Source organism: Balaenoptera physalus (genome assembly GCF_965194825.1).
Source record: "Balaenoptera physalus genome assembly, chromosome: 9".
In the NCBI taxonomy this organism is placed as follows: Eukaryota; Metazoa; Chordata; class Mammalia; order Artiodactyla; family Balaenopteridae; genus Balaenoptera; species Balaenoptera physalus.
In genome coordinates this window covers 26,775,265-26,897,160 of record NC_138888.1, presented here as the reverse complement: position 1 = coordinate 26,897,160, position 121,896 = coordinate 26,775,265, and the positions used below count along the sequence as shown (strand labels likewise).

The window sequence follows — 121,896 nt, the reverse complement described above, 5'->3', positions numbered from 1 at the left end:
AGTCTAGATTGTGAGCCAGATCCTTCAGACAGGTTAGTAAGTGGAAGAAAAACGAATTTCATAGAGGCTACGTGAAATGACTAGATTTATCAAAGTAACTATTGGAAAGGGGACAAATCATTCCAGCAATTCCCAGGCAGGCTGGAATGATTGGACACCAAGCATCAGTAAGTAGAAATAAAGTTAATGAGATTCCTTCTCAGGTGCCACAAATAGCATTATTCTTCCTCTGTTCATATCATTGTGGAATAACCACAATGGCTGATGTGCTATTGACTTTCTGGGACCAAAATCTTGTGCAGCTAAATCAACCTTTCTTACTGTTCACGCTGGGATTCTCTAGATTTCACCATCAGAGTCCTTGTCACATACAGGGTTCTCCCTTCCCGCTTCCCCTTGAGGAGGTAGACGCATCATCCTCAAAAGAGGCCAGGTGCTTTTCTGCTCATTCATCCCACATTGAGATGAGTCTACCTGAGCTGTTTCAAACAATGCCCCTCCGGATTAGAAATGACCTAGAATGAGATCAGACTCTGAAAGGTGGTCCATATCTGGAGAAGGTTAAAATATGAATGTGGCTTTGTAGAAGACATTATTAACAACTCCTGAAAACCAACAGTTGAAGCCAAGGACCGGTGATAACCAACCAGTATTACATGGAGATTTGGGGGGACCACTATTACTTTCGAACACAAAATTTCCCATTGCTACAGAAAAAGGAATGTAGAAAGAGCTATGAGAAGGGAAAGAGGCTGACTCAAAGCTCAAACAGGAATATTTCAGGTTAATAAGCTGCCTTCCAATGGTTTAAAAAAAAATTCACGGGTCTCCATTAAACTGAATTTCAAACACATCTCTTTCATGATCTGTTAATGAGGACAGTTTGACATTTTCCCAGGTGAAATAATTTAAGTAGAAAACATGTGACATTATAATCAATTTAAGCAGCTCTCTAACTACTTCAAGTTTCTCAAAGTGTTTTACAGTTAAAGCTATAATTAGCTAGCCCTTCTAAATTCACTGTGAGGTAAAGAGTTGAATTATCAAGGAAGCTTTATAACTGTGGAAACAAAGAACAAATAATTTTCAGAAAGAGGCAGCCATTTGGGTGCTGGTTACAAGGATATGTTCATCTTGTGAAAATTGATCAAGCTACATACTTAAGGTGTGTGCACTATTGTGAATGTATATTACATATCAATGACAAGTTAAAATAAAAATATGTGTGTGTGTGTGTATGTATTAAGAAACCTGGTATAAAGAGAAAGAAGAAAGATCTCCTTCCAGATTAACTTTTCTGAAACTACTCAGTAAGGGCGTTTGTGTTTAGTGTAATGGGCCTTTGTCCTGCTGAGCCAGCCGCTTGAGGTGCTAAAACTAACTCAGTTCCTCCTACACTTAAATTGGAGTTTGAAAAGAATAGAATTGTGTGTTCAGGTGTGTAGATGGGAGTTAAAGTGGCAAGAAGATAAATAGATGGATTATCACATGGTTTGTTTACCGAGTGGTTTGCTTCTTGGACGGAACTCTTGGGTCTTGACGGCCTGGTGCACTAGAAGGAAGTCATGATTGTGACCTCCTGGTCCAAAGCTTTCATCTCATGGAGAAGGGAACAAGCTCCTAGAGGTTGCTAGAGAGTGGCTGACGCTCTCACTCCCAGGGCCTCGGTGCTTTAGATTCAGATAGACGTGGAACCAAATTCCAGCTCGATGGTTTATGTACCCCGGGCTGTGGGCAAACCAGTGGACCTTTCTGACTCAATTTCCTGAGAAGCTTAAAGAGAGAATATAATAATGCCCATACGGTAGAACTGCTGGGATGATAAAAGGGAAAAAACACACAACGGTCTGACAGGCACTAAGTGTTGTATGAATTCCTGCACCACACACACCACTCTTTTTTTTCATTTAAAACCTGAGAAATGGATCAGATTAGTCCCAGAGTTCTCAGCAGGCAGGAAATAGAAGGTGACAGCACCTTCTTAAAGCAAAACTCACCTCTGTCTCCCTCCCTCTCTCTCCCTCTCCCTCTTTCTCTCTCTCTCTCTCTGTCTCTCTCTCACACACACACACACACACGTTCCTCCTTGACCTGAGTCTCCTGACTATTTCCCGTCCCCTCTTTCCACTAGCTTTCGATGTCAAGCTTCCTGAAATTTGAGTCTGCTCTGCTGTTTGCGCGCTCGCATCTCCCATTCAGTCTTCAGTCTCTGAGATCTGGGTTCTAGCCCCACCGCTCCACTGCAACCGCTCTGGAAGATCCTCAAAGATGCCACGCTTACAAAAGTCAAGTCCCTTCTTTAGCTTGATCTTATTACTTTTCTGTGGCGTTTGTCCCTGTCGATCACTCTGTCTCTGAAACACATTCCCTCCTTGGATTTTACATGGCTCTCATGGTTTTCATTCTGCCCATCTGCCCACTGCTTCTCAGTCTCTTTTTCAGGGTCCCTGAAATGCAGGTGATCTCCAGGGCTCCCTACCTCTCCTTGACCATCTCACCCCCACCTGTGACTCCTCCTACCTGCCAGATGGCACCCAAATGTGTCTTTCTATCGTGCCCTGTCTCCTGAGCTCTACGTCTCTGTATCAATCGCCCGTGGGATGCTCCATTGATTAAACTCATCTCGTCTCAGCTGTGTCCACCATTGCCGCTCTCTCCACTTCCTCCTCCTCTATCAGGCTCCCTATTCCTGAGCCCTGAATTGTACCACCATCTATGCTGTCGCTTTAGCTCTCCCTCACTACTAACAACGAATCCATCGATAGGTTTGGTACCCTCGTTTCTTATAAATCCTCTTGAAGCATATGTGTTTCTTGTCCTCACACTCACTGCTCTAACCCAGCCTTTTCTTTTTAACTATTATTATTTAGTCTTTTTAAAAAAATTTTATTTATTTATTTTGGCTGCACTGGGTCTTCATTGTGGCACGCAGGCTCTTTGTTGCGGTGTGTGGGCTTCTCTACTTGCGGCTCGTGGGCTTCTCTACTTGCAGCTCTCAGGCTTCTCTAGTTGTGGCACTGGGCTCTAGAGTGCGTGGGCTCAGTAGTTGCAGCTCGTGGGCTTAGTTGCGGTATGTGGGATCTTAGCTCCCCAACCAGGGATCAAACCCGGGCCCCCTGCATTGGGAGCATGGAGTCTTAACCACTGGACCACCAGGGAAGTCCCTAGCCCTGCCTTTTATCCTAGTTGGTTTTCTTGATTTGAGTCATTTTGAAAGGAGGTGACAGCCTATGTACAACACTGACGCTGTGAATGCAAATCAGATTAATCCCTTCTTAAACATGCTAGTCATCGCTTCCCATCTACTTCAGAATGAAGTTCAAGCTCTTAGTATAGCCTTCAAGACCCTCTATGATTGCCCTGGCTCTCTTTTCCGAATTTCACTTTTTCATTCCATATCTTATATCTTGAGATTGCGCAGCTGAGATTGCCAGGAATGTCCTTCGCTTTTCCTGAACAACTTCCATTCATCTTTCAAAACACAGTCAGCTCTGGGAAGGATTCTCTCACCTTCGCCTTCTGCACTCCAGCCCCAGCTGGGTTGGGTGCCTGGTTCATAGCATCCTGCTCAGAACAGGACACTTCCCTCCCTGCATTGTGATTGTCTGTCTACTTGCCTGCCTTTTCCATTAGAGGCAGGAAATGTGTTCTTTCATCTGTTTTGCCAGGGCATAACACGATGCCCACATGTACCAGTCCCTCCATAAATGCAATTTGAGTGAGTGATGAGTTGGCTAGAGCAAGTCTGCGGGAAACTTTGGTGAGGATGTGGAGGAGGAGGGAGGTGTGAGTGTGTATGAATCGAGTGGCTTATCGACTCCTCCACAGTCTAGAACTAGCTCAAAAGTAATTTAAATACAAAATGAGAAGCTCATTTTTTCCCCCTGATCCACCCACATTATCATTTCACTGCTACCTGAAGACTAAAAACCATATAGCTTTCTGTTGCTTGCATGACCCTGTCAAGTGATCTGAAACATGTCATTCGTGAGCAGTGTCTCTGGCGGGGCTGACACCCACAGGAGAAGATTTCTCCCAGCCTTTGTTTTTTTTCTCCTTCATTCTTCTGAAACACATCATATATTCCTGTGAGCTTTTTCATCCTGGAACAATTCTCCTCTGATGAAAACATCCTCTTCATCTTGTTCCAACCTCCCTCTCCCCCCAAAAACCTCCGTGGATAGAACAAAGGTGATGACTTTTTAAAAATTTTAATGAGGCATCCAGGGGAGTGGCATAGAAGGAGATTTTAATGTTGCACTTAAAAGAAAAAACAGACAATTTGTCTGAATCGTCTTTTGGAAATGTATCAAAGGGAAATATTTGGAATTCAAATGTAAATTGTAAAACAGAAAACAGAGCGTCCATTAGAATGAAATTGATGCTGACCAGGGGCCCAACAATCCCACAGAAACAAAGATTTGTGTTCCTTTGAAGTTAAATAAATGTTAGTTATACTATGTTTTTGACCTCATCTGTTTTTCCTTAGAAATACTAATATAGAATGGAAGATAAAAATCCATAGGCAAACGATTAAACTCAATCTTATCTTTGTTAATCTGTCTTCATTGTTATTTTACATCAAAGTCTGGATCAACTTAATTTATAAGGAAAAGAATATTTATTCCATGACCCTGTGTTGAAGGAAAATTGTTGAGTTAAAAAACAGTTATTGGGTAGAGGGAGCATGCAATATTGAAGAAATTTGTTACCTTTTGCGGACATCAGTATCTGTAAGCAGCTACCTTACAATTATAAAAATTCATTTTGCTTAAGTGAGAGAAAGCCTCTTAGGGTTATTATTTAGTCACAGACTTCCTCCATTTTCAGTGGGTGTTTACTAAGAAAATGGGGGTAGAAGAGTGATTACTTGAGCAAAATGTGTTTCAATGCTGATTACCAAAAGCCTAATTTTCTCTACAGAGTTAAGATCTCTTCAAATTCTCTCTCAATCTCTCTTTTTGTTTTCGTGTTTGTTTCTTTGTTTTCCTTTGAGTAAACACAGCCATTAATGACTGAGCTACTGTGGCCAGGCCCCCAGTCACCCACTGCTATGGCTGCTGCTCTGGAGATAATTTACCAGGGAGGAAATAATGTAGACGAGAAGCTGGCAGGGGGCAATGCGTAGCAGAGGGTCTCTTAGTAACACAGATCTTCTTTCTCAGTTCTCATCTTTCATTTATCCAAGTTCCATTCCCCCAAAGAGGTCTTCCTTGCTTCTCCCTCCAGGCCCTCTGGTTCCATAGCCCTCAGCAACTACATTCATAGCTATGCTTATTTATGGACTTTTCTCATGTCCTTCTCAGATTATTGTCCATCAGTAGGTTTGATTTTCTCTAATAATTTATATATTCTCTAGGAGACTGGGTTTCTTGAGTTGGGAGTTGAGAAACAGACAGAACCATAACTCTATTGACCCTCATTCTCTATCAGTGAAGGTGACCCTTTCACTGGGATATTGTATTTACCGTGAGTTTTTATACTGTTGGTTTGGTAGTCTGGACAACACCCTTTTCTGAAGGATGAGGTCATTGACTAGATCAGTCATTCGAGGAAGATTTGCAGCACTCAGATGCTTATGGAAAGTTGAGAGAAAAGAGGTCCAGGAGGGCTGTGGGAAGGGAGTCTGTTAGGGTTTTGGCCAGAGGGTCTCAAGAGGTCCAGGAAGTAGTTCCTAAATGTTGGATCATAAGATGGCAATCTCCACAAAGAACTAAGTTGGGAGCAGAAGAGACCAGGAGTTTGCAGTTCTGGGTTTGTCTTTGGTGCTGGATTAGAAGGCAGAGACTAGACATGCTATGCTCAGTCAACTACGACAGGGTCAGATCCCAAAGTCCCATGTCAGAATGTTTGTAAGCTTATTTTATTTTCTGTGTTCATTTCCATTTTATCTGCTGAAAATACTGAGTAAAATCTTTTTGAAAATTTGAGCTTTTTTAAGATATGCTAAGAGGAGCTAAGGGAAAAGGTATAGGCTTAGGTTATGCCTCTAGACCAGGAATAAATATTTTAGGTTTGTGGGCCATATGGTCACTGTCACAGCTACTCAGCTCTGCTATTGTAGTGTGAAAACAGCCACAGGCAACACATAAATGAGTGTGACAGGGTTCCAATATAAGTTTATTTACAAAAGCAGGCAGGGAATTCCCTGGTGGTCCAGAGGTTAGGACTCAACGCTTTCACTGCCGGTGGCCTGGGTTTGATCCTTGGTTGGGGAACTAAGATCCTGTAAGCTGCGTGGTGCCTCCCCCCCGAAAAAAAACCCAAAACAGGCAGCAGGCTATCGTTGGCCCACTGACCTTAGTGTGCTGTAGACAGGAAAAGGGGGTATGATCCACCTCTGAGGGCCAGGGTAGCGATAGCAGAAGGAAACAAAGTAAGAGATGCAGAAGGCACAGGTGGCCCAGGAGACAGGCTAGGATCTCCTGGCTGCCTAAGATTTGAGTGTTTGGGTTTTAATTTATTAAGAGAGATACTTCCTTACCCACCCCCTCAAAAAAATCTTGAGAACAGGGATTTTTTTTCTAGTTTGTTTCTGCTGTATCCTCTGCACCCATGCATTTGCCTGGCACTCCAAAACACTTGTTGATGAGTAAATATTTAAGCGTCAGCATTTTCTTCTAGAATTGAGTTATCATTACAATTATTATCAGTGGGTTCTCAGCATAATTATATTACAAATGTTAATAATTACTAAATATAAAAATAAAATTCTATTAGAACTTCATCTCTTAATGAGATAGATGGGATGTTTAAAAAGTTATTTCATGAATTCATAGAAGAATATTACATATGGTCAGAAAAAGTCAGGGCTCAGCTCTAATTTTCTTTATGCATTTTTATAGACGTGTTGAGAAATTTTGTTCACTGAGTAAGTAGGTGGTAGTGGAAAGAGTTTTGTTGTTAGGAAAGCCACTCACTTCTCCAGGATGTAGCCGAACAAAAATCACATAGTAATCTGTCAAGGAAAATTATTTTTAATGATTTATCAGCTCTTTTTTCAAAAGAATCAGAAGCCACTTGACTTGCAAAAGGATTTGTTAGCCAGTCACTAGAGTCACAACACCAATACTACTACTTTTTTAAAAATTGAAATATAGTTGATTTACATTTCAGGTGTGCAGCAAAATGATTCACTTATACATTTTTTTAGATTCCAAATAAAAGTGATAGCATATATTTGTCTTTCTCTGTCTGACTTACTTCACTTAGTATGATAATCTCTAGGTCCATCCATGTTGGGCCAAATGGCATTATTTCATTCTTTTTTATGGCTGAGTAATATTCCATTGTATATATGTACCACATCTTCTTTACACGTTCATCTGTCGATGGACATTTAGGTTGTTTCCATGTCTTGGCTATTGTAAATAGTGCATTGGGGTGCATGCATCTTTTCAAATTAGAGTTTTCATCTTTTCTGGATATATGCCCAGGAATGGGATTGGTGGATCATACAGTAACTCTATTTTTAGTTTTTTAAGGGCCTTCCAAACTATCTTCCAGCCAACACTACTACTTTAAATTGATTTTACCTTCGTTGCCTCACAGAGTTTTAAGCCCTCTGGTAATACACTGAACTGAGTCCTGATAGGTGAGAGGTATGTCTTCTTTTTCTGTTTTTTTTTAGGTGAGAAAAGGGTGCCTGTGAAAGGGGGGACAGGAACAGAGAACCAAAAGGACACCTTGATCACAGGCTCTTTCTCAGGGAGAATGGTTTCAATAAAAAGCCCATATGGACGCTAAGGATTTGGGAACTGATTCCCATAACACTACCTGTGCCCGTTTTGAGGACCACTGGGATAGGGCATGATGGACATTCATGAAAGAGTTGATAAGAACTCTTTTGAAGGATAGGATGACAAGGGTGGGAGGAAGGTGTAGAAAAGGCAGTGGGGAGGAGGAAGGCAGCACCAGTCCGGTAGGAAAATGGGGGAGAACTGAAAGGGCACAAAAGAGTACATTTACCTTTGCCTGTGATTGGCCCCTCTGTGTCATATACTGGGCATTGACTCACCCTCACCAGCACAAGATTTAGAAACTAGTGTTTTTGTCTTGTGTTTGTCGGACGAGCTGATTTTTATTCAGGGTTTCAGTCAGGAAAGGAATTAATATTAGAATACGTGGTTTACAAAACAGGTCAAGATTAGAAGATAGAAAGGGTACAATTTGGAAAAAGGAGAGAGGACTTAAGGTAAAGACTGGGCAGGCTGATTTTGTGTCCCTGGCTTGTGTCATTAGCAATGTTAGCAGCAGATGTTGCTTGCTCTTCTCAAATTAAATGTTAATGTCCTTAGAGCTGGAATAATGCAGTTCAGTTATCTTTCAACCAGAGTATACCATCTCTCGGTACTTTCAAAACTGCTAAGGTGTATTTTGTGTGTAACCTTTATTTTGTGTGTAGTACATAGCAATGTTTTTGAGCATCATTCAGAAACAGGCCATCTCTCTGACAGGTCTGTATCGACTCAGGGAAATGTTTGCTATCAGGCTTACACTGTTGTCAACTTAATCCAAAATAACCTATGTTAAGATTAGGCTCTACAGGTGGAAAAGTCACTAAGCTAAGTTTTAAAAACTACCTTTGAGTGAACAGATGAAAAGAAATAAGAAAATTAATTTTAAAAATCTTTGCTTGAATTCAAAGTTCATGAAACTCTTTTGTGAACTTACTTTTAATACATAACTTTAAAATTGAAGAAAATATTTGAAAATTAGTTTCATATTTTTTCAGCACTGCTTTTAACTCTGTTCACTGGAATTGCAAAACTTATCTAGTTGTAGAAATTCTGCTTTCTAAATATGACTCTTAAGCATATGTATTTATCTCATTGCTAACACATATCTTTACGAAAGAAATAAGCAAAAGTTATAGTCACACAATTATCAAAGTATCCCGTGTATATGATTTCTATTTTAATGAGAGGTCAAAAAAGACTTCTGCGACAGAGCCTTCCCTATTAAATACTATAGAACCCTCTCCTTGCTGATGCCAACTAGATCATATTCCAAACTGATGATCCACCTGTTAATTCATAAAATAAAGTAGGTGAGAAGGTCTCTATTTTGCCTTTAACTTTCATTATTTTAACAATTTTTTCTTTCTCGCTTCAAATACAACTCATTAGCAAATGTCACCTAAATGGTACTTCCTTTGTGACTTTGCAGCTCTCTTTGTTATACATTCAGCAGGCCTGAAGCGCTCTTCTGTGTATTTCTGGAAAGCTATTCCTCTGTGTAAGCTAAACAAATGGAGCTGTTTAAGCTGTTAAAATACAGTACCACAGTTGTTTGTTTTTTGTTTTTTTGCATCCTCAAGTTGCATCTAAATGAGAGGTCTGACTAATTGGTTCTAGGAATAGTATCAAAAGCAGTCCTGGAGAATTTCTCCTGGTATTAAGTGAATGCACTTCCGGCGCTCTCGCCGACCTCACACAGAAGGAAGGGCGTCCTGGTTTTCCCTGGAGCCGCTTGCACTTATCTCCACCAGCTTAGTGGTAGTGGGATGCGGTGGTGGGGAGAGCAGGAAGAAAGATAAACGTGGGATACTGCAGGCAGACCCGTGCTTGAAGGGGAAGTAAGTGCTCCAATCGAGAGAGGAGCCGGGGCAGGGCTGGCCACGTGGGCGAGCGACCAGCGCTGTCACACAGGGTCCTGCGCCCAGAAAGGGGGGCCGCCCACACTGCCAGTTTCTGCCGTAGCCGTCTTACCATTCTGATTTATCTTTGAATTTGTGTCTGGGAAGTGAAGTCCGACGGGTCAGTGAAGTACGGACCGAGATCCTGGAGCCTCCCGCCGCCCTCCCTCCTCCCCCCGGGAACGCGCATCCTCGAAGCCGCCCTCCTCCCGCGCCGGCTGGGCAAGAGCTCCGGGAGGGCGGGGGGGAGGGGGCGCGAGCGCACCCAGACTCTTGGAAAATGAAGGGAGGGCACTAACCGAGAGTGAGGAATATGGCACATGAAGGGATCGACTTCTTTCCGACCCCATGCCCTCTCCTCTTTAAAGCTGCTTGAAAGGTTTATTAGTGGTTCCTGGATCTCTTTCCCAAAGGGTTGGAGTAATGCCCTGAGCGCTTGTCACGTAGGCCTTTACCCCTTCTAATCAGCCAGATGGCAGCTGCAGGAAGCTCACGGGACAGTGTTGACAGGGAGGTCTTCAACTGATGGGGAACCGGAGGAAGCATATGCCGTGGAGTTTCTCCACCTGGGATATTAGAATTCGCTTTTGTCAGTTGGGTTTTACATATTAGTTGGGAATACTTCAATAATAAACAACAGCTATTTGATTATGTTCATTTACTGGGCCAAAATAGAGAAGTGCTTTAAAAAAAAAGCCCTTCTAGATTAAAATTTCATCTCAGAAACATTGATAACTTGTCACTGCTCTTAATCTAAAAATTGTCCTACCTTTGTAAGCGGTTCAAGGTGTGTGTGCTGTTGTTTGTGCTTGTGTATTTACTTTTTTATTTTTTATTTATTTATTTATTTATTTATTTATTTATTTATTTATTTTTTAATTTTATTTATTTATGGCTGTGCTGGGTCTTGGTTTCTGTGCGAGGGCTTTCTCTAGTTGCGGCAAGGGGGGGCCACTCTTCATCGCGGTGCGCGGGCCCCTCACTATCGCGGCCTCTCCTGCTGCGGAGCACAGGCTCCAGACGCGCAGGCTCAGTAGTTGTGGCTCACGGGCCCAGTTGCTCCGCGACATGTGGGATCTTCCCAGACCAGGGCTCGAACCCGCGTCCCCTGCATTGGCAGGCAGACCCTCAACCACTGCGCCACCAGGGAAGCCCCTTTACTTTTTTATTTTTAAATGAGAAATTATATAAAAAGAAAACACACTCTCTTTAGTAGCAACCTGTAAATCTCATAGTCCTTAAGGGAAAAGGGACCAGAGAAATGGAGCTACAAGGAGAGACGCTGCCTGCCTTTGCAGACCTCAGTGTGGTCACTGGCTTCCCTCAGCAAGGGCAACATAATGTGCAGATGTGCAACAGAAAGCAAGCAGAGAGTCTGATGAAAATGCCAGTAAGCCCTTTGGGAAGCTGGCAAATAGAGTGTGTGACAAACGTGGACACAAGCTCCATCCATAGGCCTATTATTAGAATAGGGACAATGTCCAGCTCCCTTAACTGTGGAAAGACATACTTATACCTGCCACTGAATTGCCTCAGTGTCACCTGTGAACTATACCTAATCTTAGACAGCAAGAACATTTGCTCATTCAGTTATCTGTCTATGTGTCCATCAACTATCCATCCATCCAAAAGATTGAATGTGGTCCCTTAAAACTGTATTCAATAGGCTCTTCTGTCCGTACAAATATTCCCTCTGGGAAACCATAATGTGACATGATTTATGGTTAAATGGATTATATTTTTCCTATCAAAACAGCATCATAATTGAGAGCTTGCTTCTGTTCAAATACCAGAAAAAAAAGTAAACAAGACACAAAATATTTGGCAAAAGCATCAGTACAAGTAAAACCCCACAGACCTCTATCATCTATAATATAGTAGAAGTATATTCCAAGACACAGACTCTTAGGGATGGCAGAGACTGTGATAATCTTTTCTTTATTTCACAAGTGAGCAAACCAAAGCTGTGCGAGAGGAAAGGACTTGCCTGGTGTCAGTCACTTAACTCAGAAAAGCTAAGGTTATAAACCTGGTCCTCAGATCCACGTTCCTTTTCTGATACCGTATTTCCTCTCTCAGAAAAATCCAAAGATTTATTTAAGGTTGCTTAAATAAGAGATCACAGTATACTGTAATACATGCATGCAACATGAAAGGTTACAACTATATTTCATATGATTAAATTAAATCGTTAGCCAAAATATATATTGAAATAAAGATTGTTATTCAATGAAAACTGTAAATCAACTGTATTTCAATAAAAAAGTAAAAATTGTTTGTTTTATTAAGAGTTACTAAAATTTGGCGGGAACAGGGGGGAAGCCCATTTCTCTTAATAAAACTGCTCAGGAACATCTGAGCCAGTAATTAAGTGGACTCGGTCCATTGTTTGCCTGACTAGGTTCCATCCGTTCCTCCTTCTTTCCCCACAGACCCTGATTTTATTTGCGTTCCTGTCACTTCTCTGCCCCTTTGTGCCTCAGTGGCGTGGACCCCTTCCCAGCTCTAGGGCTGGTCTCCACGGGTCTAAGGAGGTGTCCACACCCTTGCCCATGATCGGTTTTGGGAAAGTCATATGACTTAGTCAAATGGGATAAGAGGGGAAGACTGTTGGAAGCTCTGGGGGAGATTTCCAGAAGATGCCCTCCCTCTGAGGTTATTTTGTCAGGGCTGAGATTTGCAGCAGCGTCTCACTACCTCCCCATGAACTAACAGTGAAGTGAGCCAATGAATGGTGTTTATTGCTTAAGCCCATTGAATGTTTTCCTTTGTTTGTAGCCCCAAAATGGATGCACGGTTGCAGCAAGTGCCTCCCTCCTCCCTCCCTCCCTCCCTGGCTCCCTATGTCCCTCTAGTATGTTGTTATGCACAGTTGTCCTCCTCAGCGTGGAGGCTGCTTAAGTGAACGTGAATTCAGAATCCCTGACCCCAAAGTGCTTAAAGCAGGCTTCACAACTTGTTTCATTACCAGTGCCCTCCCATGAAAATGTAATACCACAGGTATACTATATATGTGTGTGTAATATCTATCTATCTATCTAAGCTTTATACATTAAAATAGTAAGATTTTTTTGTCCTCCCAGGAAGCAATTTTTGCCTCCTTGGGAGAGATATTGTCTCCGTTGAGAATGGTTTAGAGGGAGAGATGGAAGCAGGCAGTCATGATGAGATATATTATGATGAGGATATCCCCAGGATGGGGGCACCTATACACATACAGAAAGCAGGGACATTGCAGATTCTTTTACAGAATAGTCATTGCAACACACAAATATTTAAAACTATTACCAAGGGCTTTATTTGGTCTTAAATTTATCTTGTTCCATTCTTTTCTCTCTTTCCCCATCATCTTCTCCCACAACAGCTACATTCTGACAGTCTGAAAGAAGAAAAGCAGAACCCAAGGACAGCCAGGGATGGGGAGGGGGTGTAGGGAAAGAGACTTTGGGTCATAAACCTCAGTTCTGTTGGCAAATCATCTTATTTTCTGTCATGTCTCTGAAATCTCTTTCTCATCTTTCTCTTCTTTTTTGTTTTCTTTGCTATCAGCCTCATAAGCCTGTATTACCTCTGGTCTGGGCAATCATTTCTCTCTTTTTCAAAATTATTTACTTAGGACCAACTGAATTTCAAGTACTTCCTATTACAGTCTCAAGCAACACAACAACCAAGTGGATTAGGTATTAATGCCTCCATTTTACAGACAAGGAAACTGAGGCTCGAGTGTTTTAGTGACTGGCTCAAAGCTAGACGCTAGTAAGATACAGACAGAGCTGACACTTAAACCCAGTTCGCAACCTATGCTCATGCTCCTTCTGCTGGTTTTTTGTAATATATTTTAGTGTATTTTAAAAATTACACATGTGATAAATGAATACCTCCTCTCTGCAAAAAATCAAAAAGATATTACAACTTAATATTCTTATTAATCACCCCTCCCTATCCCCATCCCCAAAGGTAACCACAGTCACAGCTCGGTGTGGAGCTTTCCAGATCTTATTCTAGGTATTTCATGTGACTATTCGTGCTCCACTGCACTGGAGGGACCCATACAGCACCCTCAGGCATTGGCCCCCCTGCCTGGATGACTTCCTGTGACACAAACCAGTACCTTGCATGTAGCTGAGCAGCTCCACTCGGTAACTGGCTGGTCTGCAAATCCTTCTCCTCGTAAATTACAGCTTGCCAATGTGCAAGTGGCTCTCTCCTCTGCTCCAGACCATGCCGTGAATATTAGGTATGTTCCTTTTGGTTTATGTTTTCACCCCTTCCCCTCTTTACACCATTTTTCCTCATTGCCTTTTAACCAGAACACTTGGGTCCCTTTCTCTCTTTAGGATAGCAGTGGTTCTTTTTGTTGCTGACTGGGGAAAGTACTTAGGTAAATATCAGTGTGGGCTGTAAAATAAGCTTAAGGTAGCACTTTTCTACCATGGGCTAATTTACTACCTCCTTCTTTTTTTGCACCTTTTTCTTCAGTTAACAGAACTTGTGAGCTAGTGATGGAGAAAATAAGTTATCTTAAGGTTGACAAACTGCCTGAAATCAGCCCCGGGGATTATCACTAGACTAGATATACACCGTTGCCCCTGCTCCCTGTACACTGGTTCTGCAGCCCCTTCCGAGCTTGGCAGTAGGACACTCGGGAGGAAAGGGGGACATATTTGCAGGGGAGAAGCTGGTGTTGCTGACCTTTATGGAGATAGGCAAGTGGGGCTTGGAGTCCAGAGGCACCAACCTCAACCTCTGTGCCTATGCACCCCAGAGCCCCTATCCAGCCTGGAGCCCTGGCTGTGCACTCCAGAGCCCCCTTCCAGCATGCAGATCTCTAGGTAGAGTTCTAGGTAGAGACTGTGCACAACACCAATCATATGGCCATGATGCTGAAAGGGGAGGCAGCTCATCTTCCCTGCAGAGATGGAAGTCAGACCTCAGGGCCTTTCTTGCCATACTTAGCGGACTGTGGACACACACTTGGTCCTCGCTGGTGTTATTTGAGGTACCAGTCAGGGGGTTAAACCAGCTGGAAGGAATGTGGAGAATAATGGAGGAATCAGCTACTGCCTACACCCCCCAGGTAGGGGCAGGGAGACGAGAGAGCGCCAGCCACTGTGGTCCAGAAACTGCCCCAGCCTCTGGGAGTCACAGGTGGGTGGTCACAGATGCTGCCACCCTCCCCGGTAGGAGTGGACACCATGCTGCGGGGGTCTTGTCAAAGCTCATCTGCTTCCTGATGAAGGAGGGTTGGAAGGAAGGTGAGTGGCCTGAAAGATGAGATGAATGGAGAGAGGGGAACGAATCTGGATGAAGTTTTGGTCAAGTATGCCATCCCCATTCATCTTCTCTGTCTCAGGACTCCTAATATGAAAACCAGCCAACATGTACTTTACTCAGCGATTCATCCCTAAGTCCTGCTGATGGACAGAAATGCAATGTAATAACTGCCACCACAAGGTGGCAGCAGCATCTCCTTGGCTGGGTTCAACTAGCCTAGTGGGCACATTTTCTTCAACTACAGAAGAAATGGTTTTCTCCCCACTTGTACTTTCAGAAACAAGTTGCTCTTTGAGGACACGAGGAGCTTCACAGTACTTATCACAAGGAGTTTTCTGAATGTTTCTCTTTTCTTAAATTAATGTCTTGGAAAAAATGAGGTTATGCGTTAGCAGGTGCCTCTTCTGTCTTTGCCTAACAGCCAGTATTTAAAATCTAACTCTTCGTATCTGTGAAGCCTGTGGTTTTGCAATGGGATTAGGGGGACAAGGGAAGGTGACCAGATGTTCTAATTGAGGCAGACAGTCTTGGTTCTGGCAATGAGCAGGTGCTCTGGAAGAAGTCCCAGGCAGGCTCTGCTGTGCCCCTTATCTGAACCGAGCTGATGAGCTGGCCCCTTTCCAGAGGAGGGTGACCAGAGCAGGCAGGGATCTGGAAACCAGGCGCAACCGGGACATGTGGAGGGGAAGGGGAACGTGTGCTGAGGAAGCGACGACGTGAACGCTGCAGTTAGACATTTGAAGGGCTGTTGTGGAGAAGACAGGTGGTTGGAGTCAGATTGGTTAAATGCTAATTACGGAAGGGGCCTTAGAAATCCCATCAAACAGACAGTTTACAAAAGGGGAAAATGAGGCCAAGAGAGCGACACTTTCCTAGTGTCACACAACTGGCTGGCAATAGAGCTAGGACAAGAACACTGACCTTGGACTATACCCAAATATGGTCACCCATCAGGTTGTAAGCTGTACCCAAGGTGGGGGGAGGGAGAGTGACGGCTTCTGTTTAGTGTTGAAGCAGAAACTGAATGTCCATTGAGAGAGTTCCTGAATTGCGGGGAGGGCTGGCCACAGCCCAGCCACTAGAAGACCTCTGCGGTTACTTCTAGGGTTCTCTGCCTCTGTGCCGTTGCCGTGGGACTCTTTCAATAACCGGCAGATAATTCATTGTGTGTAGTTGGGTGAGGTGAGGGTAGGAAAGGCAGGCCCCAGGAAAGGTCTGGCCTTCAGAAAAGGCCACGTTTCTGTGCTTCTCCACAACAGGAGGCTACGGAGTTCTCCGGCCTGGGATCCCCTAGTGTTCTTGCCCTTGCAGAGTCCCCAGGCTCTGACTTGGGGGTGGGGTGGTGGGAATGGAGCCAGGAGAAGGGAGCATTGCAGGATTCTCTACGCAGCAGCCAGGCCCTTGGAAAGGGGGCGGGGCTACTTGTGATCTGAACTTGAAGCTCCCATTGCCAGCTTCACAGGCCCTCACTCTTGTCTTTATCCCTGAAAAATCCTTCTAAAGCACTATATGATATTAACGTTCTATCAGCTTTCCATGTATTTGTTTATTCTTTGTTAAGGTGCCTGCCTGACCTGGGCACAAGGTTTCATCACACCTTGCATGCCTTTTTTTTCTTTTTTTTTAATTGACGTATAGTTGATTTACAATATTGTGTTAGTTTCAAGTGTACAGTAAAATGATTCAGTTTCATATATGTATATATTCTTTTTCAGATTCTTTTCCATTATAGGTTATTACAAGATATTGAATATAGTTCTCTGTGCTATACAGTAGGTCCTTGTTGTTTATTTTATATATAGTAGTGTGTGTATGTTAACCCCAAACTCCTAATTTACCCCTCCCCCCTTCGCTTTAACCATAAGTTTGTTTTCTATGTCTGTGAGTCTATTTCTGTTTTGTTAATAAGTTCATTTGTATCTTTTTTTAGATTCCACAAGTAAATGATACCATGTGATATTTGTCTTTCTCTGACTTACTTAGCTTAGTATGATAATCTCTAGGTTCATCTGTGTAGCTGCAAATGGCATTATTTCATTCTTTTTTATGGCCAAGTAATATTCCACTGTATATATACCACATCAAAAAGACAACATATGAAATGGGAGAAAATATTTGTAAACAATGTGACTGACAAGGGCTTAATTTCCAAAATATACAAACAGCTTATACAGTTTAACATAAAAAACAACAAACAACCCAATCAAAAAATGGGCAGAAAACCTAAATAGATATTCTCCAAAGAAGACATACAGATGGTCAACAGGCACATGAAAAGATGTTCAATATCACTAACTATTAGAGAAATGCAAATCAAAACTACAACAAGATATCACCTCACACCAGTCAGAATGGCCATCATCAAAAAGTCTACAAATAATAAATGCTGGAGAGGGTGTGGAGAAAAGGGGACCCTCCTACACTGTTGGTGGGAATATAAATTGGTGCAGCCACTATGGAGAACAGTATGGAGGTTCCTTAAAAACTAAAAACAGAGCTACCATATGATCCAGCAATCCCACTCTTGGGCATATAACCAGAGAAAACTCTAATCTGAAAAGATATATGCACCCAGTGTTCACAGTAGCACTATTTACAATAGCCAAGACATGGAAGCAACCTAAGTGTCCATTGACAGATGAATGGATAAAGAAGATGTGGTACATATATGTGCCTTTGATGATTATCTGGGTGATGAAGAAATGAGCACAGGCCATTCCCTAGATATGAGGCACTGCAGCAATTAATTAAGCATTTAATGACTATTTTCTTAAGATGGATAGGAGTGACAGCAGTACCCAGAAGAAAATGAGGTCCTTCCACTGCATTCAGCCAGAAAGTGGAAAGGTCATGCTAGCAGAAATGAGGGCAATTATGTTTCTCAAATGTGTCCCACATACCATAGGGATGCTGAAATGACTTAGGTGTGAAGAGGAACATTTCCAAATGGAATTGTTGCGTACATATTTTCAAGTGTGCCAGAAATCCATAGCTGGCGTATTAAATTTATTTGCTTAGAATGAGGCTAAAGCAATTACTTAAATTAAAAAAGTAGGTAGGTTAGAAAAATGACAGCTGATACCAAGTGCTTGATAGGTAGTCCCTCATCTAACCTTCTCACAGCCATCCTATGAGTTGAATTCCATTTTACAGGAAACTAAATTAGAGCAAAGAAAAATTGCATAACTTGCCCAAATTCACACAGTTATAAGGGGCAGACCTGTCTGGCTGCAGACAAACTCAGATCTGTCGGAATTCAGAGTCCGGCCCCGGAACACCATGAGATATGGCTCTCCAGAATGTAATCACTCCTCCTCCCCAACAGAGGGGCTTTGTTTTTGCTGGATCCCCAGTGCAAATCTTTGTTGAATGGATGAATGAAAGAATGAGTAGCACATGACAGATGCTGATTCAGGCAAAAGTTATAAGTTGGTACATGGATACCTGAAGCTTAGGAAACCCTGACCTAGTTTAATGGTTTCAAAGTGTGTTCTCAGGAACTACCCTGGGATTCAAGCTGCAGAGGAGCCTCTGGGGCTGCTATGAGAAGGGGGGTGGGGAGGTCAAGAGGCAGGTTTCCAGCCCATTCTATCAGCTTCGACCAGGGCAGCTCCCTTTTTTTTTATCGATTATTGCCCCTCCTCCCACTTTAATTTTTGGAAGTCTTTACTGCTGCTGCAATCAAGACAAAACAAAGCAAAAACCAAACAAACAACAAATAACACCTCACAATGAAAATCTCCCACTGATCCCAGTGCAATAACCTCATGATACAGATGAAGAAACAGGCCCAGAGGAGGAAAGATTAGAACAAAGCCAGACCTTGAATCCAGTCTCTCTGACCCTTCTCCCAATGCTTATTCCATCACACTGAGAAAGTGATATTTGAAGTTTTGTTGGAAAACATCATTGTAGTACTGATGTCTATATCTAGTATGTGGAAAGATAGCTGTAGGGTCCAACCCTGACCTACACAGAGATGCATTTTAAATGCTGGGTATTCCCCTCTACAAAAATGTCTTAGGTGAGTTCAATTCCCATCATCCACTTACATAAGGAACAGGTAATTTGGAAGCATAAATTTAGGAGGAGTAGGTGGAATTAGCCAATCCGATCTTTCAAAAAGGGTTTAGTACACATTATAACCAAATATATTTTTCAAATGAAGGTGACTTAATAAATCGTAGTTCAAACCCTAAACATAGATAAAAGGTAACATTATTACACAATACATGTTAAGTGCAAGATGAACTGTAGACAAAAAGTGACCAGTTAAGCAATAGGAAGAAAGTCCTTCCAACTAGGGTGGCTTCAATGCTTTAAGATACCAGCAACTCCTGAGGGGGCCTTGAAGGATTGATGGGGTCCAAGCATTCATGATATAGGGAGGGGGAAGATTTTGGGGAAGGCAGGTAAGGATTTTGGAAATACATTTATGATTGGAGCTGGGGCATTGGGCTGGGTAGCTGATGAATGTGGTAACATCCTTGAGGCAGAACATCTGTTATACTGTTTACTTGAACTAAATGATGGGAAAGCATTTTTAAACATTTAAAATAATGTGGAAATCAAAGAAGTATGCATTATTATCAATAATAGTAAATTTATCATTTAAAAATACAGTTTCCTTCAGCTATATGCAATGTAAGATTTTTATTCTTTAAGATCTATAATTGTTTTAAAATCACATATTTGTCCAGTTTTATGGAATAAATGTAAATTGTTAAATGTATATCAATTTTAAAAATCAAAATCTTATTTCAAAGCAACTGGAGATTTTTTTACTTAATATAATCATACTGTGAATTTTTGTTGTTAAGTAATGAATCACTGTACATAAAAAATTACAAGTTTTGTGTTTTAGAGGAAATAGGACTTGACACATTCATTCTAAAAATAAGACTTCTTGTGAAGAATAATTTGTGAGATTACTAAGAAAACTCAGAAAAGATAAGTAATGAGGGAAAAGTACTGAGGATTAAATCAAAAAACCTTAATAAAATAGCATTATACTCATACAATAATACACATAAATCAATGGAACCAAAAAATGTACTAGTTCATAAGAGGATTTTATATGTGATAAGGAGGGCACATTACCTTCCTAGGGCTGCTGTAATGAAGTACCACAAACCAAGTGGTTTAAAACAACAGAAATTTATTGTCTCACAGTTCTGGAGGCTAAAAGTCCAAATTCAAGGTGTCAGCGGGACAATGCTCCCTCTGGAGATTCTGAGGAAGAATCCTTCCTTGCTTTTTCCTAGCTTCTGAGAGTTGGTGGCCATCCTCCAAGGCGTTCCTTGGCTTGTGGCAACATGACTACAGTCTCTGGAGCCGCCTTCACGTGGCCGTCTTCACCCTGTGTATCTTAGTCTTCACTTGGCGTTCTCCTCTCTGTCTGCTTCTTTTCTTCTTATAAGGGCAAGCATCATATTGGATTAAGGGCCCACCCTACTCCAGTGTGACCTTAGCTTAACTAACTACGTTCTCAATGACCCTATTTTTAAATAAGGTCATTCTGAAATACTGAGGCTTAGGACTTTCAACATATCTTTCTGGAGGACACATTTCAATCCATAATGGATGGTATCACAAAATTGTAGGGAAAGAAACCATTGCTCAAGAAATGACAATGTATTTAACTCTTTTGGACAAAAAATAAAGTTGGTTGGACACACCTTAGACTTCAGCCCCAAATAAATTTCAAATGGATTAAAATTAAACCTAAAATATGAAAAAGTAAAACAGAAAAATAGAAGAAAAATGACTACATCCTAGGAGGTCAAAGACTCTGACGATAGAAGCAGTAGTAGGTGTTTGTCTAAATTTGTCAGAAACACTTAAAATTAAAAAAATGAAAAAAAATACTAAGGCAGGGAAAACACTTGCAATAAATATGACAAACATATGCAGAATTCTTCAAACTCAATAAGAAAAACACTAATGCAACAATAGATAAAAGGGACAAAATTGTGAACAGTTAGTATATTTCAATCAGACTTTAATGCCAGATGTATGTTTTACATATTCAAAAATAAATTTAATGTAAAACCTGCATAAACAATAGGATAACCATGAAAAGTATGTCTAAATATATGAGCAGAAAAGACCTGAAGGTAAATACCTCAAAATGTCAACAGGGGTTTTCCCTTGGTGCTGGAATTACTGTTGATTTTTATTTTCTTCCGTATATTTTCTGTATCTACCCAATACACATGTATTCTTTTTACAGATAAAAAAAATTTTCTTTTAAAGGCTACCCACTCCAATTTATTTCTGTGCAAATAAAGATTGCTAAAATTGAATTACTTAATGTAAAATTATAGCCCTAGTATGCTAAATTAGTTTTCCAAACGGATGTAACATAAATCCAAAAATGCACAAAGTTGGCTCGAGACTACTTGTATGTTAGAGATATATGTGTGTCATATCATTTTTTTGGTTTTATTGCATATCTGAATGTTCTGAATTTCCGTTTCAGAACAAATAGTACATACCAGCATTAGTTTTGATACTTTAAATGGGCCCTTTAAGTGGCCTGGCTTCCCAAGAGAAGTTCTTTGAGAGTCTCAGATCATGGGAATGAGGGTCAGAAATATGCAGACAGAGACTTCAGGCAGAATTTGGCTTTTAGACAACTTCCCCCAGCTTGGGGGACCTTTTTTATACTCCAAGGTGCTCTTCTCTCCCTCTCTTCAGTCAGATTCCAGTTGTTGCCTTTCTAGTGCATCTGACTGGACTATAAAAGCAAAGCCATTAGTCACCTAATCACTGGTGTGCATCTCTGCTAGTACCTTAAATGAAGACCTAAGGAATTTTGGTTGTGGGAAGCTGTGTGTGTGTAGGTTGTACAGAGGGTGGGGAGAGGACATTTTTTGTTTTTGAGGTGAAAAAAATTTCCGGTAATCTTCATTGCCATTGTTCTAATTTCTCTTTACTCCTCTAAAAAGGTCAATGACTCTTTGAACAAAGTTGCCCCAATTCACAGTACCCAACACTTGGGAAGTGACCAAAGGTAGCGAGGGAGCTATGCCTGTATATTATAGGGTAGCAAGTTTGGAGGAAGTTGAGCACCATCCCTTTTTACTTTTTAAAAAATTAATTAATTAATTAATTTTTGTCTGTGTTGGGTCTTCGTTGCTTCAAGCAGACTTCCTCTAGTTGCGGCGAGCGGGGGCTATTCTTCGTTGCGGTGCACGGGCTTCTCATTGCGGTGGCTTCTCTTGTTGCGGAGCACTGGCTCTAGGCGCGTGGGCTTCAGTAGTTGTGGCTCACGGGCTTAGTTGCTTCATGGCATGTGGGATCTTCCCGGACCAGGACTCAAACCCGTGTCCCCTGCATTGGCAGGCAGATTCTTAACCACTGGGCCACCAGGGAAGTCCCAGACCACCATCCCTTTTGACCTGTAAAATAAAATATACTCAGGGTTATAGTGTCTTTAACCCACATCTCTGGTTTGTGACTGAGTTGGGGCAGATCCGTATTTTACTTGCAGATGGTCACTTAATATTTGTCTCATGAGTTTTATAGTTCTTTCCTTGATGGGATATAATTATTATAGTCAAATTGCATCACTAGGCTAGCTGACCATATATAAATTGTTAAATATAAGTGGATAAACAGAGGCTCATTTTTTCCAACTGGCCCCATCTGATTGCAAAGGAAGTAGAACTGCCAAAAGCTAAGCCTGTGTTTTGAAATCAAGTAGTTATTCTGGGTGGAGAAAATGACACAGGAAGGCACAGTGGCAAGCCAAGCATACCCCCGACTAATGGGGTGTGTGGCATGTTAAATTGCCTTAAATTCCCTGAAGTGGTAGGTCTCTGGCAGGCTGAAAACAAAAGTCAGGAAAGTGCTGATTCAAAATATACTGGTCATATGTATTTGGAAGTGGATACTTTAAGCCAATCTCCCTTAACATTCCTGTACTTTCATAACTCTTGTTGCCTTAGCAGTATTTCTGGAGACATGACCTTGTTGTTTGGCCAGGTTCTAGACTAGAAAAAATTGTGCATCCAGCTCTGACATTTGTCCCTTTGGAAAATGAGTGAACTACTCAAAACTGTATAAAAATCCTTTCTCAAATCTCCAGAGGAGATGATTTCCTCCTAGACTACGCAACCCAGCTATTGATACCCTTTCCCTGTGTCTGGCTGGTTAGTTAACCTGGGCATGAAATTCTGGAGCTTCCCTCTCCTTTCATTCTCTCTCCCTCCCATTTTGCTTTTCTTCTCTTCTCTTCCTTCTTTCTCAAAGCAAAATACATTCTTCAACTTGCCTCTTGAATCTCAATTTAGCATTTTTCTCACTTGAAGCCTGATCTTGAAGTCTTGTCTTACCCTCAGTCCCAATCAGTTTATCAAAATATTTCTTCCACATAAACATAGAGCACTTCCTCAGAGGAATTCCAGTAAGTAAATTTTCTCTGTCTCATTCCATTTATAACAGTGATGTTATGGAATTTGCAAAGTATAATATTAAAGACAAAACATTGTCTTACTTAAAAAATAAACAATATTTATGATGCAATCGTTATGTATTGATCACTCTCCAAGTGATTTCCTTGCCTTCTCTTACTAACTAACCTTTCTGGCAACCCTAAAAAATAAGTGTTTTATTCCCTGTTATTAAGTAACTTGTCCGAAATCACACAGCTAGTAAGTGGCGAAGCTGGCATTTGGACCTAGGAGTTTGGTTTTTACTATGACATACACTTACATCTAGGGAGGCATGAAGGACATTAATTTTTAAAAAATTTCTTTTTGACATTAAGTTTTGAACCAGGTATGAACAGAGAAGCAGGAGAGAGTATTAGATAAGTAAAATATATTTGGGAATAGGTACTCAAAAACTGCTTTATTAATTTATTAAGTATTCTCTATTTTAGAATTGCTTTTTTTCACTGCTATAAAATTATTTGTTTATTGTCACCATTCATTTGTATATTGAGCATTTTTGCATTCCTTTTTATTTATTTATTATTGTTTTTAGTTTATTCTTTTTTATTGAATGAAAGATTGTTTTTTTAACATCTTTTTTCAAGTATAATTGGTTTACAATGGTGTGTTAGTTTCTGCTGTATAACAAAGTGAATCAGCTATACGTAAACATATATCCCCATATCTCCTCCCTCTTGTGTCCCCCTCCCACCCTCCCTATCCCACCCCTCTAGGTGGACACAAAGCACCGAGCTGATCTCCCTGTGCTATGCAGCTGCTTCCCACTAGCTATCTATTCTACATTTGGTAGTGTATATATGTCCATGCCACTGTCTCACTTCGTCCCAGCTTACCCTTCCCCCTCCCTGTGTCCTCAAGTCCATTCTCTACGCCTGCGTCTTTATTCCTGTCCTGCCCCTAGTTTCTTCAGAACCATTTTTTTTTTTTTAGATTCCATATATATGTGTTAGCATACAGTATTTGTTTATCTCTTTCTGACTTACTTCACTCTGTATGACAGACTCTAGGTCCATCCACCTCACTACAAATAACTCAATTTCATTTCTTTTTATGGCTGAGTAATATTCCATTGTATATGTGTGCCACATCTTCTTTAACCATTCATCTGTCGACGGACAATTAGGTTGCTTCCATGTCCTGGCTATTGTAAATAGAGCTGCAATGAACATTTTGGTACATGTCTCTTTTTGAATTAGGGTTTTCTCAGGGTATATGCCCAGTAGTGGGATTGCTGGGTCCTATGGTAGTTCTATTTTTAGTTTTATAAGGAACCTCCATACTGTTCTCCATAGTGGCTGTATCAATTTACATTCCCACCAACAGTGCAAGAGGGTTCCCTTTTCTCCACACCCTCTCCAACATTTATTGTTTGTAGTGAATGAAAGATTCTTTAAATTCTATAGTGCTTTACCATTTTCAAAAGTTTCACACACATGATTTCATATATTCTCATAATAACCCTTCTTTAAATGCCCTGCCCCTATATTGCCCCTCCCCCCTTCCCTCTCCCCACGGGTAACCACTAGTTTGTTCTCTATATCTGTTGTGAGTCTGCTTCTTTTTAGTTTTATTCACTAGTTTGTTGTAGTTTTTAGATTCCACATATAAGTGATATCATACAGCATTTATCTTTCTCTGTCTGACTTATTTTAATGCCCCCCAAGTCCATCCATGAGGCTGTAAATGGCAAGCCTTCATTCTTTTTTATGACTGAGTAGTATTCCATTATGTATATACACCACATCTTCTTTATCCATTCATCTGTTGATGGACACTTACGTTGCTTCCATACCTTGGCAATTGTAAGTAATGCTGCTATGAACATTGGGGTGCATGTATCCTTTTGAATTAATGTTTTTGTTTCTCATTTGGTATGTGAGCTAGTCTAGGCACAAAACAGTTCTTGACTTCAAGTTTGAGTTTTGTCTTCCAACCAGTTCAGAACCCAAGGAGGAAGTTGGGGCGGGGATGGGAGGTGGTGGTTAGGGGTGGCTTTTGTACCCTGCCAAACCCCACTCCTAGCTCCTAAATGAGGGATGGTCCTTCAGTCTCAGCCCTTAGGGCCAGGGCCCCATCCTACCCTGTTGGACATCCCTTTCTATTTAGATACTCGTCTCTCCTTGGACTCTCTGTCTCCTCCCTGTTGGGTCTTCTAGCCCCTTCTGACCTCTGCTGCCTCCAGGGAAGAATGCCACTCACTTATCCATTCTGGATGGGGTGGGCTGAAAATGACCTTGGATATTGTTTGTGTGACGTATGTATGCAAGACAATCAGTACATATGCCCCTAGACTTTCTGTGTAGTTTTTATGCCCTCTCTCTAGAACTGCGATCCCTAATGCCCTCTTCTCATATCTTGGCTTCTGTAAGTAACAAGCCCAAGTATATGGTGGTGAGAGTCAGAGGATAGAAACCATTTTTCTTCTATAAGCCATTGCTTTTATATTTCTGTGCTCCTGAATATCAACAATGAGTATACCCTAATATTATAAAATGTACTTTTTGGCAAATGGGAGAATAGTGACTATTGCTTGGAAGGGACCACATAATTTTATATATATATTTTTTGCTTAAAACAACACACTCATACAATCATTATTACTACCATTACACCATTTTTTTAAATATGAAAGGACTTTCATATATATTATTTTATTTAATCCTCACAACAATTTTTAGGAAGGTAAGTTAGATATGATTATCTGTTGTGAATCACAAATTTGTATATTTTCCTTATTTCCTATTTACATTTTCTGGCCTGTGATTGTTATGTTCATGAAGATATGCTATCTTACCGTGTCTGGTTTGTTTTTCTAATACATGTTTTCCATGAATTAACCTCTGTTTTATTCTTTTTTATTTCTTGGATTGACAGGATATAAAAATATTAAATAATAGTTTTACATTTGACATTTTTTATTGGTACTGACTTTAAAGAGAATGGCTCCAATATTTCCCCACTTTTTCCTATTTTGAAATTTTATTTTCCCTTTGTATTTTTGTGAATGCTTTTTTCTTTTTAGATAACAAAATTACCATACATCATAAAAATTTTGGAAAATATAAAAAAGCACAAAGAAGAAAATAAAAATAAGTTAATATAAAAAACTCCACTTAGAAATAAACCTATAAACTATATTGTGTCTATCCCTTCTAGCTTCTCATTTCTCTCTATTTTATACTATCATAAATTATTAAAATTCCCAATTGTTATACATTTTTAATGTTTATAATTTTCCTACATTTTAAGGGATGCCATAATAAACATTTACTTACATATATATCAGAATACTTCTGGTAAGTTCCTAGTAAAATTGCGTAATCAATTTTAAAGCTTTTGATGAATTATACCAGATGGTTATTCAGAAAGTTTTACCCATATATGCTTTTAAAAACATTGCGTGAGTCTATGTATTTTACCACATGCTAAATAATCTTAGGTATAATCATTATTTCAATCTTTGCCTACTTGATGAGTAAAGTAATACTTTAGTGTTGTTTCATTTTGTATGTTAAACTCTGATGAGGCTGAGTATTTTTGTGTGTATGAATTGCCATTTCCCATTCTTTGCTCATTTTTTTTAAATCGAGGAGCTAATAAAAGAAAAAATCTTACTCTAAGAACTCTTTGTATAGTAAATATATTAATCCCTTGTCTATTACATATCATAATTAGCCTGTTATTTGCCTTTTTAATGGCGTTTTAACAATTTTTTTGAATTTGAAAATTATGCATGGTTATTGAATTTTACCAAGTATCTTATTGATACTTATTAATAATTTTTCTTATTTTTAAATCTATACATGTGATACATTGCAGGAAGAAAGATAAACCATATGTTGGACTATCCTTGTATTCCATAAACTCTTTTAGACATGACATAATTTTGTTTGAATCTGATGTTATTTTTCAGGAGAACAAATCATTTCGTGTTATTAGAGATGCCAATTATTTCCTGCCTTGGGGATTCTTCCACAGCTGAGCTGTGACACTGTCTTCCCAACTCCAAGTATCAGGTGACTGCTCTAGAATTGGACACCTGACCAGAGGTTTCCCTCAGTAGACTCACCAGCTACCAGGCTGGCATGACTGTGTGGAGGGCCAATGAGGGTACCCTCTTAGGAATGTGGAACTTTGAGTGATTCAGCGGTGAGCACCTGAGCTGCAAATGTGTTGGGCCACATACAAGATAAACAAGCAGATATGCAAGAAACCCTGTGGTCCCTGAGAGGTGGAAGGTGCAGGGTGGGTTCTTGAGGGCTCTTGAGTTTCTCAAATTTCTAATGAGTCTCAAAGGCACTGTCTGCCCCTGGATTCTGAGCCCCTCCAGTGTTCTTTCAATCATATACTTTCCTCTCTTTTAAGGTAGTTGGAGATTTCTGACTTATGCAACCAGAAAGCCTTCAGTTGACACTCAGGATGTCACTGGCCTCCTTCAAAAATACGAAAGGGACGAACTCAGCACTATCTGATCTGGAAGTTTCCCTTCAGTCCCGCAGTTCTATGAGTCTATGAAATTAATGGTCCCCTTTATTGGGACAGTTTCTAAACCCAGCTTGGTAGAACTCTAGAATAACAAAGATTCAGTGAAAACCAGGAGCCAGATGGCAATGTGTTAAGACAGACCTCTTAAGACAGGAAGACATTTCCAATTTTAGAAAAATTGTGTTTCCTTAAAACCTGAAGGAGCATTTTGCTTCTCGGTCATTGAATTGAACGAGTACCTCTGCTTCCTAAACTGTAATTTCAGCTGTCTGTCTGTGCTTCTCTTCACGTACCTCAGACTGGGCATCTGGCAGTGACAGGTAATCAAATCATATCAAGGGACACTGAGCCATCTGCCTTGATCTCAGCCCTCAGAACTGAGCGATTGGAAAGGGTTTCAGCTTTTCATCTGGAGCTTGCAAGCCCGCATGGTCCAGTTTTCTCAATGAAAGTATTGATTTAGGTCTTTAAAAATAATGCCCAGCCTTGCTGACATCAAGGAGACGACTCATAGCATCAAGATAAAAGAGGATCAGGCTGTGAATAAAGCCGTTCAATTTTCTTTTACACGCAAAACAAAAGTCTGAAATGCCCGCCTTCAATGGCCAAAGAAGAGCAGCAAGATAATTAGGACTTTAGGATTAAGAAAGTACAGTGTTGGGAGGTAATGAGGAGGTTGAGGGTGACAACAATTCCTGGGCTGCTGTCAGACGGGATATATGAAGAGGGATGGAGCTTATGCTTGATGCAAAGAAGGATATCTTTATTTCTATTAAAGACTTGAATGTACAACAAACATCAAAACTGACTGGCTTTTAAATTACTTCTAAATCCCTTAGTATCTTAGTCAGTTTGCTATAACAGATTACAATAGACTAGATGACTTAAACAACAAATGTTTATTTCTCATGCCTCTGGAGGCTAGAAGTCCAAGATCAGGGTGCCAGCATGCTCTTAGTGAGGGTCCATGTGGTTATGTCCTCACATGGCCTTTCCTTGGCATGTGCACAAAAAAAAGAGGGAGACAGAGCTCATGTCTCTTCCTCTTTTTATAAGGGCACTTATAATCATGGGAGCTCCACCCTTAGGACCTAATTTCCTATTTACCACCACCAAATACCATCAAATTGGGGATAAAGTGTTTCGACAAAAGAGTTTTGAGAGGACACAAACATTCAGTCCATAGCACTTGAGAATATGTATTCTATTGAGGGATCTTTGGATTGCATCTTAGGTTGAGTTTCCCAGAAGTGGACCCTGAGATAAGGATTCATGGGAAAGTAGTTTCTTAGGAAATGTCCCTAGGAGAAACTGGTAGGGGAGTGGGATTGTGCAAGAGTGTCAGATCAGCATCTCACAGGGCATAACTCTTACTCAATTCTGCAGTAAGTAAAACCATCCAGAGTAAGGCAAGTGTTACAAATAGCTCCCAGGGGATGTAAATTCCCGGGTAGTTACAGCTCTTAAGACCAACAGGCTGGGTAGCCTGAGAGTAGTCCTCTAACAAAGAGCTGCAGGTACTGGTTGGTAGGAGTGAAAGCACCTTGAGGGAAGGCCCTTGTGCAGGAAAAGGATCCCATAGGGTATGGATGGTGGAAAAACAGCAAGTTGCAAGAAACAAAAACCCACCCAAGGTAACGTAAGAAAAGGGGTATCTCAGTTAAGATTTCATTTGGCTGCATATAACAAAAACTGGATTCAGCACCCAACCAAAAGAGTTTATGTTTCTAATACAATAAGAAGTTCAGAAGTTGGCAGTCTGGGATGGGTGTAGCTGCTTCCTGACGGTATCAGTGAACAGTGTTCCAGCTCTACCTTCTTGCTTTTTGCTTCATGCTTGCAAGACGGCTCTTCTACCTCCAGCCTCATGTGTGCATTCCTGTAGGGAGAAGAAGAGGAACAGAAAGAAGGCCATATGTGTATCAGGAAAACAAACACCAGAAATCTAGAGCAGCCTTCTGATTATTTTTTATTGTCTCTGAGTTGCATAATTACCTTTAGATGTAAGGAATTCTGGGAAGTGGCATATGGCTCCCCTGAAAAGACTAACTTTTCTTTTAGTAAAGAAGAGAGAAAGGACAAAGACTGGGCATCCAATAGGGGATTTTTTGCAAAAATACAGTGGGCCATCTTATGGGCATCCAAGGACAAGACACAAGCGCAGCTTGGATTCCTGAGGGATGGTGCCAGAACTGGCCAATGAGGAGGTCGTGTTTTGTAAGTTAAGTCTGAATAGACGATGGAACATGCCTGTGCAAAGAGGAGATATGTGAAGTGGCAGCACATAGCACACACACACACACACACACACACACACGCACACACGCCCTCATGCATGCTGGCTGAGTCCTGTGGCACTGTGAGCACTGGCCAATGTTCGTGCCAAGCAGTTAGCCTGGCTGCACACGCCAAGGCTGGGACCTGGGTCCAGATTGGTGGTGATGATGGTGACAGCAGCAGCAGAAGCAGCAATAGTGGCAGCAGTAGCCATAGCCCTGGAGAGAGGAGGGTCCGCGTGTGAAGACGACGCTAGGATCCGTGGTGGGTGCCTGTCTGCTGATCTGGTCATGGAGCCCATCTCTGGGGCACTGACACACATCTTAAATCTTTGGCCAGGAACTGCTGGAGCTCAGCTGGTAAAACTTTGTCAGCAAATTATTACTAAATAAAAAAAAACACATGGGCATTGTAATAAAGCCTATCAGTGAGTTACCAGAATTCTTCATAATTTAAAATGTCTGGTTTTGAAAACTGTTGCAACATTGCCAAATAAATATCCACAAGCCTAGAAATAGAAATTAAATTGAAAGATCATCACATTTGATGGAAAACAACACTATTGTCATATGAAGCATCAGATGAACCAATTATTAATGAAGAAGATAATTTTAAAATTAGTTTTCTCTTGTAATGGAAGATACAGTGATAGAATACAAAAACAGGTGTTTGAGTTATATATAAATCATGAAGTCAGATTTCTGTATAACCTCCACAAGTTACAGGAAATATAAGAGGAAATGTTAACATGCCATTGTTCAAATTTACATTTAAAATTAGATCCAGACTTACATGAAAGGGATTTGTATGAAGGATTACATTTTTTAAGAAAAATTGTTCTGCAAGAATCGTCAGCTCTAGATGTACTGATATTTGTATTTCAAAATAAATAATCAGAAAATTTCCCCAAAGTTTTCACAGCCTGTAAAATACTCTTAACAGCTCCAGTAACTGGAGTTATCAGAAGATAGATGCTCCTCAAAATGAAAAATTTTCAAAAATCATTTACAATCTTGAATTTTCCAAGAGCACCTCACATTGCTTTCAATATCAATTGAAAATGAAGTTGCTAAAAGTATAAATTTTGATGGCCTAATAATTATGTTCCAGAAAAGTCTAATGATCAATCAAGCCATCACACTAATAAACTATTATTTATTGTGTTATATAAGATCGTGACACAAAAAATATTATTTTGTTCATTTTGTAAGTTCAATTTGTAAATGATTCCTATGTGTCACTATTATTCCCTTGTTATGGACTGAATTCTATCCCCTGCCCCCAATTCATATGTTGAAATCCTAACCTTCTATGTGACTATAGTTGGAGACAAGGCAGTTAAAGAAGTAATTAAAGTTAAATAAGGTCATAAGGCTTGGGCTCGAATCTCATAGGACAAGTGTCCTTATAAGAAGAGGAAGAGACACTCGACATCTCTCTCTCTTTCTGTGTGCACAGAGTAAGGGTTGTATGAGATACACCAAGAAGTCAGCCATCTGCAAGCCAGGAAGAGAGGTCTTACCAGAAACCCTAGCGGCACCTTGATCTTGGACTTCTAGTCTCCAGAACTGTGAGAAAATAAATTTCTGTTTCGTAAGCCACCCAGTATGTGATACCTTGTTAGGGCAGCCTTAGCTGACTAATATACCCCTGTACATTTTCGAAATAATTTTAAAGGAAAAATCTTTATATTTTAGTACCTTTATTGGCATTTTCCCCCTTGCTTTTGAATAAGGAGGTCCACATTTCCCTTGTGTGCTGGACCCTGCCAATTATATAGCTGGTCATTCTCTGAATTGAGGTCACACTCTGCGTCTCTCCTAGGGTCTCTTCTCTCTGCTTCCTTTCTCTCTAATCAGCTTTTCATGGTTGCATATAACCCAACAAGGCCACTTCCATCCCGACACTACATGACCTTTTAGGTCAAGTGCTCAACATCAACCCATTAGTTTCATCTCAGAGCCCTGACTCTATATTTCCAAGAGAAAGACTCTAACTGGCTTGGCCCGGCCTATGGATTTGTTGGTCCAGTGTCAGGTATCCACCTCTTCCAACTGGCTAGGGCCACACATGTGTTCCTGGCTGTCCAGGCCTCCAGCTGCAGGAGCTGAGATGGAAGGCGATTCCAAAGGCTGAGGACTGGGCTTGTGCTCTTAACTGAGGCAATTAAAATGCATACGTGGGGACTTCCTCGGTGGTCCAGTGGGTAAGACTCCGTGCTCCCAATGCAGGGGGCCCGGGTTCAATCCCTGGTCGAGGAACTAGATCCCACATGCATGCCACAACTAAGACCCGGTACAGGCAAAATAAATAAGTAAGTAAATAATTAAAAAGAAACAATAAAATGCATATGGGGAGAATAACTGGCTTCAATTCCAAGCTCAACTTCTTTTCTAAGGGTGTGCACCATCTTCACTCCTAAATGTAGCCAACCTCAGTTTAAAAAGGAAAAGCAGAAACCACTGCTCTGTGCTAACGAGTATTTCAGGGTTGTGTTGCTCAGTTCTCCATCTACAAAGAACCCATTAAGAATAGGATTAGGTGGAAATTTTCAACAGAATAATGCAATGTCCGTGAACTTTTAGTTGAGGGTCCTCAATTCATTCCAACATGGATTTTTGACATACTGTCTCATTTAACATTAAACTGTATTTGAAAAAGTTAAACAGCAAAGATATAAATAAAAATAGCAACATATTTTCCAGTGAGATGAATTTTAATAACATTTTTTGGTTAGATTCATAACTATAATTTTTAAAATGTACTAAAATCAGGAGTCTTGCTATACATTTCCAGAAGCAAACTTGGAAGAGTCCTGTTGAAATAAAAGTACAAATTAAAATCATTGATTACTGACAACTACCATATGCTATCACTTATATGTGGAATCTAAAATATGACACAAATGAACTTATTTACAAAACAGAAACAGACTCAGAGACAAAGAAAACAAAATTATGGTTACCAAAGGGGAAAGGAGATGCAAGAGGGATAGATTAGGAGTTTGGGATTAGCAGATACAAACTACTGTATATAAAATAGATAAACAACAAGGTCCTACTGTATAGCACAGGGAACTATATTCAATATCCTATAATAAACCATAATGGAAAAGAATATGAAAAAGAATATATATATATATAACTGAATCACTTTGCTATACACCAAAAACTAACGCAGCATTGTAAATCAACTCTGCTTCAATAAAATAATCACCGATTACCAAAAAGTTTAATATAGTCACACCTTAGTTACCTAGAATTCAGACTTATTGACAACTCCTGCAATCTGGAACACAGCAGTGGAACAAAGTTCCCTGAGGTGCTGAGACAGCTCTCACAGAATCAGTGCACTGAAGCTCATTTGCTTTAGTTGTAGAAGAGGGACCCAGTCAGAGCCTGTTCACCCTTACTTTATACACTCTCTAAATAATTTTGATTTTCTGGTTTGCCAGCCCACAGCAGATTAAAACCAAAAATTTATTAGGATAGTGGAAATAAGTGAATGGAAAGCAGAAATGCTGCTCAAACATATGAAGTGATTATTGACATTGGAGAGGAAACTGAAAGAAGGAACTGTAAAATCACAGTAGTTTGGAGACATTTAATGCGCACATGCATCCATTTAGCATTCTCACATACATTTAATAAGCATAAGCTGAGTGCCTCCTATTAGCCTATCACTGTGCTTGGTGTCCAGGATACAAAGATTGAAAACTCAGTGCCTACCCTCAAGGGCTTATAATCCAGCATAAAGATTGACAAATGAAAATGCCATTATGATATAGTATGGCGAATGGTTAAGTGCTGGATAAGACTGAGCCCAGGGCCATGAGCCAGAATGCATTTAAAGTGTTCCAGGTGAGACGTGACGAAGCCCTAATCAAGACAGTGGAAATGAAGAAATGTGTGAGATATGAAAGAGCAAGGAGGTAGAATTTCCAGTTCAGGATAATTGATTAGATGGGAGAGGTGAGGGAGAAGGAAAAGTCATGGATGGCTCTGAGATTTCTGGCTGGCATGAAGAAACAGTGAGAGGCTCCAATCTCTCCAATAAGGGCATCACGTTATTACAGCTGACATTTTAAATGAAGACTTGGGAATCATGACATAAGGTCAGGGAAGTGTGAAATCCATTTAGTAGTGATTTTCTGTATTGGGGAATAAAACACCTCATTGTAAATGAACTGTATACAGAGAAGTCCTTGTAAGTTCCTTGAGGGCAGGACATACATGATTTATCCTGGTGTCCCCAGTGTCCAAATCTGGTGGATGCTTAATAATAATTTATTTATTTGACTTATAGAAACCAATTAGAATCACTTTGACCTTTTCTAGTCATCTCCCTTTAGGGAGTAAGATAAAATGGAGGAAATTTGTAAATGTCTTTCGTGCTTGAGCAGATAGCTATTGGCTCCAGACATAGTCTTCTTTCAAACAGAATTTTTCTTAAGGCAACTGAAAAGTCTGCGTTGTCATATTGGATCAGATCTTCTGAAGACCCTGGCAAGTAGCCTTTCCATCTCCTTAGATTTCCAGTGGCTTTTACAAAAGTAGCAGACACCAATTCGCTCTCTGATGCTGTAGGATCTGGAGGGACGCAGGCAGTGCCACCTCAGGGCAGCGGGAGTGGCCCTGTGTACTCATAGGCACTCTGCGTGCTCACAGGTCCAGGAATAGGTGTTCAGTAGGAGCCTGTCATTCCCTAAATGCAAGGAGGCCTCATTCAGCCTTCCTGACCAAGAAGGTTCCTCATGGGTATCTATTCAGAAAAGAAGCTTATATCCAAGTGGCAACTTGTAAACAATTAATTAAGTCAAGATGCACTTAAAAGAAAAGCTCAGAATTAGGTCAGGGTTGGATGCAGGGAAAACACAGTCTAGATGCATTATGGAGCTTCTCTGAAAAGAACTGTTTTTGTGATTTTAATCACTGACATCTACTGGAGCCATGTAATTTTTCTTTTATTTGAATGTTTAATTTTGGAAGTTAAGCCTGAGAAACAGAAGCATTTTATCCTTTATCAGATAGCTATGAGTCATGATTGATACATATGAAAAAATGAGTTATAAAATCTCAGTTGGCTTTGAAGCAGGAACAGAAACAAGAGAAAATAAGAATCACATCGCACAAGGAAAACCAACTTCCAAGAACACTCCCGAGAATGTTCATCCTCGCACATGAAATATAGCTTACTCTATCAGATTGCTAAATCTGTGAGATCAAATAGCAGATTTTGTCACTACAAAGTCTCTAGTTGGATAAACACTATACTGCAAGGATATGGGTGTGTGAATTCAAACGACACCGGGCAGTGGGCCTTCTTGGTCTTTATGTCTTATTCTTCATGGCTCTCGGTTGGAGGAACCATGCTTTTATTTCTTTTGAAACCCTCACTCCCCGCCCCCCGCAAGCAGCTGGGATTTTCTGTAAACCCGAAAGTTGTTCAGTAAGTGTGGCTGGCTAGTTGCCAGGTAGAGGTGAGCCGTTCCCGCTTCAGCCACCTCTGGGTGAGGAAGTCATTCTGGAAGCATTTAGCTGGGAAGGGGGCCGCCAAGGAAAGGGCGCACAGCCTAGCTCCTGGGGGCAGAGAGAGGCTGTGGAGGGACGGGGGACTCATCACCTCTCCCTGGACTTGCTGTCCCCGACCAGGGGCCGTGGCACTGTGGGAGGGCTTGGTCAGCTCAACGCTCACCTGGGAGCAGGTGGGGCCTGAAGACAGGCAGGCAAAGGAGGGGCCTGGGGGCGGCAGGGTACGTACGGGCGGGCAGCGCGGGGCGCAGGGACTAACCCTGTGCCGTTTCTGAACGCAAGTGGAGGGGGCGCGCTGAGAATGGACTCTCCTGTTAAGAACGGCTCCTCGTCCTTAGGGGAGGGTGATGAAGCCGGCTCTCCTCTGGAACGGCCGTGGGACCCGAAGGAGCCAGTTTGGGATGTAAATGTCAGCGGCTTTGCCTGCTGCACTTCCCGGAAGACGGTCGGTGCGCGCTGCCTTCCCGCGCTGAGCCAGCCACCTCCCTGGAAGCTGAGCCGCTCCGCGGAGGGGAAGGCGGCAGGGGCTGCACCTGCTCGCGACTGCTTCCCGCTCCGGCTTTCTCAGAATTCTGACCCCGGCAGCGGCGTGGATCTCAAGTCGGCAGATGCTCAGGGATGTGAAGACGGCTTGCGCGGCTCCGCAGTTGAGGGCATATGTAGGAACCAGAGGCGGGAACCTTCTCTGTCAGAGACATGCCGAGTTTATGCATTCGGAGATAAATTCTGGGCTTGTCTGAAATTTTTCTGCGGGTCTCCAAATTTAATCCTTAGGCAGTGATTTCTATACTTTCCCTGGAAATACAGATATGACTCAGAGATACTTATGTTTACTAACTGCCTTATCAGATACGTAGGGTCTTTAATAATTCTTTTCTATCATACCTACCACCTAGCCTTGAATGCTGTTTAAAAGGCAGACTTATTGAAGGTTAGGGCCCTTGCTCTTACAAATATATTTGCATTTCAGATTCTAAACAAACCAAACATGGCTTCCTAAGAGAGCATCTGTTTATATCTAGCAGTATTGAAATATTCAGCTAATTCATCCCACTTACAACTACAAAGTTTACTTTGGTTCTTTTAAATAGTTAAAATGAAAGGTTCACAAGGTTGTATGAACCCCTTTTTCTGGGACTGAGCTGAAGAGCTATCATTATTCTTCGGGTGGTAGACTGCGCTGTTTGCTAATTTCCAGCCTGATAGACGTCTCAGGGGACGATTCACCTTCTGCGTGCTCATCCGGTTTTACTTCCTAATTTCAAATACATTTTTGAATGTTCCTGTCTGAGTTTATACACTGTGCCTGTCCTTATAACATTGTTGGAAAGATGTAGTTCATTTAATTCTCACCGTTCCATCATAATTACTTTCTCTGTGAGTCTTTGGTCTTTAAAAATGCGATAGCTAGAGGCCTCTCTGTTCTTGAGGGTGGTGCTGGTAATAGCATGAATGTGCTCATAATAGAATTTCCACACTTTTTAAAATGTCACAAGTGATACATGACCATGATGAAAATGAGAAAACATGTAAGAAGAAAAGAAAACAATGCATTCTTATATGCATATTTATAAAAAGTATTTATAAAAATGTACGTGTATATTTGTAAAAATGGGATACATTTCATCACTTTTTAATATTTTCCTGCTTAATATAATATGAACATGTTCCTTGATTCTAATGGTTGCCTAATTTTGCCTTGTATGGATGTAACAAAATTAATCTTTTGTTGCTGGAGATTCAAATTATTTAAAAATCTTTGCTATGGTCAATGCAGTGATGAACACAGTTATATTCTTGTGCATTTGCTCAAGTATTTTTGCAAGATGAATTTCCTGAACCCAGTTTCTTTTTGATGGTAGCTCTGCTCATGGCCTCAAGTGGCCTCCCCCTTCAATGGGACTTGATTTTGCCAACACAGAAGCTTTTGCCTCTACTGGATTCTTCATATTAGTTTTTCTGATCTCGAGTCTTCATTTTAGTTGCTGTATCTCACTTTGGGTTTTTTATTCCTTTGCTAGAGTTTACATGGGGCTTGGCCAAAGTTATATTTACAATATCCTGTTCCCTTCTACCTCTCAATGTGTTCCTTTGCTCTCTCTTTAAATGCCTGCATTTCCCACATTTCTGTCCTTGGTTTCTCTTCTTTGTCGTCTATACTCTCATATAGCTAATTCTCCCCCGATTCTAATTTATGAGAATGATTAATCCTTGAGTTCTATCCTTTCCCCCAAGCCTTCCACACATATCCTCAACTAGCACCTTGGCATGTCCACATGTGTAGCTACCTCAAACTTAGTATTCCCCAGATTAAACTCATGTTTTACTCCAAACTCCCAGCAAAACAAAACAAACAGAAAAATAAAAAACAAAAGCAACCCAACCCATCTCCCACCAAAAAGCCAAAACAAACTCCAAACAACTCATTTTCTCCTTCCGTACTCTCTTTTTTAAAGTGAAGGTGACCACTATCTACCGGCACACAGTCGTCCAGATTCAGTCAACTGATGTTTGTTGACTGCATCACATCATATCAGTCTCCTGCATAAAACTTTCTGGTGGCTTCTCATCGTCATTAAAGTGTAACCCAAACGTCTTACAGCTGCCACATATGGTCTTCATATGATATCACTTACATGTGGAATCTAAAATATGGCACAAATGAACTTGTCTGCAAAACAAAAACAGACTCACAGACGTAGAGAGCAGACTTGTAGCTGCCAAGGGGAACGGGGTGTGGGGGGAGGGAAGGACTGGGAGTTCGGGATTAGCAGGTGCAAACTCATATACAGGATGGATAAACAACAAGGTCCTATTGTGTAGTACAGGGAACTGTATTCAATATCCCGTAATAAACTATAATGGAGAAAATATGAAAAAGACTATATATATGTATTACCGAATCACTTTGCTGTCAGCAGAAATTAACACAGCATTGTAAATCAACTACACTTAAAAAAAAAAAAAAAGGCTCCTGGTTTTTACCTGCCCCCTGCCCTCGTCTTCTTCCAGGTTCCTCCTGGTTCACTATGTACTACCTGCCTTCTTTCTGACCTTCCCTTCAAACTGCAAGTACATGTACATCCCAGAGACTTAGCACTTGCCCTTCCCTCGGCCAAGAACCCCTTTCTGGATTGTATTTTTGGTTTGGTAATTAAAAACTCATTGTTAAATCCAAGGTCACCTATTCTATGTTTTCTTCTGAAAGTTTCATAGTTTTGCATTTTAAATTTAGGTCTGTGCTCCATTTTGAGTTAATTTTTGTGAGAGGTGCAAAGTCTTTGTCTAGGATATTTTTTTGCCTGTGGATGTCTAATTGTTCCAACACCATTTATTGAATACATTATCCTTTCTCAATTCAATTATTGAATTGCCTTTGTGGCTGGATCAAAGATCAGTAAACTACATTTGTGTGGGTATATTTCTGGGCACTAATTCACATAATTTTCAAGATTCATTTATTCATATTTTCCAACAGCAAATATTTACTGAGCAACTACTATATAATAGACACTTATTTAGGTGCTGGGAACATAGAGTGAAAAAAAAGGTCAAAATCCCTGCCTTCAATATTTTGGTCCACTTGGCCCTATGAAACATCTTTACTCATGAAACTGCTAAAATCAAAGCTTTGATCAATCCACTGTCAGAGATCTTAACTTTGGATCTAAACTGAGATGTAGCCTCACTGAATACAACTCACCGTACTTGAAAAGAGTTCATGTTGATATATTCCAGTATTCTCATTGACTTGACCCAAATTGATCAAGTCAGATAAATATAATTTGAGACCTTAAAAAAAATCCCTGCCTTCATGGAGTTTACATTCTAGAAGTTAAGTAATATATTACATGTAAAAATATTTTTAGAGTTATTCACATTCCTTTCCCAACTAAGTACAATGTGCCCTTAAATGCCCGTGTCTTTGCTCACACTTTCCCATGCACTTGCTTGTTCATCATAAGTTAGAGCTGAGTGCTGAGCACTGTTCGAGGTGCTGGGCTATGAAGGTACCCCCTTCCCTCCCATCTCTGTTCATTCGATTCTCACTTTCTCCAGCTGTTGGAAAAGAACGATAATATGATATTTAGACCTAGGCATACCTGAGACCTTGAGTACACTAAGAAATGAGATACTGGCTAAGTTGTATTTACCAGCTTAGTCTGATGCTTCCAGCAAAGAAACCTCTACTTCAATGCTAACTACCTTGGGGTGTTCTGTATAATTGGAAGGAGAACAGATAATATTTATTCAGGTTGAAGGGTGATATAGGCAATGTTTTCAAAATGTAAACCACTCTTAACCTGTCATTTATTTGTACTTCTTTGATACATAGTTGTCTGGTCCTGGTCTCAGAGTCAGAAAGAGATTTATGGAAACAAGATGGGTTCTGAGACTTATTTGTGTAAAGTGTGCCCTTTTCTGACAACCCAAAACCTTCATTAAGGAAAAAAAAAATGATAAAAGAGACTTGCTTAGGCAGGATAGCAATGACAAGGGGAAATAATAAAAAAAAGACACTGGTTTTTAGACTTGCACTGGTTTTTTGTAAGGGAGAGAGCTCAGAAGGGTCTGTCCTTCAGGTGGGAATTTTTCTTTTTCTTTTTTTAAAAATGTAACGCTTCACTCCTTATTTTTTTATTTTTATTAAAAAAAATTTTTTTGGCCGCACAGTGCGGCCTGCGGTATCTTAGTTCCCCAACCAAGGATCAAACCTGGCCCCGCGTCAGTGAAAGTGCCAAGTCCTAATCACTGGACGGACAGGGAAGTCCCCCAGGTAAGGATTTCTAAGCCCTTGTACATCACATTCAGGGAAAGGCACCGCTTGGCTCGCCTTAGCTATCCACAAAGGGCAGATCTATGGCAATTTATGAAAAACAGGATGAGTGACTAGCTAGTGAACTGCCTGGAAGAAAAGGGAGAAAAAAGGGGGAAATGAAGATTCCAAATATTGTTTTTTCATAGTAGACATTTAGAGGCAGAAGAGAACTTAAAGACCACCTATGTCAACCCCCAGCCCCATGGAGGAATTCTCTCTGCAACAGCATCAGCAGAAACCAGCCCATGCTTGAACCCTTCCCATGACAGGGAACTCAGTCCCTCATATGGTTACGAATTAAGAGCTGCCACTTAATTATAGAAAGCCCTTCCTTCCTTGGAACGGAACTCTGCCTTCTAGCAACTCCCAAATATGTGTCCTAATTTCATTCTCTGGAGCAATAAACACGTGGCCAACGTCCTCACTCATAGAAAAGTCCTTTGCATGTGGCAGCTCTTAGGACTTCACTAAACCCTGGATTCCCTCCACACTTCCCCTTATGTCCTGGCTCCTGGACTCTCTTTGAGATGCTTTCTGGTTGTTCAAGGCTTTGTTAAAATGCGATGCTCAGAATGAACATACGCTCCAGATTTTTGAGACTGGGGTTAAGGTGATGTGGGTGGCTAAAAAGAAATATTAGCACATCTTAATTATACTTCTGTTTATACTTCATTTGGGGGAAAGTTAAATGTTTAAAGTTCATCATTATGCCTGGATTAAAGGCGTTTCCACTTGAAAGTGTTGTTTAAATTTGTAATTTTGCAAATTTTTCATTTTGGAAGCTGCTGGCAACCAGCTGGCTGGAAATATGGGACTTAGGAAAAGCAAACACATTCTATTTGCCAATGGCCACTAAGCATGTGTAACCAAGGCAAGCTTATTACAGAAAGGAACAGTTAGCTGCAGTGTAAAGGCAGAGCATTTGAAAGTCCTAATCCTTCTTCTCTGCATACTAAAATCAGCAGAGATCAACTGTTAGCTGCTTCATAAGGAAGGGATTTATTTACACTATGTAATTTTTGTCAGTGGGACTGACTGCCTGAGATCTTTTTAACTCATTATTACCTGTGAGTAGGAGAAGGTGCTTGCATTTCAGAAGTTTGTGTGAATCACGTGTCCTCCTCACTTCCTGCCAGGGCTCAGGTATTCACTCTTTGAATAATGGCAGTTCTCAGCCGAGCCAAGGCACGCCCTTCACCACGGAAACCCAATGAATCAATTGGTCAATAGTTCTTTTCTGTTCAGAATTTTGGGCATAATCAAATCTTGGGAAACTAAGAAGATCAGTAAACAGAATATCATCATAAAATACTTGTTTCCGACTTGCAAGGGAAAATGTCTAAGAGCAATCATCATTCCAAATAGCTTTACCAATGGTACAAAGCTGACACTGGTTACGGAACCTACGAGAATGACACAAAATTCAGGGGCTTTGGGGTACCATTATTGTTTTTCTTAATTAAATATACACACATTGGAGGATATATAATACATATGTGCAGTTTAAAGAAGAATAATCAAAGGAATACACTGTTTCTACCATGTTTAAGGCGCCTGTTACTAATTCCGCTGAAGTTCCCCTGAGCTCCGTGCACTCCCATCCCCTTCAGTCCACGGGGGGAATCCCTGATCCTAAACTTTGTGTTAATCATTTCCTTGCCTTTCTTTATAGTTTTACCATGTATATATGACTAGTGTTTAATTTTGTATTTCTTGAGATGTTATGTAAATGGATTTATCCTCTGTATATTCTCTAGAAATCACTCTTTTTGCTCAACACGCCTGTGAGATCCACTCAGGTTGCCATGTGGACGTGTTGAGTTTTCTTCCGCTGATAGATAGATAAACACACTCATTTTGTGTCAGGCACTCTTCTAAGAACTTTCAATATATTGATTCCTTTAAACCTCCCACAACCCTAGGTGATAGGGATAATTACTATCCTTATTTCATAGATGAGGGAAGTTGGTCCCAAAAGGTTAAATAAATTGCCTAAGGTAATGTGGATGAAAAATGTCGCCTGCCATATCCTGACGATGCACGCTGAGGTGGTTCAGGATGGAGAAAAGCAGGACATTGGCCATAGATAGTTAAGGTGCATATCAAAGGAATGATTTCAATGAGCCCAGACTCTTGCATCTTTCCAGACATGGAAAAGCACTAAATTCATTAACTTGATATGTCTGGTTTTCTTGAATTAGCAGTAGTCTTTTGATGTTCTGATTGATGGTGTTTTGGGTTTTTTTTAATTTTTATTTTATATCGGAGCATAGTTGATTAATAATGTTGTGTTAGTGTCAGGTGTACAACAGTGATTCAGTTACACATATACATGTATCTATTCTTTTTCAAATTCTTTTCCCATTTAGGTTATTACAGAACATTGAGCAGTGTTCAATAGATTGGGATAGATTGGAAGTTTGGGATTGACATGTACACATTGCTATATTTAAACTAGATAACCAATAAAGAATTACTGTATAGCCCAGGGAACTGCTCAATAGTCTATGACTGATGTTTTTTTGCAAAAACTCTTATATAGCCTGGCTCTTCTCTTACCTCTTCGGAACAGTCTATCAGAGTTATGTAAGAGACTGCCTCCTGGGCTTCAGTCCTCAGAAGGTCTGCCGAATAAAATATAATTCTCACCTTTTAGGTTGTGCAATTTTTTTCAGTAGACAGTCCATATATCCCTTTGTTAGTCAAATGCTGCCAAATTCTTTTAAAAGCACAAAGTTGACAAATTTAACGAAGATCCAATATCCCATGCCTCCTTTTGGGGGGGGTGGGGATTAAAATTCCCACTGATTTTTTTCCCCTCACATCAAATGTTCTGAAGCGTCTGAATTTCAGATCAATTTCAGGTTGGGGAAGAATGCACTTGAGGAGAAGGAAGAATAATATGTAAACTATCTTAACTCTATGAGACCTCTAAAAGCATTGGCTAATTCATACGTCCCACAAAAGTCAGTTCCAGGGACAGGCAAATGGCAGATGGTAGTTATCCCCAGCACTGTTCATTGTCTCAGTGGCCGGGGCGTGAAAACACAAACACGAGCCATATGTCCATCGTCTGAATTGGTGGGAAGCCTCCAAATACCACTTAATCTAGAGAACGACAGATTGAGATGTCAAAAAGAAATCTGTTGAGGAAGTAAGGGAGAAAATACCTCGTCTGTTTCCAAATTTAGCAAAGTGCCAGAGACAGGGTTTTAGGGAAACCCATGAAGCGGCAGCCTTGCCTGAGGACAGAAGGAGACTCCTTCAACCGGCACCAACACAACGTTACGCCTCCCGGAAGGGAGCCTTGGATGAAGCAATGCTTTCAGAGCCTTAACCTGCCATCTTGACTGGCATTCAGAAATGAAAACCACCTGGAAGATTTGTTACAGTCCAAAACTAGTAAAGTACAAAAGAAATATTGTGGCTGCCATAGGCAAAGGAATCTGGAGGAAAATCAGTGATAAACATGAATGTTTATCCAGGATTTACAGTGAAAGCCAAGATTGCCTTCAAGGATCTGTCACTGAAGATCCTGAAGACCTTTAGAGGAGAGATGGAAGGTGGTCAAAACTAAGCACAGGGGAGTCCAACACCCTCAAAGGGAAGATAAACGACCATCTAATAGTCATCCAGCCACTCTGCAGAGGCAGTGGTTTCCAGGAAATAACATTTTGGAGAGGTTCAGTTTTCTTTAAAGGATTCCTATCACTTTGCTCTTAATAATGCCAACTTTTGGTTGCTGTTTGACTAAAAAAGTTGTAAAGCATTAAGTTTAGAAAAAATAATTCATCACCTGCCATTTCAGTAGTTCTAGTTTGAATAAGGTTGGTGCTTCAAAAGTTAATCTAAGTATAGTTAAGACAGTTATATATTTTCGAGTGAGTGAAAAGAGCAAGTTATAAAAGTTCAGTAGGATCCTCTTTTGAGGAAAAATAGATACATAAATGTATTGAAAGTGTCTGGAAAATTCTACACCAGGGTTTATCAATGTGGGCACTATTGGCATTTTTGGCCAGATAACTCTTTGCTGTGGGGGGCTACCCCGGGCATCGTAGGATGTGGAAGAGTATTCTTGGCCTCTCCCCACTAGATGCCAGCAGCACCCTCTCTCTAGAGTTGTGACAACCAAAAATGTCTCCAGATATCGCCAGGTGTCCCATCGGGGACAAAATCACCCCCAGCTGAGAATCATTTCTCTACCCTAAGATGTGTACAGTGGTTAAATCTGGGTGGGAGTATTACAGGTAATTTTAATTTTCCCCCCTTTATCTCTCGTTAGTTTGTAATGAATATGTGTACATTTATTTTCTACAGAAAAAAATAAAATCTAGTCTTAAAATACCCACAACCATTGCACTATTTATTTATTTAGATTTTAAAATATTCTAAGTTTATTGGCTGAACTGCAGCTAGCCAATAGGCTGCTTGAAACTAAGCAGTAATATATCTTGCTGGTAATTTGTGTGTAGTCACACTCTTCTTTTTTAAATTTAAAATTTATTTATTTATTTATTTTTTAATTTAATTTTTATTTCATATTGGGGTATAGTTGATTTAGAATGTTGTGCTAGTTTCAGGTGTACAGCAAAGTAATTCAGTTATACATATACATATGATTTCTTTTTCAGATTCTTACCCCATATAGGCTATTATAGAATATTGAGTACAGTTCCCTGTGCTATATAGTAGGTCCTTGTTGATTACCTATTTTATATATAGTAGTGCGTATCTGTTAATCCCAAACTTCTAATTTATTGCATTATTTATTAAAAAATTATAGGCACATGTTCTTGAGCAAAGTCTTTGAAAAACCGTGGATAGAAGATTTATGGAAGATATAATGTGGGGAACCACAAAGGAAATAGAAAAAGTTCTTTCCAAGGTAATTTAGCAAAAATTCATCTCAAGATGTGGGATGGCAGTGTGTGGGCCAGAAAGAATTTGATTTATGACCCAGGTGCACTGATCCATACTGATGGAGCCCTCTATTTGATGTTCTCATTAGATTTACCATGCTGCACAGACTTGCACCCTGGGCTGTACAAATAGTCTTTCCCTGCACTGATTTCCTTTGAGTTGAGCTCAGCCTGGGGGCACCTGATCTTCCCCATGTTGTAGGCTGAGAGGACAAATGTCCCTCTTCTCCTACTTCCTTCCCATGTGCAAGATGTGGCACTAGGTTTCACTCACTTTGTAGTAGGGGGTATTTTTATTCACACAGTTGTTTAGAATTTATGGGGTATGGACATAGAGCCACTAGCAGACATTTTCATGTGGAAAAATCACCTAATGTGGAAGAGGTATGTAAAATCCTAAAACTGATGAACAGCTAGTGAAAGGATGAAGGTGCTGGTCAAAGATTCTGAAACCTCAACTTCCCAGCTCCACTGGGACCTCAGGCCTAGGGATGGAATCTAATGAGGCCCCAGAGGATGACTTCTCGGAGCTGCTGAGGCTCTGGCCACAGAGGCGACAGGAAGCATGACGGCTGTTGCTCACAAAGATAGACTGCATCGAAGAATGTGCCACCTTCCCCCCACAAGACATACCTACTGTACACTCACATTTGAATTTATATATATATCTGCGTGCATTATGTATGTTGCAAAGTACTAAAGAAACAAAATTTTACAAAGGCTCAATACTTCTGATATGCTTAGAATGATAAGAGATGTGAAAGCAACTCAGAATTAGATTCCCTTTTACAAAACCACAGATGGATTTCAATCTGAAGGCATAAAGTAGGAAGCAAATTACTCTTGTACTTTTAGGTAAGGGAAACAAAGAGAGACAAACTCTGCCTTCGAATCAAAATAGTCATATGTCTAAATGGCTTCTTTTCCTGGTGCTAAGCACATACTCTGGCAGTTAATAATGATAACAAACACATAGCACTTGCTATGTGCCAGGCACCGTTCTAAATGCCTTCTATGTTCTAACGCTTTTTCATCCTCAAAGTAACCCTAAGGTTGTTGTTACCTTCCCTACAATGAGGACATTGTAGGATATAGTAGATGCTCAGGAAGTATTTTGTGAATGAAATGAATAAGCCAAACAATCATCAATCATTTTATTTTCTTTTTGCTCTTAATAGCAACTCATTCTTTCCCACTCCTGAATTTCCTTTATATTAATAATACATTTGTTCTTCAAAACTGGCTGTTTTGAAGCAAATGGTGAAGGATGGGAATAGTTAGTGGAAATTAGCTAGGGTAGTATTGTTTTATGATATAGTTCGTTCCCACAGTATATTAGGTCAAAATTTTAATACACTCTCTCTTACATATTTATTTAATAATAAATTTGTTCTTCAAAATTAGCAGAATCATTTTTACAAAGATTGAGAAGAACAGAACACTCTGGTTAATAGAATTACGCTCTAAATTAAATCACTAGATCAGAAGCTGTTTGGATTTGTGGACAACCTCAAAAGACCATGACTTCAGAATCCCTCTCTCCTACCAGGGTTGTCTGTCTGTGCCAAGAATATAAATAAGAAAATACGGATGATATCTGTTTCCTGAAAGAGCATCAATGGATCATGAGCTCATGATTAAAGCAAACATATGCTAAGGTAAATCATATGAAATTGCTGTCTCTGCAGGTCAAAAACAGTCAAATATCAACAATTTTATATGGTTCAACTTAACAGATCCTGTCATATTTTAATACAATGTGACTTTCGAATTTAATTTTCTAAGCAAATGATGAAGGAGATGGGAATGGTTACTGGAATTTAACTAAGGTGGTATTGTTTTATGATATACTTTCATTCCCACAGTAAATTATGTCAAATACACTCTCCCTTACATATAAACTCAACTTATTTCTTTTGTATGTCTTTATTTATTGATTTTAAGATTATGTAGAAATGGGATATTCATTCATACATATTCCAAGGAATCTCTAAGGCACTGCTCATTCAAATAGAATATTTAATATTATAATAGTAACCGTGATTCAGCTACTAAACATGTTCTAGTTTATAGACTATCTAAATATCTTTTGAAAAACACATTTCCAGAAATAAATGTACTGTTCTATTATAAAATGTGGCATTTTTTTTTCAGGTTAATTCCCTACTAAAAAGCCTCTACTAGTTATTGAGAGGACATTTTTAAAAAGATTTATTTTATTTATTTATTTTTGGCTGCCTCGGGTCTTTGTTGCAGCGCGTGGGCTTTCTCTAGCTGCAGCGAGCGGGCGCTACTCTTGGTTATGGTGCGCAGGTCTCTCATTGCGGTGGCTTCTCTTGTTGTGGAGCACGGGCTCTAGGCACACAGGCTTCAGTAGTTGTGGCACGTGGGCTCAGTAGATGTGGCTTGCGGGCTCTAGAGCGCAGGCTCAGTAGTTGTGGCGCACGGGCTTAGTGGCTCCATGGCATGTGGGATCTTCCCGGACCAGGGCTCGAACCTGTGTCCCCTGCATTGGCAGGCGGATTCCCAACCACTGTGCCACCAGGGAAGGCAAGAGGACATTTTCTGACTATAAACTAATAACAATAATTTATGTTTACACTCCAGAACTTCTCCTAAAGTATTAATATGGCCACTTAAAGAAGCCCAAAGCATATGACATCAAGATCTGTGCCTGATTTATTCACTCTGAACATGGATTATTATGATTGAACAGTGGGTTAGGTCTTTAAATGTGACCACTTCCCACCCACTTAGTGGTATTTGCATGTTTTAAGTATCTCATCATTCTGGCAATAAACCAAATTCTAAAAAAGTAGCACTTATACAATGAATGGTCTTCATGAAATATTTTTTACAGTGCTATACACTTGGTAAGGGCCCAGAAAATAATTGTACAAGTGCTTGTTAGAAAATCATAAATAAAGAGGCCACAGTACACCCACCGGAATAAATTCTGCATCCAAGTTGGCCAACATTTTTGAATACTTACTGGGTACAAACAGGGTCAGCCACTGCACTCTGGGCGCCCACCATCAGTGTGTGAGACCCACACGCACAACCCAACCACCCACAGGAGGCGGAATGAAACAAGTGCTATGAAAATAGAAGAAATAAGTAATTCTCACTGACACAGAAATCTGAGTAAACTTCTGTCTCTGGTACTTTATCGTTCGGTCACTTATCTGTTTGCACTCACGTGTTTTGTAACAGTAGTGGTCTGGCAAAGGGAAGTGTGAGTGTTAGTCTCCCATTTGTACATATAATCCCCATTCCTCCATAAATTGCATGAGATAGGCTTCATGTTCCTCCAGTGTCTTGTCTGGAGCCTGATCCTGGTAGAGTCTAGATAAGAGGCCCTCCTCCTTGAGTCCCTCAGACTCAGGATGCTTACATCTCTCTGAGTCATGTTCAAAGCTGGATAATGAAGGTATACACAGCCTGCCAGTCTGAGGGTCCCAATCGACCACTGTGGTCGATGGTTCTGCCTCTGGCCCCTCCTCTGTGTCCACGTGCCCCTGCGGCAGGTGGTCCAAGTCTCTGAGCTGAGGGGTATATGAATATGGTAGTGTTTGTGGACCCAAGTCTGCTAAAGTTGCCTGTTGCTCAGATAACCTTCCTTGTAGGGACACTTCCTCCTGCGAATTGAACTCCTGATCTCCAGGCCCCACAGAAATGTCGCTAGTTCTTATGTCACATTCATATTCGATGACTGCTTTATCTGTGGCCATTGTTCTGCTGGGTGGCTCTTGCTGGGTTAAAGAAGTCCCTCTGGTGCTTTTCTCAGAGTCATACACAATGTCCACCACGTGTGAAGCGTACCCCAGGTGTTTCACCTCCACTTCCTCCTGATGGGGCCCCGGGTCCTCACTGGGCTCATTCAGGTCTGATGCATCGTTGCTTTTTTCCATTACACTTATATCCTTATGAGAAGTTTTAGAATCCTCCAAAATACTGAGGGTGATAAAGTTAATCACAATTTTTTCAGCAGGTACAAAGACTCTTTTGTCAAATTCATTTCCATAAATCAAAACCTATAAAGAGAGTAGAGAATGGTTTTCACCTTTTCACTTTAGAGAGATGTTAAAAACAGCTGTTAGATCACTAATCATTAGAGAAATGCAAATCAAAACTACAATGAGGTATCACCTCACACCAGTCAGAATGGCCATCACCAAAAAATCTACAAACAATAAATGCTGGAGAGGGTGTGGAGAAAAGGGAACCCTCTTGCACTGTTGGTGGGAATGTAAATTGATACAGCCACTATGGAGAACAGTATGGAGGTTCCTTAAAAACTAAAAATAGAACTACCATACGACCCAGCAATCCCACTACTGGGCATATACCCTGAGAAAACCATAATTCAAAAAGAGTCATGTACCACAATGTTCATTGCAGCTCTATTTACAATAGCCAGGACATGGAAGCAACCTAAGTGTCCATCGACAGATGAATGGATAAAGAAGATGTGGCACATATATACAATGGAATATCACTCAGCCATAAAAAGAAACGAAATTGAGTTATTTGTAGTGAGGTGGATGGACCTAGAGTCTGCCATACAGAGTGAAGTAAGTCAGAAAGAGAAAAACAAATACCGTATGTTAACACATATATATGGAATCTAAAAAAAAAAAAAGGTTCTGAAGAACCTAGGGGCAGGACAGGAATAAAGACGCAGACGTAGAGAATGGACTTGGGAACACAGGGAGGGGAAAGGGTAAACTGGGACGAAGTGAGAGAGTGGCATGGACATATATACACTACCAAATGCAAAATAGCTAGCTAGTGGGAAGCAGCCACATAGCACAGGGAGATCAGCTTGGTGCTTTGTGACCACCTAGAGGGGTGGGATAGGGAGGGTGGGAGGGAGAAGCAAGAGGGAGGAGACATGGGGATATACATATATGTATATGTATAGCTGATTCGCTTTGTTATAAAGCACAAACAGACACACCATTGTAGGGCAACTGTGCTCCAGTAAAGCTGTTAAAAAAACAAACAAACAAAAAAAACAGCTGTTATAATTTATACTGTCCCCAGATAGTTGTAAAGGCCTATTCTTACCAACTCATGGAAGTGAAAGTTATGTTTGGAATATGAGGGAAAACTCCCTCACCTGGAGGCAAGGGACCCAAGATGCACGAAATGCATATGGCAGTGAAAAGTGGTTCCCTGGGTGGTCCTGATCCAGTCCAAGGATCGGGGTGTGACTCCCTCTTCCTCTAACTGGCTGAGGGAATTCAGGGGGCTTATTTAATTTCTTGAGCCTCCTTTTTTTAATTCTGTAAAATCAGAATTTCTGCTGTGTCAGGAGTGGTGAAGACTGAGAGTTTTTGAAATTGCTTTATTAATTATAGTTTACTATGTGTTTATCAATAAGCCATCCTCTGGGCTACCAGCTCTTTTTTGCATATACTCTGGACAGGAAATGTGGAAGGGCATGAAAACTAGGTGTAAAAAGAGAAATAAGCACATGAATAGAGATGGTTTTACTTACTTCCCCCATACACCAAACTAATCATGCTATAATAGGGCCCAAAACGGAAATTCATCTGCCAATTTATAGCAGATGAGTTATGTTACAATTCTCATTGTCCACCCAATGATGCGATTTCATTTAACTACAAAATGGGAACTTCAGCATCTTTCTTTTACAAAAATTTGGGTTTCAAAAAGTCACAGGCTGTCAGTTCTCCTGTGCTTTTTCCTCCTAGGAAAGGTCTCCCTACATCATTAAAAAGCTAACTCTGAAACCTAAATGAAGGCAGAATAATAGAAACATTTAAAAACAGAACAGGAATGCATGTATGTATCGTGTACATGTGAACACGTATTTTGATAATTTCCAAAGAAATAATTTTTGATTGTTAAAATATGCTCAGCCTTGGGAAACCTCCAGTACATGGTCCAGAAGCATAAGGTTTGTTCCTTCTTTTACTTTCTTGCTTCTCCTTGCTGTGAATGATTAAGTCCTGGCCGCTTTCCCCCTAAACGTGTTTCCATTCCGTGTCTGTCTCCAGCCCTACATCCCCCTCTCCTCTTTTAGACTCTCATCTTCTCTCTCCTGGACAACTCCCACAGTCTCCTAGCTGGGTTGGTTTGTTTGTTTGTTTGTTTCTAGTCTTCCTCCCCCTAAAGTTGTCTTTAACACTATCCAGTTGTATCTAAAACTCAATATTGATCATAATGATCCCAACTCAAAACCCTACAGAGTTTTGCAAACACAATGAAGCCCAAGGTCCTTCGAATAACTCCCCACTTCTCCCATTACCTGGCCTTACCCCCCACCCTCCAGTCTCTTCTTTCATAGCTTCTCATCAGGAACCTTATGGTTTTGCAAAATTATATGGTTTCCCAAACATCCTCCTACCTTTGCCCCTGCGGTTTCTCCCACTTGAGGTAGGTGCCCTAACTCTTACTGAACTTTCATGACCAAGCCCAGGCATGAAACTCCTCCTCCTCCACGTAGGGTGCCAGCGCCCTTCCTGTACCCGCAAGAGTCCCTAGAACCCACTTTCATCTTAGTCTTCACATATCCTTTAAAACGTCTAGTCCCCAACTAGACTTAAGCCTCTGGAGGGGCAGGGATCATGACAATTTATCTGTGTACCTCAAGACCTAGTCTGATCTGTTCCATAAATATAAAATCTTTGTCAAAGTTAAGGAATCTTTCTCTTTGGTTATGTTAATGAGTTAGTCTAGTACAGAAAGTGTTTTTAATTCATCAACTCTTTAACTTGAAACTCACTGTGCCCATAAAAGGAATGGTATCTGTTCTAGAACCCCCTTTTCTATCTTCCTGGGGTTGTTATAAACCCTCCTACCACTCTAGGCACTCACCAGATTTGCTGGGTGTTTCTCTTTGCTGACATGGGTATATCTGTACATGGAGTAGCACATCACAGAAAAAATAAACACAGTAACAGATATGGGCAAAACATAGCAGAGGATGATTTTAACCTTCAGTGTTGATGTTTGATCTGTAAAAAGAAAAGTGGGGTGGGGTAGACAGTTGTGATTTGGTGTGGTGGGAAAACACTGGTAACATCAAGAGGCTTTGGAGAGATCACTTACTTTTAGGAATTCAGTTTTCTCATTTATAAATTGAGAAGCTTGAGCTAAATGTTAGAAGGGATCTCAGAATTCTTACTCTCTCTGACAATAGGTGGTCTTAAGGAATCATCTGGACTTGTCTCCAACCTTTACAGCAAGGATGCCTTAACAACCCAAGTCAGAAGATATTCCAACATTTTATATCTGGCTATGAGATTCATGCTGGTTCTTCTATTTGCAGGAAAGTGTGCCTGATACTCAAGCAACTCACAGCACTTCAAACCAAACAACAAAACCTTCTTGTGAAGATCCCATTAAGGTGCCCCACATTTCCATGCCCCTCATTCGACTCAACCTTTTCCATATATTCAGGACCTTGCCACGAATGTATGGCGTCATCTTCTGTGTGACAAACAGAACCATCCTTACACAGTTGGCCAGGCTTTCTGGTAGGTCTGGAGCTTGGGGATGTGTGGAGAGGCGGCTGAATTGGTGTGTGCTGAGAATGGCAGTTACTCCCTCCGTGGTCCTGCTGTGCCGTAGGATCATAATGAGTTTAAAAGTCCAGGGGCTTCCCTGGTGGCGCAGTGGTTGAGAGTCTGCCTGCCAACGCGGGGGACACGGGTTCGAGCCCTGGTCCGGGAAGATCCCACATGCCACGGAGCAACTAGGCCCATGAGCCACAATTACTGAGCCTGCGCATCTGGAGCCTGTGCTCCACAACAAGAGAGGCCGCGATAGTGAGAGGCCCGTGCACTGCGATGAAGAGTGGCCCCTGCTTGCGGCAACTGGAAAAAGCCCTCGCACAGAAATGAAGACCCAACACAGCCAAAAATAAAAAAAAAAAAAAAAAAAAAAAAAAAAAAAAAGTCCATAGAGGAATGAAAAGATCTGGTGAGTAGTTTTAAGAAAAGTAGCCCTGGATCACCATGGATCAGACTATATGGTTGATAGATAGGACTCACTGTGACTAATTTATATTTGTGAAGCTCCTGTGGAGTACTTGTAATTTGTGAAGGTTAAATTTATGTGTCAATCTGGCTAGGCCACAGTACCCAGTTATTGGGTCCAACGTTATTCTAGATGTTTCTGTGAAAGCATTTTTTAGATAAGATTAGCATTTATATTAGTAGACATGAGCAAAGCAGATTACCCTCTATAATGAGGGTGAGCCTCATCCAATCAGTTGAAGGCTTTGATAGAAAAAAGACTGATCACATCCCAGAAGAGCGAATTCTGCCAGCTGATCACCTTCAGATAAGAACTGCAACATAAATTCTTCCTTAGGTCTCCAGCCTTGCAGAGTTTGAACTTACCAACCTCCAAAATCATGTGAGCCAGGTCCTTAAAATAAGTCTCTATCTCCGTCTTGATGTGTGTGTGTGTGTGTGTGTGTGTGTGTATATTTATATATAAAGATTATGTATATTGTGTTCTATGGAGAACCCTGACTACTACAGCAGTGGAAAAAGGAGCAGCTTTAGCACAAATGACAAAAGTTCTAGGGCATTCCTTACATACTAATACAATCAGCAAGAGTGTCATGGGAGTATTCTAATCCTTGCAGACGTTGGATACTCTTGATGCCTAGTCCTGGGAGAGAGCAGCTAAGTTGCTGTCCGGTTAACTGTCTAGTTAAAGAGTGGAAACAGAAGCATCATGGACTTCTGGTCAACAATAGCCAGTGGGAAAAGCCCAGGTATGGGGGTCCAACTGCAGGCTCTTCCATCCCGAAGAGCACATCTGTCAACAGGTTCCACATAGAAAGATGTCCATAATGCAGATGTTGCAGATGGCTGAGCATCACCTGCCCCTACTTCAGGCTACAACTCAGTCCAGTCCTTTTTTTTAAAAAAAAATTTTTATTGGAGTATAGTTGATTTACAATGTTGCGTTAGCTTCAGGTGTACTCCAAAGTGATCAGTTATACATATATCCACTCTTTTTTAGATTCTTTTCACATATAGGTCATTATAGATTATTGAGTAGAGCTCCCTGTGCTATACAGTAGGTCCTTATTAGTTATCTCTTTTACATATAGTAGTGTGTATATGTCAACCCCAATCAATCCAGTCCTCTTAATACAATCCCTGGCCTCTGGACCAAACTCACCCTGGTAAACAGAGCCGTGACAACAGTGACTGAAGGCACTTAGTATACACCAGCACATGTTTGCAACAATCAACTAATAAACTGTATCTGTATTTTAGGAATTGGGGGATTGTGGAGGGCAGAAATATTTCAAAGAATAGTCCCAAAAGAGCTAATAGTGAGTTTTTGAAAAAGCAGACCCTCATAATGGTGTCTTGGAAAGGTATCTGGGTTGCTCTAACAGCTGGGATATCAAGAAAGGTCAGAACATGAAATGGTACCTTGTTATTACTTTTCCAAGACTAGTGAGAAAGTCGGCTCCATCTGCTTACTGGGAAGTATTTCATTTAATCTGTACTTTAGTTGCTTTAGCTCTGCCGATGGCTTAAATGATTTCCACTGGGAATTCATTCCTACCATTTGCCCACTGATCAAGCTGTTAGTAAACAGAGCACTTTTCCAAATACAAAAATGATTTCCTCAATCTGCTTTGCTTTGCCTTTTGCTTGCTTTGCATTTTAATTTTATTGATATCTGACATATGGTAGAGAACCCTTCGTTTTAAAGGGAAAGGCAGGATAATGATGGAGATTCAAAAATAAAGCTTTTCACTTCTGATATGTATTCACAAAATTCCTTTTTTAATCCTTAGGACAGTTTCATCTCGAAATGTGGGAGGCTGAGGGGAGAGGAAAATGGGGGTTCTGTCACCATTCCTGTCCCACAGCTGGTGACGGAACCAAGTCTTGGGGAAAATGATTGTGCCACTTGGCAGGCCAGCACATTTGGAAGAGAGAAACAGAAGAAGAATGGATGAAGAGCCATTCAATGAAGGTAAAAACTTTAGGATTTATTTTCAATTTTTAGGTTTTGAGTTCAGGGTCTTACCACCCTCAGGGAAGAACAATTAAACAAACGCCAAGCTCCTAACTCTAGTCTCCTAACAGGAACGAGAATCTTCAACCACACTTCCTTGGCAGCCAAGTTCAGAAAACACGAGGAGACAAATAAAAGGAAAGACAGAGAAGCAACTATAAGAGTGAGGGAGTAATAACTGATTTGCTGATCCCAGGCCCTTGCACAGCCTTGCACAGTGAGTGATATCTGAACACAACCTGCAGCGCCTATAATTTGTATTCCTGAGGGGGAGCAAAAGACTCTGTCGTAAAGTGTTTTTAGGATACTGCTTTGTTTCTAGGAATAAACTCATCTGATGTTCTTAAAGACCACAGAACTTCTACTAATCAGAGTGATTATAGTTTTAAAGAAGAAAAACCGTGTGTGTAAAAATTCCTGTAATTCTTATTTCCCAAAGTAGAGTCTTGTTGGACTGGTGCTAAGAGTTCCCCAGGAGGTGAAAACACTCCCTACCGTGAGCCAAGTTCAATGGTAGAGTCCCAGGCTGCTCAATGCCTTTCTGGTGATGGTTGTTTCTGCCTTCACTTCAGCCTGTTTCTGGTAGACACGGATTTTCAAAACCTTGTCTACACCACCATCCTTCCTTCTAGTTTTAGCAGATTTCCTCCCTCAGACCAGCTGAGATTCTCAAAGCTTACCTTTCAAAGTACTGACACACCGCTTCTCAGAAGGCTGCGCAAGGCGAGGAGGGCCTGGGACGAAGGACTCCACGAGGACGCAGTACAGAGTGCCCGGCTCCAGCCAGCTGAAGACCAGCGTGCGGTTTGTCACACACTGGGACCACTAGGATAGGGAATTGCGAAGAGCAGTTAGAGCCAGAGATTTCCAGCACCACCCCAGACAAGTAACTTTAGAAGGAAATAGAAGACTGAGGTACCATTAAGTCCTTTACTATCACTAAGAGCTTTTTTTTTTTTAGCAACAGCTTTAAAATATCCTTTTCCTTCAGCTTGGCAGTCCCAGTTAGGGACTGGACAAATTGTGGGAACAATTCTAAATAATGACATAAGGAGGGATTTCTTCTTCCACTTTGTCCTGTGTTCTTGCTGATATTTTTTTCTTTCTTGGAGAGTGATTGACAGATGTTAAGTAAGTAAAAACTCTCCACCAAAGTGAGGCGGACAATTGCTCTACACACCAACAGCAACATCATAGCGGAGACTTTCTGTAAAGGAAATCTGAAGGCAGTTTTAAAAATTTCTACACATCAGCTTCAACTGTATCTTGTATGGCAACACTTTTGAATATCACACCTTCCCAGATTCATGTGCCGAGAATTTAAGCATCAGGGCTGCGTGTTTCCAGCATTAGCTGCAAAAAGTGACACAAATTATAGGTCCCCATTCCATTTCAGGCTTACCGTTCTATTTGATTTAGTATTATATATGGACACATTATACTTCAGATTAGAGTATATTTGTTCCAGGGAAATAGAGCTTTCTTCTGGGTTTTTCTTCCACTTCTTTGGAGCCGTCAGAACAATAGATATGGATTTCTCATCAGTAGTCAAAGCAACCTCTGGTGGGCCAATTTGTGCTTAAAGGGGAGGGGAGAGGGAATTATCATGTTCAGATGTAGAAATCACCTTGGATGAAACCATATAATCCTACTGGGATCAAAGCTCTAAAGCCCACCCTCTTTTCTGAGATGCCTCAGAATGCTCTAGGTGGGCCCAAGTGATACCGAATCTTGAAACAATCATGTCACACACTGATAGAATGTTAAAACAGCAAATTTACTTAGTCACATGTAGTTCCTAGTCACATGGATAAACAGTACTAGATGATGGTAAATATAATTAAAACTGTTTGCAACACTCCTGGGACCTGAAACGTTGGTGACAAATAACAGTAAGAGGATTTGATGTGTTTGTAAAAATCAGAAATGGAGAAATGAAGCGCTGCTAAAGACCTTTGGGGAAGTAACCTTTGGAGAATGATCTAGAACAGAGATTAGCAAACTTTTACCATAAAGGTACTGACAGTAAGTATTTTAGGCTTTGCAGGCCCTGTGATCTCTGTTGCAACTATTATTTATATAAATGTAAAAACCATTCTTAGCTCTTGTCCTGTAGAAAAACAGAAAGGGGAGGGGGTGCTGCATTTAGTCTGAGGCCATAGTTTGCTGACTTCTGATCCAGAAGGGCAGCAAGGGAAAGGTTCCAGCTCCAGAACTTAGGGAGTGCTTGTAAATTTCATCATGGCAGCTCTGAGTGGGTCCTTTATGGCTGAATCAGTCACAGATCAGGGATGGAAAATTTTAAAAGGAAATACCAGGAAGATGTTGCCTTAATTCTGAGTTACATCTAGAAATTAGGTCGTAACTCTACCAAGTCTGTAACAAGAAGAGACTTAGTTTGGAGATCAGAACAATCTTTAATCAACCTGCAGGCATATGTCAAATAGTTTATAAACCCACAACATTAAAATAAATCTGTCAGTTGTTCCTCAAATTATATAATCTCAACTAAACAATAAAACCAAATCAAAATTTGATAATATTGGCATCTAGCATCAATTCTGGATCCGGGAGCAATCTTAGAGACACTTGGCCAAAACTTTCATTCTAAAGATGAGACTCTGAGATGCAGCAAGGTGAAGTACCTTGGGCTGGTCACTCCACCTGATGGACAGAGTGCAGAGCACTGGCCTCGACAAGGCTATCTATGAGGCAGAGACTGTTACATTAGGGGGTCAGATAAACTTGATATTGATACATGTTTAACAGACAACTGTGTTACTTACTTTCTAAAAAAGGATAGAATCGTCCAGTTTCTGCCCATTTAGAACAATTCGTTCCCCAAATGGCCTTAACCTTGGCATAATATTGATGTTCGTAGTCAGAAGTTTCCGCAGAGAGATCACAGTAGGTCCTACTGATATTTCTGCATTCGGATTTATTCAGCCATTTCTTTTGCCCATATCTGCTGAGAAGGAAACTGTGAATTAACAGTGAGGTGCCCTGTATGCTTTACAGTAGGAAAAAAGAAAACAGTCATTATATAAAACTGAATGGAACTTAAGACCTTCTCTTCAGAACAACAAAAGTGCTTGTCATTGAGACAAAAAAGAATCTACTTTTGCTGCTGGCAATTTTTTTCATTAGCTGTCAGGAACATGAGTCAGAGTTTCTGTAATCACCTTTCTTTTCTGTGAATTATAATGTGGATAGTACATTTTGAAAGCATGTATTTTATTATTAGGCTTGGCCTACAGTAAAAATTTTACAGACTGTGTGATCAATTCTTCTATGTAAATTTTTAGCCCCACATGCATACCAAGGTTAGTTTGATGGGTCTTTTTTTTTTTTTTTGGATTGATTGTTTTAAGAAAAATTAGTCATTTTTTCCTTGGAAATTCTTCTTGACATTCTCATAAAATTTAAAAATATACTTGCCCTCAAGGGTTCTGGGGAAAATTCACTAGGTTGGAGTGCATTCCGAAATCAGCATTTTCAATGATCATAGTGATGATGATGATATTAACCAGGTTGTTCATATCTGTTTTTCCTCTCCTTTATTAAAAACATAACACCCATAGAAACAGGAGGTGGGAAATATTTTAGCATTTCTCAGGTGGAAGAGACTGAGGTATTGAGAGGTTAAGTGACATGGGAAGAGCCAAGTGAAAGAGACAGGGTTGCGTGAGAGGCTACTGAAAGGATTAAAGCAGGTGTGTCGGGCTTTTAGACAGCTAACTCTGGTGGTAGCGTAGAGAATGTAATGGGTCAAGGGTGGCCGACTGGGGAGCAGTTGAGAGGATGCTAGAGTGGTCCAGGTGGAAGAGGTAGGTGGCATGCACAAGGCTAGTGGCAGTGGAATGAATGACAGGACAAAAGGAAAAAATATTAGGAGACAAGACTTGGTGATTGAGTGCATGAAAGAGATGAGGGAAAAGAAGGTGTTAAGGATGATGTCTCTTTCTGTCCGGGCTAGTTGGGTGGAATGGTGGTAACACTTACCAAGATGAGGAATGCGGAAGAAGAGTGGGTTTGGGAAATGGGGAGAGGAGGGGGAGGGAAAGATAATGAGTTCAGTTTTTGACATGTTGAGCTTAAGATACGTAAAAGGTATCTGAATGCGGATGCCCAGAAAGCGCTGGAGCTCAGGAGAAAGGGGTGAGTGGGAGGTAGGGATTTTGAAATCTATGGCATAAAGCTGCTCATGGAGGGCAGAGGCATCAATGAAATTACCCATGGAGACAAAGCAAACCCTAGGATAAAATTTCAGGAGCAGCAAGATTTAAAGGTGAGATACCGGAACTTCCCTGGTGGCACAGTGGTTAAGAATCCACCTGCCAATACAGGGGACATGGGTTCAATCCCTGGTCCGGGAAGATCCCACATGCCGCGGAGCAATTAAGCCCGTGCGTCACAACTACTGAGCCTGTGCTCTAGAGCCCGCGAGCCACATCTACTGTGTCCGTGTACCACAAGTATTGAAGCCCACGTACCTAGAGCCTGTGCTCCACAACAAGAGAAGCCACCGCAATGAGAAGCCCGCGCACTGCAACGAACAGTAGCCCCCCACTCGCCGCAACTAGAGAAGAGCCCGCGTGCAGCAACGAAGACCCAACGCAGCCAAAAATAATAAATAAATAAATAAATTTATTTTAAAAATTTAAAAAAATAAAGGTGAGATACAAAGTACACTTAGAAATAGCAGCTAAAGAGGGAGAAGGAAAAACAGACATCACAAAAGTCAAGGGAAGACTGTGTGTTGAGAAGGAGGAAATGTCAACTTTATCAAGTGTTGCCAAAGCTTAAGGGTATCTTCTCTTTTCAAAATATGGCAGCAGAGTCCTGAAAGTAAATGTCTCCTGTTTCATAAGTACCATAGCTACCAGAAAACATTAGAAATATAGCTAGATCTTGTTGACCAATTTCTCCATTCAAGCAATCACCATGCTGAGGGGCTTTCAAACTTTTTATTGACTGTGAGCCATAGAAAGAAATACATTTCACAGTGTGACCCAGTTCACACATATATCCAACATACTAAAACAAAGGTTTTAGAAGATAATACCTAAACTTTACAACATGCCAGGCACTTAGTTATTTTGCATTCCAATCCACTCCACACCATTCTAATCCTTCCTGTTAAAAAAAAAAAGCTAGTTATGTCCCTCAAAATTGATTTCATGGCCCACCAACAGGTCTTGACTTGTGGTTTGAAAAATATTGCCATCGCCTATTTGACCTTTTCTCCTCAAACTTCCTGACTTTGCCAAGGGCAAGGCAGCTTCCCATGACAGATGTTGATGAAGGAGAAACGCTCTTTACTAATTCTGGACAAAATGCTTTGTAAGTCTGACAAGCTGATAGACATGAATCATTCAATAAATACTACAGTAATGATGTTCATGCATGTCAAAAAGTCATGCGGGGCCCTCAGTGGTCTCTGATTTCTGGTAATGGCAGGAAATATTTATCAAGTGCCTATTATGCGCTTGGACTGGTGCTTAAGATTTGAAAGCTTTATCTCATTTAATTATCATAATAACCCTAGGAGGTAGGTACCGTTATTTTCATCTCATTTTACAGATGAGGAAATTGAGGCTCAGTGATATTAAGGGAGTTGCTCAAGGTAGTCTGACTAGTACCAGGCATATCTGGGATTTGAACCACTTCTCCCTGATGCTAAAGCTTGTGCTTTTAATGCTACACTCTATTTTTGGCGTTAAATTCTTTGGGTAGATATAATTTAAACTTTTGTTAAAATTTCATTTTTTACTTGGAAACAAACTTCACTCAAAAGTAAAAAAGTATAATATGTAACTTGCCCAAAGTTACCCATTTAGGTTCACAGTCTGGCTATGACCCCAGGACTGTTTGTCTTTGGAGCTGAGCCTGGAGCCATGTCAGTGACACAAGCTGCCCTGTATTCCTGCCCACTGTCCACATTCACAGGCATGTAAGAACTCCAACATGGCAAGTTTCTTTTCAAATATTCTTTTTTGAAATTTATGTAATCTAAATTATCTTCTCTCACAGAGCAGGGATTACTCTCTCTCTTCTTTTCTGAATCACATAAACACATAAAGAACAGAACAAGCTCCTTGCTCCACTAATGAAAAAGGAGACAAGGACACACTCATGAGCCATTTCTCCTGGCAGAGTGATGCCTCTTCCCTAAAATACTGGTTCCTGAGAAATTCTTTGGCAATGAGAATGAAGTTCTAGATAAATGAGGTCATTGTGAGTAGCAGCCAAAGTCTTTCACTGCCTTTAATGGTCAGAATTTTCTTTTCTTTTCTTTTTTTTAACATCTTTATTGGAGTATAATTGCTTTAAATGGTGTGTTAGTTTCCGCTGTATAACAAAGTGAATCAGCTATACATATACAAATATCCCCATATCTCCTCAGAATTTTCAAAGACAAAAATGATGTTATTCTTTTTTGTAAATATGGTACAGTTTTTAAACTCACGCAATCAGAAAAGTATAACCGAGAGAGAAATAAATTACCCTGAAGCCCATTACCCTGAAACATTTGGTACACATGATTCTGCACATCTCATTATGCTTATATGTACCCAGAGGAATGATTCAATAGCTGAATACATAGACAAAAGCTAGGCTATGCCATACTTATGATTTTAATAAAAGTAGTAAATTTAACTTGATTCAAACTTTAAAGAAAAAGAAATTAAAATGAAATGAATCACTGCAGTTCAAATGTTTCATTACCACACGAGATATTAGTTCTTAAAAGATCTTTTAAATTAAGAAAATTGTGTATGAAAGATATTGAGAGTTTAGTTATTAAAATGATGCCATATTTTCATTTTGGATCACATATAATGGCTTCGTGCTACAGAAGTCAGTACACATACAGTTTTTCCCCACCTTCTGATTTGTTATATGATTGATAAGATTCAAACATTTACAAGAAAGTTCTGTAACCATATTTCCCATCACTAGTCTTAGTTCTACATTTAGATAGTTTCAATGCCTGCTCCCTGTCTTTTTGCCAAAATCTTGTCATTACTAAGTTCATTTAGGCTCATCTTTATCCCTCTGTCAGTTGGATATCATCTTTAGTTAGTGTTCCCTCCCCGCCACAGCCTGCAAGAAGGTCTCAGGGGAGTGATAGCCCAGGTTCAACCTGCTTGAAAATACAGAAAATACATTTGCTGAACTTGGTAAGAGTCTTAGGTCACACTTATTTTTCCCTCAGAAGATATATCACTGTCATGAACTGAGTGTTGCCAGATAGAAATCATTGTTTTTGCTGTGACGGTCATAAATCATTTCATTTTCTTCAAAGTTCAATAACTTTACCAGGATATGTCTTCCTATTATTTTTATTAAATTTTCCTAGACAGAGCATGCATGGATATGCAATTCCAGATAGTCATTATTACCTGTTCAATTATTACTACCTGTTAGCTATAATAGGTTTTTCATCTCTATATAACATTTTTATTTTCCATCTTCTTCCTAAGTTCTGCCACCGTGCTTTTAAAAAAAGTTCTTCTTCTTGTCTTAGAATCTCTTCTTTGACTGTTATCTCTTCTTTGAGGTTTACCATTAGAGAACATGTTGTTTATGGACTCAAACTATGGACCATTATTTGTCTGAATTTTTCTTTAATTTCCATGAGAAAGCTTTCAGGTATTTTTGACTTGTGTTCTTTTTGTCTTTCTCCCTTTCAGTAATTAGGGATAGGTGTGCTGGATTCTTTGGGACAATTACTCTTTGAATGGAGCCAGCTCTTTATTAAATATTAGGTGAGTGGGTATAGGAGTGAGGACCTATCACACACCCACTCACCATTTTGCATTCTTTGTTGATTGCAATGAGTGTTGAGCGAGAAGTGAAAAGTGAAAATGTCCATTCACTATTATCTTTAATAAAAACTGTGAGTTGTACAGAACTCTGCACTCAGTTTCACTTAAAAATGTCCTATAATTCTAGTAAGTATAGATGTTTCAGAGGTGATGGATTTCCTTGTTTGCTCAGCCACAGAATAACATTTTGACAGACTTCTTTTCTCCATTTAAATAACTTCTTCTTGCCTAAGTACTCAATACTCTGTTTCCATGAAGAAACTGTTGTCTAATTTAATCTAACAAAACACAATGAGATAACTTAACATGAAATATCTAAAACCTTTCTTTTTCCTCACTCGTTTAATACAATAGATGGTTTATCTTTGCACAATTAATAGGAGTCTGAGTCTTGTGCTTATAAATTAGCCAAAACGAAAAGAACCAACTTACATGAAATACTGCACAGAATAAGTAACTTCCACTCCTTGTAGGCCCTGTGGTGGGCTCCACTGTAGGATATTCTTCATGTTTATAGATAAGAAGGTGATATTTGTAGGTTTAGGCAGACCACCAGAGACACAGGGAACTGAAAAAGGAGTAGAGAGGAATTGAGGTCTTAATAGAGAGAAAGGAAGACCTAACACGTGGTAGCTGGTCTCAAGATATGGCCCCCAATGAGCCACACCTTCCAGTACTCATGCTCTGTGTATTTCCTTCCAAACTGAACATGGGCTGACCTCATGGCCCTCTTTAACCAACAAAATTGATACTGGGACTGAGCCTTAACAAGGCCTACGAGCTTCCACTTTTGTCCTTTTGAAAGCCCCGAGCTGCCATGTAAAAAGTGGGCGACTATGCTGGAGAGACCATGTCAAGAGGCCATATGAAGAGGGAGAGGTTCGGCTGTCCCAGTGTCCCAGCTGAGTCCAGTCTTCCAACCAAGGGGCCAGAATGAAGCCACTGTGGACATTCCAGCCCCATGTGCCATAGACTGAAGCTTCATGAGAGGCTCTGAAAGAGACCAGCAGAGGAACCATCCAGCTGAGCCCTAGATAAATCCTCTGAATTATGAGAAATTATAAAATGATTCTTTTAAACCACTAAATGTTGGGGTAGTTTGTTATGCACCAGAAGATAACTGAAACAATCCCTTTATTAGATATAGAAATAAAATTTAGGATAGATGTCACTGAAAGGCCAGAGATTGGAGATTGGAGCTGGGGTTAGTTTTACTAAAGTATATAATAAAGAAATAATTATAATAAGAACTAATGAAAGAAGACAATTTATTTAATTAAACACTGATATGTTCACCTAACTGTGTTCTAAGAAAGACTGTATCCTACAGGATTAATTTATAGAAATCCTCTCTAAAGGAATGATAAAAAATGGAGAAACTACCAAAAAATTAGAAAAGGAAAAAAGAAAAGTGAAGAATAGTTTCTTATAAAAGAAAACAAAGACGATCCTTTAAATACAATAAATGAAAAAATTCAGTGCTGATATGAAAGAATCAAAATATTAATTTAAACTATTGGAGAGATCCCAAAGTCCTGAGTAATAAACAATCAGATATTATGAAGAATTTATCATAAATATGCATATTCTAGTCAATGAATTTGGAAAATATCAAATTTTGATATTTCAAATCAAACAGGAAATAAAATTTAGCTAAGTCACTGAAAGCTGGTCCAATTTTGGCTAACGTTCAACAATTCTTGTATAAATCAACTGAGACTAATGTCAGAGAAAGGAATTAGCTTTATGATTGTGGTAATCCTTGGCTAAGATTAGCTCTATACAATGTATTGTAATCCCACAAGCCAAATGAAAAGAAAGAAAAAGTTCTTTCCTTTAGAATTAAACTTTATAATGTAACATGATCCTGATTCTAAGCCAAAATAAGCTCTTTAACATGTGGCAGAGTGACCAAACTATAAGTGGTTGAGTTTGTGTTCGTGCATGTGTGCAAGCATGTGCTACATTTGTAATGACTCCTACTTTTAACCTTGCTCATTTTTTTTTAATACCTCAGTTTTATTTTATTTAATAAATTTATTTATTTATTTATTTATTGGCTGCGTTGGGTCTTTGTTGCTGCGCACGGGCTTTTCTCTCTAGTTGCGGCGAGTGGGGGCTACTCTTCGTTGCGGTGCGAGGGCTTCTCATTGCGATGGCTTCTCTTGTTGAGGAGCACGGGCTCTAGGCACACGGGCTTCAGTAGTTGTGGGACGTGGGCTCAGTAGTTCTGGCTCGCAGGCTCTAGAGCGCAGGCTCAGTAGTTGTGGCGCATGGGCTTAGCTGCTCTGCAGCACGTGGGATCTTCCCGGACCAGGGATCAAACCCATGTGCCCTGCATTGGCAGGCGTATTCTTAACCACTGCGCCACCAGGGAAGTCCTCAGTTTTATTTTAGAGAGGGAAGTTAAACACTCAAAGAGAAGCTCTGTCAACTGGTCACTGTGTGGCTGTGTGTGTAGGAGCAGTAGAAAGGATCTCTAAAGGATGCCACCTGCCCAATGTCTGTCTTTGATTTCTATTCTTCTAACTCTTTGGAACCATTGCATATCAATTGGTATTGGCTTTTTCTGGAGCTTATATATAATGAATAATTATTAATGATTTAATACTGCTCTGTGCTATCACTAGGTTCTAACTTTTAATCATATTTTTAAGACAAAACAGAGAACTTGGGGAAGCAGCACCATGAAGTATAGTATTCCCCAATCCTTCAAAAGTGGGGAACACTGTCAACATAAACAATTCTGAGGATCTTTCCAGATCTAAAATGCTGTGGTTCTATATTTTTAGATGACACTAACATGTGAAGAGTGGTTAGCATCTTGTAAAAACTAAAATTAAAATAGACTGTGTATTATAATATCGCGGATGGAAGACATTACCAAAACATGGCTCCACAGAACTGACTGAGAAGGAACCAGAATAGTCTGATTTGTGGCAATTTGTGTTCGGAGAATTAAAAAACACAAGTTATCTTAGCTATTATAATCCAGGCATATTTTCTCAATGTTTATCTATACAAAGGTTTATCTTCTACAACATTGGTTTCTGTGTGACTTTTAATATAAGTAAACAACAGAATTCTCAAAATGCCTAAAACGTACCCCCAAATTTTTAAAGAAATAACTTGGAATAAAGTAAATGGACTGCTCATTTTAATTTAATTGGGGGAGGCACTGTTATGAGGAAACAAAGCAATTTTGCTTTTCTGAAATAAAGCACTCTGGAATGGGCTGTCAATCATTAATGTTCACTGATTCAATAGAAAATTTTACTAGTGTTTTGTAATCATTTAAATGATCCTCTAGAAAAGCTACATCAATTATCAAAATGTTACCAAACTCTGTAACGTAGAGGATTAATTTATAGAAATCCTCTGTAGAGAAATGCTAAAGAAAAAATCATTTTAATAGTTTAAATAAAAGGAATAATAGGTTAAATAAAAGGAATTAATAATCTGACAACAATATTACAACATTAAACAATTTTCTCATCAAGCCATTCTATTTTTTGACAAGAAAACATATTTCATTATAAATGTTGTGAAATGGATATATACCTTCTCTGCAAGTTTACATTATGGGTAAATTAACATATTGCCACAGTTTTGTTAGCCAGCCTACAAGATGGCCCTCAGTAATTCCCTCCTCCTGGCATTCACAGCCTGTATATTCCTCTCCCACACTGTATCTGGGTTGGTCTGTGTGACCAATAGAATATGACAGAAGTGACGGTATGTCATTTCCAAGATTAGGTTATAAAAGATACTGTGGCTGCCATCTTGATTTCTCTCTCTTGGATTATTTACTCTGGGAAAAGTCAGCTGCCTTTTTGTGAACAATCCTCTGCAGAGGACCATGTGGCAAGTAACAGGCCTCCAAGAGCTGGTGAAGAACTGAATGAAGTCTCCTGCCAAGAGGCACATTAATGAGTTTAGAAGTGGATCCTCCAGCTCCAGTCAAGCCTTCAGATGGCTGCAGCCCCAGCCTACCCCTTGACTATACTCTTGTGGGAGACCCTGAGCCAGAACCACCAGCTAAGCCATTACTGGACCCCTGACCCTCAGAAACCATGACATAATATTTGTTGTTTTAAGTTGCTAAGTTTTGAGGCAGTTTGTTACACAGTACTAGATAACTAATACAACAAAGAGTCTAAAACTGAGAGAAACTAAGAGAAATTAATCACTAAAAAAAAAGCGACTTAAATGGAAGAAGAAATGGAAGAAGAAAAAAATGGCCCCCTCCATTCCCAATGATGTTATAAAAGACCCCTGCTTTCACAATCTTGAAAAATGTTCTTTTTAATAGTTCCATTTCACCTTTATAAGGAAATTTTAAAAACCCAATGAGAAGACTGTAAACTTATTAGCCTTTAATTGCAAGTGAGAATCACAGCAACAATTTTTTGAATTAAAAAAAAAGATAAATGCTTAGGTAAGTTCATTGTAAATACATGGTAGTAAACACCTTTAATAGAAATACATTTAAAATGGATGTTGCTGTTGTGTACACTGTTTCTGGGGAAAGTATATCCTAGCTTTTAATCCTTCAGATTCTTCATTTGGATTAACATTATCTTTCTGATTGCCTAGGCAGAAAATATATCAGTTTTGGATATCTATCCTCTTGTCAATAAATCAAAGTATTATCCCAGGGGCAGCCTTACCATGATAAAAGCCATCTGAAGACCCAGTGAATGGTGTTCTGAAGACACAGGGAGAACACGATTTGAAGATGGAAGGTTGGAGAGATGCATCTATAAGCCAAGAAGCCTGGCTACCACCAGAAGGTGGACAAAGCAAAGAAGGAACCTCCTCCAGAAGCTTCAGAGGAAGCATGGCACTGCCAACACCTTGGTTTCGTACTTCTAGCTTCCAGAACTGTGAGAGAATACATTTCTGTTGTTTTAAGCCATCCAGTTTGTGGTACTTTATTACAGCAGCTCCAGGAAGCTAATACAGTTGCCACTGTGTGGATACCTAATGGTGAATAAACAGATATGTTCCTGCCCCTGTGGAGATCCCAGACTAATGGAAAGAGAGCACCATTCACAAGTCAAAAAACAAACAAAAACATACTTACAAATTTGGTGACCCAGTTATGAAAGGGAATAAGGTTGCAGTAGTGGGTCACAGAACCTACTTAGATAGGGGCTTAGGAGTCAGCTGTGAAGTGGGAGGGCAGTGTTCCTGGCAGAGACTCCTGAGATGGAAAAAAGCCCATCCAAAAACACCATGCCTTCGGAACAGTCAAAAGACCAGTGTGGCTGGAAAAAGTGAGGAAGAGGAGAGCGGCCACGATGTAACTGAAGAAGTTCAAAGGGGCTAGACCCCTCCCCCCTCTCCCCCACCCCCTCCCCACCCCGGTCTTTGTAAACCCCGGGAAGGAAGCTGGGTTATAACTGAAATTCAGCAGAAAAGTATTGAAGCCTTTTATGCAGTGGAAGCCATGGGGCTATTTGTATTTCAAATGGATTACTTCACTACTGAGAGGAAGAAAGACTGGATGGGGGCAAGAATAGAACTGCAGAGACCTGTAAGACCGTAATTGCAGCAGCCCCAGTGAGGAAGGCTGAGCTTGCACCGAGATGCTGGCTGTGGATATGGAGGGTGAGGTGGGCGCAGCTGGGAGCTCTATTTTCAAAGTAGAAACAATAGTACCCCCTGATGAAGCAGAGCTATGAGAGTCACATCAGTAAGAGAGTTGCTGTGTTGTGAAAGCTAAATCAACAGATGAGGATTTATCAAGGAATATTTGCCCTGTTGATGATGTAAAAGAGTGATAAAAAATAGAATTAGCACTTTGTTTTTGAGGAGGAGAAACAGTATTTAAAAAAGAACAACTGACAACTAGTATTTCCTTGTGGCGTTTTCATCTTCACAAAGTTGTAGGCACTGTTTGTTTCCAGTTTGGAAAACATAAAGAAAACACTCCTGAATAAATGTTCCAGTTGAGATAAGTCATTTTCCTAACCTTCCAGTATCGATAAGATAATTTAATCAACACCAAAGAGAAAATATGTCACACCCACATTGATATCAGGAGTCATGTGCCAATTCGTGGGTAACTAAAGCATTTTTGTTCGCATAGATTGATGGCCTGGAAGTACAGCTCTGATCCTCTGAAAGTCCATCCATTTCATATCCCAAATCATGAAGCTGTTGGATTAGCACACAGAATTTTATTTCTTGGAGTGCTATACCATTACAACTTCCGTTTGGTACACAAAGTTTTCCATGGTCTGGTCTGGCCTCTCCTTTTGTAATTCTGCCAAATGCACTATGTTCACTAGTCACACCAAATCACCCGCAAAACCCTAACTAGCTCTGCGGTTTTCATGCCTTTACAATTTTGGTACCCTCCTCCTATAGTATCTTTGGGAACTAAAAGACGCCTTATTTTTCCATGTGTACCTCCATTTAGAGTATTGGCTTGTACTATTTTAATGACGTGATTACGTTGTGATATTGTGGAAGGTATGCATGGTCTCCCCTAAAGGGAGTGGGCATTCCTGACGACAGTCACTGGGTAGGAGGCTGGTCTTTCAGGAGAAAATGAAACACAGAAGACCTCAGAAAGGGACAAGAACTCCAGGCTCCCTTTGAGCTTCCCTGACCGGGGTATGGACATTGGGCAATGGAGGGAGACTTGAGGGGGGCCCCCTTGGATAATGGGTATTTAAGATGGCTTCTGCAAACTAGTGGTTACCAGTGGGGAGGTGGGGAAGGGCAATAGAGGGGTAGGGGATTAAGAGGCACAGACTATTATGTATAAGATAAGCTACAAGGATATATTGTACAACACAGGGAATATAGCCAATATTTTATAACTATAAATGGAGTATAACCTTTAAAAACTGTGAATCATTATATGGTACACCTGTAACATATAATATTGTGTATCAACTCTACTTCAATTTAAAAAAGGAAAAAAATTAACCAACGAACAACAACCAAAAAGATGGCTTCTGTCCTAACAAAGCTGTGAGGGGTCAGCAAGAAGGGGTCCACTTAATGAACTCCTAAGTAATGACAGGTTAGCTATAGCTTGTAAGTCATGTCATTTAGACTTGTGTTCCCTCTCAGTGTTTATTTTCCTCTCATTGTATCTTGGCCTTTGGGAAAGTCTTCTAGCCCAGCTTCATCTATGTTATAACACCATAAAGAAAAAGTCCTCTATCTCCACTTGGGTCCTTCTAGTAGAAAGAGAATAAATAAATGGAATTTGAAATGAGTAAATCTTTGACAACTTCATTAGTGGAGTTTTATAAAATGTGGCTGCTACATTAGTTCCAAGAATTACCTTATAGTTACCTTTCTGTAGGTGGAATGAAATGGTATGTGACATTTTCTTAATGGCCTCAAAGATAATACTAATGTCATCATCTTAAGTATGTTGCAGTTTTCATTATATGCCTGACAGTAAAAGGTATTTCCATTTCATTATACTGTGGGAAAAGTCTATGCATAAATTAATGCCTGATGAACACTGGTAAAAAGTGGTGAAGTCTTCAGAATGAACTCACAAAGGGTAATCAGGCTCGTGGTTACCCAAACCTCTCTCTTCTGGGGCTGAGGCTCTCTGACTTTCCCGTTATGGACAGTACGCTCATTCACCCCTGAGGAAAACCACCAGACTACAAGAGGCTGAACGGTCAAATGTGTCCACTTTTGGGGACTTCCCTTTGGGGCCATTCAAGTTTCTCAAGCTCATGATTAACAAGGGAACCTCAGCATTGAGGAAGCCCTGCCCACCTCTGCCCAGAGAAAGTCTCCAGCCCTCCAGCCTCATCTGTCTTTCTGAAGCTGAAGCAGTGAAGGAATCACTAGGCTCTGAGCTGTTTGACCCTGGGCACCATGTCTTATAAGATTCTTTGTATCCCCAGTGCCTCTCAAATAAATACTTTTGAACTGAACTAACCAGGGACCACTGGGCTCACATATATTGTAGAGACAGGGCAGGACCCGGATTCACATGAGCATCTGGATGAGGGTGACACAGCCTGAACCACCAAACCCTGATAGCTTGAAATCACCCTGGGAAACTTACACTATACACAGGGGATTAGCCCAGTCAGAAGATACTCAACAGATGCTTTTTAATGAAGGAAGAGCAGCCCATGGCAAGTGGTTGCTACATCTTACAAGTGTCTTTCAAAATAGGAAAATACCTACTATGCTTGTAAGACCAAAAAAAGAAAAAAAAAAAAAATCACCTCCCGAATGAGTTTTCTGTTGTGGGAAATGGGGTTAAAAACAATCGATGTACAAAAAGCACCAGAGGGTGATTAATCAGTTTCAGGAAGCAAAAGTTGGAAATATCTCATCCCAACCTCCACCAAAGGAGAGCCAAACAGTGTCACTGCCTTCAAACAGATTAAGTATGGTTCTAACTTCATCGTCCTGAAAGGAAAGGCATATTTTCTTTTGTCTTAAGTTATAAATTATCTCTCTTGAAAAATATTAACTCCTCTTTCCTCTTTTCCCCCTTGATATATATTACATATATCAAGTGCCCTTAGAAAGTGAATCATCTAAACAACACTTGAAATGTTATTCAGGAACTATTTACCTGAGAAAATATACTTAACTGTTTTCTGTAAAGGAGAGAGTACAGTTTGATGTTAACAGTAGTTTCTCTGAACTCGATTATCTTCCTCTACCAATCCCGCTACAATTTCTCTATTATTTCTTTGCCCACTTGCTGCTGTACTTGCATGCTGCCTCTGTTTTCTCTTAATAGTATACTGAACGTTATATAGGGCACTGCCACCTGCCCTATCTCATTGGCTTCTAGTAATTGTTTATGTGAGTAGGTCAGAGAGAAGTTTTAAGAACGAGAGTTCTAGAGCCACGCTGGGACCTACTCCCTGTTCTACTGCTTATCTAAGCTGTGTGCCCTGAAGTAAGTTATTTAGCCTCTGTACTCAATTTCCTCATTTGTAAAATAAAACAATAATATTATCTGCCTCATAGGCTTGTTGGAATGATTAAATAAGGTTCCCAAAATAGTGCCTGGTACAAAGAAAGAGCTCAATAATCATTAGTTCAGTATTGTCCTCCATGGTTACTATTCTCCCTTTAGAGCTGATTAGATAGAGTCCCAGAGAGGCTGACTGATTTGCCTGTGGTTATTCAGCCATCTGGAAGCTGTTTGAGCCCAAGTGCTCTGAGGACAACAGGGTTCTCTACTAGGACACTCACTTACTGCCTTTAGGGAGTGCTTCAAGGAGCAGTGTTGTGGGAAGAAAAGATTGCATGATCACTGGAAAGTTTGCATGTTACAGATGACTGCTTCTAACGAGATATATAAGAAATTCAATGAGGAGTTCAATTCTTAAAAATGCAAATGCTTCATATGCTGTTTTTCCCTACCTTTTCTCAGTGTGAATAAAAATATGTACACACACACACACAAGGAATTCAGTGAGGAAAACCCTAGTATTTCTCCTTCATTGAAGTTTTTTCTGGTGGAAGTGTACTTAGTCACATCATTTATTCAACCTCATTACTGGGCACCTACTAGAAATAGAAACTGATAGTTACTGGGGTGCAGTGGCAGACAGAAACACACAGAAGGCCCTGCTCTCACAGAGCAGATATTTTCTGAATCTGGGACACAATCCATCAATACATGCTTTCCCTGCCAGGTATGTGAGCTTTTATATGGATGAGCGATAAATAAGTCATACATAAAAAGCATGTTATTTCTTTAGAGCCACACCTCAATAAGTAAATCTATGTGCTTAAACACGTTTTGGAATATTGCTGTTGGTGCTTGAGAGCAAGTAGGACTTTAAGGTTGAGACTACTCTTAAAATAAATATATTGGCGTTTACCCATCAAAAAGAGCGTGCATTGTCCAAGCAGTTCCCTTGGGAGGGTTTATAATTATTCCCTGGTATTACTCAGCTCTGGCATCTGGGGCATGCTTCCTTTCAGCTACAACTGTCTTCAGCGGTTGCTTGTATAAATGCAAAAAATTCCATCTCATTTTTTTTTTTTTATAGTCACACCTTGTTTTTGCCCAACATAGCATTCCTTAGCTTGATTACCCAAGTTTGTTGGAAGTGGCTCTGAATGCTTTTGAAAATTAAACCACACCTCCAAGATGAAGGTTCGCCACTTAATGGCAAACCTTAATCTGACAGATGCATACAGGTTCTATTGAGAACTCTGAAAAAAGGAGTTTAGGAAATACATTGTGAGATGTTTGTGCACAGCCTCCTAAAATGTCTATTTTGAAGATGCCATTATTAATTTGAATATGTCGGTCCCGTTGTTAGAAAATCAGTCCCACTTCCTTATGTCATCTCTTGTATGTATGTCTTCCCTTCCCTTCCCTTTCAGACTTGCTTTTTGAGGCCAGGGACTTGATTTTTCTCCACATTTTGTGATCTCCAAAGTGTTTATCCAAATTGAATATCACAGTAACTGTGGAAAAATAGATTCAAACGTGGGTTGGAGTCTCTACAACTTGATAACTCGCCTCAGAAAGGAAAAGATAAAAGAAAGAACATAGTCAAAGACAAACCATTTGAAACCACTAAGGTATTGGAAAGAATAGCTGTTGGGAACTCCCAGTGCCATCAATAGGTGTTTACTAAATATCAACATACATCGTCCACTTTATTTTTCAAATAATTTTCATAAGTCATAGTACTTCTTTTTATCCTCACATAAGTAATGTGATTCTTCCATTAACATCTCCATCACTTGAAATTTTCAGAGAGAAAATCAAGATAAAAATGTGAGAAAAAAATTAATAGAAAAAGTAAGAGAGACTTAAAAATAATTACTTAGTGGAGATTTGGAAGTAATTAGTAGTATTTACTTGTCTTGGCTGTTGATTGGGATTTTGAGGCAAACGAGGTTGAGAGTGTGATCTCAGACTTTCCAGTCAAACAAGATGAAGACAGACGTGTACAGCAGCCATCAAAAACAGTCAGAAAGGTGCAATATTTTTCAACAGGTTAACTCTCCTCTATAGTGACAAGTCAATGCTTTGATGTTTTTGACGGTGACCAGGGCTCGGATCACACCTCTTCAGGGTTGAATTAAGCCTCAATGAAGTTGTGTAACTAAATGTGATAAAATGGACAGGGGATCCACGTGCTGCGCGGGGCTCACTGACGATCAGCTCTCTGAGGTGGTTATCCTACCACAAAGATATTAAAAAACACTGGTCAGGATAAAAGCAGAGCAACAGTGAAGAGGCCACCCACGAAGAGCCAAAGGCACTGACGACACTGGAACTTCTCCAGGGTCAGCTCAGAGAATGGATCAATGAAGACGTTCCCTTTGCTCTTGCTGTTAAAGCTAACAGAGCCTTCAAAGGACTGTGTTGATTCAGGAAGTGAGAAAGAGCACCAGCCCTCTTAGAAAACCACAGCTGTAACATGGGAGCTTTTTGATACCTGTTTGTGGTTGGATTCAGTGTTGCACAGAGCCGCAGACCACAGAGACCTGTTGAAGCTGTCAGTGACCTTGAGGTCGGGCTGTCCTACAGCTGCAAAGCTCCTTACTCCTACCCACCTGGCAATACCACTGTCAGAAAAAAATCATCTGTTTCATAGGATTCTGCTATTTGTTGTTGGGTTTTGTTGGTTGATTTGTAGTTTTACAGGAAAGAAATGTAGGTGGGAAAAAGGAATGTTAACTACGTGGTAGTTTATAGATAGAATATGCTTAGAGCAGGATTTAACTTTATTTTCTTGCTAGCATTTTAAATGAAAAATATAACAAGTATATTGGCAATTCTCATAAGTCTCACTTTCCCTTTTCATAGGAAGCCCTGCCTGACTCCTAGATTAGATCGGTTGCCTTGCTCTGTGCTTCTAAAGAAGCTTGGTTTCCTCAGTTCTGGCATTTATACTTTAATGTAATCACCCGAGGTTAAAAGCTCCACGAAGAAAGAAACCTTGTTTTCTTGTTCACCTCAACACCGAGAACAGTTCCTGATATGTATGAATGAATGATATTGAATAAATGAACGAAAGAATGAATAAATGAAAAGTGCTCAGAAGAAGGTTCTTTAAAAATCACATTGTGTCAAGTTGTATTTTAACTTATGAAAACTCAAAATGAATGTGTGGGGTATGAAGGTAATTCTTTTCCATTAAATCTGATCACCTCAAATACCTCATTCCCCTAAGTTATTTGCTCCTAAGGTACATGTGATATTCTATTTTGCACCAGAAACTATCAGCAAATTTGATAAATAACAACGTAAAGCATTTAGTAGGATAATTCAGAGGACCTTTTACTTCTTTTATACTTGAATCTAAAATGGAGGAGGAGGGCTGACTTGGAATCATGTGGATAGTTAGGCTTAAGTATGAAAATGGTCCATGCTGGAGCAAGAGTGAAGATTTTGCAATGAACGTGCCACAGAGAGGAACAGAGATGGAGGTCTGACGAGAGTGAACCCCTCTGCTGAAGAAATTTAAGCTCCACCATCTTTATTACATACCCATTGACGTTTCTCTCCTTTTTAAAAAACAGGTATAATTAACATATAACGTATTAGTTTAAGGTGTACAACATAATGATTCCACGTTTGTACATATTGCAAAATGGTGGCTATCTTTTATGTTCATGTTATGGAAAGTACAAGAGGTGACTCATCTCTGCCCTCTACATTCTCAGGAGAGCCTTTCAGGCGTGAGACTTCTGCAAAGGTTTCCTTTTGGCAGTGGACACAGACTAATAAACACGTTGAGGAGGAAAACTGCATGGGGTTGAGATGGTAGCTTTTCTCCACTTTAGAAGCCAAGCTCATGAGCCCTGCTCACTGCCCTACAAGCCGTTGAGGGTATGGTAGGCGTTATAAATTCAACTGTGGCCCCGCAAAGAAATATGTTGAAATCCTAGTCTCCAGTACCTCGTAAAGTAACCTTAATTAGATATAATGTCTTTATAGAGGTAATCAAGTTAAAAAGAGGTCATTAGGGTGGGCTTCAATCCAACGTGACTCGTATCCTTATACAAATGGAAAATTTGGACGCAAAGAGAGACATGCACAGAGGGAAGATTATGTGAAGAGACAGAGAGAACACTGTGTGAAGGCAGAGGATTGGAATGATGCTCAACAGGCCAAGGAGTGCCAAGGATTGCCGGCAACCACCAGATGCTAGGAGAGAGGCATGGAACAGATGTTCCCCTACAGCCTTCAGAAGGAATCAACCCTGCCAACATCTTGATTTCAGACTTCTAGCTTCCAGAACTGTGAGATAACACATTTATGTTATTTTAAGCTACCCAGTTTGTGGTACCTTGTTATGGCAGCCTTAGGAAAGTAATATAGTAGGTGTCTGTTCCTTGGATCTGTCCTCAAAAATGAACACAATGTTTATTTAAGAGAAGAATGAATGCTTTAAGGGCTGCCAAGTAACCTGAAAGTAAGGATGGAGGGATTGATGTAGGAGAAAAAAAAAAAAAAGTCTGCGAAGTTGAAAAAGAGGAAATTTAAATGCCAGACGTAATGTAAACAAATGCTTCAACTAAGAGGATACACTTGCCAAAATATCTCATATCACCAAAATACAAATGTTAACGGGGGCTGGATTAAAGGCATACACGTTGAGACTCAAGAAGTATAAGGAAAACTTCCTGACAAATCTGTATAGGACAAGGTATGCCCATTCTCTGTGCCTGGAGGTGGACCTGGCATTTGATGATGCGGTGCATGAAGTGATTGGACAAGCTGAGTGGAAGCCATTTTGGCGTCTCAACGTGCACTGTGGTGACCACCGCACTTGAAAAACAGAACTGATTTTGAATAGATAATATTTGTAATCAATAAAAATTTCCTTTCCAGAAAAGAGTCTCCTTAATTGCATTAAAGTCCACCGTGACAGACATCATGTGCTCTAGATAAAACATCGTGCCATACTTCCATTCTCTGTATTCTGAGAAGTAAAGAGAAAGAAAATTGCCTCCATAAAATGAAATTGTATTAATAGGAAATTCTGAGTTTAAATGAGGGGTCAAGGTCTGTGTCTTACAGGAAAAGACAACAAAGGTAAAAAGGGAGGGTAACTTTCAGGCATCAGGAACCCTTTGTTCACCAGGAAACTGATGCTGAATCACTTAAGGACCAACATGCCAGGGGCGGTGATTAAAATTTGGCAGACCAGCCATGTCATCATGACCTACAGTGAGTATGCCTGAGAACTTACAGACAATCTGTAACACACACATACAGAAAAGACCAGGAGAGAGAGGGGCCTGGCATGACACAACTGGGGAGGTGGTTAGCTGAGACGAATGAAGACAGAGGAAATGTGATGGTTGCAGTCAATGAGCTGAGCAGCTTGTTCTGCATGACTTCATCAGCTTAGAGTGAGGACCAACAATGTGACAAGATGAAAGAGATCAAGACCTCAGCTCATTCATTGGAAGAACATTCTAGGAGCTGGAAGTCTACAATGACAGGACATCCTGTCTTGGGTGTCAGGTATCAAGTTTCCTGTGATGAGAGGTGCTCCAGCAGCAGATAGGTAATGACTTTGAAGTTATGTCGCAAGGAAGATTCACAAGGGAAGCAGTTAGATGGGATTTTAAGGCCTTTTCAAGCCTAGTTTTCTATATCAAAAGGAATTCTGAAAATAAAGCAGAGGAAGTATTTAATTGTACTGTCTCCAGCCAGCATTCTTTTTTAAAAAAGTTCTCTTGTTCTCCAATTTTATATGGAATTGACACATCTTGAGACAGATTATAGAGATTTAATTCATTTTTCTAGTATCACCTTTTGAGTCAAATAATCATAAATGTGGACCAAGAAAAAGTAAAAATGCTGTCAGAACATCACAATCATAGCATAAGGGTAGTGTTATAAATAAGATGAATAAAATGATTTCACTTCTTAAAATATATACTACCTTAAGCTGCAGTTAATTCTTAGCAGTCTTTTTTTTTATCATCATGTAAGTAAACATGTCGAAGATACCTGGTAAAATTGTACATGAAGAAAAAGATGCAGGTAGAGAGTCATTTTAAAAGTATCATGCATATAATGAAAGGTGCCTTTTAACCAAAAAGGCAAATTTACTGAGTGACATTTGTGAAAAGTACTATGCCAAGCACTTAAAAATAGTTAATGTTTTATGCTGAGATGCTTATACTAAAGTATTAGTTTTATAGCATTAATATTAAAAATTAAAAATATATGTTACTGCTTATTGTCTTTGTCTAAAGTTTAGGCTTAAATGCAAAATCTGCATCCTACCTATGGCTCTGAGTCAGAGCTGTATAGAAAGGTGCACTCAGAGAACTGGTGCCCCTCCTCATCCCTACCACCTTGTTCGTACACCATGCCACCTCCTATGGGTAACAGATCTCCTTAATTGTTCTCTAGGGAGCAAATTCTGCCTTTCCTGGATTTGTTCTATAGGAAGCTGAAAAAATAGCTACAGGTAGTAGGAGCACATCTTCTGAAAGGGGAGGCTGGTGATACCTATAGCCACACGCTTAGATCTCAGGTATATGATGCTCTCCAGACATGCTGGGGATGGGCTTCGAGCTGATCAATGAGGAGCTATATAATAGCCAATAAATGATAAATGTACATGCAAATGTACAACAAATCCCTCATGTCTGCTCCAAAGGCAATGGGAGAGAAGCTGGAAAAGAGGACAAGCTTGTTTGATGAAAAGAACATTTGAGAAGACAAATCCTGCTTTAGCTGCAATAGAGAACCCAGATGTCGACCGAGTTCTTGACTATTAGCATACAATATGTTTAAAACCAGTTGTTTTCATGAGAAGTTGAAGCAAAATTTGGAAATGATTTAGCCTTGATATGAATTTGGCTGGTACAGTCAGGGCCTACCTTTGAGGACTACGGATTTGTGAAGCAGAAAAGACATATCCTGTTAAGTGAAAAAATGCTAAGTGGAAAAGAGAACCTGTAGTATGCTAGGTTTCATGTAAGAAAGAAGGGGAATATGGGCAAATACACACATATCTGTTCACTGGTGCAAAAGAAATACAGGAAGGATAAACCATTAACTAAGGAGGCTGGTTACCTAGGGGGGTGACATGGAATAAGAATAGGAACCAGGTTGTAAGGATGATGAAGGGGCAACCCCTATCTAAGTGTACCATTTTGTACATCTCTGACTCTTAAACCACAGTAATGTCTCACATACCCTTCAAATACCCCCAAATCAACAAACAAAACCAACTAGCACGTGGGCAACCCCAACTGAAATACAAACAGTTAACAAATGAACCTAAACTTATTACAAATAGACAATATAACCACAGTAAAGAAGGTGAAGGAAAACCGGTCTAATCTAAGTAACTTTGGTCAACAGTATCTTGACTGGGTATTATAAAGCCAAAGACAAAAGAACTGTATATAAGTGCTATAATCTAGTTAGTAAATGTCCTTCTCATAGGAGCATGGGTTAATAATTCTGAAACTCTAAACTAGAAATGAATAAGTAAGTAAATCTATTATAGATAATGATATCAGGTTTCTCACTGTTGGAGAAAGAAGCTACAGATAAAGAAAAGAAAGACAATGAACTCTGTGCTATTGGAATCAGAGGTATCAGTGTAAGCTTATCGTCTTTTGTATACATAGACACATACATATAGATACAGAAATACAGATGCGTGTGGATGCCTGGGTTAGTATATATATTTATAACTTCCAGCTCTGTCCGCTGAGAGAGCCTAGAAACAACATTCCAGTAGCAATTAGTATGCCTGGCAACTAGATTTTGGTTTCTAAATCCTATTCTCCAGTAGAAGGAGCTAGAGCTCCTTGGGGAAGTAGCTGATTCAGCCTTGGTGAAGGGAAAATACAAGATGAACCTGAAACATTTTATGTTGCTAGAAAGCAATGAACTGCTCAAAAAGAATGGGGCTTGTTGAAAGGACATGGGAGCCAAACTAAAAGAGCTTTTAATGGCCAAAGCTGGAACAATTTGAGCAACAAAATTAATAATAATAGTATTGGATTATAACTCAAAGAATAAAGTAAATATTTATGAGTCCATATTGATATATTTAAGCAACTGAATAAATAAATAAATGGGGGAGAAGTAAATGCTCTTCTTTGCATTAGAATTCCAATTTAATAAATATAGAAGGAAAAAATGAAATTAAAAAAATCACCATTAGGCGTCGTAGTTGCTGCATTCAGTATCCACTGATGAATACTAAAATTAGTGGGTGTAAGTTTGAGGAGAAACAGGATATTTGCATGATCTCAAAGTATCTTCCCACAATGTATTTATTAATCAGAAAGTGAAAATAGTAACTATACAGTGAAAAACCCTGCAGACACCACCTAAACCAAATCATCAAGATTAACATCGCCAGGAAGAAGACATATTGACATCATAAACCCTTTGATATGATGTGCTGGGAAACACAACATCATCTCTGTGGTATTATTGCCCAAAAGGAATAACCTCACTCTAATCAAGAGGAAACTTCAAAGGAACCCACAATGAGGAGCAATCTGAGGAAGAGGTGACAAGAACTCTTCAAAAATGTCAAGGATATGAAAGCAAAAAGAGGCTGAGGAACTGTCATAGATCGGAAGAGAGGAAGGAGACACAGCAACTAAGTGTAATGAGGATCCTGGATTGATCGTGGAACAGAAAAGGGGAATTAGTGGAAAAAAGAGTGAAATTGGAACAAAGTCTATAGTTTAGTGAATAGTGTCAATACTATACCAATGTTAATTTCCTCATTCTGAACACTGTACCACAGTTACGTAACATGTTAAAATTAAGAGAAACCGGGTGAGGGGTTTATGAGAGCTCTATTATTTCTATAGCTTTTCTGTAAGTCTCAAAACAGTTCAAAATTAAAAGCTAAAAAGAAGAAAATAATGAAGAAAATTTAATTAGTTCACTGGAACCATTTGTGTGTGTTTGAAAAATATCCTGAAATAATTTCTCAGTGAAATAAAATACCTGATGCTGTTGTGTTTATATCAAAGAAGAGACACTTCAACAAATACCCTCACTCTGTTAATTGTAGTATATTAGTTCTAATAAGCAGAGATGCTGTAATAGACTGCATTCAAAAGCTCCAAACCTAGAGTTTGGCTCATTTGTTCATAGGCATAATAAACAATATTCTTTCCCTCTTTGGGGATTTTGGGAAGCTCTCCTTGAAGGAGGCACATTGGAGGTGAGATGCCAAGTCTGAATAGGAGTTAGCCGGGGACAGAGCAGACAGGAACATTCCAGCCCAAGGAACTGCAAGTATGAAGTCCTGAGATGGAAAACGGTTTGGTTTGCTCTAGGAACTGGAAAAAGGCCAGGATAGCAGGAATTAAAGTGATGTGAGGTAAGGCTGGAGAGACAGGCAGGAGTGAGCCGTATAAGACCACGTAGGAGAATTCAGATGGAAGCCTCTGAAGGGCTTGAGGAGAGGAGATACATGATGTTGGAAAGTCATCTCCTCCCACTCTCTTACTGGCTTTAAATGCTTGTTTATATTATGCTGACCACGGTTCTTTATCTTCACCGAGGAATAAGACGTGGGATTGGGCCAACAGGGCAGAGTTTGATAAACCACAGTGATAAACTTCCTAGTGAAACTTCTGTCCCTGGAGACATAAGAGAGTGAAGGTACAGATAAGTATCCCTCCTGCCTTGAGGGAGTGGCACAGACGTTCTGAATTCCTTTAAAAGTTTACCTGAAATGAAATACGAAGAACTTTCCTAAAATGTTGATGCCACATTGAATTTTTTTTCTTTCTTTTTGGATGTTTGGTATTGTACAGCCTGATCCAATCACAGAGTTGTGTGACTTCGAACTTTTGTGCTAAAAAGTTTGAAAAATTAAAGAATTCGCCTACTGGAGAATGGTAATGTCATATAACTATTAGAAAGTTCACATTGCTCAGCAGATATGGTGGTGGATCCATCAAGATAGAATAGCTCTCTATTAAGAGTCAGGTATGGTATCCATGTAACCACATATGCCTTCTCACCTGGTTTTCCCAGCAGTCCTCAGGGTGCCTGGAGGCCCAGAGGGCGGGAACTCTTAAAGAAGAGCTAAGAAAGTACCTGGGTCTCGTGGGTCAGAAAAGAGTTTCTTCTGTTTTGTTTTTTCCCCAATTTTGCTTTGAAGCCAAGAATATTATTACCTTCTAATGTCAGCCTCCCAACCCAATTAAGAAGCAAGCTTTATTTCTTTGATTAGAAATAGAAACAACTAAATTCATATCTGTTAGTTGAGGTTCAGTATCTGTATAAGTCAGGAGAAGATCTTCCCATTCAGCTTACCTAAGAATATTTATCACAAGACAAAACAACAATTTCTGGTAACTTTAGGATTTAGAAGAGAAACTTTTTGTGTATAATGCCTGTTGTCCAAAAGAATCTCTCCAAGATCTATATGCACACAATTCTTACCTTTGTAACTATATTGAACTTTAGTAACTTTTTCTTTGACTACTAAGGACACCGCAGTTTCATGAACAACTTTCTTCCTGCATTCACTGTCATTGTTCAGCTCTGGGTTAAAAACATGGAAGCCTGGATCAAATCTGTACAAAGCACAGTATTCTGGGAAGTTGTGTTGTTTTAACTTAAAAAAAAAAAAAAAAGGAGGGTCCTAGATATCTTGCTTTAAAAAAAATTTTCTCATACACCAGAAATGCAGAAGAAAAAAAAAAATCAGGTTAATGAATCATTCTGGTTTACTGGATTCCAGCTGGTAGAGAGTTAAAACTCAAAACCAAAAAGCCTTGAGTTACCTATGTCATGGATCAGTTCAAAGTTTTGTTACTTCCAAAAAATCAAAGAGCACGTATATGTACAAGATCAAAACTGCAGAGGAAAAAAATGACGTGCCCAGAAAGCTCTTAGTTTAGAAACGCTGCACCTTTATAACTCCGGTTCCCTCCAAGCCCACTCTTTCAGGAAGTTTGATTTTTAAAGCGCAGACATCGCCTCCTTCCCTGGGGCGCTCTGTTGAAGGGAGCAGGTCGGTGAGACCACGGCGTGGGTGGCGGGAGCCTGCGACGTGCCGGCGAGTGCAATGCGAAAGGTCACTGCCACCGACCGTAAGTTACCAGCTGTGGGTACCGCTCGGAGCGACCACCGTCAACCTTCCCCTACCTCGCCCGCAACTCCCGCAAAGAAAAGTGTGAAACGCGGAGCGCGCGAACTTGACCCTGAAGCCGGCCCGCGCGAGGCAGCGGCGAGTTTCTCCCTGGGACTCCGGGGCTCCCGGCGCTGACCCGCGCTCCTCCCGCTCTGCGCGCTTGAAAGCGAAACCCGGGGGTGGGAGGGCCGAAACCAGCCGCAGCTGGGCAGTCGTCGCGGCCCCGGTGCGACCCTCCTACCTGGTCGTCCCGTCGGCGCGGCCACCAGCAGCAGCAGCAGCAGCGGCAGGGCCGGGAGGCCGGGTGCCGGGGCCCCTATGGCAGCCGCCTTCGCTGTGGGTCGGGGGGCGCACATGGGCGGCGGGTCTGGGTCACATCTCCGCGGGCGGCCGGTAGCGTCCGACGCCCCCTCGGGCCGCGGGCGGTGGGAGCGCGGCCATCCCTTGGCGCCCCGGGCCCCAGCTCCCACTGCGCGCCGCGCTCGGGTTGGCGGGGCGGCCGGGGAGGCGGAGTCGCGTCCCGCCGCAGCCCGGGCCGGACGCCAGGGAGAGGGGAGGGCCCGCGACTTCTAGTCCCAGCCACTCAGGCTCGCAGCTCTGACAATCCGAGACTTTCCACCGCCGCGACCAGCGAGATTACTACTGCAGGGAAAACCTCCGTCCAGTAAAGAGAAAGTGAGCCGCGCACACTGAACAGTGATTCTGGTCTTCGGGCCTGATGGTCATTTCTGTAAAACTTTTGAAATGTCCGAGTTCAGTGCCGGAAGAAGAATGAAATGGATATTTATTTCTCCACACTGTCAGTCACTCTGCCATCCATTGTATTTGATTACATTTAATCCTCGTTATCTGCAATTAGGCATTGTCCCATTTTACAGATGAGGAAAGGGACACTCAGAAAGTTGGGGCGTTGGCCTGAAGTCCCACAAGCCTGTGAGCAGTGACGCCCGGATTTCCACACAGGCTTGATTCTAGGTACCATGCGCTTCATAATGGGAGGGCGGGGCTGAAATTAAGAAATGTTCTGAAGAGTCACAGACATAGAAAACAAATTTATGATTCGCAAAGGGGAGAGGGAGTAGGGGAAGGATAAATTAGGAGTTTGGTATTAGCAGATACAAACTACTGTATATAAAATAGATAAACAACAGGGTCCTACTGTATAGCACAGGGAACTATATTCAATATCTTGTAATAACCTATATTATTATCTATCTATCTGAATCACTTTGTTGTACACCAGAAACTAACACAACAATGTAAATCAACTATGACTTCAGTTACAAAAAAATGTATTGAAATAGTATCAAGAAAATCTGAGAGCTAGTCCCAGTTCTACTCCTTGAGAGGGAGTTATTGTTGGGCACAGCCTGAAAATAGAGAAATAAATGATTTGTGCCTTCTCTTTCCCTCACAAATACCTGTTTTCAAATGTACAGATAAAAAGAAATGACCCTAAAATTAAATCAAATATCTTTATTTTAGAAAAAAGAATCTTAAGTAATTAAAAAAAAAAAAAAAAGAAGAAGTCTTTTTGGTGGGAGCGTGGGCAGGATTTCCAGAGTCTCCTAAATATGCTACTTCCTTTTCCCCAGAAAGACTTGGAAACAGAGGATGAACCCAGGTCAGGCTATCCCTTTGGCTGGGACTTGGCTTTATGATGCACAACCTGGGACTCTGCAAACCACTTTCTTGTTTGTCAGGTGGGTCTTTTAGGTTCCAGCAATAGGGGGCGCTGGAGGAGCACTGAAAACTGAGGCGAGATGGAGCTTGCTGCTTCCTAGGTGCTGTTGTTGAGCACCGCCCCAGAGTGTCTCTTTACCATGGTAGGAGCAGCTGGTTCCAGTTCTAGTGTCCTGCTTCCTCCTGTACTCCCAGATCCAGCCTCATTGACCGCCTCCCCCTCAGTGATACCAGCAGTGGGCTGGCCATGCCCCATTTTCAGAGGTTCCAGTTTCCTGGGTTCTTCTTCCAAGGTGTAACCCCCATGTCCTCCCTTTGTTCCTGCAGCTCCAGGGCTAGTAGTTGCTTCCTGTAGTTTCTGTCTCAGTCTTGGAATCCCCTCTTAAATTTTTTAGTTCTCCAAGGTCTGTTTAACCAATTCCTCATAGCAAATTTTTTCTGTTAAAACAACAAGTGTGTTTTCTGTTTTCCTGGCTGGACTCTTACTGATTCGGTAAGAGTTTAGGAAGGACTGAACATTTTAGGAAGGACTTTATGTTAAAAGTACATCATCGGCATTATCCTGAGTTGCTGTTTTTCTTATTAACTGTAAATTATATAGTTTAAAAAATGGAGCTACCATATGATCCAGCAGTTGCACTCTGGGGCATATATCTGGAAAAGATGCAAACCCTACTTCAGAAAGATACATGTACCCCAACGTTCATAGCAGCACTATTTACAATCGCCAAGGCATGAAAACAATCCAAGTGCCCACTGACAGACAATTGGTTTAAGAAGAAGTGAGATATATATATATATATATATATATATATATATATATATATATATATATATACATATATATATATATATATATATATATATATATAAAATAGAATATTACTCAGCCATAAAAAGGAATGAAATATTGCCATTTGCAGCAACAGGGATGAACCTAGAGAATATCATACTAAATTAAAGTCAGACAGAGAAAGACAAATATTATGTGATATCACTTATATGTAGAATAATAAAAAATAAAAAATATAAAAAAATAATACAAATGAATCTATATATAAAACAGAAACAGACTCACAGACATAGAAAACAAACTTATGTTTACCAAAGGGGAAAGGGAGAGAGGGAAGGATAAATTAGGAGTGTGGGATTAACAGATACAAATTACTATACATAAAACAGATAAGCAACAAAGATTTACTGTACAGCACAGGGAACTATATTCAATATCTTGTAATAACCTATAATGGAAAATAATCTGAAAAAATATATCTATAACTGAATCACTTTGCTGTACATCTGAAACTAACACACTATTGTAAATCAACTACATTTCAATTAAAAAATTATATTAGTTTAGCACCATTATTATCATTTCAATTCTAGTGGGTTAAATATGATGTATATTTGCCATAGAAGTATTTTGAGCCTATCATTTTTTGATAGCTAAACCTTAAGACTTGTGTGCATTTCAGTTCCAGTGTGAATTGTTCATGGCCCTAAAGGGGCTAAGGCAGACATACATACAGCCCTCCTTCCCTTTCTCCTAACCCTTCTTTTTTTTTTTCTTTTAATTCTATTGAAGTATAGTTGATTAACAATGTTGTGTTAATTTCTGCTGTATAGCAAAGTGATTCAATTATAGATATATATTCTTGTTCATGTTCTTTCCCATTATGGTTTATCACAGGATATTGATTATAGTTCCCTGTGCTATACAGTTTCTTGACCCTTCTTAACTTAAGCAGGAACTGTTTGTTTCCTCCCACTAGGAAGCAGAAATGGGAGGTGGGTACCTGGGACCTGGAGTCCTTTCCCCTCTTAAGTGGACACCCTTTGTTTGTGAGCCAGCAGTCTTCTGTATGCCTCTCCCTCCACCACTCCTCATCTTCCCCTGTGCACTTGTCAGACAGCAAGTCAGAATTTCATGGTCTCATACCTGTGAACAAACTCACCATTCTGTCCTCAGGTTGCCTATGGTTTTTGTAGGATGAGTGTGACCTGAGAAATTGCTAGGCGTTCGCTGATGTTTCCCGTGCATTAAATTAAAGAGTGCGGTCATGACTTTGTTTTTACCTGTGACCTGGAACTCACTATAGGGCGTTTCCTTTGTACCTTTCAATTCTACCCTCATCCCATGTTGTGAACTTCAGGAAGAGACAGTCTGAGTCTCTCCCAGTCTAAACCTTTCAGGTCGAAATAAATCCTAGTATATCCTTCCACAGATTTTTGAAATGACTCAACACATTCAAATTGATGTTTTCTTCTACTCATAAAGATTACAACCCTTCTTGCCATGACTTATCACGCTGGGGTCTTAATTTTGCGGTGCCTGACATATGGGTTTTTGGGCTTTCTGATCAGAACAGCTGTAAACCAATACCTCCCACCACAACCCCAACATTAATACCACAAACAGACGAAATAAACTTTCCCTGTTCCCGTTTAACTCCTAAATAGTTTCCAGGGATAATACATCGTCACCATCATCATCATCTTCATCACCATCAGTTGAAGTTACTGCATCCTTTTTTTTTTCTATTTGTCAGACAAGTGGCTTTATTTCCAGTTTTTTTTTGTTTTAAATTGGGGTATAGTTGTTTTACAATGTTGTCTTAGTTTCTACTGTACAGTGAAGTAGAGTTCCCTGTGCTATACAGCAGGTTCTCATTAGTTATCTATTTTATACATATTACTGTATATATGTCAATTCCAGTCTCCCAATTCATCCCACCTGTGCCCCACTTTCCCCCCTTGGTGTCCATACATTTGTGTCTCTATTTCTGCCTTGCAAACCAGTTCATCTGTACCATATTTCTAGATTCCACATATATATGTTGATATACGATATTTGTTTTTCTCTTTCTGACTTCCTTCACTCTGTATGACAGTCTCGAGGTCCATTCCCATCTCTACAAAAGTCCCAATTTCATTCCTTTTTATGGCTGTGTAATATTCCATTGTATATATGTACCACATCTTCTTTATCTATTCGCCTGTTGATGGACATTTAGGTTGCTTCCATGACCTGGCTACTGTAAATAGTGTTGCAATGAATGTTGGGGTGCATGTATCTTTTTGAATTATGGTTTTCTCTGGATATATACCCAGTAGTGGGATTGCTGTGTCATATGGTAATTCTACTTTTAGTTTTTTAAGGAACTTCCAAACTGTTCTCCATAGTGGCTGCACCAATTTACATTCGCACCAACAGTGAAAGAAGTTTCCCTTTTCTCCACACCCCCTCCAGCATTTGTTGTTTGTAGATTTTCTGATGATGCCCATTCTAACTAGTGTGAGGTGATACCTCATTGTAGTTTTGATTTGCATTTCTCTAATAATTAGTGATGTTGAGCAGCTTTTCATGTGCCTCTTGGCCATCTGTATGTCTTCTCTGGAGAAATGTTTATTTAGGTCTTCCACCCATTTTTGGATTGGGTTGTTTGTTTTTTTGATATTGAGCTTCATGAGCTGTTTATATATTTTGGAGATTAATTCTTTGTCTGTTGATTCTTTTGCAAATATTTTCTCCCATTTTGAGGGTTGTCTTTTCATCTTGTTTATAGTTTCTTTTGCTGTGCAAAAGCTTTTAAGTTTCATTAGGTCCCATTTGTTTATTTTTGTTTTTATTTTCATTACTCTAGGAGGTGGGTCAAAAAAGGTCTTGCTGTGATTTATGTCAAAGAGTGTTCTTACTATGTTTTCCTGTAAGAGTTTTATAGTGTCTGCTCTTACATTTAGGTCTTCAATCCATTTTGAGTTTATTTTTGTTTATGGTATTAGGGAGTTCTAATTTCATTCTTTTACATGTAGCTGTCCAGTTTTCCCAGCACCACTTATTGAAGAGACTCTCTTTTCTACATTGTATACCCTTGCCTCCTTTGTCATAAATTAGTTGACCATAGGTGCGTGGGTTTAACTCCGGGCTTTCTATGCTGTTCCATTGATTTATATTTCTGTTTTTGTGCCAGTGCTGTATTGTCTTGATTGCTGTAGCTTTGTAGTATAGTCTGAAGTCAGGGAGTCTGATTCCTCCAGCTCCGTTTTTTTCCCTCAAGATTGCTTTGGCAGTTCAGGGTCTTTTGTGTCTCCATACAAATTTTAAGATTTTTTCGTTCTAGTTCTGTAAAAAATGCCATTGGTAATTTGATAAGGATTGCAATGGATCTGTGGATTGCTTTGGGTAGTATAGTATCCAATCCATGAACATGGTATAGCTCTCCATCTGTTTGTGTCATCTTTGATTTCTTTCATCAATGTCTTATAGTTTTATGAGTACAGGTCTTTTGTCTCCTTAGGTAGGTTTATTCCTAGATATTTTATTCTTTTTGTTGCAATGATGAATGGGATTATTTCCTTAATTTCTCTTTCTGATCTTTCATTGTTAGTGTATAGGAATGGAAGAGATTCCTGTGCATTAATTTTGTATCCTGCTACTTTACCAAATTCATTGATTAGCTCTAGTAGTTTTCTGGTGGCATCTTTAGGATTTTCTATGTATAGTATCATGTCATCTGCAAACAGTGAGAGTTTTACTTCTTCTTTTCCAATTTGTATTCCTTTTATTTCTTTTTTTTCTCTGATTGCCATGGCTAGGACTTCCAAAACTATGTTGAATAATAGTGGCAAGAGTGAGCAACCTTGTCTTGTTCCTGATCTTAGTGGAAATACTTTCAGTTTTTCACCATTGAGAATGATGTTGGCTGTGGGTTTGTCATATATGGCCTTTATTATGTTGAGGTAGTTTCCCTCTATACCCACTTTCTGGAGCGTTTTTATCATAAATGGGTGTTGAATTTTGTCAAAAGCTTTTTCTGTATCTATTGAGATGATCATATGGTTTTTATTCTTCAGTTTGTTAATATGATGTATCACATTGATTGATTTGCATATATTGAAGAATCCTTGCATTCCTGGAATAAATCTCACTTGATCATGGTGTATGATCCTTTTAATGTGCTGTTGGATTCTCTTTGCTAGTATTTTGTTGAGGATTTTTGCATATATATTCGTCAGTGATATTGGTCTGTAATTTTCTTTTTTTGTAGTATCTTTGTCTGGTTTTGGTATCAGGGTGATGGTGACCTCATAGAATGAGTTTGGGAGTGTTCCTTCCTATGCAACGTTTTGGAATGTTTGAGAAGGATGGACATTAGCTCTTCTCTAAATGTTTGATAGAATTCACCTGTGAAGCCATCTGGTCCTGGACTTTGGTTTGTTGGACGATTTTTAATCACAGTTTCAATTTCATTATTTGTGATTGGTCTGTTCATATTTTCTATTTCTTCCAGGTTCAGTCTTGGAAGGTTATACCTTTCTAAGAATTTGTCCATTTGTTCCAGGTTGTCCATTTTATTGGCATATAGTTGCTTGTAATATTCTCTTATGATGCTTTGTATTTCTGCGGTGTCCACTGTAACTTCTCCTTTTTCATTTCTAATTTTTTTGATTTGAGTCCTTTCCCTCTTTTGCTTAATGAGTCTGGCTAAAGGTTTATCAATGTTGTTTATCTTCTCAAAAACCAGCTTTTAGTTTTAACTTAAGCCAGGTACCACACTAAGAATTTAACATTTACTACCTTCTTTAGTCCTTACAACAAGTCTATGAGTCAGTTATTTTACCCTGAGTTATAAAAGGAGCAAACAGGCTTGGACAGGTGGTTCACTTAACAAAGGACAGAACTAGGATCTGGATTCTAGTTAATGTAATTCCGAAGTCTGTACTTTTAATGACTTCCTTGTATGCCTCTTATACCTAAGAAAATGGGGGGAGACCTTCAAGATGGAGGAGGAGTAAGACGTGGAGATCACCTTCCTCCCCACAAATACATCAGAAATACATCTACATGTGGAACAACTCCTACAGAACACCTACTGAATGCTGGCAGAAGACCTCAGACTTCCCAAAAGCCAAGAAACTCCCCATGTACCTGGGTAGGGCAAAAGAAGAAACAGAGACAAAAGAATAGGGACAGGACCTGCACCTCTGGGAGGGAGCTGTGAAGGAGGCAAAATTTCCACACACGAGGAAGCCCCTTCACTGGTAGAGACGGGGAGTGGCGAGGGGGGAGTCTTCGGAGCCACAGAGGAGAATGCAGCAACAGGGGTGCAGAGAGCAAAGCAGAGAGATTCCTGCACAGAGGATAGGTGCTGACCAGCACTCACCAGCCTGAGAGGCTTGTCTGCTCATCCGCTGGGGCGGGTGGGGGCTGGGAGCTGAGGCTTGGCCTTTGGAGGTCAGATCCCAGGGAGAGGACTGGGGTTGGCTGCGTGAACACAGCCTGAAGTGGGCTAGTGCACCACAGCTAGCTGGGAGGGAGTCCGGGAAAAAGTCTGGACCTGCCTAAGAGGCAAGAGACCATTGTTTCAGGGTGTGCGAGGAGAGGGGATTCAGAGCACTGCCTAAACGAGCTCCAGAGACGGGCGCGAGCTGCAGCAATCAGCGCGGACACCAGAGACAGGCATGAAATGCTAAGGCTGCTGCAGCCACCAAGAAGCCTGTGTGCAAGCACAGGTCACTATCCACACCTCCCCTCCCAGGAGCCTGTGCAGCCTGCCAACTGCCAGGGTCTTGTGATCCAGGGACAACTTCCCTGGGAGAACACGTGGCGCGCCTCATGCTGTTGCAACATCATGTTGGCCTCTGCCGCCGCAGGCTTGCCCCACATTCCCTACCCCACCCTCCCCCCGGCCTGAGTGAGCCAGAGCCCCCTAATCAGCTGCTCCTTTGACCCCGCCCTGTCTGAGTGAAGAACAGAAGCCCTCAGGCTACCTACATGCAGAGGCGGGGCCAAATCCAAAGCTGAACCCCAGGAGCTGTGCAAACAAAGAAGAGAAAGGGAAATCTCTCCCAGCAGCCTCAGGAGCAGCGGATTAAATCCCCACAATCAACTTGATGTACCCTGCATCTGTGGAATACCTGAATAGACAACGAATCATCCCAAAATTGAGGCAGTGGACTTTAGGAGCAATTGTAGACTTGGGGTTTGCTTTCTGCATCTAATTTGTTGCTGGTTTTATGTTTATCTTAGTTTAATATTTAGAGTTTATTATCATGGTAGATTTGTTTATTGATTTGGTTGCTCTCTTCCTCTTTTTTTTTTATATATATATATTTTTTTCCTTTTTCTCTTTTTGTGAGTGAGTATATGTATGCTTCTTTGTGTGATTTTTGTCTGTATAGCTTTGCTTTTACCATTTGTCCTAGGGTTCTATTTATCTGTTTTTGTTTTTATTTTTTGTACAGCTTTTAGCTTTTGTTAGCATTGGTGGATTTGCTTATTGGTTTGGTTGCTCTCTTCTATCTTTCTTTCTTTTTTTTATTACTTTGTAATTTTAAATTTTTATTTTAATAATTTTCTTTTCTTTCTTTCTTTCTCTTTCTTTCTTTCTTTCTTTCTGTCTTTCTTTCTTTCTTCCTTCCTTCCTTACTTTCTTCCTTTCTTTCTTTCTTTCTTCCTTCCTTCCTTCCTTCCTTCCTTTCTTTTTTTCTTCCTTCCTTCCTTCCTTTCTTTCTTTCTTTCTTTCTTTCTTTTTTTCTCCCTTTTCTTCTGAGCCATGTGGCTGACAGGGTCTTGGTGCTCCAGCCGGGTGTCAGGCCTGTGCCTCTGTGGGAGAGCCCAGTTCAGGACATTGGTCCACCAGAGACCTCCTGGTTCCATGTAATATCAAATGGCAAAAGCTCTCCCAGAGATCTCCATCTCAACACTAAGATGCAGCTCCACTCAACAACCGTAAGCTACAGTGCTGGACACCCTATGTCAAACAACTAGCCAGACAGGAACACAACACCACCCATTAGCAGAGAGGCTGCCTAAAATCATAATAAGGCCACAGACACCCCAAAACACACCACCGGATGTGGTCCTGCCCACCAGAAAGACAAGATACAGCCTCATCCACCAGAACACAGGCACTAATCCCCTCCACCAGGAAGCCTACACAACACACTGAACCAACCTTAGCCACTGGGGGCAGACACCAAAAACAACGGGAACTACGAACTTGCAGCCTGTGAAAGGAGACCCCAAACACAGTAAGTTAGCAAGATGAGAAGACAGAGAAACACACAGCAGATGAAGGAGCAAGGTAAAACCCCACCAGACCAAACAAAGGAAGAGGAAATAGGCAGTCTACCTGAAAAAGAATTCAGAGTAATGATAGTAAAGATGATCCAAAATCTTGGAAATAGAATGGAGAAAATACAAGAAAAGTTTAACAAGGACCTAGAGGAACTAAAGAGCAAGCAAACAATGCTGAACAACACAATAAATGAAATTAGAAATTCTCTAGAAGGAATCAATAGCAGAATAACTAAGGCAGAAGAATGGATAAGTGACCTGGAAGATAAAATAGTGGAAATAACTACTGTAGAGCAGAATAAAGAAAAAAGAATGAAAAGAATTGAGGACAGTCTCAGAGAACTCTGGGACAACATTAAATGCATCAACATTCGAATTATAGGGGTCCCAGAAGAAGAAGAGAAAAAGAATGAGACTGAGAACATATTTGAAGAGATTATAGTTGAAAGCTTCCCTAATATGGGAAAGGAAATAGTTAATTCAGGCCAGAAAGTGCAGAGAGTCCGATACAGGATAAATCCAAGGAGAAACACACCAAGACACATATTAATCAAACTATCAAAAATTAAATACAAAGAAAAATATTAAAAGCAGCAAGGGAAAAACAACAAATAACATACAAGGGAATCCCCAAAGGTTAACAGCTGATCTTTCAGCAGAAACTCTGAAAGCCAGAAGGTAGTGGCAGGACATATTGAAAGTGAGGAAAGGGAAAAACTGACATACAAGATTACTCTACTCAGCAAGGATCTCATTCAGATTCAACGGAGAAATTAAAAACTTTACAGACAAGCAAAAGCTAAGAGAATTCAGCACCACCAAACCAGCTTTACAACAAATGCTAAAGGAACTTCTCTAGGCAGGAAACACAAGAGAAGGAAAAGACCTACAATAACAAACCCAAAACAATTAAGAAAATGGTAGTAAGAACATACATATCGACAATTACCTTAAATGTAAATGGATTAAATGCTCCAACCAAAAGACACAGACTGGCTCAATGGATACAAAAACAAGACCCATATATATGCTGTCTACAAGAGACCCACTTCAGACCTAGGGACACATACAGACTGAAAGTGAGGGCATGGAAAAAGATATTCCATGCAAATGGAAATCAAAAGAAAGCTGGAGTAGCAATTCTCATATCAGACAAATTAGATTTTAAAATAAAGACTATGACAAGAGACAAAGAAGGACACTACATAATGATCAAGGGATCAATCCAAGAAGAAGATATAACAATTGTAAATATTTATGCACCCAACATAGGAATACATCAATACATAAGGCAAATGCTAGCAGCCATAAAAGGGGAGATCAACAGTAACACAATCATAGTAGGGGACTTTAACACCCCACTTTCACCAATGGACAGATCATCCAAAATGAAAATAAATAAGGAAACATAAGCTTTAAATGATACATTAAACAAGATGGACCTAAGTGATATTTATAGGACATTCCACCCAAAAACAACAGAATACACTTTCTTCTGAAGCGCTCCTGGAACATTCTCCAGGATAGATCATATCTTGGGTCACAAATCAAGCCTTGGTAAATTTAAGAAAATTGAAATAGTATCAAGTATCTTTTCACAATGTTATGAGACTAGATATCAATTACAGGAAAAAATCTGTAAAAAATACAAACACATGGAGGCTAAACAATACACTACTTAATAACCAAGAGATCACTGAAGAAATCAAAGAGGAAATCAAAAAATACCTAGAAACAAATGACAATGAAAACACAACGACCCAAAACCTATGGGATGCAGCAAAAGCAGTTCTAAGAGGGAAGTTTATAGCAATACAATCCTACCTCAAGAAACAAGAAACATCTCAAATAAACAAACTAACCTTACACCTAAAGCAATTAGAGAAAGAAGAACAAAAAACCTGCAAAGTTAGCAGAAGGAAAGAAATAATAAAGATCAGATCAGAAATAAATGAAAAAGAAATGAAGGAAATGATAGCAAAGATCAATAAAACTAAAAGCTGGTTCTTTGAGAAGATAAACAAAATTGATAAACCATTAGCCAGACTCATCAAGAAAAAAAGGGAGAAGACTCAAATCAATAGAATTAGAAATGAAAAAGGAGACGTAAAAACTGACACTGCAGAAATACAAAGGATCATGAGAGATTACTGCAAGCAACTATATGCCAATAAAACGGAGAACCTGGAAGAAATGGACAAATTCTTAGAAAAACACAACCTTCCGAGGCTGAAACAGGAAGAAATAGAAAATATAAACAGACCAATCACAAGCACTGAAATTGAGACTGTGATTATAAATCTTCCAACAAACAAAAGGCCAGGACCAGATGGCTTCACAGGTGAATTCTATCAAATATTTAGAGAAGAGCTAACACCTATCCTTCTCAAACTCTTCCAAAATATAGCAGAGGGAGGAACAGTTCCAAACTCATTCTACGAGGCCACCATCACCCTGATGCCAAAACCAGACAAAGATGTCACAAAGAAAGAAAACTACAGGCCAATATCTCTGATGAACATAGATGCAAAAATCCTCAACAAAATTCTAGCAAACAGAATCCAGCAGCACATTAAAAGAATCTTACACCATGATCAAGTGGGGTTTATCCCAGGAATGCAAGGATTCTTCAATATATGCAAATCAATCAATGTGATACACCATATTAACAAATTGAAGAATAAAAACCATATGATTATCTCAATAGATGCAGAAAAAGCTTTTGACAAAATTTAACAACAATTTATGATAAAAACCCTCCAGAAAGTAGGCATAGAGGGAGCTTACCTCAACATAATAAAGGCCATATATGACAAACCCACAGCCAACATCATTCTCAATGGTGAAAAACTGAAACCATTTCCACTAAGATCAGGAACAAGACAAGGTTGTCCACTCTCACCACTATTATTCAATATAGTTTTGGAAGTTTTAGCCACAGCAATCAGAGAAGAAAAAGAACTAAAGGAATCCAAATTGGAAAAGAAGTAAAACTGTCAGTCACTGTTTGCAGATGACATGATACTACACATAGAGAATCCTGAAGATGCTACCAGAAAACTACTAGAGCTAATCAGTGACTTTGGTAAAGTAGCAGGATACAAAACTAATGCACAGAAATCTCTTGCATTCCTACAAACTAATGATGAAAAATCTGAAAGAGAAATTAAGGAAACACTCCCATTTACCATTGCAACAAAAGAATAAAATACCTAGGAATAAACCTACCTAGAGAGACAAAAGACCTGTATGCAGAAAACTTTAAGACACAGATGAAAGATATTAAAGATGATACAAACAGATGGAGAGATATGCCATGTTCTTGGATTGGAACAATCAACACTGTGAAAATGACTCTACTACCCAAAGCAATCTACAGACTCAATGCAATCCCTATCAAACTACCAATGGCATTTTTCATAGAACTAGAACAAAAAATTTCACAATTTGTATGGAAACACAAAAGACCCCGAATAGCCAATACAATCTTGAGAAAGAAAAACAGAGCTGGAGGAATCAGGCTCCTGGACTTCAGACTATACTACAAAGCTACAGTAATCAAGACAGTATCGTACTGGCACAAAAACAGAAATATAGATCAATGAAACAGGATAGAAAGCCCAGAGATAAAACCACCCACATCTGGTCACCTTATCTTTGACAAAGGAGGCAAGAATATACAATGGAGAAAAGACAGCCTCTTCAATAAGTGGTGCTGGGAAAACTGGACAGCTACATGTCAAAGAATGAAAGTAGAACACTCCCTAATACCATACACAAAAATAAACTCAAAATGGATTAAAGACCTAAATGTAAGGCCAGACACTATAAAACTCTTAGTGGAAAACATAGGCAGAATACTCTATGACATAAATCACCGCAAGATCCTTTTTGACCCACCTCCTAGAGAAATGGAAATAAAAACAAAAATAAACAAATGGGACCTAATGAAACTTAAAAGCTTTTGCACAGCAAAGGAAACCATAAACAAGACGAAAAGACAACCCTCAGAATGGGAGAAAATACTTGCAAATGAAGCAACTGACAAAGGATTAATCTCCAAAATATACAAGCAGCTCATGCAGCTCCATATCAAAAAAACAAGCAACCCAATCCAAAAATGCGCAGAAGACCTAAACAGACATTTCTCCAAAGAAGATATACAGATTGCTAACAAACACATGAAAGGATGTTTATCATCACTAAATATTAGAGAAATACAAATCAAAACTGAAATGAGGTATCACCTCACACTGGTCAGAATGACCATCATCAAAAAATCTACAAACAACTTCAATAAAGATGTTTAAAAAAAAAAAAAATCTACAAACAATAAATGCTGGAGAGGGTGTGGAGAAAAGGGAGCCCTCTTGCACTGTTGGTGGGAATGTAAATTGATACAGCCACTATGGAGACCTAATGGCGATTCCTTCAAAAACTAAAAATAGAACTACCATACGACCCAGCAATCCCACTCCTGGGCATATACCCTGAGAAAACCACAATTCAAAAAGTGTCATGTGCCACAATGTTCATTGCAGCTCTATTTACAATAGCCAGGACATGGAAGCAACCTAAGTGTCCATTGACAGATGAATGGATAAAGAAGATGTGGCACATATGTACAGTGGAATATTACTCAGCATAAAAGGAAACGAAATTGAGTTATTTGTAATTAGGTGGATGGACCTAGAGTCTGTCATACAGACTGAAGTAAGTCTGAAAGAGAAAAACAAGTACCGTATGCTAACACATATATATGGAATCTAAAAAAAAAAAAAAAAGGTTCTGAAGAACCTAGGGGCAGGACAGGAATAAAGACGCAGATGTAGAGAATGGACTTGAGGACATGGGGAGGGGGAAGGGTAAGCTAGGACGAAGTGAGAGAGTGGCATGGACATATATACACTACCAAATGTAAAACAGATAGCTAGTGGGAAGCAGCCGCATAGCACAGGGAGAGCAGCTCGGTGCTTTGTGACCACCTAGAGGGGTGGGATAGGGAGGGTGGGAGGCAGACGCAAGAGGGAGGAGATGTGGGGATATATGCATATGTATAGGTGATTCACTTTTTTATAAAGCAGAAACTAACACACCATTTTAAAACAATTATACTCCAATAAAGATGTTAAATAAAATAAAATAAAACCATATGTGGTAAAGGACTGTTTCCCTTCCCCCGTCAAAAAAAAAAAAAAAAAAGAAAAGAAAAGAAAATGAAGCCAATACATTTGAGGGGTTAACTGTAAAATAACACACATATTAAGATGTATACTTATTAATTTATGAAAATGCAGCATGGGTGTGATTTCCTTAGTGTAAATTACTCTGTAAGCGAGAAGAGATGTCCATTCTTGGATACTCAGTTGTGGACAGGGCAGGCTCAGAATGTACTAACGTGATTGCTCCAGAAGTAAACCTGAAGATTAGAGGACAGGTGGCAGTTAGAGGGTGAGAGCTGGCAAGATAAAGTCCTCTGAAAAGGATTGGGGGTGGGCACAAATTCGAGAAAAGGAGAGTTCTGGGGAAATAATAAGCATCTGGTACTTAGAGGATTTCTATGAGCCTTTTAGTCTACTCTGCCATTCTCTGTGGCTGTTTGGGGCCACTAGCAATTTTCGTCATGCTGTCTGCTTAAATCAAATTATATCTAATATTTAAAATCCTATGGCATCCTATCTCATCAAATCTTCCTGTAACTCTTCAGTTTTTGTTTTGAGAAGTGGTTCATGCATTTAAAAAAATTTTGTAATTGTGAAGCCTAATACGTATACAGAAAAATGCACACGGGTTGTTGTTACAGCTCAGTGAGTTATCATGAAGTGAAAGTGTTGGTAAGCATCACTCAAGTCAAGAAATAGGACAATTCTAACCTGACAGAGTCACCTCTCCTACTCTTTCTCTTGTCCTCCAAATCACTCAGGCTGTATTCCATTGTATTTGGCTTGTCTCACTCAACATCAGGCTATGAGAGTTATCCATGTTGTTGCCTGTAGCTGTTGTGCCATGCTGTGAAGTTATTCATTGGATGACTATGCCACAATTTATTTATTCATTCTATTTTTAATGACGTTTAAATTGTTTCTGGTTTGAAGCTATTAAAAGTGCTGCTTTGAACATTCTTGTAGGTGTCTCTTGCTTATGTGCACATATTCCTGCCAGATACACACCCAGAAGTGTAATTGCTGGATCATAAGACATACCTAATTTCAACCTCAGTAACTTAAATAATGCCAAACCTGATTTCTGAAGTAGTTGTAACAATTTACACCCCCATCAGCTGTAATGAGAGCTCTTTTTCCACATTCTTGCTAATATTTGGTATATTCAGGCTTTATAATTGTAGCCATTTTAGAAGATATGTAGAATTTTCTCATTGTGGTTTTCATTTGCATTTTTCTGATGATTAATGATGTTAAGAACTTTTTTGTAAGTTAGCAGCCATTTGGATAATGGATAATTTATCAGCCATTTGGATAATACATAATTAGCTCTTGTATCATGGATCTGCTCAAGTTCTTGCCTATTTTTTTCTATACGACTGTGTCTTTTTATTTTTAATTGGTTTGAAGGAATTTGTTACATCTTCTGAATACGAGGCTTTTCCCAGTTATATATGTTGCAAATATTTTCATTCTTGTTGTGGCTTGTCTTTCCAGTCTCTTAAGAGAGTAATAAAAGAAGTTCTTAAATGTAATCAAGTCTAATTTACCAATTATTTCTTTTTTGGTCATTGCCTTTTTGTGTCCTGTTTAAAAAATGTTATCCTAGGCTAACATGAAGATATTCTTCTAAGTTATCTCCTGAAAGCTTTATTGTTTTATTTTTCACATTTCAAATTATGATCCACCTGGAATTGATTTTATATATGATGTAAAGTAAGGGTTCAAGTTTTATTTTTTATGTGAGTCCAACTGACCCAGCACTATTTACTGAAAAGTTATCCTTTCCTTACAGCTCTTCATAAACTGTCTTTCGTGAATGGGTCTATTTATAACCATCCTCTGTTCTGTTGATCTATTTGTCTATTCCTATGCTAATACCACAATATTTTAATCATCTTTTTGCTGGTAAACAAGTCCTTCTACTTTGTTCTTATTCGAGTACCTTGGCTATTTTTTTCCCTTTGCATTTCCATATAAATTTTAGAATCACTTGCAAATTCCCACAAAACAACTTGGCTGAGACTTTTTTAAAAAATGTTTTTTATTGTCATAACATACATAAAATAAGGTGCGTAAAGTCCACTAATCTAAATTTTTCATGTATACACAACCATGTTACCAACTACAGAACAAAATATAGAATATTTCCAGGACTCTGGAAAATTCCCACATGCTCCAATCAATATCCCTCGAACACAGGAAATCACTGTTGTGGCTTCCATTACCATTTGATTACTTTTTAATCTTCTTGCCCTTCCTATTAATGGAACCAGAGAGCATGTATTCTTTTGCATCTGGCTTCTTTTGTTCCACATAATGTCTTTGAGGTTCATTTATATTATAACATGTATTAGTAGTTTTAATCTTTTTTATTGCTAGGATGTTCCATGATAAGTTTTTAATCTCTGCATTTGTTCATTTTTATGCCAGAAGCAAACATGCGGTTTCTAGGGCAGAGATCAGTTATTATTACTACATACAGCCATAACTAAATCCGTTTTCCATGCTCCATTCTTCTCTCTCTTCTGGGGTGATGTCATGAGAGCCAGGTAGGTATCCTGTGTGTGCACCAGAGGAGAGGAAGTCCCAAATTATGAGTCAGGAAGTTTAAATAGGCTACACACTGCTTAGCTGCCACCTTCCTTTCTGAAAAAGGGGGAGAAACCCTTGGGAAAGTAAATGAAATCTCTCAGGAAGGCAAAGGAGAAAGTCCCTACCCTGGACTGCAGTCATTTGGCTCTGGGTAGCTAAGTTTTATCATCCTTTGAATGGGAACATATGGCTCCAGGTCTAACACCCTTGCAACATGAGGAGAAATGAGTCTGGGAAGAAGACATATACTATGATGTGCCAATTTCCTTTGCTCAAGAGACAAACTGTCCAGAAATGTAAAAATATTCATGGGGTATTGTTTCCCTGACATTCCACTGTATGAATACTTCATTTGATCTATCCGTTCTCCTCTTGATGGATATTTGGTTTATTTCTCACTGTGGAGTTGTAAGAGTGCCTCATGTAGTCTGGATACAAGTCCTTTGTCACATATATTTGTTGCAAGTATTTTCTCCCAGTTCATGGTTTGTCTTTTAATTTTTACAATGAAGTCTGCAAGAACAAAAGTTTTAAATTTTGATAAAGTCCAATTTTTCATTTTTTTCCTTTATGATTGTGTTTTGGTATCACATCTAAGAAATCTTTGTGTGTTTCAAAGTTAAAAATGTTTTCTCCCCCAAAGTTTATAGTTTTAGCTTTTGCAATTAAATCTACAATGCATTGTAAATTACTTTTTTGGTGTGTTTGCTATGAGGAAAAAGTAGAGATTAATTGTTTTTCCCATGAGATGTTCTGTTATTTCTGTACCATTTGCTAAAAAGATATTTTGCTAAAAAGATGGTCCACATTAAATTACTTTACCATTTTGCTGAATATCTATTGACCATGTATGTATTGGTCTGTTTCTGAATCTCTATTCTTCTCATTGGTCTATTTGTCTATTTTTGCACCAATACCACAGTTTTTAAAAATAAACTTTTTAGTTTTTATTTATGTACTTCTGTACAGAAAATTTGCAAAGGTAGTACAGAGAATTTCAGCATACTCCTCATCCCATTACATTACCATGGTAAATTTTCAAAACTAAGAAGGTTACATTGGCACGTTACTTTTGAGTAAACTCCAGACTTTATTTGGATTTCTCTGGTTTTTCCAGTTTTGTTCCAGGATCCAATCCAGGGTACCACATTGCTTGCGACAGCCATGGCTCAGTCTCCTCTGGTCTGTGATAGTTTCTCAATATTTCTATGTGTTCATGAACTTGACTGTCTTAAGGAATATTGGCCAGGGATCCTGTAGATTGAAAAAATATCTATGAATAATTTAAAAATACCAATATGAGTCTAGCAAGTTTTCTAGACATAAATTCAATATCCAAAAAGCAATTGCACATCTGTACACCAACATTAAACAGGTAGAAAATTAAATAAAATATTGTTTATAATAGTATGAAAGATACCTAGTATGTGAGAAACCTTTATAAGAAAATGTATGAAATTCCAATCAATGACATTGAAGAATTATTTTTTCTTAGGTGGGGAGATACGAATTGTAGTTATGGATTGAGGACTCAATATCTGTTAAAATTAGTTCATATATTCAATGACTACAGATTCAATTCTAATCGAAATTTTAACAGACCTTTGTGAAACTTAACAAGGTGATTATAAAATTTGTGTGGAATTGCAAAGGTCCAGAAGTAAAGACTTTTTTTTTTAAGTTCAGATGGGAGGACTTTCCCTTCCACACATCAAGCCTTATTGTAAAGTTACAGCAAGGAAAGGTGGTAAACTAAAAGATCAATGAAACAGCATACAGGCATACCTCAAAGATTTTGCAGGTTTGGTTCTAGACTACCACAATAAAGTGAGTATCACAATAAAGCTAGTCGGCGAATTTTTTTGGTCTCCCAGTGCATATAAAGGTTATGTTTACACTATACTATAGTCTATTTAGTATGCAACAGCATTATGTCTAAAAAAAACTATGTACATACCTTAAAAAATACTTTATTGCTGAAAAATGCTAACCATCATCTGAGCCTTCAGCGAGTCATAATCTTTTTGCTGGTGGAGGGTCTTGTCTCAGTCTTGATGGCTGTTGGCTGATCAGAGTGGTCTGATGGCTGATCAGATGGCTGATGAAGGCTGGGATGGCTGTGACAATTTCTTAAAATAAGACAGCAGTGAAGTTTGCTGCATCGATTGACTCTTCCTTTCAAGAATGGTTTCTCTGTAGCATACAATGCTGTATGATAAAGTTTTACCCACAGTAGAACAGTGGTCAGTGGAGCAGTCAGAACACACACAACATTTATCGATTAAGTCTTATATGGGTGCAGCTCTTGGCACCCCAAAACAATTAGAGTAATAACATCAAATATCACTGATCATGGATCACCATAACAAATATAATAATGAAGAAGCAGCTTGATGTTGCTAGGATTACCAAAATTTGACACAGAGACAAGAAGTGAGCAAATACTGTTGGAAAAATGGCACCAACAGACTTGCTCGAAGCAGGGTTGCCACAAGCCTTCAATTTTTCAAAAATGCAATATTTTCAAAGCACAATAAAGCGAAGTTTAATAAAACAAGGTATACCTGTATAGAGTCCAGTATTTATAGACATTTGATGGCGACATTTTACAGATATTTTAGATGAGTGGGAAAAGAGTGGGATTTCAGTGAATGGATCTGGGAAAATAAGGTATTTATCTTATTTTACACCACATGAAGAACAACTTGAGGTGCATTAAAGAGCTGTTTTAGATTAAATGATGTCCTTTCCCCCTCAAATTTATATGCTGAGGTCCTGACCCCCAGTTCTTCAGAAAGAGACCTGATTTGGAAATAGCGTTGTTGCAGATGTAATTAGTTAAGATGAGGTCATATTGGAGTAGGATGGGCCTCTAATTAAATATGACTGGTGTCTCTATAAAAAGGAGAAATTTGGATGCAAACATGTACGCAGGGAGAATACCATGTGAACAGAACGGCAGAGACTGGGTCATGCATCTACAAGCCAAGCAACACCAAAGATCGCTGGTAGACCACCAGAAACTATGGAAGAAGCATGGACCAGATTCCCCCTCACAGGTGTCAGAAGGAGAAAACTTTGCCGACATGTTGATTTCAGACTTCTAGCCTCCAAAACTGTGAGACATTTAAGCCACTTTTCTTAAGGCAGCCCTAGCAAACCAATCCAAAAACTAAATGTAAAGGTAAAACCAGAAAGATTTTGGGTGTGACCCTTGGGTAGGAAAGCACTTCTTAAGTATAAAAAGCATTAACCATAAATAAAAGGATTGGAAAATTTGACTACATTAAAATTAAGAATTTCTGCTCATCAGAAGACACTGAAAGAGACACTTAAGAGACAAGCTGCAAACTCGAAGACTGTATGTGCATCATATATAACATGTATTATGCAGAATATTATATTATGTATACATATATTTTGGATATATGTGTGTGTGTATATATATATATACACACACACATATATTTTTTCCGGATATTAAGCAACTTTAATTTCAAAGAACTTTTTTTCAATTGAAGTATAGTTGATTTACAATGTTTTGTTAGTTTCTAGTGTACAGCAAAGTGATTCATATATAAGTATGAATTTTATATATATATAATATAAATATATTCTTTTTCATATTCTTTTCCATTATGGTTTATTACAGGACAGTGAATATAGCTCTCCGTGCTATACAGTAGGATCTTGTTGTTTATTTATTTTATATATAATAGTTTGTATCTACCAATCCCAATCTCCTAATTTATCCCTCCCCCATCCTCTTTCCTCTTTGGTAATTATAAGTTTGTTTTCTATGTTTGTGAGTCTGTTTTCATTTTGTAAATAAGTTTGTTTGTATCATAATTTAGATTCTACATATATCTGATGTCATATGATATTTGTCTCAAAGAACATTTTTAACTAAGGGATTTGTAATGTGTTTTTGGTCATCTTTTCTATTTTGAGAACTACTATGGAAAATGGAAACAGTACTCCTAACAGAAACTGGCTTCTGGAATGGTTTATAAAAAGCCACAGAAGTTACTTCAGCCACTACCGTAAAGCATGGTGGTAATAAAGAAGATGAAAATCCTTGCAAATGCTGAATGACCTTGGCATTCATGATCATCAAAAAAGTTCTCAATGCAACAACTGTTGGTATGATAATTCAGTTGGTAGTTGCACCTGCCAGGCATGCTAATTAGACAGCATATGTGAAAAGAAACTAAAGATTCCTCTTTTCTGGTATGGAAAGACAAAAGCACAACATTAATAATCCTCTTTGGTCCAAATCCAAAGTAGTCTGGCTTTACGTGGTTGTAGCATAGTACCCTCTGCTGGGTAATTTAAGGAATTTAAGTCTGAAAACTTTTGAAAATGCTAGGTTAGCACAGAGGTCATTTCAGAGTTTTTATTTGAAAAGAGCCTAGAATAGCCAAGATAAATCTTGGAGAAGAACAAAACTGAACAGCTTACACAAAGATATCAAGACTTACTATAAGGCTACAAATTGATAAATTAGAATTCGTTAAAAGTAACAACTGCTGTTTATCAAAAAACACCATTAAGAGAATGAAAGAATAAGAACAGAGCAGAAGATATATGTCAAAAGAATGCAGAAAATATGAATAAATCCCACAAATTGATGAGAAAAAGACAGACAACCCACTACAAAAATGGGCAAAAGTTTTAACAGGTATTTCACAAAAGAAGATATCAAAATAAATAATAGGCTTCTCAACATCATAGGTTATCAGGGAAATGCAAATTAAAACTACGATGAGATACTAATACACTCCTACTATGATGGTTAAAATACCAAGTGTGGGTGAGGAGTTGAAGCAACTAGAACTCTCATGTATTGCTAGGGGGAGAGTTAAACTGGTAAAGATACTTTGGATAACTCCATGGACAGACTCATGGACAGGTGACCTGTGCAGATGCTCAGGGCCCATAACTTAGAAGGGCTGTATGCAAGGTTTGATGCCTTGCTGTCAACATTTTGAAATTCTTGCTGATTTTCTCTTTAAACTTTTTTTTGTAAGTGACGTCTTGCAAGACTGCGGAACACACACCTGAGCAGGAAAGGAAGTGCAGTTTGTGTGTCTGTGCTGTTCCTTTGTACCCCAGTCATGGATAGCATTCACCATGCCCATGGGCACAGTATTCTAGTGGAACCCCAGTGCCTGGCAGTTCAATGAAACTCAAAGGAATGCAAGGTAAGTGGGGGAGGCTGACAGCCCTGAGAAGCCCCATTTCTGCTTGAACCAGAACTTGCATTGAACAGAAAGAACCCAATGATGCTTTAAGAAACACACAAAAACCCAAAGAATTCTATCATAGCCTTTCTTACTCATGTTACTTCCCTGCATTAGCCAAACGCATATGCTAGCAATGATAACGTGGAAGGAAAGGAAAGGTAGGGCCCCCTATAGTTTTTTTTTTTTTTTAAATGAAAGCTTCTTTCTTTATCTGTTTTTGGCTGTGTTGAGTCTTCGTTTCTGTGCGAGGGCTTTCTCTAGTTGCAGCGAGTGGGGGCCACTCTTCATCGAGGTGCGCGGGCCTCTCACTGTCTCGGCTTCTCTTGTTGTGGAGCACAGGCTCCAGACGCGCAGGTTCAGTAGTTGTGGCTCACAGGCTTAGTTGCTCCGCGGCATGTGGGATCCTCCCAGACCAGGGCGCGAACCTGTGTCCCCTGCATTAGCAGGCCGACTCTCAACCACTGTGCCACCAGGGAAGCCCTAGTTTTTTTTTTTTTTGATCCTACTTTCTCACCAGTAAGCTGAGGGTAGAAAGTGTTGACGTAATGGGCATGTACAAAGAGAAGACACAAAAATATTTAACTTAGTTCCATGCAGCATTTTCACTGTTTTCTTAAGAATGAAATACATATGCATATACAAACTATGAAAAATGAATTGTGTAATTTCAGTGATCCTGCATACAGGTTAAATGCTTTAATATTTGCATATAAAACAGCCATTGCACAATATTCATTCATATTCATTCATTAAAAAGGTGAAATTTATGCTAAAATTTAAACATTTAAATTTTTTTACTTACAGGACATTAAATAGCAAATAAAAGAACACCATGACAAGTTGAGAGAGACTTGGGGAAAAGGAAAAAGCTTTATATTTTAGTATCTTTAATAGCGTGTTTCCCCACTTTTTGAATAAGGGGCTTTTCATTTTCATTTTGCATTGGGTTTGCAAATTAGGTAGTTGGCCCAGTTTCTGAATCAGTGATTTTAATCCTGGATAGAAACTCAACAAAAATGGATGCTTATTTTCACCCAAAGACACGTACAAAAATGTTAATAATAAATTTATTCATACTAGCCCCACCCAAACAAGAAATTATCCCAAAGTTTGTCAATAGTAGAACATATAAACTGTAGCATATTCATATAATGGAATATTACACAACAATGAAAGCAGATGGATTACAGCTACATGCAGCCGCATGAATGAATCTCACAGGTGGAATGTTGAACAAAAGAACCCAGATGCAAAAAGAGTACATACTCTGTGATTTCACGTATAAGAAGTTCAAAAAACTGGCTAAATATATAGTGACAGAAATCAAAATACTGGTTATCTTTTGGAGGTTAGCAGGAGGGTGACAAAAGAGACACTTCTTTTTTTTTTAACTTTTTTAAAAAAATTTATTTATTTATGGCTGTGTTGGGTCTTCGTTTCTGTGCGAGGGCTTTCTCCAGTTGCGGCAAGCGGGGGCCACTCTTCATCACGGTGCGCGGGCCTCTCACCATTGCGGCCTCTCTTGCTGTGGAGCACAGTCTCCAGACGCGCAGGCTCAGCAGTTGTGGCTCACGGGCCCAGCCGCTCCGCGGCATGTGGGATCATCCCGGACCAGGGCTCGAACCCGTGTCCCCCGCACTGGCAGGCAGACTCCCAACCACTGCGCCACCAGGGAAGCCCAAAGAGACACTTCTGAGGAGCTAGGAATGCTTTATACCTTGATCTCGGTGGAGGTTAAACTTACACATAGGTCAAAACTCATATGTAAAAATTAAATAAGCTGCACCCTTAAAGATAAGTGTAAATTGTATCTCAAACAGAGGAAATGAAAAGAAAAAAGTTATCTTTCCCGAAGTAGCTTTATCAAATACCATAATGAACGTAAAACCCTTTCTCCACTGTGTGTGTGTGTGTGTGTGTGTGTGTGTGTGTGTGTGTGTGTGTAACACCCTTAGCTACCACGGGAGCACTGGGAGGTCTGGGTATGTTGTGTATGGGGACTGAATGAAACATCTGACGATCCACGTTCCTGACTCACTGCCTTTACTCTGAAACAAATTGATTTTAAATAGTGGCATTTTGTTATTATATGACACTATTTTACTTTGGGTCTGAATTCCTAATTCAAAGATTGGCTGTAATTAACTTTTGCGCTCTCCCGTATGAAATATGAAAGTTGAGTTTAGCCTTATAGATTCTTTTCATCTTTAAAAATAGATTTAAACTGCTTTCATATATAATTATTTTTATTCCAACACTGACATCATATTTAATTTTCTCTAGCAGCTGGATTTTGCACAACAGTTCTTCTTATCATTTGCCTTTCTCTATGTTTGGAATGCTCTCCTCTGATATATGCATGATCTGACCCTTCAATTCAGGTTTCTGCTCAAATGTCCTCAGAGAGAACTTGTATGGTCACCAGCCAAAATAGCAGCATTTCTCTTGTCAAAATCTATGCCCTTGTTTCATTTTTCTTTTTAGCCTTTACCATGACCGGACATTATGGGATGTCTCTATGTGTGTGTGTACATTACTGTCTTCCCCAGGAGGGTAAGAATTCCTCTTGTACTCACTGCTTGGCACCTAGTAGGTGCACAATAAACATTTGTTGAAAGAATGACAAAGCTTACTTTCAAAACCAGGAAAAAATGTAATTTTGGAAATTTACGTTTTCTCAATTGTTGATCATTAACATTTATTCATTTTTATGATGCAATTTAAGACATTGCAGCTGTAGGGAGAGATGAGTGCTTATCCTGAAAGTAAAAAAAAACCAGGAGAAGATGTAGAAGGATAAATATTATTGGTAGAACCTAGTTGATCTGAAATCAGAATCTTCCTGGCGTCTCACAGGGTTCACATGCTTGGAAGGCCAAAAGCGGAAGCCAGCATCTGGAGTAAAGAGTGAGCCCCCGTCCTTCCCAATCAGTGTGCACCGCACATCGGAAATGCAGCCGGCCGGCCACTGGATGTCACTGTTTCCCACACTACCGAGTCTGGGTGTCCTGCTGGTCTCTCTACGCATGAATATGCAATGTCCTAGTTTACAACCCTGACAGAGGGCACGGACTCACCTGTAAAGGCCTCCTCAATATGGGATCACTTACTTCTCCTACATAAAATTTATTTTCAGTTCTGAGCAGCACAGAAAGGTTTAGAAGAGATATGTGATCTCAAGTGCCGCTCTCAGCTGTAGTCTCAGCCTGAAAACAGTGCTCGGGGGAAGCAACACAGCTGCCAGAAGGAACCCAGCTGCCATTTATCTTTTAGTCAAGAGTCAAGACTCTTCTACAGACCCAGGCTTGGACGCGAGGACTGGAAATCATTTGGGTTTCATAGCTGGTTTAGATTACATTCAAAGATAACACTAAAATTCTTCCATTAAAAAAAGAAACAGGAAATGAAAAACAAGGCTTAGTGGCCAGTTTATATCAAAACATGGCAGTTGCTCCCTCTTCGAAAGAATAGTACAAGGTTACAGTTTGACTTAGAAGTACATCTTCAGCCAGTCCCATTAAGATTTTTAACCCACAGGCATTACCTGTTTGCTTTCCATACTTACACAGCCATATAAGTAGAATAAAGTAGGCAAGTTGCTACAGGCTTCTCTCCTGCCCCCTTTGAGCCTGTGCTCACTTTTATCATTCATATCAAGGTATGAATATAGGAATGTTACACTCCCATTAGGAATGTTTCCTATTAAACTCATTTATTCAACTATTAAACAAATATTTATTGAGTACCACCTTCTAAATACTAGGCACTATTTTAGGAGCTGGGGACACAACAGTGACACAACAGATAAAATTCCTGTTACAGTGGAGCCCACATTCTAGTGTTCAAACAGAGATTAAAATCTTAAGCTAAAGGGAGATCACACAATTGTTTCTATAGACGTCAACCAAGTAAGTGGAGGTGGATCTGGTCTTCTCATCACCAAGAAGGTGGTTTGATAGCTCACTGAGTAAACAAGGGTCTACTGGTTGCCACCACATCCCTGTATGGGCCACTCCAACGGCCTCTGAGAGCCTGCTTTCTTCATATCCATTTTTGCTCTCTCCAATCTGTTCACACAGCCAAAGAGATTTTTTGAAAGCAAATCTTATAGTAAGAGAGAAAAACAAATCTGACTCCATATTGGCTCTGTTTCTTTAACTTATCCTATTGCTTTTGTTACAAGTTGATCACTAAAGGGATGTTGCCTAGAGCTTAAAGTAGACATAATGGCCCATCTCCGGGAACCCTGCCTCCCATGCCTGAGCATTAAGCTAAAATATCTTTGTTTAGCTCACAGAAAACATGCTGACCAAGCCCACCTGTGAATGGCTGCAGGAAAGAAGAAATTAACACATCCCCTCCAGACTTTGGCAAGAAACAGGAAATATTTGCAACACCTTATCACCTTCTTCTTCTTTTTTTTTTTTTTACTATACCTCCTCACCTCCTCCTCTTTGTTCTATAAAAGAAACTAGCATCCAAACCCAGGCAAGATGGTTCTTTGGGACACTAGTCCACCATCTTCTCAGTCTGCTGGATTTCCAAATAGAGTCGCTGTTCCTTGCCCCAACACCTTGTCTCTCAATTTATTGGCTTCTGTTGTGCATACGAACTTGGACTCGGTAATATTTTTAGCTTTCTTGCTTCAAATCCTTCAATGATTTATCACTGCTCTTAAGATGACAACAGTTTTTACCACGGCTGAGGTTTATCCCCTGCCTATTCCTCCAGGCTCACTGGACGCCGTTCTTCCCCTTGTTGCAGTTCCACTCTCTAGAGGTTCATTTCCCAGTTCTTCTCATTGACAGGCACTTTTCTGCATCAGAGCTTCTGTAGATGCTGTTTCTTTTGGCTGGAAGTCTCTTTGGTAACCAGCCCTCCCTCCCTGTCACACACACACACACACACACACACACACACACACACACTCACCCTTAAGTGTGGCTTGAACTCCAGTCACTTCTGCAGTGAAGTCAGCCCCACTGGATTAATCAGGTTTTCCCTATTCCATAGTCCTGATAACGATGCTGTCCATGGTACCTCTCAGATGCCTGAGCCTGTGCACTACCCCTCATGTTACCCCATTCAGTTCACCACCACTGGACGCTTTGACAATTGACTGCTACAATGTGCAAGGTTATCAGTTCTCCACGTACGACCCTTTGTAGGGTCCTCATTGCCAGCCGGCCAGCAGGCAACCTATCTCCCAAATCCCAAGTTAGAGTGCGATTCCTAGGACCATTTCTGTAACCAACTGTCTTTGGTTGGGTCCCTTGGAAACAGCTCTGAAATGGAGATTTATGGGCAGTGGTTAATTGGTAAGAACTCCAAGGATTAATACGGGTAAGGAAGCAAGGGAAGCAGTGTTGGTGGAGTGAGGTTAAACTGTGATGTAGTAGCTGCAACAGGGGTTTCAGCCAATCCCATGAGGGGCTCTGGAGCTGGGAGGGGTTATCCTAATTGAGGGAAGAGGCTGCTGGGCCTTGTAACCCTGCATCCATCAGTCACTGGGTTCCAACTGCTCCAGGAGAGGGGACCACAACCTTGTGTAAGGCAGCTCCCTTTAGCCAAGGGCAGTTCCCTGGGAGGGACTCAGCTGTGACAACCAACACTTCTGGCAGCTGGAAAAGAAACACCTCAGTCTGAAGTGGGGATGTGAGTGGTACGGCATAGCATCCCTTACGGCAACCCAGCCAGGTTTTCATACGGTGGGGTTCAAGAAATTGTTGATGGATTCTTTTCTCTTTATTAAAACATGAACCTGCTACCCTGACCCTACTTTGCTGCTTGCTCTGCTCTCAGATTTAATCTTTGTTGACTCATTATCTCTGCCTTTTATTCTTCCGAACCTAAAACACACGTTCCCTTGGCAGAAAAAAACTTGACTGGAAAGCTTACTATCTATCAGACACTGTGCTGGGTATGCCCTTTTTCAAACACTAACCTGTATTTCTGTTCTCTTCCAAAATTTGTTGAACACTGAATTCTACCTCTTTGTTTTACCTTTTTATTTCTGAGATTTTCATAAAATTGTTCTAAAGCTCTGTTTCTAAACGAAGACTTATAGTGATCGTGTGTGTGCTAATTGCAGTAATAAAATGAAAACTAGACAAAAACCAAAAAAAGATATTTCCACAGTAGTATTTAACTATATTATGAATTATTTTATTGTTTTTTAAGTTGCTAAAATGGATTCATCCTTACTATTTAACATTAACCTCTAAAGGCAAGAGCTTTTATAACTGTCTTATAAATTTATACATGCATATGTTATCTGTAAATTTCTGCAAACAGTAATTGCAAACAAGAATGGATTTTTAAAAGAATCATTTCACAGCTCTCCACAAGTCCCCTAAATCCTATATTGTGCGCTCTATAATTCTTTATTTTTATTTTTATTTTTTATTTATTTATTTTTTCTTTTATTTATTTATTTATTTATTTTTGTCTGTGTTGGGTCCTCGTTTCTGCGTGAGGGCTTTCTCCAGTTGCGGCGAGCGGGGGCCACTCCTCATCGCGGTGAGCGGGCCTCTCACTATCGCGGCCTCTCTTGTTGCGGAGCACAGGTTCCAGACTCGCAGGCTCAGTAATTGAGGCTCACAGGCCCAGTTGCTCCGCGGCATGTGGGATCTTCCCAGACCAGGGCTTGAACCCGTGTCCCCTGCATTGGCAGGCGGACTCTCAACCACTGTGCCACCAGGGAAGCCCCTATAATTCTTAATGAGATATTTATTTCTAGTCTCTTGAAGCCCCAACTATATAGTAAAAAATGAAATAAATGTCACTTAGATTGCCATGCTATTCTTTTATCTTTTTGACCTAATGACCTCTAAAAACCTTAGATTATTATATTTTGGTCTTAGAATCCTCTCACTGTTTTGACCTTTTTCCTCATATGATTTCAGCTATCCCAATATTCATTCTAGAGGGATTAGCACAAGACTAGAAGTAAAATAGACAGCATTCTAGAATGAGCTTTAGTTTTCTCATCTGTGAAACAGAATTAATGTTAGTATCATATTTTGCTGTGAGAGGGATTAAGAAAATCTATGTAGAAGTACACTGAAAACAGTAAGATGTTTTAAAAATAAAAAATTTTTACTAAAAAGAGAAAAATATAGGAAGAAAGAAACATGAAAGACATTCATTGGCTGTGCACTCTGTCCCAGGTACTTAATATAGGTTAATTCACAACTGTGCTGTGAGGTAGGTATTGTTATCCCCATTTTAAGGATGAAGACACTGAGGCAGAAAGAGGTTAAATAACCTCTTAATGCCACTGGCTCGTAAGTGTCTGAGTCACGATTCACACCTAGCCCTTCGGATTCCAAGCTGTGTCTTCTTTTCACTGCACCAAAGCTGACTCTCAATTAATTGTGTATAATCCATGGAGATCAGTTTACTACAGTCCACCCTCAGTATACATGGGGTGATTGGTTCAGGACCCTCGTGGATACCAAAATCACAATGCTCAAGTCCCTTATATAAAATGGTGTGGTATTTGCATATAACCTACGCACATCCTCTGTATACTTTAAGTCATCTCTAGATTACTTATAATACCTAATACAATGTACATGCTATGTAAAGAGTTGCCAGTGCATGGCAAATTGAAGTTTTGCTTTTTGGAAATTTCTGGAATTTTTTCCCAAATATTTTCCATTAGCAGTTGGTTGAATCCCTGGATTTGGAAACTGTGGATATGAAGAGCCAATGGTATTGTGCATTCTTCCATTTATTCCCCCTCCTATCTCTTTCCTAGTCATCTCTGGTAGTGTCCCCTGGAATCTTAGGGAGGCAATGGATTATAATTAAAACTTGTTTTAGGCAGTTCAGTTTATCTTGTTTCCCATGTTTGTTTTAGATAAAGAAATCTGAACTTGAAAATGCATGTTATCACTGTGAGTTGTGTCTATTTTTATATATCTACTTTTAATCCTTAAAAGGAAGAAATTGCTTTCAGGATGCATCTCACAGGTCAGTTCCAGAAGGTCAGGAGGTGCAAATGAGCTGAGCTGTTGATTCAGCTGAGGTAATATTGATGAGCACATGCTTGCATGTGGTTCTATAATGTGGTTCATCTCCATAAAATTCCAAGCTTTATGGGTTTGAAAGCATTAACTCCTGTTTTAGGAACATCCCACATAGATTATTATAATTCTTGGTGTGCTGCCTGACCATCTGCTTACCTACAGGAATTACAATCAGATAGAATGGCCCCATTCAAATCTAGCTCAGAAAAGAAATATGAGAATACCTGAGTCCTTTTCTGTTTTGTTGAAGCAGCACAATTTTTTTTACAGTCTGCCAAGCACAATAATAAAAGTACATTAATTTGTGACTTTTCTTGCTTCAGATTGATTAGAGTAAGAACATAGTTATCTTTCTCCCCTCTTGTGGTTCTGTGAGAATATATCAGTGATCTCGTGCAGCATGCCTGCAAGTTAATCATACTTAAATGCTTGCTGCCTTGTATCCTGTCAGGACGTCTCCTCAATTTCAGTTTGCAGATTTAGCTAAATCACAGGGGAAAATATATGGCAGCTCTATTGGGTCGCCTAGTCATGGTTTGAATGAAGGAGAGGGAAAGTGTGAGGCAGAATGACTAGATTCCCTTTATTTCCCTTCTCCCCTGATAATCAAGTATTAATCTGAAAAATGCACCTTGTTAACTGAATGCTAACTGACAGGAAACATCCAGTGCCATCTAGTAAAGAGCTAGTATGACCTTAAGAATGTCATGATTATTAAGACCATAATGTGATTTCTGTGAAAATCATAATGATCCGATTTAATTTCTTAGTTGCATGTGAACAACATAAAAATACCAGATTTCTACTCTGCTCATCCCATTCCTCTCCTTATATGACCTCATATGACTGTGTGACTCTATCCAGGTATAAAGTCCAGAAGGAGTCCATTAAGTATAAGGATGACATTTTTTTCCTTCTCTGAAAATTAGAGTATGATTGTAAAGACTGATTAGAATGCAGTGCACATGGAAATAATGTCACAATATAATGCTTATGTGGGTTAATTATCTCCTAATTATCTCCTATTTCATGGCCACAGATTATACCCTTAATCTATGGGGCCACTGGAAGACCAGGCATCCATCATCACTCTGGGAAAATAGCCAAACCTCAAAAAGATCCCTTCTTTCTTTTTCCCTCCCTTCCCTCCCTCCCTCCCTCCCTCCCTAACTTCCACAAGTATTTTATTGATGCATTCTAAGTGCTGACACAGTACTGATCTTGATGACACAGAGATGAACAAGCAAACACTATACTTTCCCTTAGGAAGATCCCACTCTAGCGGGTGAGATAGACATTAAACATAATTTCACCACTAACCTGGGGATTGCCAACTTGGTAAGTCCTATGTCTAAAAATTCTTGGATGCTGTGGCAGAAAATATAGAAGTACAACTTTTTGTTAGTTTTTTTCTTTTCCTTTTTTCAATTGAAATATAACTAACATGTAATGTATTAGTTTCAGGTGTACAAAGTAATGATTCAATATTTGCACACACTGCAAAATGATCACCACAGCAAGTCTAGATAACAGCCATCACCATGCACAGTATTTTCTGAAATGAGATTATTTTCATTGCTGTTTTGCTGTCAGGAGGAATCATTCAGCAACTCAACAGGCCAGCTCTCATCACTTTTCTACTCTCCTTTCTATTTCTTACCAGTTTCAACAATGGCCTCTTGGTATTTTGAGCTAATGCAATTTTATGGGGAAACAGTTATAGTTCTAAAGCCTTTGCTTAGTCAAAAATCATTATATACCCCCGCTACCAAAAATGACATTTAAAAAAATCACTTTTTATGTCTTTATTCTATTTTTCTTAGACATATACCTATATTATCCTACTTAGGCACATGTAATTTTTCAAGTGCTGCTAACTTCCAACTAAAGAAGAGGACTGACTGATTTTTATCGAAGCTCAAAGAACTTCACGGAGTGTTGTCCTTAAAGCAATGCTGACAGGTGACTAGGGTGGGCTGCAGGGAGAACTAGAGAAGAAAGGTGAGGTGCTGGGAAAAGGCCCGCAAAAGTAGGGAATGAGTGGAGCAAACCCCAGGGCCCAGAGATGTGTGTGATTGTGTTACTCTAAAGTTTGGCTTTGAAGTGTAGCTATGGAATTTATTATCAGTTGGTTTATCTCCCTTTTGTTTTATTTATAGAATTTTTCTCAAAATATGTCTGTGAATACTTATTCCACGGGTGTTAACATTACATGGAAAAAAGCCACAAAAAGCACAAAATTATCCACAGTTGAACAAGTTTCTTTACTGCCAGACTTCTCAGAAATTTAAAAATCTAAGGCACATTGTGAATCACCAAGAGAGGACTCAAGGGCAATGTATATTCAACTTTATTTGATAATGAACCTTTTTTTAATAGAACATCTTATAAGTATTGCTTGTAATGAATTTTGGGAAACAAAGGCTTAGATTACTTTCTAAATTAATTTATGTTCTTCAGGATAACAATGGATGGTGAGGAAGATGTTTCATAACATACAAAATATTAGAGAATAATATGAGTCTGGGATTAAAGTGTTCTTATGACAATTCACAAAATGGCTAATTCACGCAGACAAAATCATTGAGAATTGATAGTTACTATTATTTAATTTCACAATGGAATAGTGAAAATGGACACCAGTGTAGTTTATATAATATATATATGTATATATATATATATATATATGTTGTGAAATTTGGCAATAACACTCTATTCCTAGGTATTTTAGGATCAATTTTGTAGAGTTAGAATCATTTTTATTTCATTTCTTTCAGTCTACCACAGTTGATTTTTTTAAATTCTAGATTCACCCATTTGATTTAAATATCAATAGTTTGTAGTGTTTCCTTCCTTCTCTTACTGGAAATGAATTTCCTGGTTAAGATATGGCTTCACTGGAGATGAGTAAAAGTGAAATCTAACTGAATGCTGCATGATTTCATAACTCTGTAAAAACATATGGACCGCTTTGAATTGGTCTATGAGGATCTCTTCCTGTTTGTTTCAATATCAGCTTTCCTAATTACTCTAGCTCCTATGTTCAGTGGGACTTTATGGTGTCTCTTTGGATTCTAACACATGTTGTAATTCAATGGCAAATTCCATTTCCTAATTTATTGATAGAGGTAAAAAGTACAGTTGTATACTTTTTTTTCCTCTGCCATCTGAAGAAAAAAGTTTGCCCTCTTTTCTGAAATTAGATTGCTTAATCTATCTTTATCATCCTTTAAATTATTGGCCACATAGTAAACACTTTACTTAACAGGCAAAGTGAAAACACATTTCAGATAGGTGGAATTGTCCTTCTTTGAAGTTTAAAAAGCGGGGCAGCGGGGGCAGCTCATACTCTAGAGCAAAGGTGGGATGTTTCTGAGGTGGTAGAATTGAGGGGAATGGGGTTTGATTTAGACCAAATTTAAATTTTTTAATTTAAATTTAAAATTCTACCAAGTGTGTTCAAATAGAAATGTTTTTTTTTTATTAACATGCCCTAAAATCTTGGTCATAAAGTGCTCCAGAATAATCAGTTGTTAAAAAGCATTTGCAAAATGCAACATTGTCTCAATATTAAATAATAATGGAAACCAAGTGGATTTTATGATTATCTCTGTCCTAGGAGGTGCTCATTATCAATCCACACTTCCTCATTGTCAGACTGGATTTCACAGTCAGTTTGAAAGTGGGATTTCTTCTTTTTATTTATATATTTCTTTAAAAATTATCTATCATTAGGGTATAATTATGATTATAAAATATTGACTTTTAAGATGCAAAGAAAGTCAGACATATACTCAACAATTATGGATCATTGTATATCTTATGTACAGTGTTCTCTTCATGGGTCTTCAGGCTGTCTGGAGACTTAGTATAATTCACTCTGGAAAATCATTTAGAAAAAATAATAGTAATTCAAAAACTTGTCAAAATTCTTGTATCATATTCTTAAAAACAAAACAGTTTGGACTTACTCAAGAGTAGGAAGAATACCAGCTAAATAATGGGTCGTACGTGGCCCTGGAACACTAAAGTCTCAGGACCGGCTCACAAGAGCTGATTGCCCTCATCTCTTCCCAGCTCCAAGTTTAATGACGTCAACTTGAAACTGGCCATGAGAGAAATAATTACACCATAGAAGTTGGCAAGATCTACAAATTAGGGCCTTTACTCCCCAGAAAGCTGAGACATTTACCTATACACCATTGAATGTATGTCATTTGATGTCTGAAATCATTCACAACCAAAACTGTACTTACTCGAGTAATAAAGATAAATGAGTTTTGAAATTTCATGGAAGCAAATTTTTGACATGATATTGATAAATTTTCTTAGAACCCAAAGCCAATGGCATATATAGATACATAATGGAAATAATAAAATTAACTAGATTATTGGGTTGTGGTGAGAATTAAATGTGTTAATACTTGTATATTTTCAGTAAATCTTCAAAGGTAAAACATTTACAGCAGTGCTAACACATGTTAATTATTCTATCAATGTTAGCCTTTATACATAGTTATCCAGATTCTAGCTCGGTGGAACAGAGCACATTCAGACAAACCGCATCTAAGTCCGTTTGGAGGTAACTGTGGGCTTGGAGTTGGAAGAATGCACTGTCCATCCTTCTTTTGCTTTTGTCTCCTTGCATCTCTGGCAAGTTACCTCGTTAGCCTGACTGTGCTTATCTGTAGAAAAAGCTGAATGTCACCTACCTTGCCAGTTAGTGGAAGAATGAGACAAGATAATAAAAGGGAAGGCACAGACATAAGGTATTACTGTATTATCTTCCAATAATATGATCTCTACAATGTGTGCAGTAAGACTCGGGCTGACATTCTGTTGAAAAAAAAAATAAATGAGTCCATCTTTCCTTGTTTCTCACCCTCTTTTGTCAAAAGTGTTGAACCGCTGGCCAAAAATGTAAGCAAGACTGTCATAAAGATTCATACAAAAGTTTTTATTCCATTTAGAGGAGCTCTGATGGTTCTCTGTGTTAGAGCACAACTAAACTATTGACCAGAAACCAAGATACTGAACTCCACTACTGTAGAAAATAAACATGATCTGTTCAACAGAGTTCATTTATTTTTCTATTATGTAAAATAGAATTTTTATCAAAATGTCTTATTTTCCCCTCCTTTTAAAATGTAAGTTGTGCTATGCACTTGCAAAATGGTTTTATATTTATACAATTTTATTACTATTGCAAACATCAGTGAGGAAATCTGTTGTAAGGTACTATCCCCCAAATAATTTATGTTAATTAAAATGATAAAACATGAATAAAGTAATGACCAATCAAACTTACAGTATAAGAGTGAGTTGGGAGACAGCAATACCTGCTCTTGTTGATATTTGCTACTAGCTCTCTGGAATCTTGCTACTCAAATTTTAATGTGTGTGTGAACCACCTAGGGATCCTGTTAGAAAGCAGAGTCCATTGCAGTAAATGTGGGATGGAGCCCATACAGTGCATTTCTTACAAACTCCCAGGTAAAGCCCATGCTGCTTTTCTGCAGACCACATTATGAATGGCAGTAGATGCTGCACAGTATTTAGCAGGAGGAAGAAGATTCTTTGAGTCTCTGCTGATGGACTGCAGATTCTATCCTGGCTGCCAGTTGTTGAGGTCCTCCAGAGATAATGCCTGTCTTTTGTATAAGTTCTAAACTAGTTTAAAAATGAAAAAGGAAGGTAAATATTGAAGCAAACGTAATACCTTTAGGACTGGTGGGAGTCTAAGTGGAGGTTATGGCTCCCCATGAGAGCCATGAGGCCTACTCCGAACCCGCAGGCAGGTCAACTTTCCCACCTGCCCAGGCAATGCTGGACTGTGGCAGATTCCTAGGAGAGAGAAGCAGAGAGGAGCTCCTGCCCTCTCCAACTAGCTCAGTCCCAAGAGGAAGAAAGGTGGAGTGGGATTGAGAATTCCTAGTTATTCTTCCTAAAGTGACCGATCAGTTAGTTAAAGGGATGGAGAGCAGCCTGGAGTTATAGACTTTCACTGGAAGTAAACATCCAGAGGACAGAAGAAAGTTCCCACTAACGTCAGTGACAACATCATCTCTCTTTTTCAAAAGAAAGTTATTTATTTATTTCTTTTAAGTCTCCTACAAATACCTTTCTTCTTTTATTCCAGAGTGCCCCACAAGTTTGAATCATGACTTGATAGTTTACTTCTGCATACTCCACTTGGTATGGTGGATTGCGAAGGGCCAAAAGCCAGGCCTACTGTGAGCACCTGGTGGGTTTAAGGAGAGGTAAGGGGATGAGACACAGGACCTAGTGCCTCAGGCAGAATAGAGCAGTGGGGTGACCACCTGCTTGGTGACCACCAAGCCCACCTGCTGCCATTGTAGCAGGCAGCTCCAGAGCAGCAGCATCTCAATCTTTAACTCTTAGGGAGAAGACGCCTTGGAAATGGGCAAGCTCCCCATAAATAACCAAGAGATCACTGAAGAAATCAAAGAGGAAATCAAAAAATACCTAGAGACAAATGACAATGAAAACACGACGACCCAAAACCTATGGGATGCAGCAAAAGCAGTTCTAAGAGGGAATTTTATAGCTATACAAGCCTACCTCAAGAAACAAGAAAAATCTCAAGTAAACAATCTAACCTTACACTTAAAGGAACTAGAGAAAGAAGAACAAACAAAACCCAAAGTTAGCAAAAGGAAAGATATCATAAAGATCAGAGCAAAAATAAATGAAATAGAAACAAAGAAAACAATAGCAAAGATCAATAAAACTAAAAGCTGGTTCTTTGAGAAGATAAACAAAATTGAATAACCATTAGCCAGACTCATCAAGAAAAAAGAGGGAGAGGACTCAAATCAATAAAATTAGAAATGAAAAAGGAGAAGTTACAACAGACACCGCAGAAATACAAAGCATCCTAAGAGACTACTACAAGCAACTATATGCCAATAAAATGGACAACCTGGAAGAAATGGACAAATTCTTAGAAAGGTATAACCTTCCAAGACTGAACCAGGAAGAAATAGAAAATATGAACAGACCAATCACAAATAATGAAATTGAAACTGTGATTAAAAATCTTCCAACAAACAAAAGTCCAGGACCAAATGGCTTCACAGGTGAATTCTATCAAACATTTAGAGAAGAGCTAACACCCATACTTCTCAAACTCTTCCAAAGAATTGCAGAGGAAGGAACACTCCCAAACTCATTCTATGAGGTCACCATCACCCTGATACCAAAACCAGACAAAGATACTACAAAAAAAGAAAATTACAGACCAATATCACTGATGAATATAGATGCAAAAATCCTCAACAAAATACTAGCAAACAGAATCCAACAACACATTAAAAGGATCATACATCATGATCAAGTGGGATTTATCCCAGGGATGCAAGGATTCTTCAATATACGCAAATCAATCAATGTGATACACCATATTAACAAATTGAAGAATAAAAACCATATGGTCATCTCAATAGATGGAGAAAAAGCTTTTGACAAAATTCAACACCCATTTCTGATAAAAACTCTCCAGAAACTGGGCATAGAAGGAACCTACCGCAACATAATAAAGGCCATATATGACAAACCCACAGCAAACATCATTCTCAATGGTAAAAAACTGAAAGCATTTCCTCGAAGATGAGGAACAAGACAAGGATGTCCACTCTCACCACTATTATTCACCATAGTTTTGGAAGTCCTAGCCACAGCAATCAGAGAAGAAAAAGAAATAAAAGGAATACAAATTGGAAAAGAAGAAGTAA

At 39.6% G+C, this 121,896-nt stretch overlaps 2 protein-coding genes across 4 annotated transcripts; both read right to left on the bottom strand.

The window, feature by feature from the left end:
• Positions 1-17,996: 17,996 nt before the first annotated feature.
• On the bottom strand, positions 17,997-48,367 carry LOC309666886 (uncharacterized protein). The gene is made up of 3 exons (XM_082475007.1): positions 41,548-48,367; positions 30,195-30,516; positions 17,997-29,734 (listed from the first exon to the last, which is right to left on the bottom strand). The coding sequence occupies exons 2-3, from the start codon at positions 30,452-30,454 to the stop codon at positions 29,575-29,577; spliced, it is 420 nt and encodes a 139-aa protein (XP_082331133.1). The 5' UTR covers positions 30,455-30,516; positions 41,548-48,367; the 3' UTR covers positions 17,997-29,574.
• A 173-nt stretch (positions 48,368-48,540) lies between these two features.
• On the bottom strand, positions 48,541-83,876 carry IL20RA (interleukin 20 receptor subunit alpha). Of its 3 annotated transcripts, none has more exons than XM_082474725.1 (7): positions 83,585-83,874; positions 63,692-63,827; positions 58,214-58,395; positions 56,830-57,005; positions 56,108-56,252; positions 52,248-52,387; positions 48,541-49,435 (listed from the first exon to the last, which is right to left on the bottom strand). In XM_082474725.1, the coding sequence occupies exons 1-7, from the start codon at positions 83,697-83,699 to the stop codon at positions 48,644-48,646; spliced, it is 1,686 nt and encodes a 561-aa protein (XP_082330851.1). In that variant the 5' UTR covers positions 83,700-83,874; the 3' UTR covers positions 48,541-48,643. The 3 variants fall into 3 exon arrangements, with proteins under 3 accessions (XP_082330851.1, XP_082330852.1, XP_082330853.1); XM_082474726.1 differs by having other exon boundaries at positions 58,214-58,392; positions 83,585-83,873; XM_082474727.1 differs by lacking the exons at positions 56,108-56,252; positions 56,830-57,005 and having other exon boundaries at positions 83,585-83,876.
• Positions 83,877-121,896: the final 38,020 nt, after the last annotated feature.

What these genes read in the sequence shown, in the direction of transcription:
- LOC309666886 (XM_082475007.1), bottom strand. Translation starts at nt 30,454, where the DNA reads ATGTGTGTCAGTGCCCCAGAGATGGGCTCCATGACCAGATCAGCAGAC. An exon ending in AGTGCCACAGGACTCAGCCA is followed by an intron (nt 29,735 to 30,194) that starts GCATGCATGAGG and finishes TTCTCCCTACAG; the next exon opens with GAATGCACACATGAGGCTGG.
- IL20RA (XM_082474725.1), bottom strand. Translation starts at nt 83,699, where the DNA reads ATGTGCGCCCCCCGACCCACAGCGAAGGCGGCTGCCATAGGGGCCCCG. An exon ending in TATTCTGTGCAGTATTTCAT is followed by an intron (nt 58,396 to 63,691) that starts GTAAGTTGGTTC and finishes TTTCCTTCTCAG; the next exon opens with CAGATATGGGCAAAAGAAAT. An exon ending in AGAAACACCCAGCAAATCTG is followed by an intron (nt 49,436 to 52,247) that starts GTGAGTGCCTAG and finishes CTCTCTTTATAG; the next exon opens with GTTTTGATTTATGGAAATGA.